The following is a 141,378-nucleotide window of genomic DNA, read 5'->3' as shown; positions in this document are numbered from 1 at the left end:
GTGTGTGTGTGTGTGTGTGTGTGTGTGTGTGTGTGTGTGTGTGTGTGTGTGTGTGTGTGTGTGTGTGTGTGTGTGTCAGTCTCAACATCACAAGCAATGATTGGGTACCAGTGACATCATAGCAGCTGCTGAGCTGATCAATCAGACGGCAGCTGATGAGTGGCGAGCGTGCTGAAGGTTTGATTGCCAAGTTACTCGAGTGTGGTTCTTGAATCAGTGACTCGTGTGTGTGCCTGCGCGTGTGTGTCCCTTTTGATGTTGCATGTCAGCCCTGTGCCTCCGTCTCTGCCTTTGATGGATCGTGTTTGCCTGATGTCTCGTCCGCGGCGGTGACCCTGGTGCGACCTTCCTCGCAGCACATCAGTGTGGAACGCTGGCCCCACGCCAGACTTTTACTCAGGGACTCTTTTGCGCGACACTGCTCCAGTTGGCACTCGCATTTCTTTTGGCTCATTAAATTAGCGTTTTCAGGATTTTAATTTGGTTGGTAGCTTTCCCCATCATGCATCTGGACCAGATCTACTCGATTATTCCGAGTATGAATAATGCGCAGCTCGTCCTCGGTTGTATCATCTCACCACCTCGGCGACCTCAGCCGCAGAGCAATTTGCACCCAACAAAAACAATTTATTTTGCGTTTCAGCCCTCGTTCCACCCTCGTTCCTTCTTACTGCGTTTAGGTAGCATACTTTATTAAATCAGGATATGGACTTTGGTGCTATTATCATAATATTCTCATTAATTGTTTTTTTCTTGTGTGTTACCGCTGATTTCTCCATATTCATCAAAGTCCGGCTCTGGGACTATGTGGGCCACAGGCGAGGTAATCTAGTGGGTGAGCGAGCGAGCGAGCCAGAGCCCAGGAACTTTTAATTAAACTAATGTGGTTTATTGTAAAAAGTGTGTGTAGACTGACCAATCACACACAGGCATTGCATGACTTTATTAGCTAGCCAGTGAGGCGTCACCGTGCTGGGTTTGGAATATGTGTGCGAAGCAGACAGGTAGAGGGGGAGGGGCTTATCTGGGGGGGAGGACAACTGATGAATGAATGGAAATGTGGGTAGAAAACTTATAGAAATGGAAAACATATCAAACATTGTTCAAGATCTATGCAAGTCTAGTAAACAGGAACATTTCTTCGTTTTCCTAAATTGACATTCTCGCTTCAGACATTTGATGCCTTGTTACTTTAAAGTGTCTTGACTTGCATCATTTCTTCTTCTCTTTTTTTATACACGCATCTGTATAATATGAGCATTTTCCTGTCCACTTTTTGTGTTTGACGACCCCGATCAAGGCCTGGAGCCGAAACACGTCGGTTTAATCCAGTTAAGTGTCGCTGCGCTCGTCTCGCTCGCTGGATTTCTTCCCATTTCTCATCTCTGGCTTCATGTTGACACGTGTCTCCTGCTCCGTACAGACAGACGCTGTCACAAACTGCTGGGTGAAGACATACGCAGTAACCTCGCCGCCTACACAGTGGCGTTCTGGCGTCTCTGAGCTCCGTGTTCCCAGCGCTCTCTTTGGCACAGAGCATGAGACTGAAAGCCACGCTGCCAAAGCTTTTGTCAGCAGCTATTTTTAGAGATGAAATAAAGCCCTGCCACTCCGTGTTTGCTGGGCTCTGCTGAGCTTATGAAAACATTAAAACCGTTTCTGCACACCCATAGGCAGGGAAACGTTGTGTGTGTGTGCTGCTGCTGCTCCACTCTGAAGGCTCTCCTGTCTCTCGCCCCAGTTGCTTTCAGCTTCTCCCGTGATGCTTTGCTTCTTCTTATATTACTTTCTTTTTGACACGGAGCGTAGTTTTCATCTGCCGCCCCCTGTCTCCAAGGCAACCCCCCCCCCACCAACCAACCAACCAACCAACCACCCACCCGCGCCTCTTGAGCCGGCAATTGTAAAGGTTTCGTTATGTTTTTAAAGAACAGAAGTAGCCATTCTTTTATCACAAACAGTCAGAGAACATTCCTGATCTAATCACCCGTAGCCGGCCTGATCGACACGCGTTCACTGGATGAGCCGGTTGAGTGCAGGTTGTTGGATGTTGACTGAGCAAAAGGTGGTAATGGTCGTGCTGCGTTCTAGCTTTGCCTCATTTCACGTTGGCTGTGATTTCCCACTGACAGCTGGGCTCTTTCCCCTCTTCAGCTAGCGCAGCATTGAAACATGCTGAGTTTGCGCGGAGAAGCCTCCAGCTACTGTATGACAATCGGAAACACTTCAGTTTGGATCATTTGTGAGGCTGTTACGTTTCATTAATAACTTTTAAGCTGCGCACGAGTCGCCTGGTTCATCAGAGCACAGTGCTAATGCCGCCTTCTCCGGCGCTTTCATTACTTGTGGGCTCAGTGATGTGCATCCGTGTGTTCCTCTGTTTGTGGATTAAGTTGGTGGAAAGGGAAAAAAAACCTCCATTTCGCCGCCGCGCCGCTTTTGCGACTCAACACGAGGAACACAGGGTTGCCTAATCTACTTGATACTTGAAATTCATTTTGTTGCGGCGATGAAAAGGAGCCGGATAATAACAGGGCCCTGCTTTTCTCTTTCAGCCCACACACACACACACACACACACACACACACACACACACACACACACACACACACACACACACACACACACACACACACACACACACACACACACCTCTGGGTGATTCATCATCATTACTGTATCTCCCTCTGTTTGCATTTTCTGCTATTTCCTTGCATGTCTAATGTAATGCTAAATTATTGGCAGCGAGCCTCAAACAGTAACTAATGCTCTCCACGCCACTCCACTGCCTTTTCTACTCTGCCGCTTCTGCACGGTGGGCGAGCGAGAGCGTCTGCGTTTCCTCACATCTCGCCCCGTGACGGTAGAGCGACTCCCTAAATGTTGCCAGCAGCACTGACATGCATTAATAAAGAGCCCAGAGTGCACCTAGGAAATGCTTATGCCACGCTCACACACACTCTACCAGTCACTCAGTCCAGGAGGGATCAGGCAGGACTGCTCACAAGAGACGCTCCTCTGATCTCTGCTCAATTATTGATCATTGATGAAATATAACGATCTTTCCACCATTACTGACGCAACATTCAGCAAGATGAGAGGAATTTAGCCTTTTGATTCACAAACCCATAAAGATGTCAAATATTCAATCGGAAGCTTTTCAGTGCCAGTGAGATTCAGATGAGATGCAGATGCAAAAATGTTCTGTTTTTGCTGCAGTGTTTGTGCAGCAAAAATAGTTCATTGTTTTTTTTTTTTTGGCCTGCAAAGACCTTCACCCATGCACCGTGCTCGCTATCTCTACTGAGATACAACCATGGTGAGAAGAGAGAGAAACGAGTGGAGCGTCCAGAGCTAAGAGAACAGTGAGAGGCTCACTCACACATGCTGCTCCACGTGTTTGTGTGTGTGTGTCTTAAGTGTGAAGCCTGCGTGTCTCACGGTTGGAAAGACAAACGTGGGATGTTTTCTTTCCTTGGCTACATGTGGGAGTCCACAAGAGTTTCATATTTTAGAAGAGAACTCACAGCTGGTGTTGTTTGCGTGTCAGTTCAGTACAAGCTCCAAATCAAAGTCTGTCTTTTGAAAGTGCGTTTGTTGATGTCTTTTTGTGGTTTTTTACCTCCCTCGTCTTTTGAAGCCCGACTGAGCCGTAACCCCGCCTGCCTCTTCTCTCCTCAGGTCTCTCTGAAATGCAGAGCCCCCGAGGTTTCCCAGTGTGTGTTCCAGACCTACGAGGCAGTGCTGAAGAACTGAATCTCTCTCTCTCTCACACACACACACACACACACACACACACACACACACACACACACACACACACACACACACACACACACACACACACACACACACACACACACACACACACACACACACACACACACACACACACACACACACACACACACACACCAACCAACCCACGCTGAATGAAATCCAGGCACGGAAAGCGACTCGGGCTCCGTCCTCAGCCTCCCAAACCCCCGACGCCCTCTCTCCTCTCCTCCCCCTGCTGCCCCCTCACCTGTGACCTCAGATCATATTCCCGGCGTGGGGATCCGCTTCCCGCTGCGTGGAGCCTGGAGGCTTATCTCTGCAACCCAGATGTTTAATCAGGATATTTAATAACCCATTGTCTGATTTTATCTCATCACAGATGTGCGTTTCTCTAAGACTGCTTGGTTCGACTTACTCGGCCTCCATCCTCACTTTCTGTGCGAGATTTCTCTTTATTAAATGAGTGTAACATGAAATAGCGTTAAATCTCCTGAATGAACTCCTTCAGATTGAGTAGAGGCCCATTGGACGTTCTGTCATAATTATTCATGCGGGGCAGAAGGTTTGTATTCCTGTGGCTGTTTTCTCTGCATGACTTCTCTTTGCGTCATTTTCTAGCCCCACTTCCCTGCAAATTACCGTCTATTTATAGTCGCAGCTATCTGCAGTTTAATCATCACTGTCGGTATATTTATTTGGACAGCTTTCAATTAAAATGTGATGGGAAAAAGGCTGAACTTCCCCCTTATCCTCCACCTGTGTGAAGTGGAGCGTGTCTCTCCCCGCTGGGCCTTACGGACACGTACATACTTAGAAACTACATTATCCTCTTTGTCTTTGATTTTAGAGTTTTCTTTATGGTGTGTGTGATCAGCGAGAGCTGCGATGTCACGTCCCAGATTCTCTGCTGTCCCCTTTAGGGCGAATTGTCCTTGTGTGCCGTGTGCATGGAAATAGTTTGCTGATGTTAATTTCTTTCGTTTTTCTTGTCTTATGTTCGACTTCCACAGGCAGAGCACTCGTGTACGCACATTGGCACCGACTGCTCGTTTACTCAATCATTCCATTGTTTAGTTTCGGCTGTGTTTGTAGTCCTGTTTGTGTGCATCTGGAGGAGTGGCAGAGAGCCTTCAGTGGTTCAGGATGTGGCACCGTGGGCCCTCTGCCACTCTGCTTTCTCTCTGCTCGCATTGCAAAGCCACACAGTCACTTTAGGCTTAGAGGTGCAATGACTGTGGCGTCATGGTTTGTAATGCTCCTAAATAAACAAATCCATGTAGGAGGCACATACAACATCCTGTCCTGACACAAAGAAGGCAGTAGGAGGGTGATCAGTTTCCCATTTACCTCCAATCCCTGCCAGTGAATAAGATTTGTTTGAGTCATTACACTGAAGCCTCTTTACCAAAGCTGCAGGACAGATGCACCTACGCCAACACCTTTTTAAAGATGACAATGAAGGTAGCTGTCTGTTTTGTGTGTGTGGTGGTGGCTGATACATATGAAATGCTGTTTAAAAACAAAATCTGGTAATCATGTTTTTGATTGACTTAATTTTTGTTTATGTGTGCGCATCATTGGAAACAGAACTATTAAAAGTCTGACATATATTCACAAATGATCCCCCCCTCATCTTTTGTGTGTGATTCACAAAGTCCCCGAGTGTGTGTTTATATTTCACACCATACTTGATAATCACTGATGACCTTTGAGGTGTGTGTGTGTGTGCTCGCTCTTGTCAGCTCCTGAGCTGTGCTGACACAGCAACTTTTACAGTTGTGCATGCAGCAGCCGAGTTTAGGTACGATTTAGTTTTGTGAACGTTGACTCAGCAATAGAGTAGTGCGAGGTTGATCCTCTGAGTGCAACTTTAGCTGCACGCTCCTCTAATACACAGTGACGTCCCAGTCATCAGAGGGCTGAGCTCCTGTCATGGATGTTTGCCTCCAAATAGGTCTAATCTAATCTGTGTGAGGATGGTGTCCAGTAGAGGGCGCAATTAATCCGCCCTCGGTGAAAACTCAGCCTGCCTAACGGTCGCATTTTACAACGCAATGTTAGCAAATTAAACGTTAGAGTTCCAAACATTTGACAGTTATTAAAATGGTCGTTGTGTGTCACCATTAACATATCAGGGCGTGTGTAGATCTCTAAGCTTCTGGGTGTGTTGCTAGCACCCGGGACACCTCGGCCTGTATGTAATAACGTCTATAATTTAAGTCAACACAATGTGCTCATCAACGTCCACATCCAGTGTGAAGCCAAACACCGGGAAGTGTCGCCTTCCCCTGGGAATGAGGAATTTTCTCATGCGAAATTAAATTCGTGCAGGGAAATCAGAAACGAAGCGGCCAACATATTCATCCCATGCTGTCATTTAAGTGTCGTCGAGCCCTTGAAACAGGTAAAAAAAAGAGAAGTCTAAAAAACGTGTCCACGCGTGAAAATTACGAAAATGATTGTAATGTCAAATTTAACATTCTCTTGTTTTGACGAATATTTCAGTCACGTGGCTTTCCGACATCTTCATGGGGTTAACCTCCAAAGTAACTATAGGCCTTCATTTAACACCCCCACACACACCCACACCCACACACACTCACCCACTCACCCACTCACACACACACACACACATACACACTGTGCGGTGTTTATTCCTCGCACTTGACACTGGAGGTATTTGCGGCTGTTGTCGCTGTTGCTATCCGTTGCTCTGATGGATGAGACGCGCCGCCGCTGCATGCGCGCCGCCCGAGGACCTTCGCCAGTAATAAATCGTATTCACCAGGGAGTTGCGATGTTCATCCCGCATCACAACGACCCCCACACACTAGGATGATGTAAAGGTGTGTGTGGGCGTGTGTGTGTGTGTGTGTGTGTGTGTGTGTGTGTGTGTGTGTGTGTGTGTGTGTGTCTGGCGTGTGCGTGTGTTTGTGTAGCGTGTTCCAAATGGCATATGGATAGCTCAAGATTTCATACGCCTCGCGCACGACATGATCCTATTGAGAGAGAGAGGGAGAGGTGTGTGTGTCTTCTTCTCTAACAGCAGAGACACAATGCTCGTTAAGAGGCTCCAAATGCCTTTACAGCAAGCGAAGGTCTGCAGTCAGTCTCTCTCTCTCTCTCTCTCTCTCTCTCTCTCTCTCTCCACCCCCCCACCCCCTCCCCCCCCCCCCCCCTCTCTCTCCCTCTCTCTCTCTCTCTCTCTCTAGTAACGTAGATTTCATTTGCGCTTCCTGTCATCGGGATAAAAAGGGGATTATGGGTCTGTGTGCAATTCCACAACACATGGAAGCTGGATCCGTGCTGGATGCCGTGCGTCCGTCCTGCCCGTGGTGATGGAGGAGCGCGGCGGTGCATCACATCAGCGGGGAGCGAGTGAGAGGTGCGGAGGGGAGAGTCCGTGAAGACGCCGAGGGCTCCGGTGCGTTCAGGGCAAGGTCACAGTCTAGCCGGGTCGCGATTATGTCGATGTGGAGGCTGCGGGGACGGACTTTCACGCCTCCTCTCGGAGATCGAGGTCTCCTGGGGATGTCCCCCGAAAGCCACGAGTTCGGCGGCGGGGATCTCTCCGTCTGTTGACTTCAACAAGAAAACGCAACAACCCCCCCCCCCCCCCGAACACGACTTATTTCTTCTTCCTCACCCGGGGGGACGACATGCATTTTCGGGGGAAAGTTTCTGCTCGTTACGCGGAGGAGGATTGATTCGTGTAAAGTGTGTGTGTGTGTGTGTGCGCTTCGAGTGTGTTCGTGTTTGCTTTAATTAAAGGTGGGCAGCATTCCACCGGAGCTCCGGAGCGGCTCCTCCGGCCGTCCGCTGCCGTGAAGGTCTGCGGGGAGGGGAGGAGAAGGTCTGCCATCGTCGCCGCCGCTGTCCATGGTGCTGAACTCGGGCTCCAGGGATGGTGGAGACGCTGAGTATCGCAGTGATCGGTGCTCCCGGGGTGGGCAAAACTTCTATCATCCGTCAGTTCATCTATAACGACTTCTCGGAGGTTTACACCCCGACTAGGAGCAGATACGTGTACAGACCCTCCGTCATACTCAACGGTAACATGTACGAGCTGAAGGTTTTGGACGTCCCGCCAATTTCCTCCTTTCCATCGAGCTCCAGCCAGGTAATATCCGAGGACTCCTCCAGAATAAGATCAACTTTATTACAGAGGCGGATTTACGCAACTCCGCTCCGTCCTCCATTAATGTCTCATATTGCCTGAATTCACCTTTCCTTTATTTATTCTCCTCATTTTTCAGGGGGTCTCTCTACTCACTATGCCGGGATTCCTCACAGACAAAATACCCATTTTATTTATTCTTCTATCAGATGTCCCTAGTCTACTAGTTGCTATGGAAACCTGACTGACTTAAAGCCTCGGAGAGCTTTACTTTAGCGTTGTAAACTCTCTCTCTCTCTCTCTCTCTCTCTCTCTCTCTCTCTCTCTCTCTCTCTCTCTCTCTCTCTCTCTCTCTCTCTCTCTCTCTCTCTCTCTCTCTCTCTCTCTCTCTCTCTCTCTCTCTCTCTCTCTCTCTCTCTCTCCCTCTCTCTCCGCCTCTCTCTTTCAGTTGGTCTGCCAGCTTGCATATTGCTGTTTGTGCCATTTCACCTGGCACATCTCCATCATTTTCCATTTTCCACAGCTGGGATTACTTAAGAAGTATTTGGTATCAGGTGTCAGCAAAATGTGCAGAAGTTGGCTCCTACATGCACAGAAAATAATAGCACGATTGCGTTGCAGGCTGACCAGAGCACCTGCTTACATTTTTATTTAGAAAATAGAATGTTCAGTCAGACATTGCTCCCCGGGGGGGGGGGGAGCAATGTCAGCGTGTCCTACGTTTTGACTCACGAGAACACAGCCCTCAATATTTGGATATTGCAGCATGTTCTGTCATTTTGGGTGAACGTTTCCTCTTCATTCCAGGGTGGTAGAGCTGCAGTTCCCCCCCAGTGTAGAGTAGACATAGCAAAACCATTAGCTGAGTGCTGCCACAACATCTCTCTAAGGCAGATTTATGGTTGTCGGTGTCTTCAGGCGCAACTCATGTAGCCTGAGATACTTTCTCATGGCGTACTTGTTCTGCCCGAGCCTCTGCTTTGTCTTGTATCCCCCAAGTTTAACTCATACTGAGACGCTGAACATCTGTGGAACAAAAAGGAACGAATGGGGAGCCTGGTATGGCAGTGATGTAGTCAATTAGTGAGGTTAGGCAGAGTTGAATGGACACTGTAGAAGTAAGTTTGACCAAATCACTTTTCGTAAAATGTCCTTTGGAGATTTTGTGACAAATAAGATGCAAAACAGAGTGAGTCAGTACGCCTCCGAGCTTTATACGGCGCAGCGACGTCTCATCTGCTCATATCAGACGTGAAAAGAAGGAGGTGCATTTTCTGGCAGGCTACTATGGTGACCTCGTTTCACCAATTACAGATTCATTTTTAATCCTCTCCAAAGATGAAGTTGGGCAAGATTTAATAATTTTACAGAGAGGGTTTTTAACAGTTTAATCATTTGTTTGCATTGTGGTTCATTGTCTGTTGCTGACTGCATTTAGAAAGCGTCCGTCACAGTTTGTCCATAGTATGCAACTGCAGATGGATTTATATCTGGCAACAGATTCAGTCCTTTCTCCTCCTTCTTTCTTTCTTTTTGCTCTTGTGATAATGTATCTCCATGACTTCCTCCCACACAAAATGCTCCCTCTCCCTCTCCTGCTGTCTCTGGACATTTCTCTCTGTTATCTCTGTCAATACCGTCTGCGATAACAGCTCAGAAACTATTGCTGTTCATGTCACACACACACACACACACACACACGCACACACACACACACACACACACACACACACACACACACACACACACACACACACACACTGTGTAATTTGGACCTTGACAGGCCTGGGAGACAAATGATGTGTGTATCCGTGAAATCCGTGCATCATGTTCATAAGATCGGGGGCATGTTTGGTGTGTACAAATATACTGTATGTGGGTGTGCAGTTGAGTACATTTAGTGCAATGACTAACTGGGACAGATTGGGTAGATTTGAATGGGTTATATTCAATATGTTTTCATTATATACATGCTTAAGAAAATGCTAAACCAACTTCTATTAAATCCTTATTATCTCATATGGATCAGTAATGATGATTGGACCCCTAATTAGCTCTACTGGATGCACTAAAAGCAATATTTTGATTTAAGTGTGAGTAAGGAAATAGATTAAATAGATTGTCGGGTATATGGAGAGACGGCTCATTATCATCTCCATTTCATCTCAGACAAAAAGGCACAAATCGAACAATAATAACATCTACAGACAAACAGGAGTTGTATTCCTGAGGGATGTAATACATTTTAATTACAAAGCGTCTGCTGCGGCCTGTGTGTGACATCGCTCTAATTGCCACACACACCCTTCCCCCACCTGGTTACACTGCCCCCCCCCCCCCCCCCTCCCTCCCCCATCCCTGCGCTTCAGTATTGATCCGTCGCAACTACTTATTTCCAGCCATCCTCTTTCCCCTATAATGTCAGGAGACTCTGCAGCTTTGTCATTGCCTGCTAAAAAACTGACCGTAGCCCGCCGTTGTCAGGGAAACGCGTTGTGTTTGGCTCAGGAGGAGCGAGCGATGAGATGCTCTCTTTCCGCCGGGTGTGAAGAAGACAGACTGGAGGATACAGACAGTGGCGCCACACATACATTCACGCTCCCACAAGCACATTCTTGCATCCAAAAAAGAACACACACACAAATAAACATGCCCACACGCACATTTTGATTTATCTGACTTCAGCTTTGTATTTTTATACACGGTCCCAGTCTTGTTTTTCTTCCTAATTTCTGTATTTCCCTGGTGTGTGTTTAGGTTTGGAGGTGTAGTGTTGCTTTTTCTCCTCCCTCCTCCACATTCCAAGCAGGACTTGGATGTCAGGAAGATATGAGATGAGAACACAAGCTTCTATTTTTAGCCTGCTGAGATATGGGCCACGTGAAGCCACCAGCATCATCAGTTGCCTAAATTATCCAAGGAGAGGGAACCATGTCTATTATTTGACCCCAGTCGATGTCTGACGGTGGCCTATTGGTATGCTGAGCCAGACTTTGTTTTGTATGTTTAAGAACAGAAGACATGGGATGAATATAATGATGGTGGATTTCAAACAATCCATCATGTGTTCTCTTTCCAGCGGCTCTGAGGAAAATTGAATCCACCTGAGAAGAGAGAGAGAAGATAATCACACTTTCTATCTTGCAGCTCTCTCTCTCTCTTTCTGGCTGTGATCTTATTCTCACATATTTGTCGGCCTGATCTCTCTCCCTCTCTCCCTCTCTCTCTCCCTCTCCCTCTCTCTCTCTCTCTCCCTTTGCACAGTGAGACTCTCCCTGTCTAAAACTCACCTAGACACAAATCCACAAATCCCTCATCGTAAGAAGTTACACCGATCGCTGCCTGCTCCCTCGGCCTCGCAGATCTGATTTGTTTTGTTTCGATGTTGTGGTCTAGATGTTGGTTTTTACCAGCATTATGCATAGTCATCCACCTTGAGAGCAGCGTGTTCAGTTTGTAAACCTTACAGGCGTCTGTTAGGAGGCTTCTCCCTGTTAAAGCTATAAAACCCCTCACGCCTGATCCAAATGGAATGGAAGTGAGCTGAGCTGAGCTGAACTCCTGACCGTCCCTGAGTCTCTTGGCCCTCCATTAAATGGTGTGAGCACCCCAGAGGTTATGTTGACACCCTGTCTGCTCATCCCTTGATCTCACTGCAGCTTTTTAATCTTTTCTGTTCTCTCAGGGGCCGCTTTTGTTTTCTCATTTTCCCTCCCCCGAGCTGTTGGTTTTGTTGTTTTTTTCCCCTTACACTCTGAATATTTTCATCTTTATTCTCCATCTTTTAATACACTTATAAATTCATTGCACACAGTTGGAGGTGCCGAGGGTCTGGGAAACGCATCAGGAGGAGAAGCGTGGGTCACCGTGTCCCTCCCCAGACATATCCAGTTGTGAAATGTGCTTAAATTACAGCTTGAAACTCATTTACATCAGACTAATGCGGTTGTCTCGCTGAATGTGCGTTGCATTACAAAGCTGATCCCAGCAGTGGCACAAGTCATACAGGAAGCCCCCATGGTTTTGTTTCTATCCTATACCGTTTCTCTCTGAACTTGTCCTTCATCATGTGTTGCTAGGACACCGTGCACTGTGTAATTATTCACGCTCCTCGCCGCCGGCCAGTTAGCCTGTTTTATGACTTTGTTCTAGGCTCAGTGACCTCCAAAGCCACGCCGGCTCCAGCAGGTCATCGACTCTGCACCTTATCAGAGAGCCTGATAGCAGTGCAGACAAGCAAAGGAGGACTTAGCAGAAACACATGCTGGGTTCAGCTGTACTGGGCTGTTATTGTTACCTAATACACACATTACACAAATCCTCCCAGATATCTCATTATGTTTTGTGTTGTCTGTGCGCTCTTTCAGGAGTGGTTGGATTTGCGCTGCAGAGGGGTCCGCAATGCCAATGCCTACATCCTGGTGTACGACATCTGCTGTGTGGAGAGCTTTGAATACGTCAAGATGATAAGACAGCAGATAGTCGAGCACAGGTATCGTCAATTACATGTTTGTGACAAAGATAGATTGTCTTCTTCTGGTGGCATGTTTTCTTATTTCTGTGTGTTCAGACACTCTTAGTAATGAGGCGACATCTGAATGTGACGTGTGAGTGTGTGAGCCACCTGAGCACAGACTGGTTTCTTATTATTAGGACAGCTCTGCTTTTTATAGTGCAGAGTACAGGAGCACAAATGAAAGGGAGGTAATACTTCTCCACTGTGGGAATAACGTATTACAAAGGACCAAAAGGATGTTCTGAAAAAGATACAGATGAAAAGGCATCACCTGCTCTATCATCCTGGCCGTTGGCATCTGTACCTGCATATATTTGCATGTGATATAACCTCATTTGAGTGGCCTCATTGACACGTACAAACTTACACGCCGCAGCTCCAAAGGTGTTGCCGTGAGTGTGTGTGTGTCGCCAGTGGCCAACGACCGTTATCAACAGGAGGAATGAGTGCAAGAGGAATAGAAAACAGCAGAAATGTCTAATCGCAAGACAAACATCTGACGCCAGACTGTCAGCTGAGATAAAGACAGAAAGCGGAGAGAAGGAACAGATTTAAAAAGTCAAATCATGAATAATGGAGTAGCAGCTCGGAGGGTTGACAATTTGTTCTTGCTTGCCAGATAGAAGATATAAACTATATTTGTATATATATATATATATATAAAAAAAAAAATCATATGTTTATTTTATTTAAACAGGCACATTTGCCCTCACACACACACACACACACACACACACACACACACACTCATACATCTTGCTTTACTGAAATGCTGGCGCTATTGTGTTCCTAATGGGACCTATTTGTCGATCCTCAGTGGTCCCTCTGTAATAGTGAAATATATTAGCTTGAAAAACAATATTTATGAGCAAAATCATTGACATATTACTCAAACGTTGATATTCCTTGTAAACATTTTACAGCTGCATTACACAAAAAACACCACTGTAGTCTTGAATCACTAATATATGCCTGCCATACATTTTCACACTTCATAATGCTGTAAAGCCATCATTGCTGTGTGGTGGGAGGCCCCATGAGCCTCTGAGCTCTAATCCTTCAGTCCGCCCCCGCGCACCTCGGAAGGAAAAACTGCACAGGCATGTTGCACACACACACAGCAAAACCATTGTGGCCAACAGCCTCAGCTCTCTACGCACATGTCACCAAGGTTATATGCTCTGTATTAATAGTGTGTATTTTCTTACATTACCCTGTTCAAACTTTCATGTGTTCCTACAGGGAAGGCAGCAGTAGTGAGGTTCCAATCCTGGTGGTTGGCAACAAGAGAGACCTGCAGCGGCAGCGCTTCACGCCTCGCAGGGCCGTGTCTGTCCTAGTGAAGAAGACCTGGAAGTGTGGCTATGTGGAATGCTCCGCTAAGTTTAACTGGCACATAGTCCTGCTGTTTAAGGAGCTGCTGGGCATCGCGGTGGCAAGGGGCATGCGTCAGAACCACACCTCCATCCGTCTGCAGGGGGCGCTGCAGAGGAATCGCTGCACCGTCATGTGACCCAGAGGTCCCTCCACCCTTCTCACCTCAGCAGAGGAGCGGCAATGGAGAAAAGGACTTTTATCTAAATGGCTGGAAAAATACCCTGTGGCCTCCTGCTTTACTGAGCTGATTTTTCATAATGAGATTTATTAGACTCTTGCGCTGTAAAAGACACTAAATTCCACACACGATCATCCAACCACTTCCTTGTGAAATTCTGCCAAATGCTTGGATGGAGTTGTGGGTGGGAGGTAGAGGAGGAAATGTACATACAAAACACCCACATATAGAATGATATTAATTCCCACATCAGCTATACTGGCATTTGAGGCTGTAGTTCCCGAATGGCACATCTGCAGGACTTGGTGAAGGTTGTGTTGTGGCTGAAGCTGCGTTTGATGGGATGGAAGTTGCCAGACTCACAATGGAGAGGCAGCAATATCACTGAGTCTTCCTTTGGAATTTTGTTATATTTGGTAAAGTAACAGCACAAGATCACAACGGACATATTTGGACGTAGGTGTTGGTAAAGGTTTGGATCCTGTCAGCACTGATAAACAGTAATGAATAGAGTAGATGCTGGAAAGAATCCTGCACCGTCCTCATTAATGGGATTCTGCTGACCTGCTTTTGTTCCTGTCCCTGTAGTACATTAAGAGCGGTGGTTTCATGTTTTCCTGCAGCAGAAAGAAATACTGCAGTCTGGTTATGATATAGTGTTGAACATTAAACTGTCCCCTCTGTGTGTCTTTTTGATGAATACATTAAAAGCAGGAAGCTGGGTCCTGCAGGAGGCTGCAGAGGCTGAGAAGAGAAGGTGGGGGTTGGGGGGTGGATTTGGGAGGGGGGGCAGGTTTGATAGCTGACATGCTGACATTCAAACTTGCAAAGGACAGACACGGTGAGATAAGAGAGTTTTTGAAGCGTTAGAAGAAGGCAGGAGCAATAAATTCCCACAGGGAAATCCTGGCTGGCTGTGCCACCCTAATACATGAAATTTGCCTCACGCAGATGTAACCCTTTCATACTCAGATATCCTGCTGCGATACGGAAACAAGCAGAGCTCAATGGTTTCTGCAAAACATCCCATGACTGAGTCACAGACGCACACAGGGAAGAGGAACCCCATTATAGCTTACAAGGCAGAATCTGAAAAGTCCCTCAATGGTGATGTTGTGAGATTAACAGTTGCTTTTTCATTAGGCCTAACTAGACACTCTGTGAATATAGCTGCACTGAGAGTAAGACCTGTTCTCCTGTATATAAGACAGATTCATGAAATAGTTGGCTTGCATGCTTTGTTGGTAGAGCCAACAGGTCAGGGTTTAATTGCACTGATGTGAAAATGTGATGTTGTGTTTATTTTTTTATTTAAATACATGGTTTTCAGACACTGTAATGATCAGCAGAGTGAGTGTGATAGTTTTACATTGGCATGTGAGAGCACAAGCTCATGTTTCTCAAGTGTTGATCCCTTCAGTCAGGGTAGATGGCTGTGTTAGTTTTTTGTTTTGTTTTGTTTTATTAGTAAAAAAGAAATATGTAGCAGAGATACACTAGAAAGCAACTGTGTGTAGCATGAGGTCTCATTGGTTTGTGTGTGTTTTCAAATTAAAAGGGCTACAGTTTTTTATCAGAAACTTTACCTGTATTTATTTTTAATGTGCTAGTTCTGTGAGTAATTTGTTTTTTGACACATGATGAATTATTAAATGCATTTGAGAACAGCAACCTTATTTTAGTGAGTTTTTAATCCTGTGCAATTAACACATTATGATCATTTTGACAACACTGCCACCCTGTGGTAATATGTTACCAGGAGCATATCAAGATCAAGTGATCAACCACCCATTTAACCCATCTGCTGGACTAACAATTCCTGCTTTGCTTTTGTTTGCAGCTTTGCGATTGCCACTGTGATGATGACATATGCAGAATTTGAACAACTGAATAAAATAACAACTAATCCATTGCATGGTCGCCAAGAATGCCCTGGGTTCAAATCCAGTTGGGGAATGTGTGTGTGTGTGTGTGTGTGTGTGTGTGTGTGTGTGTGTGTGTGTGTGTGTGTGTGTGTGTGTGTGTGTGTGTGTGTGTGTGTGTGTGTGTGTGTGTGTGAAATTTGCCTGTCCTCGGTGTGTCTGTGTGTATTCATGACAGTCCGAGAAGATGCAGATTCATTGGAAACTTTAAAAGAAGTCCACAGAGTTGGCCTGTGATGCCCTGTGCTCTGCCTCTTGGCCAATAGATGCTGGGATGTGATCCGCATCCCTACACAGCATGAGCATGTAAAGGGGATGGAAGGATGGGTTTCTCCACTGTACAACATCATGGTTGGCTGACATGTTTCAAAGCATTATTTGGGCTATAACTGTTCTCCTTTGCTATCTCTTTGAAATCCACCCTAAAACATATCAAACAGGATCAGTTTACGGTTCGCATTTCAAATTTATTTCAAACACCACAGCAGTTGTTTAAGGGCGTGCCAGTGAATGTTAAATGTTAAATCAACCTGTGTTTGGCTGGACCAAAAAGTGTGTATCACGCAGAGTCAAGACATACATACATACATAAAATAATACTGGAGATGTACTTTAATCTGTCATTACTGGACGATCAGCAATGTAAATGCATTAAAAAAAACTATTGTACGTGCCTCTGCCAGGTAGGAATTATATACCAAAATATACAATCAGTAGTATTTTCCCAAGAAACTTTGATGTCAAGTCACGTGTGTGTGTTCTTGTGTGTGTGTGTATTTGTGTGTTGCATTTATACGACATACACCATATCTGCCCCACTAACCTAAACGGTCTCACGGTAGCAGCCAGCAGCTTCACCACATGCCAAATGTTTAGGAATGTTAAACGAGATAACAACGTCACGTGATCAGGGCTGAATCATAGACTAGGAAAGCTAGAGTGGTCATTCCCATTTAAAGCTACACACACACACGCACGCACAAACGGAAGGGCAATTAGGCTGCCGCTGCTCATAAAATGACCCCATACAATATTTAGAAATGCCATCGTTTAAGTCTAATTTAATCAGGTGTCAGGTCAACATGATTGAATCCAGTGGAGGCCACGTAAGGAAGATCTTTTCTATCCGGTCCGGCTCTTTGCTCTGAATCATCTGCAGTCTGCATCAGCAAAGTGTCTCGGCATCACTTCTCCTGCCTCCAGTGTCCACCCCGGCGTCATGTGAACGCGGTTCATGGTGCGTCCTCACCTTTCCTCTCCTCTCCTTTCCTCTCCTCTCCTCTCGCCTCGGACCGGACCGGACCCTCCTGCGTCGAGCTCATTCGTCAGTGGCGCCGTCGTAGCCCCGGTGGTTCAGGTGGGGTTGCGTGCCTGTCCCCGCTGTCCCCGGTGTCCCTGGCGTCTCCTGCGCCTCTCGCCGTGCAGGAGGATGAGCGAGCAGGGGAAGGGCTCGGCGTCCGCCTCTGCCGCGGCCCCGGCACCAGGTTCGGATACTTACAAAGGCTGGCTTTTTAAATGGACCAACTATCTGAAAGGGTACCAGCGGCGATGGTTTGTCCTCAGCAACGGCCTGCTTTCATATTACAGGTAAATAGTGTGGACGCGGTGTGTTACACAGCAGACATGTCACTGTGTCACTGTGGGCACATCACTACAGCTGGCTGCCTCAGCCGGCTGCCCGACTAACAGCAGGCTAACGCTAGCTGTCAAAATGTTACTCAGTTGTTTGTTTACATTGAGCTGACAGTAACAAAAACGTGTATTTTGCGTAAACCGAGACCTCGTAGTTAGGAAGTGCCAGTCGAGTCAGACATTAATGCATCACCAACAACTACTACAAGTCACACAAGTCAAGAAACTTGTTAGAAATGTGTTAGCCAGCTAACCATTGACCATTGTTAGCTGATTAAGCTAGCTTCAGACGGCGGGCAGATGACAGCTCGCGCCCTGACCCTCTCTCTCTGCTACTCCATCAGCTGCTGTATCAACGCACATGTGTTCGTAAACATGTAGTTGACGTAAATGTATATATATGAAACAAGGCGACTTTTTGTGAAATACTCATTGAATTCCGTTGAACGTCACACTCAGTTTGCAAAATCATTCTACGCTGCCAAACCAAGCGGTTCAACTTTAGGGGCACAGTAACGAGATCCACTGTCAGTAAAGACCGATGTCGCCATTCTCTTGTCAACAGTGATCACATAGTCACTGCTGGGCGACATTAGCAAATGAATAGCCCGACACCTGTGGCTCAGGTGAGTCCGGCACAGGGGTCAGGTTTCCTCAGACTGTTCAGGAACTAACACGGATACAATGGACGCGTCACACTGTCATAAATCGTGTCAACTCCCCCCGAGAGAGACGACATTCATCTCTCCTGTCCTCGTCGCACAGGACACACCGCTTAAAGGGGAACGACACAGAGCTGAAGCCCGTTTGTCCTTTTGGGTCGCATATCCTGATTTATGATGACATGCAGACTTGAATGATGTCACACTGATTGGTTTCATTTGCAGACGTTTGCAGAGATAGAGAGCAGAGATCCAATCCATGTTTTAGATTGTCATATACTGGAGCAGCTGTGGCACCTGCTTGAGCAATGAGATTGTTTGGTTATTTGCTGCTTGACCACATTTGTCAACAACTGTGATACTTCTGAAGGTCTTACCAGTATGAATTTATTTTTTATGCTGCATGTCAATGAATATCTCCAGGATACCCCCAAAGTATCTCTTCATGAATAGGCCCAACATTTGTTCCACAATGACGTGGCCGGATGGCTTAATGAAGACAGAATAGGAAAGGCTGAACCACCTGTGCGCACACATGGTTCATTAAAAGGAGAGCAGCAGCAGCATTACTTGTCATAACAGTTGTTCACCCTGTCTGACCCAGTTTCTCTAATTAAAATGGTTTGTAGGCGCACACAGTGGAGTTCACCTTTTGCTCCGGATGGTGCTGCTCCCCATTAGTCAAAACCGCAACCGTGTAATTTTAAATGTTTCACTTTGAATGTGTCTTCATGAGTCATGTCAAAAACATTTAACATGTGGTTGCAGATTTAAAATAATTAGTGACACATAGACGATTCCACTCCAGGGAAATCGTAGTTTCACACTTTTCATCCGCTGGGAGGTCAGATTGTGAAGTTGGCCAATCGTGAAGCAGGAAGTGATTCACTGCCTTGGGGAAGGACTTTGTGTAAGTGGGGTATGAGCCAAGTTTGCCAGAGAAAAGGAGCTATGCCTCGTCTCATGACATTTAGATCTAAATTTAATCATAAAAAAGAACGTTGTGTTGTAATGCTGATTATTATTGAAATCGGTTTGGAGGTTGTGAGTCTTGCGAGGTGAAACAAAGGAATGAAAGCCACGGAAACTTGCTTTAGTTTGGACTCGTCGTGAAACAAAAGAAGCCTGTTGCTTCTGTCCTCTAGTAAAAGTCCATTATGTTGTCAAGGTGACAGCTCAAAGAATGGTAGCCTGTGACGGCAGAGCAACCAAGTACCATAATGTGTGCCTCACTAATGTAGTGCTTGGTCTTGGCTTTAAGACTGTAGACTTGTCTTTATCCCATGTCAGCTTTGGGTCATCTTGTAGTTTATTTTGTATATAAAGTAAATCTTCCAAACATTATTGTGCAGTTCTCCCTTAATGTGTGTCAAGATCATTGTCCTTCCTCCCCTCACTGAAATTTTCATTTTTAATTTCTTAATTGAATTCTCCTCGCATTCCGCAATTTCAGCACTGCTCACTGGCTTCTGGGAGTGAATCTGACTCGATGCTTTAGGAAGCCTACGCAGCATTTGGGCTCTGAGTGTTATTGGAGCTGCCACATCAGTGAATCCTGCCTTCACTTTTATAGTAGAGGAGGATTGCCCTGTTTCCTTCTCAGCCATTGGACAGTAACGGGATAGCTCAGCAACATTAGTGTGTCTTTGGGGTCAGATGAGGATGCGACTGATGGCACGCTCATCACTTGGGCCATCTTAGGCTATGGTGTGTGTGTGTGTGTGTGTGTGTGTGTGTGTGTGTGTGTGTGTGTGTGTGTGTGTGTGTGTGTGTGTGTGTGTGTGTGTGTGTGTGTGTGTGTGTGTGTGTGTGTGTGTGTGTGTGTGTGTGTGTGTGTGTGTGTGTGTGTGTGTGTGTGTGTACTATGATTGGGTCCTTGCCTCTGGGCCTGCCTGGACCTGTCATAGTCTCCATGTTTCAGTTTCAGCATCACTGCTTTGGTTCCCTTATGTTTTTTTCTTTTTTCTTCAGCACAGCACATTCTGCAGCGTTGCTCCGGCTCTCTCCTTCCATGGCTCGTGATATTTCAGCCCCCAGCCACAACAAAACCTATCTGCTCTGTGTACTGTGTCGCGTGTCCGGTGCCTGTCTTGTGTACGTCTGCTCATGCATGTGGCAGTGTGTTCTGTTTTTATGTTCACTAGATATTGTTTTGTCATTACATGCTCCAGATCGGTGGACTTGTGTTTTGTGCGGATGTGTACACAGGGGAGTGACAGGTAAAGCACTGCAATTCTCTACTGGCTCGGGACAACATGCAGGACTCCCTGTCATGCCCCCTTCCCCCCCTCCGCCCTCCACCCACGCCTCTTTCCCCACCGACGCCTTAATGCCTTTACATTTGTCCCTCTTTCCCAGCTTTGGCCGTTTCCTTGACTGTATAATTTCTTGGCCTTTGCATGGCCTTGCCTCCTTACAGGGCCGAGGCATCCAGCGTGGATCTCGTCGTCGTCACTCTCAGTTTGTTGACCCACTTACAGTCAGGGACCCACTTACAGGCGCGGCTGAAAGCGGGGAACTGTGCTCGCCTTCCTCACAGCTTTGCATGGTAGTCTCGCCTGCACAACCGATGGTACAGCAAGCGCCAGTCGAAGAGCGGTACACTGAAGTGCTCGCTCTGGATTAGCATTTTAACAAAACCTTCAGCAGTGTGAGCGAAAGTGCTGCCTGGGGGAGAACTACGAATTGCATTTCAACCACTGACTCAATACGCCAGCAGCCACCATGCCACGGTCAATTGAGCCTGAAGCTGGTGGAGGGCTCAGTGCTGCTGAGGGCCAGCTGCTTGTGGCAGTGAGGGCTCAGGGAGGATGGATGGATGGATGGATGGATGGATGGATGGATGTTAGCACTTGTCGACAAATGCAGACGCATCCACATCAATGCATGACTGCTTGCAAGTCTCTCTCTGAGTGTGGCTGTCATGTGACATGGAGGGCTGAGCATATAAGTAGGTTTCTGTTCGCAGCAGTCGCCACATCTCGTGATTGCACAGTTTGGTTGCTCCCTTCTCGTTGAGGCTGTTATTACTAACATGAACCGGTTTACTCTTTGGTTGGACTGAAAACCTGCACACACTGAGCTCTCCATGACAAATGATGGCACATTTCTGTCTCCAGGTGCTCGTCTAACCCGGAAACAGAATGTCAAGGAGCCACATTTCTACAATCACACTGTAAATGCTATGGATTCTTTTTCATTGACCCAGTTTGATTGTAGAAACTACGGCATATAAAAACACATTATGCATTATTATGCTACTTTGATCCAATGGATTGATGTCGTTTCTAAAGATCTTCAATAGTAGAACAATGGATATTTGTGTCTTTACATTTTTCCAGTTCTTTACATTTACAAATTGTTAAAATGATCACAGCCTTGTCATTTATGCAGTCGGTCTCTGAGCACTGAAACTCTTCCTAAGTTTAGACTTGTAGACTTTAGACTATATGGGTTGTTCCTGTGTCTGTTACAACGCCTTCATATTGCTTTTTCCCTTTTCATCATTTTAAAGCCCTTTGAGACGAACGTTTAAGAAGGTGCTCTATAAGTAAAGTTTATAATTAGTTGTCTTTCTCCCTCTCTCCCTCTCTCTCTCTCTCTCCCTCTCTCTCTCCCTCCCTTCCTTCCTCTGTTTTTTTTTTACAACCTCTCTCGCTCTGTCCGTTCTTTGTTCTTGCTGTTATTTGTTGTTTGGTTTTGTTCACTGTGGAAGCTCGGAGGCAGACAATGGCCTGGTTATCTTGTCCACTGTGGCCCACTGAATGTGCAACAGTTGGTCTTAGTGGAGCCTACGCAGATTACCCACAATTCTGCACAGTCACAGTGGGGCAGTAAGGTTACACCGTTCAGAGTCTCCACTTTTATTTGACATTTACTCATGCAGACTTGATTTGCATGAATGGTTCTGAATGCTATAAGGGATGATGAGTGTGTTTTCCTGTTCTCTTTCCATATTTAAAGTTTCCCGATGATCCAGACATTCAGCTCTACCTTGTGTCTTTCTCTCTCTCTCTCTCTGTTTCTCTCTTATTTCTGCCTGGGTATGCGTTGCAGGACACAGGCAGAGATGGCCCACACGTGCCGCGGAACAATCAACCTGGCCACGGCACACATCGACACAGAGGACGCCTGTAACATTGTCCTGAGCAGCGGCGGACGCACGTACCATTTGAAGGCCAGCACCGAGGTGGAGCGGCAAAGATGGGTCACGGCGCTGGAGCTGGCCAAAGCTAAAGCCATCCGCATGATGAACGATCAGTCCGGTAAGAGCAGCTGGAGAAAGCAGCTACTTACATGGACGATTTCAGCTGCAAAAAACATGAAATGTGACTTGTGCTATGTTACCAGGTGAAACAAATACCGCAGGAAGCAAGATGGTGACGTCAGAATGTAATCTGGATACATAAAGGTTGAGCTGATACGGTTTGGGCAGGTATAATAGATTAGGTGTCGCAGGAACACTGGAGGTAACTGGTCTCTGAGCGTGCAATCCAGTACTGTATAGTTAATCATTTACTTTGTCATTTGAGTCAGCACATGCCCGCAAGGTGAAGGGCGTGTTCACCACTGGTTCAACATGTTCATGTTCAGCATGGCGCCGGGGTCAGCCCGGATGCCTCGGCGTATCTGATTTTGCCCCGGCCGCCGCTCTCCAGTGTCCCCTAGCATTTGATATTGTGCACAGCTGGTGTCTCCGCTTACACACTCTCCCTGTTTTAATCATATCCAGATTCCATTGCAAGCCAGGAGATGGCAGCGCTGTCTGCTCTCTGGAGTTGGCAAAACAGAGTAGAGCACGTTGACTGCGCCATGAGAACCGGGCCTCCATTCAGGCCTCTCCTGACAACGGAATTCACTGCTTTCCCAAGGGGACCTATTCTTGTACGGCCGCTTTTGGTATTGCTGGGCAAAGGCTGTGGGAAAAGCATGGGAGGGCCATTCTTCTTCACGTTTCAACCTGGCATGCTCCCAAAGCCTCTCTGCCCCAGTCTTCTGCACACAGGGTCTACAGAGACGCAGACAGGCTATATATTCCTCTGGCCTCCATTTGAAAGTCAAATCACTAAATTTAGACCGGGGCAGAATGCGAGCGCGTTTCGTCACAGCACTCGCAGCAATGGAATCATGCTATTTGTTCCCTATCGCAATTATGTTTGCATTTTGAAAAGGTGAAGAATCTGATCATGTGTTTGTGTCTGTATGCATGTATGGACACAGAACACTCATCTAATTTCACTCTCCTCCTGTGCAGCAGCTTGTGTACGCCGGTTGACCTTTTCTCGGTCAGTATTTGCAGTATAGTGTAGTGTTTACTTAACATGCATTACTTATTCCCCCCACACATCATGCGTGAGTAGCAGTGGCTCTGGGCCTTGGGTAGGTGGAATGTGCAGAGGTATAAATCAGATGCTTGCTCGCGACGTCTCGTGGATGATCGCGTTGCAGGGCCCGTTCCTGAAGGCGCGGGTTTCACTTTAGGGAATGGTTGGTATTTGGTGAAAACATCTCGAATGAATCAGCGTGAACGGCAACCTTTTCCTAACAAGGTGTCAAAGTCAGCCAAACATTATTCTAAGCCAATGATTTGTTGTAAGACCAACATTGGGTAATCAGATAAGCAATGAAAGCTGATGCTCAGGAAATGCAGCAATTCCCCAAAGGCACTTAGTGTTTGTTTTTCAGTAGAATGGATTTAACGATTGAATCCAGACTTCTTAAGTACTGTTGAATATATATATAGGCCAAGATGACGGCAGCAGCGCCTTTTACTTCATTTACTTCACTCCTCAGGCTGTCAGTTACCGTCATCCCAACCGCAAATCAAATCTGTCCATCCTCCATTGGCCCACTTATGCCGTGGGACACTGTGTCATATTCCGTTTTATACTCGCATCCGTGGATTGGTTTGCAGACCCACAACGACAATGTCAAGACAATGTCAATTCAGACGGGTTTCTACGCTACCAATGAATGATGCATTCAATGGAGACGCAAATGTTGGACACAGAATAGAGTGAAGATGTCGATGCTACAGTGTCTCTCTTGTGTCGTTGTGGGAGCTATGTATTTTGCTTATGGTGATGGACCTCCTTCTTGCCTCCAGTATTGTAGCATTCATGACATACAGCAGATGGCAGTGTTCCCCCTCCTCTGTAATATGACCCTTTCATTGTTTCAACCTCTTTGTTTTTCAACCGTTGTCGCTCATATCGAATGTTGTTTGGTGAAGTGTTTGCACGTCAGCTTTCTCATTAGTTACTGCGGTCATATGGGAGAATACGGGCAAAAATCCAAAGAAAAGCTCCAGTTTGGGCTTTTATATGGCAGCCGGACACACATCACTATTTGAATGGAGGCATATGCATGCGGGGAGTAAAAGTGCTCCGAGCTCAAAGCGAACAGAAGTTACCTCACCTGAACCTGACCTGTCAGGCGTGCAAGCAGCTGTGCATCTTCAGTCTTCCAAACATGCAACGCCAGGTGTGCAGTAACCCTGGTAACCGATTGACCAGTCACATAGGTGGAGGACAGCGTCTCATTACTGCTGTATTCAACCTACTTTCCCATCTTCTTGCCTCCATTGTTCCTCGCCTTTTCTTGTATTTTCTTCTTTGGCCCCTTTACTTTCTCCACCCAAACAGCCGCTCTCCCTCTTTTTTTCAAATTTGCCGTTCTCTGTCCGTGGTCCTGAAGACTCCCTCATTAATTGTCTTTTCTATCTATAGCACTTCCTCTCTAATGGTCCCAGCTGTCTCCCCCGCTTTCTTCCCCCCCCCTCTCCTTTCCAGCGCTCGCTCTCTTTTGGTTGCTCCCTCCCTTCCTCCCTCCCTCTCTCCCGCTTCCTCACCTCCCTCCCTCCCTCCCTCCCTCCCTCCCTCCCTCGCTCACTCTCGCTCGCTCGCAGCAAAGCCATTTACCGCGGTCTCCATTCATCGGGGGTTGAGTTCTGAAACGGAGTGACCTTCTCTTTCTAAAAACTCATGCTCTTCTCCCAATTCTATTGCTAAATATCACTCATGTTGCCCCACGGCGCTCCAGAGACATAGACAAAGGAAAAGACACGCTCTCCCTCCTGTAAGTACATGCTGCTTTCTTCCTTCATGTGGTGCTCAGGAATGTTTGTGTGTATCTGCTTACATGCAGAGTGGTAGAATTATTACAGAAAGAAATAACGCGTGTACAATGATTTAACATCAGAAGTACAGGACATTTCAACAAAATAGAAACTGAGGAAGTACTTCATTAGATTGGATTTAGTCTTTTGTATACATTTGTGTTGGGCTCCATATTGATAGAAAGCGAGTCTTCCTGGGCATGGAGACTCAGAGGAAGGAGTTCATGAGCCTACTTTAATGATTTACCAATAAAGTGACTTACAGAGCCATTAAACAATGACACATTCAGGACCGTTGCCTTCACATCTAACTGGCATCTTTAAATGAAGTGCTTTATAATTACCGGCTATCAACTGCTACTTCACAATCAGATGATATTTAGGTTTTTTTTAACTGTATTACACTAATTCACACTTACCATCAAGTCCCATTTATGTGTGACGTGCTACTTTCCAAGCTTGTCTGTTGTGGTTATGAGGCGACAGATGCCATGCTTGTCACGCCTATCAATTAGTGCGTCCTTGTTTATCTCGGATGTAAAAGCGCGTGGCGGCATCTGTCGATTTGTTCCGTCCCCAGTGACAAACCGGACACGTAGAGATCGGAGTCGGATTTAATCTCGTGCCATAATGAGAGACACGGGCAGACGAGCTTGCGGCAGAGATCACAAAGACGGCGTCTATCGAGGTCAGCCCGCCAACAAGAAGCCGAAAAGGATGCTTCTCTGAAAGTGGGGCAAGTGTCCTCACCTGTCTCATGCTGGAGTTGACCTTTGACCTGCACTCCACATGTCACATACTGTCGGCCATGCTGCTCCTATATGAGTCCTGGAGTCGTGCGCTGCCCCTTCCTTTTTCTGTTTGTCTCTCTTTCTCTTTTAATATGTATTGTTTGTTCTTTCATTGTGTTCACTGTCTCCCTTCTCATTTCTCCCTCTCTCTCCCCCATCTCATCCACATGTTACCTCATTGGCGTAATTTAAAATGAACTGTGTTTGCCGTGTTGTTGCGTGAATGCTGTCAGTGTACTGCGGCGTGAACTAAACAGGCACATCACGTTTACGGATTTTGGCACCGATTTAACAAATTTGTGCAAACTTTGAATTGAGAAACAAACAGAACATCGATGGCGTTGCCTCTGCTGACACTGACAAATCTGTTGAACAAGTCTGACATGTTATTTTGCATTCGTGGTATATGCAGCTCCTCATCCTTTGCAGCGAAACAAACACTCAAAGCCGACACATCATATCATATTTATTGCCAATTACATGCTAGGAACATGCCAAACGCAGAAACTTCTCAGTAGTAATAATATCTCTCACTCTGGCATCACTAAGTCCACAAGAATGTCAACACAAGTCGTCATCAGGCAATCTAGTAATGGAGGCAGTCCAAGGTAAATGGGAATAAGCGCTATCGGTTACATTCATCATAGAACAATGACCTCAACTTCAGAAAGCTTAGCAGTAATATAGTTATTCCATTTTTAAACCAACAAAACAAGCTTCACACCTCAAAGCATCAGATGATTGACAGCCAGTGGAGTAATGGAGAAAGAGACCAGCAGTGCTGAAAAAGGAATTTAATGGAATATTGTGTGATGATCGATATTTTGTGTTAGTTTTGGACAGAGTTTTGAGGAGCACGGCGGCTGAAAATACCCAGAATGAACAAAGAGGATGTGTCAGAGAATATTCTGATAAATCTACGCATATACTGCATCTTCCAGTGTGTCTCGGGGCGCAGCTGTGGGATTGTCGTGCTTTTATTCTCGCACCATTATTCATTAAGTGTATTATGTTTTTGTGAATCCCCGAATGATGTAATTCACAGCAATGGCCGTAGTCAATGAACAATAGAACCAGTGTAATGGAATCCACTCTGCATTACTGGCTTTGTATTTTTCTTTGTTGCACTGGGATTAATCGGCTCTGTTTGGCTTGAATGTGTGTGAGTGACCCGCGGTATGCAGCATCAAAATCCAATTCATTATTCAGCATTGCACTGTGCCCCCACACTCATACACACACACACACACACACACACATACACACACACACACTCGTTCTCTCTCTGTCTTACTCTCCCCCTCTCTGTCACACACTCTGTAGCTCTTCTGCTTCATCAGCAGCGAGGAGAACTGGGAGGTTAAAGGAAATTGAAAGCACTAAAAACAGGCCGGTCATTAAAGACATAGATTAGCTAAACGTCTTGTACATCAGTCAACTATGACAAATGGGCAGTTTGGTTCTCTGTTATCCTTCAGTTGGGCGTGTGAAGGAGCTTTTGTCCCTCAGCACTGTAATCTGCCACTGTGCTGATGCTGTTAATTGTCTGCCGCTGTCAGGTGTTATGTTCTCTGTGAGCAAGTATGAGCGTGTTCATTTGCATTTCTCTCTTAAGGACGCAGCGGGTGATTTATGCAGAAATAAAATCACAATTTCTTAAGCTTTTGTTAGAAATGGATATCACAGGGAAGTGTGTGATGTGTGTTTGTTCCTCGTCAGTGCCCGCTGTCACACCTTAGATTCTCCTTCACTGTTTGTGATAGCATCATTATTTGTCAATTTCCATGGAGGCGTCAGCTCAGGATTGTCACTGGGGCTTGTGACATGTTTTGGTGTAATGAGGGTTTGGGTGAACAGAGAGGATGTCAGGGTGATGGGTGAGGATGAGGAAGGTGTTCTTATATTATGAGCAAAATCTGAATAACGGCAATTATGTCTACAAAAGAACGTTTTATAGTCTGACTTTAATCGTGACACATAACTGGCCCAATTTCTCCTTTATTATTTTGCAAATATAGTCTGACTTTGTCCTCACTCGGCATACCTTTAAAAAAAGAAATGACACAAAATGAGAACTAAAGCCAAATTGTGTTAGAACCTTTTTTATTCTTTTACTTTTTTTTTATTAAAGGTAGAATCATCAAACACACAGTATAAGATCTGTGAAGCAAATCTTAATTTGAATCATATGATCCAGTCATGAGCTGTTGAAGCCCATCTTATACATTTAAAGTGCTGTTCTCTGAAGCCTTTATATTTTAGCTAAAACAAACAGCGCCTCTACATCTTATTTTATTTGATATTGAGCCACAACTCACACATCACTTATGTCCTTCAAAATGTGGCATCACCAACTCTCCATTACATTCTTGTCTTTGTCTAATTTTCACTACATCTTGTGTCACAGATAAACAATAGCTACCAGGGTCTTTGTCAGCGTAGTAAAGTGTCATTTATCCTGATAAATGGAATATATGGAATGATTGATGTCTCCTTTGCTGTATGTGCCTAGTGTGCCATACATCTGCTCATTCAAAACATGCCTCATATCTCTATAATGCTCTTGTAATTGTCAGAAAATGTTCGAAGGCAAACCCAAGATGGCACCTGGACATAACTTGTAAGTTGCGATGACTCATTGCACCAGTGTTGCTGACAGGCAGACATTCCACTTTGCTGTGCAGGGCTTTGTTTCCAAAACAAATCCTCACGTCGATTCTTCGTCTGTGATATACGCCGCGACACATCGAAGCAGGAAGCGGTTGATCTCGCTGAACTCTGCGGTTAATTAAAGAGCTTCCACCTCCTTTGGATAAGTGAGTTATTATCGCCACAGGATGAACGTCGGTTCATTAAGAGACCTCATGTTCAGCTCGGCTTTCACTGGCAATCAGTTCCTTTCTTTACACTTCTTTCGTAGCAAGTGAGTGTGAAGCGTGACGTCAAACAGCATTCCCCGGGCACGAATCAACAATATTAATATAGATGGAATTAGCATAATCCTTTGACAAAGTTTGATTCGGCGTGTGATACTTGTCTTCCCTGGATGAGACCGTTTCGCTCTTGAACTGCTTTTAATGAGCTGCTGTTACATTCAGGCTCTCAGGCTGTTTGGGTTTCTGCTTCCTGACACAGTAATTGGCTCAATGAGACTTCTGCTACTACACTATGAGATTACTTTTGCTTCCTAAATGTCCAAATACTTTGTCTTTTTGGACACTTAAACATCTCTGTTAATGTAAATAAACAAGGATATGCAACTTGGTGATAGTTATAGTTAAAGTGGGTGCTGGAACCATAATAGTGTATGCTGTTAGGTGCTATAATCTGCTGTGTGTGTGTGTGTGCACGATGGACATGTAATGATTGGGCGGTTGTTTGTTTTCCCAGAGTTGTGCAGCTGCCTCCATACCACCAACAACTACAGCATCAAATATGAACCAATACCACATTCCATCTGTGGAAAAATAGGCAAAGAAGCTTTATTGTTCTTAGTACCGTTTGAGTCGAAGGTACACTATCCATGTAAATTCACACAAAGCCTGCTGATGTAAACCAGTCAACTGAAGCTTTCACCGCACCGTTGAATTTGCTGCGTTAGAGGAAAAAAATGATGAAGGTCACATATGAAATTGATTTAGGTTTCATGCTTCATCCCCTCCCTCAACAATGCCCCAGGACACAAACATGCTGTATTTATTCACACTTGAACAATCTTTCACTGTCAGCATTTTCCTCACCTCTGTTACATCAGCAACAACAACAACACAACAACAACATTCCTACAGAATAACTGATCGTAAACAAGCTTTTTTTCAATCAAGGCAGCAGTCTGAATGTAATCAAAATGTCATTATCACAAAAAAATGTAAGATCCTTAAAGCGCATTTTGTTCACAGATCTAGAACCGACTCACTGGAGACTAAATCCAGTCAGTGGAACGAACGTGTGCGATGCATGTTCACTGTAGCCCTAGTATGGGCTGGAAGGATTCAGGTGACCAAGGTGACCTCCAGTTAAGTACAGTACAGTGTGTACGCTGGTCGTCATATCACAAGGGGTATCTGTTCCCCCCCCTTTGAAACTGGAGGGAGTTGAAAGTGTCACGGCTTGTTGCTGGCTCTGCAGTGACCTTGACCTTTCTGTAGGAGGTCTGTAGGAGGACCTTCACAATTGAAGGTCTGCAGAGGGAGATTCTGCCAGAGGAGAGATGAATGTGGCTGTAGGAGAGGCGCGTTTATTGAAGGACATTTTCATTTTGTCCCTGTGCATTGAGTAGATATTTCATAACTTAATATAAAATCACTTAATTCCACACAAGATCCCAGTGGTATCCATATACGTAGAAGTAGAATAGCCTCTTAATAATGTCTCTTTACTTGACTTCTCCTCTCAACCTTGGAGAGAGGAGGGCTGGTGGTGGACGGGGGTGGGGGGGTTAAAGGGAGGAAGCGGTGCATTCTGGTCTTAGCTGTGCGGATGACTGCTGGCTGCCGAGTCCTATCTCCTCTCTGCTCCGCTCAGTCACTCCCTCCCTCCCTCCTCTCCAATCTGCACTGCACTCAGGGAAGCATGTGGAGCGGAATTGTAAATGTGCAGAGCTTTGTGAATGTGTTTGTGTGTGCGCGCATGTTGGCAGAGTGTGTGTGTGTGTGTGTGTGTGTGTGTGTGTGTGCGTGTGTGCGCGCGTTTCCAGAAGAAAGGGGAGCAATGCAGGAGAGGAGACGGGAATTACGAGAGGGAGCGCTTGCCTTGCTCCACTTTATCACTGTGTCTGTATGTACTGTATGTGTGTATGTGTGTGTGTGTGTGTGTGTGTGTGTGTGTGTGTGTGCACGCTGCAATGCTGAATAAGGAAAGTCGTTGCCTCAGTCCCCCCCTCTTTGGGATTATGTAGCAGCTCAGGGCAGCGTTGCATTTCGGGGAGCGTGGCGTGGGATCGAGGCCTGCAGAGAGTGGGATGAAGGGCCGAGGCTGTTGGGAGCCGGGGACGGTCCGCTCGCTCTGCAACTCGGGCTGCCTGAGTAAAGTCAGTCAGGGTCAGTACAGCCGTTTGCTACAGCTATAGCAAAGGAGCACATTCCTCTCCTTCAGCCCAAGGAGGCAGCCTTCCTCTACCTGCTAATCTCCTCCACATCATGTCTGAGAGGTAGCCGTCATGTCATCCATCCATCCGTCTTCCTCATCTGTCACCATGCTTAATCTGATATCTGTGGCTTCACTGTGTCTTGCTGACCGCACCGCATGCAGCTGCCTTCCTACCGTCTCCTCTTTCTCCTGTGCCGCTCCCCCTCAGACTCATTTCCTCTGCCTGCTGTGCGCCTGCTCCACCCAGCATTTGCATATGGATGAGCTGGAGCCTGCAAGGCCCACATGTGTGTACCTGTGTGTTAGGACTCCATTGTGTTCAGAGTTTACTGCACCAGCACAAACTGTTGTCCAGCATCCTCTCCTCTCAAAGACACCTTCATGCCGTAATGTGATTAGTGGAGGAACTCAGAACTTCGGTAGACATATTTTCGTCATCCATTTCAAAACATCACCAGCCGCTGTGCAAGAAGCAAATCAACCATGAAGCTGATGTTGTCTGTGCAGATGTGGGCAAAAGTATTGGTACCCTTCCATTTACCAAAACAACATTGCACTGGAGAGCACACACCTCCACCAAGGCTGAGTTGTCCTTGAGACCATGATCACCCCTCTTTTTTTGTCCAGCTTGGAGGAGAGACAAAAAAACAGTTTAGGAAAAATTGTGGCTTCATGGGTTCTCCTCATGTTTACTGCAATAAGAAACAGTTGGTCACATTTGGTCCCAACTGTGAGTCAAACTGAATTTCAGCTCTTTCACATATCTAGTGCAATTCAGCTCATGACTCATAACAGGCCACTGCACTGTAGAAAGCCCCGTGTGTCTCTTTTATTCATTTGTGGGAGCTTTTTGAAGTATGTTTTTGATCATTATGCTGCTCCACCACCCATTCTCTGCAATGGAGACATGACCTTCTGTCACTAGACTGCAAGATTTGCTTTAAAATGCAAAGCAGCCCTTCAGCATCACCCTAGCTTCCCCTATGTTTAATGAGCTCTTCTGATGCTCTTGTTTTCTAATCTTTCACTTCTAATCTGTCCTTTTGTTTTTTCTCATTCATCATAGTACCTAACTTATTGCACTTCTACTCTAGCTCTAGTTATGCTCTTAGCTGTTGGTTTAGGAAGGAAATGCGCTTACGATTTCTTGTGACCTGAAGTTCTTTTATCTACCTTTGTTGAACACACTTATTGTAAGTCGCTTTGGATAAAAGCGTCTGCTAAATGACCGTAATGTAATGTAATGTAATGTAATGAGAGGCTTGGTCTTCCTTTCATGTAAAAGTTCTACTTGAAGTTGGATTCATTTACAAAAAGTTCTAATTTTGTTTGTGTTTGTGCAAAGGGCAGAACCGTGGCTTGGGTTTGGTATTTACATTGACATTTACATTTAGTTATTTGATGCTTTTATCCAAAGCGACGTACAGATGAGATTTGAATACAGCACGAGCAAAGATCGAGTCCGGAGAGCACAAGAGAAAGTGCCAAGAAGGTGTCGTCGAACAACAGGTGGTGAGAGGCAGAGCCTGGCGGAGGTATAGTTAAAGAGAGAGAGAGAGAGTTTTTTGGTTGATATAAAGATGAAGTTGGAAGACATTCGGTGCGAAGGTGTTCAAGACAGAGTTGGATCTTTACCCGTTTTGTAAAGACAGAGAGAGACTCAGCAGAGCAAAGTTTGGTAACTCAAAGCCAGGTGCAAAATGTGCAATATTTTGATTGAAAGTACGGATACTTTGGGCCACATCTGTATACTGTCAATACCTCTGGAGGTGCAGTGAGGAGCTGTGCTAGCTGTCACACTCATCATTCCACTTCAATCGACGCTTCTCCTCCCTGCGGCAGAGTTGGAGAACGTTGAGCTGAGCAGCTGTGTTCTTAAGCCCTCGGCTCTCCAGCTCCTCGCCTTGTTTGCTCAATGAAATGAGTTTTGCGTAGGTAGTGTAAGCCAGGTTGTGATGTTTAGGTGAGTTTACACAAAGAACAAAAACTTTGCCTCTCTCTGAACAACATAGATATAGAATAACGTAAAATTACCATTCGACATTCATGTTCACAAACATATCATCACAGGCATGGGAGGGGGTAGGGAGTTTTTTGATTGAGGTCCCTGCTGACCCATCACCACTGCCAATATTGCTGCTATGTACAGAAGCAGATGCAGTATGTGTGTGAAGATAGAAAAATAGATTTAACTGGACAGCTAATGTGGAGATGACTGCTCTGTGTTCCACACAGGAAGTATGGGGGTTGTTTTGTTGTGATTCATTGCATCTCTGCAGCGCCAAACCTTTTATTCCTCTCGTAAATGTCTGTGACTAGACTCCTCCAATGGAGCTCACATAGCATCCTTAGCTTGGAGCATAAGCAGGAACCGCAACCCTCAAACTGCACTTTTTTTTAAAACTCGAATCTAAAACGTTTGTCGCGTCTTGCACATTCTAGACGGCACTGTTATGGGATTAAACTCCTTGCATAGTTTGTTCTTTGCTGCTAATCATTTCCTTTGTTCCATGCGGCTTCCTAAGTGAGTTCGATTGGCTCCGGTGCCAGGGCTGTGCTGCAGAGCTTTGGGGACAGTGATGGGTTGCACTGCACACTGTCTCATTTGCTTGTGGAGAGCTGAGCATTGTGTCACTGGGTTTAACCTGCCATTTCCTCCGCTCGTCTCCTCGTGATGTATCTCAGGGGAAGCGCGGAGCCGGTTAGCAATAACAGGCCGGGATTGCGTTCCTGTCCCTGGGGGAAACGCACTCGCGCTTCATCTCGCTGATTCTCTCTGCTGTTGTGATATACTTCTCATAAAGTTCCAGTGCCTCGCTCACTTGATGAAAAGACATTTCTGCTTTGCCAGTGAGCGGTATAAACTCCCTCTCTACTAAAAATATGATCCCCTTCAGACGTGCATCTTTATGAGGGCTGTTGAAATCCTGTTTTTCTGGAATATTTCATCTCAAAGCCAGCATGCTGGCTGAGCCACATGGTTACTGGCAGCCTGAATGGAATGAAGCCTCATTAGTGTTTATTTGTTACACCTGTGCTCCTCCTGGTGTCACCTATGCTAAAGATAGATGAAAATAGATTATCGACTCAGAACACATCTGATCTGAAGAAATGCAAACAAATTCAATTACATAAGATGCTGAAAGGGTTTTTGAGAGATTATTTGGTTTTGGTTTCCTGATTAACTCGAAATTAAATTAAGATCTTCACGTAGTTTTCACTTGAATTACTTTTATTTCGATTCAAAATAATAGATTCTTCCATCACCAGGATGATGTCTCGTCCTCTGGTCTGGCTCCACTGATCTGACAGCCTGTCCTCAGGGACGAGCAGAAAGACAATCCCTGACAGTGGGAGAGTGTCCTGCTGCATAATACAGTGCCGCTCCCCAAATTACATTTCCTCACTGCCAGTTACGTCCCAATCTTTCGTTTTTTACTTGAGTATGATGAGTATGATGCAGTGAAGGGCAAGGAAGCTTATCTATGCATTGGTTGGTTAGCTGATGATGTCATTTTGAAAGTGGCTTTGCATCAAAACATCTCTCCGAAGACACCTTTCACATAGAAGTATGCTTAGATTATGAAAAAGAAAAGCAGTTTGCGTTTTTTGTTGATGCAGGCCGGTATGTGAGGTGGGAGGCTGTGTGTGTGTGTGTGTGTGTGGGGGGGGGGGGGGGGGGGTTGGCCGTCTGCCCTTGAGGCATGACCGGCGTGGTAATGGGCTCCTGGCCTTGCCTCCTGTTGTCAGCTTCACTATGTAGAGCCATCCATCCACATGTGCTGTTGTGAGGGGGCGAGCCCAGCAGTGGCACTGATGTACTGACACTGTATTGTCTATTTATCAATGGAGCTTAGTGAAACCGAGTCTTAACCCTTTTGTTCTATGACCAGAAGACATTACATTGCAAATGTTCCTGTAATCATCAATGGTTTCTTTCAAAAATATTTAGAATTGTGTGGTGATGTGTGACACTTTACCCATGCTGTAACCCAAAAGGACAGAGCAGAAATGACAACTGAGACTGGATTTTTCTTTGCAGCCTTCCAGCTGTAAGCAGAGACGCTTCTACACAAATATGACTTGGAACATGTGACAGTTTATTTATAAGTGCCATTAGCTTGAGCTGCTGAACATATTTGCAGAATGGTGGTGAATAATGAGATGGTTGCTTCTTTTCTCTATTAAACAGCATGTTTCTTTGCTCAGCTTCTATGTATTTACCTTAAACACCCCTCACTGTTTCTGTCACAGGTTTTTTTTAAAAATTTACAAACTCTTCTTGAGCTTATCCACTGGTTAGTAAAATGTGCTCACTGTGCTCCACAGGAGCCGAGTCAGCAACAGCAGCCTCGCACTGCCAAAGCTGCTTGTTGCCCTGAAGCTACCCTGTAATTTCACACCATGTGGATAGTGAAACTAACCTCTGGGGTAGAACTGACTGTAGCTCAGACGTGACTTTGGCATGCCATATGCTTCATTTTCCACCAGGGCAGAGACCAGTCGTAGATACTAAATGTCATTATAGGGTTACATAGGGTTAAATAGGGTTTTGGCCATCACTGTACTTCTGTGTGGTTCATCTGTAATCTCCAGGCTCAGTCAACATGTCCCAGGTTGAAAGCCATCCACCTGCATATATAAAGAGACTTTACAGAGGTGATAGATACAGAGTTCACAGATAAAAGGTTCTGTAGAATCTGGGTTTCTGGACCAGTTAGAAGTCTTATTCAGTGTGACATGTTCTGCATGCTGGGCTGCAACATACATCTTAACATAAAAGAGAATCTTCTACACAGCAGAAGGTTCACAATGTGGATTAGATGTTACACTATCTATTACTCTGCAATTCTCCTGTAATCTATCTCCCTTTTCTTTATTTTGGTGGTAGTAGTTGTAGTTAAATCTGTTGGTTGGCATTTTTCTCTCATCTGCTCACTTCATTGATTAAAATACAAGCAATGCAAAGAAACTACCTTTGAAGTCAAACTGAGGAATTCCTTTAGAAGGAATGTTGCATGCTGCACTCCGCATGCTGTAGTTTGCATAATCTTTAAACCACTAGGCCAGCAAACACACAGCCAGTTGGTTTCTGCTGGCATCAGAGGAGAAAGACACAGAGAATCAATTTGACTCACATCCATCCAGAAAATCAGAAGTTCCTGCCTTTTTTTCATTTGTTTCCCTTAGGGTGAACGTTGTTTTTGGACCTGGGTGTCACACGAGCTGTCTTTCTGTCTTGTCTGTGTGTCGTGTGCGTACATGTGAGACTGCACATACTGTATGTGCTGTTCTCGTATGTTCTGTGAACCTTGAGTAACCCCTCTTAGGTGACATCATAGGTGAAGGCAGCTGCTGCAGCAAAGCCCCATGGGTGTGGACGAGAATTCAAATGTCCCGGCACAGCTTATGTTACATTACATTACGATCATTTGGCAGATGCTTTTATCCAAAGCGACATACATTGCATTACACTACCACCCTTCGCAGAGGGGGGAGCAATTGAGGGTTCGGTGCTCAAGGGCACCTCGGCAGGGACTCGAACCGGCGACCCTCCGGTTCCCAAGCGGAAGCTCTACCGACTGAGCTACTGCCTCCCCATGTCCATATCCATCCAGTGGATTTCTTCAGCCAGACCAAGCTCACTCAGTGCATTTCTGCCTGTTCAAGGAAGCCACCTGCAAAACAAACTGTAGCGCAATTAACAACAATTTCAGTGCCTCTTTCATGACTACAGGGGATCACAACATAAATATAACTCAAATGTCAATTAAAATATGTTGTATAGGGTACATTAAACCTTAAATTGTGTGTTTCCAGCGCTGCTTTTCTTTGTATATACACAAAGAACAAGAGTGGAGACAATGGTGGAATCAATCTTCACACACCAGTTACCAACTCAACATCACCTCTTTTAGCTCATCCAATTTTTCTCTTTATTTCATTTACGCTTACAAGTTTGTGTGACCTCTAACCTCTCCCTTCCAGATGACTCCGGGGACGAGGAGCCTGCATCCCAGACGGACCGCAGCGAGATTCAGGGCACACTGAAGATACTCGTCAGCAAACTCGATGACCTCAGCACATGTAACGACCTGATCGCAAAGCACGGGGCGGCCCTGCAGCGCTCACTGAGTGAACTCGAGGGTCTGAGGGTCCCCGTGGAGGGAGGCGAGAAGATCAAGGCAGTCAACGAGCGAGCAACACTCTTCCGTATCACTTCTAATGCTATGATCAATGTGAGTGGTCAGCACGCACTCGGCTATTGGACTCCGCAGCACTCAATAGTGAGGAGAGAGAGTGATTCGCAATCTCCGTACTTCAACCTGATTAACCTGACAGGAACACCGGTTGTCTGCAGTCCCTCAGTTTGTGAGCGATGACTGATGACTACACTTGACAGGGTGGTTAATTTAACAAGACAAAAACCAAAAAGAGAACACTGTTTGGCATCGTAGTACTTGCGACTTAAGTATTGACATAAACTTTCAATGAAGCGGACTCAATCTTTATTACTCTAAATCACTGCTCCTTTTAGCATTAAGCATTGCAGTTTAGCAAAGGTATTCACACATTTCTATCATCTAGATTCAACAAATAACCCCGACAAACAACACAAAGATGTTTTTACGCACACAGGATTTGGTTTTGGATCAGTTTAGTAGCACCAGAACAACAATTGCTCTACTGTATCTGGCCCAGTCCAATGGCAAATTCCATTGGCTTTACAGTATGCGTGTCATGGGCGAGAGTTCAGGGAGGGCCGAGGTGCAGAAGGAGTGATACAAGATATGATTGGAGGTCTGAGGGAGGGAGGGGGGGGGGGGGGGGGTGACAGGAATAGCCCCAGCTCCCCCCTCAAACCCCAGACCCTCCCTGTCTGATGAGGAATGTCACAGCCTTCTGCACTACATTTAAACGGACAGACCTGCTCTGACTAAAGGTTCGTCTATCTTCCTGCTTCTCTAGGGGGCTTTGATTTGGTGATAGCTTTGTTTGTTGCTGGATAAGATAATTGATTTATTGTGGCTGGAAACCATTTCTGAGGAAACTTGAGCCGTTCCTGCTTGGTTTGACTGTTAATCAAATTTGAACTGATGCAGTCAAAGTCAGGGCTTTTTAACAACATTCCAATTCCAATTCCAATTCCAACAGCATGCTGATTGAGAAAAACAAAAGTAAACTAGATTGCATTTAAAATATGGATATGTGAAATGCCTTTCCTCTAATGTACGAGCCTCTCCTTGTTGTCTACTGTTTATGAAATGTTCATGAAAATTGTTCCTTACTGGACCAGCAGTGAAACAGGGCCCCAGGATTAGCTAACTCATTACAGGGCTATTAGCTTTACCAATAGGGCTTCTAATGAGAAAGAAGTGCTGCCACCAACTCCCTGTGGTACAGTTTGGTGTTGTAAATGGCTTTCTGCACACAGTGTGATACAGAATATGGCTACTGCACTCATGTAGTTGAAGTATAATTGAAGTTGTTTATGTCCTTAAAAAACAGGGGGGGGGGGGGGGTGAAATCTAAGACCAGGCACCCGAGGTCATTTTGTCAGTGTGATGTAACATCTCACGTGTGTGTGTGTGTGTGTGTGTGTGTGTGTATGAACTTTCAGCTCCCTGGTTGCTCATGCTGCAAAATTTACCATGACTTCCTTTTTTTAAATATTTATTTTTAAACTGATTACATCGACTCTTTTTCATATCCGCTGATGCACGTTCACCTGGTTTCGGCCTGTCTTCCCCTATAGAATGTCACGTGCAGTCTGTGTGTGTGGGAGACTCAGCATAAAAAAGTGGAACTCTTGTGCTCTTTTAAAGGAGTACTTAGTTTCATATCACGATTATGTCCAGGGAAGCGAACCACAACGTCACGTGCACCTCTCAATGTTAAACTGCAGCTGTGACATGACTGACACTTCATGTGTGACTCTGACTCTCACTCAAGGTAAGAGACGGTTCACTCAAAATTACTATCCACAGATATTAAGTGATTTCTGTACAATACGTTCAGCAAAGATGAGCACTTTTCCAATTTTCCAGCTCTGCCAAACTTGAATATTATCTTGAATATTCATCAAAGTGCAGTATCGGGATGTTTGCTTTTGTATAATTTCACAAGTTAAGTTCTTAATGTTCAATAAGAGTTCAATCTCTTTCATCACTTCTCAGACATTAGCTTATAATATAATGACTGAGCTTTCTCCCTCTCCAGTAATACGGACCTGCATAAGATATTCACAAATACTTATGATATGAATAATGATTCCATTTTGTTATACGTAAAGCAGTTAAGAGTCTATCTGGAGGAAATCACACATCTAATTACACATCTAAACTATGTCAACAAATAATTGTGAATGAATGGATGACTTTCTGAAAGCTTGGTAGTTTTTGATATTCATATAATAGAATATTTGATTATTATTGTGGTATATAGCAAGTACTACAACATATGGATATCATTTTTATGAAACTGAATCAATGAAAAGGTCCGCTGTCCCATCCTCCTGTGAGTTGGTGCTGTCTAAAGGTGAGCAGAGAGACAGAGGACACCCTGCCTTCTCTGAGCTGTGACCCAGCCTGCTGTAAGAACTCTGAATAGCCCCTCTGGCACGAGCACCAAAGGATTGAAAGGATTCACCGTCTGGACCATATGTAATCTGTGTGATATACTGGCAGTTCCACTAACCTGGGGAAGAACTAACAACTAACAATCTCCCACAAAATGCGACAAAAATGCATGCGGGCAGTTCATTCCAAAATAGTTCAAAGATCTTCCTGACATCTCAATTACAGTCACAAGATCATTCCATCATTGTTGTCAGCTTGAAGGTGTGATTACAGTGCATTGCCCTTTGATCGTACTACCAGTAATGCTGTCAGACATATGATGCAGTGCCAGCAGATGCTGACATGGGGTGTGTGTTTGATCTGGAGTAACCTCTTTGTCAGTGGAACCAAAGCAGCAGTGAGAGCTCAGTGTTTTAACAACGATGCCCCCTCTTGACGAAAACATATTCTGCTTTGCAATCAGTGGTTAACCTTTGGCTCATCAATCATTGGACCTGTCACAGCATGGAGACCCACTAAATGCTACTCAGGCAAATAATTAACATATTGATGAGTGCTTGAAACAGCGGTGATGAATAATCATGATTGCAATGATTTCCATCAATTGCTTTACATCTCTGATTTCATTTTCAACATTTGTTTCTCATTTCATATCAACTGGAGTTTATTCAGTAGTTGTATATCCTTAACTGAGTAGTGAGAGATAGATACTATACTGTACTATACCCTATACTGGGAGTACAGCATTTGTGCTACAGCTGGTGGTACTTGGGTGTGCGGCATGTGTGGTCATGCGTCAGTGTCTGGATGGATTGGCTGAGCGAATGAAGCTGCGTTCTGCTGGTTCTTTGTATATTTTACACTCTAATTGGCTGATTTCATCGACCTAAACTCTTCTTTCTTAGCCTTCACTCTGGCTTCTTCAAGGCTCCCCTGCTGCCTCAAGACAGCTTCTTCTGACTCCAGCTGCTCCTTCTTAGTACCACAGCACTTTGGCAATTCCACTGCTGCTTTGAGTCGACTTCTTCAAGCTCAAGCAGCTGGTTTGCCTTCAGTGCTGCAGCACGTTCAAGCCTCTGGTTTAGCACTTGTGGAAAAGTCTCATGATGCTGTTGATGCATGAATCCTTCTACTTAGGTGCATATGTCTGCTGAGATGGGAACAAACCTACAAAATCCTGTCACGTGGTCTAACCAAATCTTGCAGGCCACACACACTCTTTTGAGCTGTTTCTACTTTTGCCTATGCCAATTCTTGCACATCTGTAATCCAACCTGTACTTGTTTCCATAAATTCTCTTACAGGAGCCATTTTGTGTGCTCAGATATTTCTTTGCTAGCCATCTTGTCTTGAGGAAAACCTCTAAGGTTTCTCCCGCTGGTTTACAGTTAGCTACCTCCTGCCCGCATACACTCTGTTTAGCTCCAAGGATTATCCGCCACCAACACAACACCTCTGCTCACAATACAGTCTCAGTTTAGCTCAGTTCTTTCACATGTCACATGTAGTGACTTCTTGCTTCCTCTTCAACATAGAGAGAAGACATGTTGTCAAACTAATTAAGGAATGTCATCAAACCTACAAAGTGATATCATCAAACTAACAAAGTGATGTCTTCCAATAAAACAACATTGATGTTTCAACAGTGTGAACGTAGAAACTAGCTGATGTATAAAGTGTGAAATACCAATAATCTGGTTCTTCCAGATGTTAATATAAAGACATTAAACAGCGCTCTATGTGCTCCTCCAGGCGTGTCGAGACTTCCTGGATCTAGCAGAGACTCACAGTCGAAGATGGCAACGGGCTCTGCAGTATGAGCGTGAGCAGCGCACCCACCTGGAAGAAACCATAGAGCAGCTAGCCAAACAACATAACAGCCTGGAGCGAGCGTGGAGAGAAGCGCCCACGCTGGTCTCCAGCACACCCAGCGCCCCGGCCTCCAATAAAGGTCTGTCTCTCTGCTGCTTACTCCGGCTGGCACCCAGCCGCAGCCTGCACCAGTCCTTACTCAACTATGTTTGTTTAAGAAAACTTGGACTTGTGTATGTGTCAAGTTTGAAATATGAGGGTGTAAAATGTTTAAAAACTTAGTGATTATGCACTTTGACGGACTTCGTACTGACTTCTCATGCAATTGTACTACAGTAGATACAGTAATGTCACCTAAGGATGTTAACAATATAGCTTCTCTATACTTCTCCTCTCTGTATAGCTTCTCTGTCTAAATATTGAACCCTGGATGTATTGACCCATACCCTGAGGAACACACTCTATTCAAATTTGTTAACCAGCAGGAACATTGCCAATTTATCTAAGCTGATTATGTCTTGATTAATCGCCATGGGTATGTGATTATTCGCTGCTCTCTGTTTAACTCTGTGCAGTATGAAACCCAGAAGCATGTGATAGTTCTGCCAGTGTTCCATGCTGTCTAGATTTATTCAAACATGTACTTGACAGAAGGGAGTGAGAGGCCACTCAAAGAGGAGCCAAGTGATGAAGATGAGGATACTGAGTACTTTGACGCCATGGAGGACTCCCCTGCATTTATAACAGTGACCGCCACCGAGAACACACAGCACAGGTGAGTGTCAGTGTGTGATCCAAGGTGACCATCACTCATACTGTAAGAGGTTCATTGTCTCTCTTGTAATCAATTCCCAGTGACCAGTGACTGGAGCTTTTGTTTTATTGTTGAAAAGAAACAATAGGAGAGCGAAGAAGGTTTAGCTGAGATTTAATTGCCTGCCAGCCAGGGTAGAACAGTACAACACTATTGACCATTTCTGGGCTGTAATGTTTTTTTATAATAGAGAATATGAGTGTTGTTGACAGGTGAACAAAGCTTTAATGACGTCTCATAGTGCAGAACTACACACACACACACACACTGGCTCACAAACAAACCGCCTGCCTTAGTTTTTGTCAGATATGCTCTGCCGCTGTTACACAGATAAAAATAGCTCAAAGTTTTGGTGGCTGTCTGCAGCAGTTAACCAATATCTCTCTTTGTGTTCCTTCTTACTGCGTTTTTATGGTCCATTTGTTTGCTGCAGCCTGTTTTTGCAGAGCCGCTGCTGTCTTTAAGTTCACTTCAGAATAACAGTTTATCTCCCTATTACTTGGTGTGGGTCAGCTCATGAACAAGTTTCTCTGTGTGTGTGTGTGTGTGTGTGTGTGTTTTGTTCCAGGCGTTCTCAGAGTAACTTGAGTGGAGCGAGTGGGGGCCAGCCCAATGACTGGAACCAAGATGACCATGTAAGTGTCAGAAATCCCACCTCTGACTGATCCAATTGACATTTTTGAGTTATATTTATTATTATTGATTTATTGATGTACATGAGTTCAGTTGTTTGCGAGTCTCTCTCCGTTCATACATCCCCTCCGCTCTTGTTTTCACCACAGTCCTACTAAAGATGAGCAGCTGCCTCATTCCTCTGAAGCTTAATTGCCAGTCAAACATCTGCTCTCTTCTCTTCTCATCTCCCTCTTATTCTCCTCCTTCGCCTCCTCCGTGTCATCTGTTCCGTCACTTTCTGTCTCACACTCAATCTGTCACCGCTGCCATAGAATGATATGTAGCCAAGCTGCCAATGAAGTTTGACAGCTTGAGGTTTTCCTGAAAGTTGTTGTGGCTCGTTCTTCTTCTCCTCACCCCCTACACTCACACTCCTCCCCGCAAACCCCAGGTGTCTGTGAGCTGTAACGATGTGTCAGGGAAGGAGCTGCAGCCTCGGAGGCAGCGGCGGACCCACATCCCAGACAAACCAAACTACTCTCTCAATTTATGGAGCATCATGAAGAACTGTATCGGCAAGGAGCTCTCCAAAATTCCCATGCCTGTAAGTGTGTGAGACTCTCTGTGCAACTTAACATTAACTGTGTAGATGATCACTCTTTAGACGTGTTCCTTCTTTATCTCCCTTTCAGGTAAACTTCAATGAGCCTCTGTCGATGCTGCAGCGTCTCTCAGAAGACCTGGAGTATCACGAGCTCCTGGACAAGGCGGCGCGTTGTGACTCGTCCCTGGAGCAGATGTGCCTGGTCGCCGCCTTCTCCGTCTCCTCCTACTCTACCACGGTCCATCGGACAGCCAAGCCCTTCAACCCCCTTCTGGGTGAGACCTATGAGCTCGACCGCTGGGAGGAGTTTGGCTACCGCTCGCTGTGTGAGCAGGTAACAGTATTGCCACAGAGTGTTGCGTGTTTCAAATTTTTGATAAAGCAGCTGTCGTGTAGTCATAGCGACCTTTACCCTTTTGTCTCCTCCCTCTCAGGTGAGCCATCATCCCCCTGCAGCTGCACATCATGTGATTTCCCAACGAGGCTGGACCCTCTGGCAGGAAATCACCATAGCCAGCAAGTTCCGTGGCAAATACCTCTCCATTATGCCTCTGGGTATGACCTTTCATTCACGTTTAAGTCGCAACAAAAAGTGCCAATAAAGATTCCGTCCATGCACATCAGACAGGGGAGACTTCACATCCCACTTTAGATAAGTCCGGACCAACACAATCTAAAGCTTGAGATAACTGTCTGAGCATGAATCAGGGGGTTTTATGAGCCCTTTGACACATTCATAAAATCTAGGGATAAAGGGCATGTTAGAGATCAGGGGTTTGTTGGCTCAGATAAATGAGAGCTCTGATCGATGCAGGTCCCGGAACCGGGACTGATATTTATCTGACTTCTCCCATTTATTAGAATGCTGTGGGAGGCTGTGAGGAGCTGTGTAACAGAAAAAAAATCTGCCAAGTGTCAAATGTTTATGTTGTTGTCCATCTTTTTAGATTAGACTGTGCTCAAAGTGCTGTTGTGCCATATGTTTGGATAATATAAATGTCTTACATGAGGTGCACAGAGTCCTGCACATCCCATAATACAACACAAAGCTTCCAACCTCGCAGCTGCACATCACAGCATCATGGACAAATTACAGTTCCCGACACACTCTGCTCCTCTGTGATCATCTCTTTTCCCTCATCCATCTTTAGGTGCCATTCACCTGCAGTTCCACTCCAGTGGGAACCACTATGTGTGGAGAAAGGTCACCTCCACAGTGCACAACATCATCGTGGGCAAACTGTGGATTGACCAGGTCTGTTTGCTCACACTGCTCACTGGTAATCACTCAGCCATGGCTCCAAACCCACAAATCCCCATCATAACACCTCTAAACTTCCAGGGTATCCTGTGGATTTCTTCTCTCCTGGTGTACAGTGTGTGTGCGATCCAGGCCAGTGAGTAGAGAGTGAGGGAGGCAATCAGAGCAGAGTTTTACTACAACACACGAATATGCAGCTTCACCATCTCCAGGGACACACAGTATCTGTAGCTTTGATCTCTAGTAACACCCTGAAATAACAACCTCTTTTTTTCTGCGAGGTGGCCCCAGTGTAACTACTAGCAGAGGGGGTGGGCGGAGCCAGCTTCTCATCTACAAGTATGTCAGGCTGTATGTGTGAAGTGGCGGGGGGGGGTGAACATTTTTAATTCATGCGCAGATGAAGACGCACAGGAGAAGATTCACTCTACCGCTCCATATGCTGAAGACAACATGGCTTCTATGGTACAAGAAAGCCAAAGTGCAATGATTATGTGTGACATTTCCTTGAAGTTCAGCCCATCCGGTGTTTAGGTTTACACAAATGGCCTATTGTGATGTTTGTCTTCTTTATCTCAGGATACATTTCTGTCTCTGCTGTGACACAGTGAGAAGAAATAGCTCCAATATGCCAAGAAGAGAGCCTGCAAATATTAATTGATCCATTTTCCAAATTGGGCCTCATTCTGCCTCATTCTTGAGCTTCAATTTCTCCAAACCCTCCTAACCAACCACAAGCATCCATACAACTGTTCCATCCTTTCTTTCCATCAATGTCCTTCTCTCATCTCCTTTCTTTGGATCTGTACTTACTTTCACTGTCATTTTTTGTTCTCTCTCCCTCCCTGTGTGAGTGTGTGTGTGTGTGTGTGTGTGTGTGTCTCTGTGTGTGTGTGCGTGTGTCTGTGTCTGTGTGTGTGTGTGTGTGTGTGTGTGTGTGTGTGTGTGTCTGTGTGTGTGTGTGTGTGTGTGTGTGTGTGTAGTCAGGGGACATTGAGATTGTGAATCACAGGACCAAGGAGACCTGCCAACTCAAGTTCTCTCCCTACAGTTATTTCTCCAGAGAACTACCACGGAAGGTAAACACTCCTCCTCTACATACTGATGCCTAACCTTGGCCTGACAAGCAGCGCGATGACGTTGTACAACACTGCCCCCTGCTGGATATTATCAGTACTTACAGACTTCGTTAGTATCTCTTATTTTGTGATTTCCTCCTCCAGGTGACGGGCGTTGTTGCAGACAGCGGAGGCCAGGCCCACTACATTCTCTCCGGTACGTGGGATGATAAGATAGAGAGTGCCAAGATCATCCAGAGCAGCCGAGGAGGCAGCGGATCAGAGGGAAAGCAGAAGACCGTCTATCAGACTTTGTCCCCCAAACTACTGTGGAAGAAATACCCTCTGCCGTAAGAATCAAATCTGCCTCATGAAACACAAACATTGCCAAGGATGTCATGTTAGCGACGGATTCCTTCTTCTATCTATCTAGGCCGCGCTCAGATCTAGTGAGGCCCCGCCCATTTGCGCTCCTTCAAAATGTTGATTAGAGTTAGGGTTAAAACTTTAAATGTAGAATGTCTGGACCAAGTTAGGCAAAGGTTTTTCTTTGATTTTCATTATCATTGTGCTATATTTGGCTCTTGAATCTGAGTGGGCGTGGCTCGTTCTCCAAAAGTGCTACAGCAATCAGCCTACAACAATATCTGTTGGCACCGGACACGATACAATTGTTGGTTTTGAGCAAGACTGTCATAATTAGAAGGTTACTGGGTTAATAGACTCAGCACACCACTGTGTCACAGCGTTCTAACTAGTCTTGGTTGTAAACTAACAACTTGTTCTGCCTCTCAGGGAGAATGCTGAGAACATGTACTACTTCTCTGCCCTCGCACTGACCCTGAACGAGCCCGATGACAGAGTGGGAATGACCGACAGCCGCCTGAGACCGGACCAGAGGCTAATGGAGGAGGGACGCTGGGACGAAGCGAACGCAGAGAAACAGAGGCTGGAGGAGAAACAAAGAGCCGTGAGGAGGAGGAGGGAAGCCGAGGCCACGGACGCTCAGGATGAAGGTATGAAGCGGAGAATGGGCAAGGAGAGAGACGGACGAGTTGTATCGCAGATAGACGGGAGGGGCAGAGGCGTTCAAATACCGGCTGCACACAGACACACACACAGACACACAGGCAAAGGCGAGGAATCCGAGAGGTGTATTGCTTTAAATGGCCTTTTTATCTGTTTTTATTTTTAGAAATCACTTCTCAAGGTCTCTCACTATGGGAAACGATTATAGACGGAGACGTACTCGTGTCAGCAGATGTTTATAGGCTCAAATTGAAGCGGAGGACTAATAGAAACCAGACTGAACTGGACAGAGACCTCACTTATTATCCTCTGTGTGTGTGTGCGTGTGCGTGTGCATAAGATGGACTGTATTTGATGTACCCATGACTTGTCTTTCTTTTCCTCCCTCTATTGGTGGTCAGAGTGTGATAATGACTCTGGTGAGTGGGGGTCGCCCTGTGTCCCTCTGCTGTGCATCACTCACACACAAACACTCCCCCCTACCCCTCCCCTCCACACGCACACCCCCTTCATCCCCCGTGCGTCCTCTGTGTGGTCTGTCTTCCTCTGTGGGAACTGCATGTCGCCCCCCTTTCATGTACATTTGACATTTCATTTAGAAAAGCGGCCTTCAGAAATACGTCCCATGTAGCGAGACACGTCTGTAAGATCTCAGCTTATCCTCACAGAAGCCGTATTAGCAAGTGATGAATTTGCACTGCCACCATTGTATCTGTAGCTTGTGGTCACTTCTGTTCCTGCTTTGATCAGTTTATCAGGTTTTGCTCTAATAGATTCAATAGTGAAAGATCAAACAAACAAACAAACAAACAAAGCAGAGAGGCCTGCAGTGTGTGCCGTTTCTCTGTATTGAGAGATGAATCATTCAGTTCAGTGACTCCCAAAACTTATTTCCTCCTTCATTGCAAATGAGTGTGTTACTGGTTGGTTTGCTCCTTCTTCTAAATTTCATATGCTGTCACACTGCACACACACCCGCTTAAGGGCTGAAATTGGCTGTTTGGGTAAAACTGACATGTTGGCAGTAATATTTATGAATGTGCAGCGTGTCTGTGTAAATGTGTGTTTGAGATTAATTCACACTCTGAGCTCTCCCTAATGCAGCGCACAGCAGCTGATGGCTTCTCATTACAAATGTATGGAGGTGAATTCATCACTTGGTGGAGACGGTGTGAATGTGGCTTCACCTTCACAGTGTCAGCTCGTGACGGATTCTCCTCCAATCACGTCTGTTGCTTCTCCCCTCAGGTAAGGAATACGAAGGCTACCAACCACTGTGGTTTCACCAGAGGAGGAACTCCATCACTGGAGAGACAAACTTTGTGTACCAGGGAGGCTACTGGGAGGCGAAGGACAGACAGGACTGGAGTGTGTGTCAGGACATCTTCTAACCCGGGAGCTTCTTCCCGCATCACACCAAACCTCACCGGACTGAACCAGGACAGGGGAAGTGCTCCGCCTCTGCTCCTTTAACAAAGGGGGTGTGGCCGGCACTGTGTGGGAGCATGAGAGTGTGTGGAGTACGTCTCACACACTCTCAGAATACACTGTACCTCCAAACGTACACTGGCCCTGTTTTTATAAGAAGAGGCCGCTACCTTCATTAGTTCCCTTTGTGACGCTACTGAAGCAGCAGTGAACTGTGTGTGTGTGTCTGTGTGTGTGTGTGTGTGTCTGTGTGTCTGTCTGTGTGTGTGTGTCTGTGTGTGTGTGTGTGTGTGTGTGTGTGTGTGTGTGTGTGTGTGTGTGTGTGTGTGTGTGTGTGTGTGTGTCTGTCTGTGTGTGTGTGTCTGTGTGTGTGTGTGTGTGTGTGTGTGTGTGTGTGTGTGTGTGTGTGGATGGTGGAGATCTAACGCCACATGATAGAGGCGCCTGCACACTTCTGAGATCAGGCGCGTCCTAAATGCTACCCACAATGCACTTTTCTGCATTTGCCCGATTAGCTTTAGAGATTGACGTAATTGGACAGAACCCTGTCTTCAGCTTCCCTGTCTTACTCCTGACTGACTGACAACTAACAGGGACAAAATCATGAAGAGGCACATAGAGCTAGATCATAGAACATTTACACGTGTACGGTATTACAGCGGTAATAAGAAGAAGAAGTGTCCTCATCCTCCATTTTCTTCAGCACAATTGACATTATGCTGAGCCTCTTTGTTTTTACTCTGGGAAGGATTTCAAGTGATTAGTTTTTGCCCTTTGTGGGTTGGAAGAAAGAGGATACGCTTGGATACGGTATCTGGATAATTGTGTTTATTAGCTTTCATTTTCAACAACAAGTCATCTCTATCTCATACAGCAGAAGCGAGTTCATCAGAGCCGATGGAATATGCAGAAATTTGTTGTTTTTTTCTGTGTGGATGTTGGGGTTTCCCTCTTAGGTACATGCAGTTCAAAGCGTTCAAAAGTCTTTAATTTCTGTAGAGATCACACGGCTGCTCATCCATCATGTTTCTAATATGAATTGCCTCTGTGATTCAGTACATTTCAGTCTTGTAGAGGTTTAGAAATCATCCATTTATATAGAACATTCAGCCCTTTGGTTGTAACTCAACGTACAGTAAGTAGAAAAAAACCACAAAAACTATGACATAGAGCTTCTCAGCACCCACGCGACTGGTAGAAGAATCTTCATCAGAGGAATGAAGAAGCACCTCTCACTGTGGTTGATGGGTTAGTACGTATCTCTGTGCTGACGTACGTGGATCTGACCTTGTCCTCTGGTGCTCTCCCATAGCAACACATATTATATCCCCCCCCCCGGTGACATCTCTCAGTGTAACATCTGCACCAAAGCACTGAACCATCCCATAATTACCATCCAGCACATCAGCATCACAGGAAAAATATTGATTCTTTGGTGTTTATTGCACTAGGAGCTTCCGTCAGTCACTAGTTTGGAGTTGAGGAGGGCGTGAGAGGCTGTCTGGGAGTCCACAGGGGCTTCAGCTGACAAGAGGTCAAAGGTTATAGAGAATTAAAAGACAGGCTGGTTCCTGTAGCTGTGCAGTTTGCCCCTCCAGTCTCACATGTAGCCTTCAGTATGAGATAACAGACACGTACGGACATGCTGGTCTGGGATCAGCTCACCAAGGCACCGTCTCAGTCTTTTGCTCTCGAAGCGACTGAACCTAGGAAACGAGCCGCTCGACCGACCCGCGCGCGACCCCGCGGCCGAGGCGACCGGAGTTTCGAAAAAACAGTTAGTGTTTTTTGTAATTATCTTAAGGAATGTAGAACTCACGGCTGGAGGTAATCGTATCTACCATCGAGTCACGTGTGTGTGAATATTTTGTGATAACAGAAAGCTACTGTAAAATGGAGCATAATCACACTAACCTGGATATCTGTACTGTCTTAAGCTGAAAGCAGAACATTTGACAGCATTTGGCTTTTAATCTAATTGGATTCTGACACATCCTCCTTTTGGCTGCAGAATACAAGTTTTATATTTCCAGAAACCTGACTGAAGACATTGATTTTTTTTATAGAGTCCTAATCACTAGCACATGTGTAACTGTGGTTCAGTTGTAAAGTTAACAGATTTACACTTGTGACAGTGCCTCTGATTTGCAGGTCATAACCACATGAGAAATGAAGAACTTCTAGAACACACCACCCCGTGAGCGCTAAAGGAGATTTTTAAAGATGATAATGCAGCTAAAAATGAATACAAGCTGGCATTGGAATTGTGAATAATTACAATATTTTTTTTTGTTTTTGCACAGAAGATATTTAACCCATTAACATAAAAAGGTTTCACTGCCTTTCTGATCTGTAGTCGTCGTCACTGAATCTGTTCTTGTCAGGCTCGGCGACGCGCTTTAACAAAAAGCTACCGACAGGTTGTGTACACGTCGAATCATATCAAGAGTGTGACGTCAGAATGGACAATACTGAAGCAAGGTGTTTCATTTTTGTTGCTATATTGTATAGTTAATACCTTTTATCGCCGCGCACAGTGATGACATTTGAAAGAAGACGGATCACTGCTGAAGAAACTGAAGAAAAGGTCAAGTTAGTCTGTGATTCCTTTCTCAGCGACGGACTTGAGACTCACTAGAGATTTACTTTAATATATTGTGTTTGAGATGATTTTATATTTGAAAATACATGTTATATTTTGAATGATAATGAGAGCTCATCATACATTTAATCAATATATTTCCAAATAACGTGACCTCAGTACTTGATGGTGACCTTGCCTGCTGAAGGGCTTGTACAGTGTGGGACAGCTGTAGCAATAACACAGTGAGGCATCCAGGAGGGATTTGTTTGTTTGTGGCTGTTGTTGCTTCAAACCCAGCGGTTGTGGTTCTGGTCTGCCTCGTGCAGAAAGGGAATAAACCAACCAAAGTATCCATGGAGAGTGTACTGTAGACTAAAACGACTCTTCAACTGCCTTCCCTGTCTAGGTGGTTTCTAATGTAAACCCCTCGCATTGTTTCATTTCATCTCACCCTACACTTAATTCACTACAGTGATTTATGTTCCGCATTTACTTTCTGTTCTGACTTCTTCCTTCTCAAGTGTGCCATTATTCTTATGTTGATGTATTCACACATATACGCATAATGAGCAGAGTTTGTGTGCCTGCGTGACGCACATGTTCTTCTCATTCTGTGCTGCTCAGCTGTAGAAGGGGCGCGATGAAGATGCCTTGTCTAAACTGAACCCGCTGCTGTGGCTTTTGTTGTGATTATGGTGGTGATGTTAAGAATTGTTTTGGTGATGAATGCGGTGACGTGCGTTGACAACAGAGGCCGCCGCGTACAGCTGGGGGGGGGAAGAAGGTCATCGGCCTGCTTTGATGGTCCGTTCTCCCCACATACACTACACAACTGTAGGTACATTTCAGGTTTAACTTCAGATTCTTCAACTGGGGTTTTGCTTCTTCTTCTTCTTTTTTTTTTAATTGTGTATTTTCTCCCTTAATTTATACACGTATAACATTCATTAAACAAGAAAGACAACAGTGGAATAAAGATAATAAAGTTGTTGTTGTTGACACTGCATATCTGTTGACTTTATTTCCTCTGGCAGCAGCATGTTTGTGATTGGCTTATTTGATACTATATGTACTTCAGAAAAGGTTTCTGGTTTTTAAATGTGATAATCACCCTTTATGAAACATCCCTAAAAGTAATCCTACAAAATTAAGAGTAGCTGTTCAAAGATATGAAATGATTTTGTCTCTGTGGTAGAATCACAGCTCTAATTCAAAGTGATCAGGTGTGTATCTCAAGCCTCTGAGCTGTATCACAGTTAAATGAGAGCCACTGTGTAACACACTGTCACACTGCTAAGTTATAAGACGGGAATCGAAATTGTGAATCTTTCCCATTGCAGACATCTGAACTTCAGTAGTGATAATACTGATGGTTCTGATCCATCCATACAGGGAACCAGAGCTTAATGGAATGAAGAGGAGTAAAGGTCTATAATCTTTACTCCTCTTCAATAAAGGTGACATTTTACTGAATCCATCCACTGGACTCATTAAGTGTCCACGAACCCCATGTTTGGAAACCTTAATGTTCACTATTGCACCTTGTCTGCCGGCTTTGGCGCTACGAGTCCCGCTCTGAGAGACGGCTGCAGCGCGCCCCCTGCCGGCCGCCGACCGCCACTGCCTGCTCTGCCAGTGTTGTTTGCCTGTTTCCAAGGAGACACGGCGAGGCTGCTGCGGGTCACTCAGGCAGCTGTGGACCCGCGAGACTGAGAAGTAAGAGCCAAAGTCAGCATTGATTTAAAACAACTGTTCGTCCACTAAAGTAAGTAAAGTTTAGATGTTTGGGACATATTTATCGACTCCACACACACACACAGACACAAGAAATGTTGAATGTTTTTTGTACCTGAAAGTATGAAGAAGTTAGAAGGGCCTGAAAGTATGAAGGTCCTGAAGGACGTTTGGATGTATTTGATTAGGGGATAGTTGAAAACAGAAGCATTTTTGAGGCTGTTTGGAGTGGAGTGGGATAAAAGCTTCTGTAGGAACATTTTTTCCATCTTCTATAGAGGTGTATGTGTGAGGGTTTGGCTGGAGTAAAGTTAGGAACAAGAGGGTGAAAAAGAATGACGGGAGGAGAAAAAAGAGAGAAAGAAACAACAACAAAACTAGAAAATAAGAAAAAAGGATGACAGAAAGCATGACAGGTGAGAAAAGGAGAAAAGGAGAGAAAGAAAGAAAGAACCATATAACTTTTGTCCTTTTCTGCTTCTGTCATTCTTTTTGCCCTCTTTTTCTCAATTTCTTGTTCTTTTTCTTTCTCTTATTTCTTTTTTTGCTCTCTTTTTTTCGTTCCCTCCTTTCTTTAGGTTAGGGTTTCAACCCCTTTTACGAATACAATGTCGGCTTTTCCTCATGTCCCACTGGTTAGGTTAGTGGGCTTGGATGTAAAAGGCACAGGTTCAATTCCCATTCTGTTGTTCCTTTTCTTTCTCATTTTCTCATTCTTTTTAGTTCTGTTTCTCATTCTGTTGTTTTTTTTTCTCTTTTTTCTCTTTTTCTCGTTCTGTTTTTTTGGTGGAGAAACAGAATGACAGAATGAGAAAGTTACAAAAATAGGTGAAGAAAAACAACGACAGAATGAGAAAACAAGAAATTAGGTTCGAAAAAAAGATGACAGAATGAGAAAATGAGTGAAAATGTAAAAAAGAGGTGTGGAAAAAGAACGGCAAAAAAAGAAAAAAGACTATCAAGTCCTTATCTACACTCTAAAAACAAAAGCATTGGCTCAACAAAAAAAATTAACGCAACAGTTTGCATCAATCTTTTTGAGTTACTACAACTTCTAATGAAATTATGTTTAACCAACAAACTACATTGAGTTAGGGGTATTAGCATTTCCGCTACAATCAAACGTATTTTAATTACCGCTTACTTAATAATTGGTAGCATTAACACAAGTTTTAAAGTTGATTACTCAAAAAATTTAGTTGCATCAACTAGTTTTTCCAAACTGTAAGTTGTATCACAATAGTAACCAAAGTCCAATTTACAATACAAATATCTCACCTAACATAGACATAAAAGCAACATTGGATGAAATGAGCAAATGAATTTAGATTACACAATGTAGTTGACAGTTACACAAATAAGCAATTAATCATGATTTTCCTCCCCACAGCACAAATGAAAAGCCCTCTCTAGCTGAGCAGATTTGTCAAATGAAACTTTATCATTCTTCACTGTTATGCTAAAATAAAGGGTTGGATGGCCAAATTACACTGCTAAATATGACTAGCGTTAGCTACATATAGTAGTACAACATATTCCATCAACTGTATTAGCAGGTGTAGCCTAACGTCTGTGCATGGGTCCACTATTGGTCATATTACAATTGAGAATATGCCCAAATACATTGCTTTAGTAGAATTTATTTGTAAATGAAATTATAGTCACCTTGAAAATTTCCTTTGTTACTTATTTCTTCAGCTACAGGTCCTCTAACACACAGTCTTAACTGTCTGAATCTCCAGGCATGTTACGTGGGGGGGAGGGGACTTGAACTCAAGGTGGAGAAAAATTAAGTTACCAAGCCAATTTCATTAAGTTACTACAACTTGAATTTTGTTTTGAATCAATTAACACAGAAATTTGAGTCTAAATTACACACAATATTAAGTTGATGTAATTACCAACATTATTATGTAAACACAACTCATCAAAATAATGTTTGCAACTTAAAAAATTGATCTAAATCAATAAATTAGAATTTTTATCTTGCAACCATGCATCTAATTAATTGGTGGTAAAAGGTCCCCTGAATTACTTTTTAGAGTGTAGGCCCTACCTTTGTGTGTGTTAAACCCTAACTAACCTAAAGAAAGATGGAAAGAACAAGAACGTTGGAAGCAAAGAGAACGATAGAAGGAGAAAATGAGTAAAAAGAGGGCAAAATTGTAAGCTAGAGTAATCTTGATTATCTGCATGGCTCCTGGCCCAAACGTTCATTTAGTGTTTAATTGCACAGAGGAGCAGAGACGCAGGGAGGAGACAGACAGGAATTTATAGTGTCCTCAGTTTGGCTCGCTCACAGGCGCAGATCCTGTTTCCTGGACAACTGACCAACATCAGCCCCCCCTTCACAACGCCTCACTGCTCGTCAACCAGACTGGCTGCTGGGAACGTGGAGTCTGTTTAGTGGACGTCTGCATATTTACCTTTAGTCGTAGGAAATGGCAGAGAGCAACAACAGAGGAGCAGAGCGAGATCAAGAGGACACAGACGAACTTCTTTATACAGGTCGCACAACTTACACACAACATATCTACAGTATATCACATATATATCTGTGTATGTGGAGCCATCGTCCCACTCTGATGGTGACCTTGGTGTCTGTCCTCACAGACCTCGACGACAGCAGCAGTGTGTTTGGACCGGATCCTCCACCTGTGAAACCGGACCACTGTGACCTCCTGCTGGACGCCATCGACGCTCAACTTAGCCAACTGCGGGTCTGTGTGTGTGTGTGTGTGTGTTTCCCTCAGCTCACTGCCTATAATAAAGAACAATAATAATCATTGATTTCTGTAATGATGTTTGCAGGTCCAGTCATGTGAGAGAGTTTACACCGAGTATGACTGCACAGATCCAGGTAATATTAAAATGCAGTTTCAATAAAGATTTTATTTTAGGCGTAAAAAACTGTATTTTAAATGTTTGAACTCTTTCTAGCGCCTCTTAGTGGGAGCCAATCTCCCAGCAAAGACACAGGCTTTGGAAGCACCACTCATATAAATGACACTCCCATGACTTGTCTTGATCTGGCACACACACAGATGAAGGACCACACATCAGGTAACTTTTTATTATTTGAACATCAGTAACTTCCATGTAAAAAAGATTCCACTTACCTATTTCAGTTGAAATCTGGCATTACTCCAAGTTAATATCCACATCACCATTTATCATTAGAGCTCATGTAGGACCTCCTCATACTAGCAATATATTCTTAATGGATCTAACACATGTTGTTCAATTCTTCCTCCTCATCCTAAATGGGTTGCTATCCACTGCATCACTTTGCTGCACTAAAGTGAGCAGATATATTTCCTGTGCTGTGTGGTCGTCTTTTCCTCTGGAACCTGTCTCCCCTCTGCTCTGCCCCCAGAGAAGAGCAAAGGCTCCCACGAAGGTCCAATCACCTACAAGGAGTCAAAGGTTGAGTTTGACATACGAGCAAGAGGCAAAGAGGAAACAGAGTCTCGGAGGGAACAGGTCATCTGGAGGCTAGAGAGGCTGCTCGGACACACCTGCAGTGACGGACGGTTGTCAGGGGAATTGCAGCTTCCCTCAGACAGTATCTGCACTGAGGACTTTGTCAAATGCTTCAGAGAGGAAATGGTAGACCTGACATTGCCAGAGGGGAGCCTGCAGCAGCAGCAGCAGCAGCAGCTTCCTAAAGAGGAAGCGGCTGGGAGCCTGGAGATCTCTGACAGAGCCCGTTTCCAGAGTGAACATAGGAGGCAAAATATCCGCAGGGCAGGAACAACATCAAAAGAAAGAAGCGGCAGAGAGGAGCTGAAGATACATGTTTGTGACAGCTATGAAGTGAAGACATCACATGTTTGTCAGAAAGCAGCTGGAGAGAGACACAAAGCACCAAAGAAGCTGGCAGATGACAGCAGTGAGTACATGGAATACATTTAAAAAAGGGCTGTCAAGTCATGTAATGGTCACTGACTGACTAACTGGTTTCTTCCACGTTTGGCCTGCAGAGGGTGATGTCATTCAATCTATTACACTTGGATCAGAGCAGGATTTGCTGTCCCCTGAGATTTATTTGTAATAATGTTGCAGACCGCCTGAATCTGCATTTAGCATCTCTATCAGGCCAAACTATCCCCTTGAGCTCCACTTTAGTCACTATCAACATATCTCACAAACTGATCCACACCTGAAATCTGAATGCTAATACTGACCATTAACCAGGAGCAGATCATTGTGTTGTTGTAATCCCTCTGCTGTTCCTGTTTGCTCCCGTTCCTCCTCCAGTCTCTCGGCGTAAAGAGGATCTAACAGATGGTGAAGCCCTGCAGCTTTCTCCTCCAGTCAGGAGCTTGGCAGGTACAGCAGGCACACAGCTCACACAGCCTCTGCATCACTCTGACGCAAACAGTAACAGCAGGCCTCTTCTCTCATATGCAGGAGTCCCAGTGTGGAGTTTTGACACCGTGTCCATCAACAGTGACCTCGACTCAGTCTGCACAGAGCAAATCAGGCAGCATATCCACAGAAGGCCAGGTGAGAGAGAAACAATCAGTATCACTAACCGCTATCTCATTTGACTCAGATAGAGATATGACTAGAGCACAGGTGCATAAAGTAAACGTCAGCAGTTCAACCCCTTCCCCCCCAGGATGGCGCTCTATCATTCAGTCTGTCAGGGATATGGATGGTGTCTGCAGTAACCACGGTGACTGTGACACGCCCACACAAGAAGAAAGCGAACCTCAATCTTCTTCAGGTAAGGCAAGAGTAGATTTTATAGGAATCTCCTTTAACCCAGTTGAGCCATTCCTGTGTACACTGATAACACAAGTTAGCCTTTCAATGTCATAAAATAAGACTTCCTCTGTACACTAAGGTGAGGGATGCACGCGTGGAAAAATGCAGGTTAGACGTTCTCCGCTGCGTAAAGCTCTGCATAAGAGAAGATCCGCCTCCAGGTAACCCACACACAAGAGCATTCAGTCCAGGTTCACCAAATGGAAACTAAATCAATGCCTACAAGCCCACCTGGTGGCATAATCCGGATAATGACATCAGGTACATAGTTTCTTAATTTGCATTTTTGTTCGGCCCCAGACTTGTGCGTTCTGGAGGTGACACAGATGAGGAGCAGAACCTCTGGAGCAGGAGGTGCAGCAGACCTAAAAGGACATCAGGGAGTCAGGTGGAGAAGATGAAGGAGCGGCTCTCTGCCCTCCAACGAGTGAGAGGCACTTTAACAAATATATTATATATAAAGTCGTTTTTTATGCATGTGCGCAGAGTAAATATAAATGTAAATTTGGTTGGCGTGTGTATGAGTCGTCGTGAGCTTGTGTGTCTTTTTTAATAAGAAATGCGATGAAGAGGAGGAGAAACTGAGGTTGAAGAGGACCGAGTTTAAGGAAGTGCAACTCTCACTCTGCGAACTCCAGCTGAGAAGAAAGGTACAAAAGTCAAAATACTGGTCTGAAAGTTTCACCCCTACTGACACCTTTGGATTCATTTCCCAGCATGCCTCGCAGGAGTTGGAGGGACTGACTGCGGAGACGACACGGATGGAGAAGGAGAGGAGGACGCTGGAGTCCCACCTGAGGGAGAGCAGGGCAGAGAAGGATACAGTCAGGTAGCAAAGCAAACTCCAACCTGCACCATTAAGATCCTGTGAGAGAGTCACACAGATGTGATGTGTTTCAGTCTCCAGCTGTGCAAACTGCAAAAGCAAAGGGAGGAACGAGGCATGGAGGGAGAAGGAGGGACTTTGGCTCAGCACAGGAGAAGGGCTCTGATTGATGAAGCCTGCATGGAGAGGGTAACGTGCCCAAACTCAGATCGCACGCTTCATCACACGACGTCATTCAAACATTGTAGGCTTCTATTCTATTTACCTCTGGAAACAGGCGAGTGTCATCATGTCGGTGCTGGAGAGAGAGGAGATGGAAAGACAGCTGGACGGTGCCAAGACAGAACTGTTTGCTGAGCAGCGACGTGCGAGAGAAAAGCTTGATTCCATGCAAGAGGTACGATGTTTACACACCTTTTTCACATCAAGAACTATATGCAGTAAACTATATATTCACTGGTTTGGTTCTGATTCTGTGTTCCTGTGTTTTCTGGGCGCAGAGGTTGGAGGAGACTCGTGAGGAGCTGCAGCGGGTCACAGAGGGAGAGAGCTTGCTGAGGAGCACGTGTGCCTGTCTGGAGGAACAACAGAAGCAGAAACAGGATCAGATTGAGGTGGCAGCTTCTGTCATCACGCTGTAATTTGATCATAATAACAATAACACAGAAAGCCTCTTATTCATCTCCCTCACCTTCTGTCCTTCTCATATTCCGTCGCTCCCTCTCAGGCTCTTGAGTTGCGTGTGAGGCAGCGGCGTGGTGAAGTGGGTGAGTGTGAGATTAGGCTCGCCTCCCTGGAAAAGGTTTTGGCTCAGAAGGAGCTGCAGCTGCTGGATTTGCAGGAACAACACGGTGCCTTACAAGCAGAAAGAGAAGGGCTGCAGGGGGAGGTCAGAAACATGACGGCCCAGCACTTCACTGCCCTGAGAGAAGCCCAGGAACAAGCTCATGAGATGGTGGTGAGTGTGGAGGCAGATGCAGGCTGTCTGATGTGCATAAAGTGCATAATTAATGGAGTTTCTAAGGTGTATAAGAGTAATAAGGCCTCTGTGTTTTGATTCAGGAGGCAGCATTAAAGGAGCAGAAGAAGGAGCTGACTTTGGCTCATGAGCAGCAAATTCAAAAGGTAACAAATATGTCCACAAACACCACATGATGATAAATGATGCCTTCAGGATCTAAATAATAATCTGTTGTGTCATTGTTGTTCCTGATCAGGCGGAGGAGGAGAAAGCAACTTCTTTGAGACAACAGGTCCTGTCAATCACGCGGCACATCGAGTCCCTGCAGGTCTGTGTGTTCTGCTTGCTTTTAGTGATCTCACTAGTCGGGTTGAGTGACCATCTCTTGTTCTGGCAGCTGCATGAAGAAGAAGAGAAGCAAAGCATATCACAGGAGCAGCAGAAGGAGGCGGCAAAAATTGGCAAAGAGAAGTTGCACCTGGAGGCCTTGGAGAAGGTATTGTAATAAACTCCAGCTGTGTTTACCTACTGGAGTAGTCTTTATGATGAATGCAGAACATGTGTGCTCCCATTCAGGTGCACAGTGCAATAGACCAGATGAGGAGTAAGTGGGAGGCAGAAAGAGTGGAATCTCTGCAGGTGCACTGTGTTAGACTGGAGGAGCAGAACAGGAAGAGCCTGGAAAGCGCCAGGAACGAGACGGAGCGAGAGAAGAGCAACGCGCTGACCCTCCAACATAAAGTGGTGGAACTGCAAACAGTAAGACATCTGCATGGCGTGTGTGAATACATACAGTTATGAAAGCAATCAATAGAATTTCCTCCTCTGTCTGTGTGTATGATAGATAGTGCAGGAGTTGGAACGTGACTCCTTCGCTCAGCAGAAAGAGCAGGAGTCTGTGCTGGCTGTGATCTGCAAATCTCTAAAAGGCGAACATGACGCAGAGCTGCAGAGGTCACACAGACACACGGCACAGGTACAACCGCCTCCAGCAGTCTCTCTGTAAAGCTCATATGGATATTAGCTACTGTATATCTGTGCTGAGAGCAGAGTCAGAGGGCCGTGCTGAGGCTGGAGCAGGCTGTTCAGCTGGCGGAGGAGGAGGCCGACACACTCCGGGCCATGCTGGAGGAGCGGGAGAGCAGGCAGAGGCAAGCCGGAGCTGAGCTAGTGCGGCAGCGTGGCCACTGGACACAGGAGCTGGAAGCAGAGTGCCGACATCTTCACCTCCTGCTGGAGCAGAGCGGAGAGGAGGAAGGTGCAGCACGACTCCCTCACAGGTAGAGTTCTGTCATTCACAAGGAGCACCAGGTAGACAACTTGGTGTTTTATTGTACTCGCTTTCATTTGTTCTCATTGGATCCTTTTCATGTTCAGTCCTACAGTGGAAGAGTCGCTCACAAACCTGAGAGCACTGAGAGAGCGACTGAAGCACCTGATCATTCACCTGCACCAGGAGCTCCATGCTCAGAGAGAAAACACTGAGCAACTCTGTAAAGACAAGGTGTGTGTGTGTGTGTGTGTGTGTGTGTGTGTGTGTGTGTGTGTGTGTGTGTGTGTGTGTGTGCGTGCGAGCAGCGTAGTGCCTGGTGTATTGAAACGCCTTTAATGTAGACACAAATAAAAGTTCATATTTATTTTCAGGAGCAAGAATTGCACATTCAAAGGCAGAAGTTAAGGACTGAGAGAGACCAAGCGTTGGATTCTCTGAAGGAGCGCCTCATTCAGGTTAGGGCAGACACCGCCCCTATTTACCCCACATTCACACAGACACACATCTGTCACGGCCTCCTTTGCCCTGTCGCTCTGTGTAGGATCACGTTGAGGAGCTGAGCAGTCTGAACCGGGCTCGTGTTTGCGACGGAGGAGACGAGGGGGGAGGAGTGGCCTCATCTCTACGCAGGCAGCTGAAGGACAAAGACCTGGAGCTCAGGCAGGTTCAGAGGAGCATGAGTCAGTGGAAGGAGCACACCGCTGCTCGGCTCGCCTGCAAGTTTGAAGAAGAGTTAACAGCCGAGCTTGAGAGGTGATTCCCTGTTCTGCGTGTGTTAAGTGAAGGAAATCACACACGCTTTGCATTTCTCAATTCTCTAAAAGCTAAAATGGCGAACGTTTCTATCATTTTTGCCTTCTTACAGGTGCAGGGCAAAGTTGTTAAAGGGCAGGTAACTGTTTTCTGTCTGAGAGGATTAGATGAAACACTAACCAGCTGTCTTTTCCTGATGAAAGCATGATCTCACCTCACTTGGCTGTAAAAAGCTTAGAGTACATACACAGCATTAACTGTGCATGTGAATCCATCACTAAAACAATGCACTCCTCTGTGCTACTCACTACTATAGCAACCTTTTTAAATCTGGGACTGTTTGCTTTCCAGGAAGACACCAAAGGCACACGAAGAGAGACACAGGAGGCCAGAAGGAGAGAAGAGGATAAATGAAAAGGTTCAAAGTGAAAATATTGTTTCTGTAACTACTGAAGATACGTCACAACATCATCTCAGTCACGCATCAGCTGTCGTTGCATGTTTCTGCTCCTAACTTACTGTTTTATGTGACATCATTGGGTTAATTTGCCAGTTTGAATGTGTTCTTTCCTGGGCCATGCCTCAACCATTCACACATGCTACTTCCATCAAAATCTATCCATTTGCGAGCAGTTTTACAAACAAACAAAACAGGATAATGAGCTTCCATCTCTAATATTTAGCTTAAAAAGTAAAAAAATCCCTTCTCTTCCTGTGCCTCCTTACAGGATCCTCAGCCTTTTGTTTGCCTTTCCTCTTCCCCTGCTGTGGACTCTGCTGCTGCCTCGTCCAGGCCATCAGACACAGCCTCCTTAAAGCTCCTGCATTACCTACAGAGCAGAATCAAGCAGCTCCGGGTAGAAAACCAAAGCTACACCAGCAGCTCCTCGTCTCTGAAGAAGAACCTTTTAGATGTGCCGGGCTCATTTAAAACCGTGAGTGCTTTCATTTTATACTGGATAAATGTTGCTAATTCAGGTATTTCCATGTAAAACAATGATTTTTCGGCCAAAAATGATACATTAAGCAGCTTTAAGACAAATCCAGCTGATAACATGGTGGCATTCTTTCCCTTTTTATGTTGTTTCCTCTACAGATCACTCAAGCTCAAGACACGATGAGGACTCACAGCCTCTCATCCATCCTCCAACCTTAGCAAATAAGAGAGAGAGGGAGTGTGTGTGTGTGTGTGTGTGAGAGAGAGTGTACATTAACAGGTGACACAATGAATCATAGTTCTGAGTATTCTGAGCACTTTTTACTGACCAAACAGATCAATCATTCACGTTCATCTATGTGCTTGTAACAAACAGGTCACGGTGACAAATGACACACCGAACTTGGTCATTAAATTCACGCTTCTCCGTGTAAATGCTGTTATACTTTACGACTGAAGGTTACAGTGAACTCAGAGTGAGTTCACACACTCACCTGAGATTGAAGATCTTGTGAGTAGAGTCGGAACAACGACCTCGTAAAGATGAATGGCGTCAGTAAAGGAATCCTTTGTGTAACCAACGACGGATGATTGAGCTACACGTGAATTCAACCAAACGTCGCTATTGAAAAGTGATGCACACACACACATACACACACATTCTGAAGCAGTACACACTTGGGTCTTGACCATGTAAGATTTTATTTGGAAACATACATTCTAAAGTGGTGATTCTGATGCTTGTGCGAGTGAAAACAATCAATTCATAAAAACATTTCCATTGCAGGTTCATCACAGCTCACATACGGCGAACTTGCCAAGCGCTATGGCAACATAACTGTCGATTGCAGGCAAGGGGCCGCGTGTTCACACTGCAGGCGAGATTGTCAGAGCAGCTACGCCCCAAAATCGAAAGAAACAAAGAATAAGTTCATATTTACAGCGCATCAGTGTGTTCATGGCCAAGCTTTGTCAAAATACTAACTACAAAGTCTGTCAAAGGGCAAAGGTTACTTCTGTATGTTATAAAACTGGTTACACAAGTCATTCTACAGAAGGTAAAGCTTTGTAAGGCTTGAAATCTTCACAACAGTCTTTTAACAGATTTTAATGGCCAAAACTGTTTCATAAGTAGAGAGCCTCCATCTTACCGCCTCTGTCGCACCTAAGCAATACTTATCAGAGACTACATCATATCTCCTTAGATTACCAAAATCTAAAAGATGTGTTGCACCCCGAACTTGATGCAAAGCCAACTTTAAGCTGGCCGACTTAAAGTGGTGCAGAGTCCTGTACAGTCTGACTGTCTGGAGGCTCTTCATTTGTCATGGCTGCTGAAAGAAAGAGTATCTACATCTCCATGTCCTCCTCGCCGGAGCTGTGGGCTCCAGGAAAGCTGTACAGAGGAGACTGTGTGTCTGTAGGTGGAGCGGTGGGACTGAGAGGACCGCGAGGGGCGGGAGACGGACACGGGGTCGGTGGCTGTCGAGATGCCGTCTGCTGTTTCCGTTGCATCTGTATGGAGTCCCTCAATCGCCGAGCAAAGGTGTCATCTGGTGGCCGCCACAACACCAACTCCATGCATGAATGGCTCCTGGGAGAAGATACAAGAAGCAGGTGAGGCGAGAAGGAGTGTCTGTCAGGACTGAGAGAAGACAAGGAGAGGGACACATACACAGACTGAGCCACTGTGTGGGGAAGGATGTCGCTGATGCCTCGCTGTAGACCTTCCTTCAGACTCTGGGACAACACCAACACAGGCCGTCTCTGCGTCGGCTCTACGTCCAGATCTTCATCCTCGTCGTCGTCCTCGAGCGTTATCCTGCAACACATCAACATCTAGCTGGGAAGTTTGCTTGTGATTGCTCACATTTCCATACACCCTGCATGATGTACGCAGTCTCCAGCTGAAACTGCGAAACAATCACACACCTGGCTTCAATCTCCTGGAGTCTCCTCTGAGCCGCTTCTACCTCCATGCAGGAGGCGTCCGTCTCGGGTCGGGGGAGGGCAGGGGAGGGCAGGGGCACGGGTACCGGGCATGGCTGCGGGAGTGCAGGGCTGGCATCTTTTACAGGTGGAGGAGGACAAACAGAGCTCTCTGAAACATCCACTTCTGCATCCACCATCATCCTCCTCCTTTTGGCACTACATCCTCTGAGGGAGAAACACTTCACTGTAAGACACGTCATTATACCTGCCATTATCACAAAACACTTCATCTTCTTCTGTCACATACTCATCATAAACTCTCCTCCGATGCTTCCTGAGGCATCGCTTCTCCCAGCTGCTGTGGAAGAGAGAGAGACAAGGAGTGTCAGGACTTTAGAATAGAATAGAATAGCTGTTATTGTCATTGTACATGAGAATACAACAAAATGCATTTGTGCTGTGCCTGAATCTCAGAACAGTAATAAATAAACAACACACAGTTCCATTCATACATTAAAACACAAGTAGTCCCATTTAAACAAACCATCCACTCACCCATGACATCATCACAGATAAACAGATGAAATGGGTAGTGAACTAACTTGTTAGAGTGTGTTCCTGTCTGCAGGTGACTAGACGTACGCGGGGGTCCGAAGTCAAATTCGGGCAGACTAGTGGGGCCTGAGAATGACAACATGGCAGGCAGAAAACCCAGCTCACTGCTTGTGGAACTCGAGTGCATTTTGGTCCAGATGGATCTTGATGGACACTGCGGAGGGATTTGATCGCATAGCTTAATTGATTTATCAACCAGAAGTACTTTCCGTAAACATATTAGGTCATGATATACACACGACAGGGCTGTTTTCATTAGTATACCGGTGACACATTAGCTAGGACGACGCAATCACGTGTGGGATAACAAATACTGAAGCATTATCCAGAAATGCCACCTGATGGTTTGTTGATGTTGACGTTTCGCTAGCTTACCTCAGTTCACTTCTTTCTTTCCCGACTCGTCGTGAGCACTCATGGAACACAATGTGCATGCTTACATTTCAATAGCATATATTAAAACGCCTCGACTGTGCAGTGAAACGTTCAAAATCGATGGACACTGTGGTCCGAAATGCTTTGAATGTAGGTTAAGCTAGCAAACGAGGGAGCTATTCTACAAAGTGAGTCGCGCAGTTGAGTCGTCAAGATTCTACAATGTGCGTCGAGTGAGTTTACGGGGTTTATGGGAGTTGTAGTCACCCAGGAAATATGTCTAAATGCGTACGGTTGTTTTTTACAACTATATCTTACAATGTGGATGGGACGTTTTCGTAATTTGGTCTATAGTGATGTTAACTACACATTGCTTTGAGATGTGTAAGTTTATCAAACCGGGGGGTAAGGGGGCGTAACGGCAATTAGAAAAGATCTTATGTGTACAAGAAAATACATTCTCGTGTTTTTGTCCACGTGTTTGCAAAGAGTATATAGATGCACAAAGATGCTAACTTCCACCATCGTACACACCGTCCCGATTTTTGTAGTTTTAAAGTAAGGGTTGTACTTAGGGTTGAGGCTATGGTTACATACCTTGTATTTACAACTTAACAGTTATATTAATTTAAAACAGAGAAAGAGCAACAACATTTAGATGTCGAATGTAGGTCATAAATGCCTCCGAAGTACCTCCGTTTTTTTTAAAGGGGCCGTCGTGTTTTTTTTAAGTCATGTGACAGTGAAACGATAGCACATGTTGCTTCTCCTTTTATTTTCTCAGTTGGCTCTGATTCCTGACGCAGGAGTTTGTAACAAGGTAATGAACTGTTTTTTTTTTTTTTTTTACAAGACTTTAAAACACTTGCAAGCTTGTTTCAAAAGTAGCTTAAACATATAAATATACATTTACCCGAACGTTTTTAGTGTAAATTAGTGTTCATTCCTGTTTTTCTGACAATTAGTTAAACATTGCCGATTAGAGTTTTTCCGTCTTTTGAACCATGTCTTCTGACAGGTAAGCGTTGCATAAAGTAGTAAGCAATATATTTTATTATGTATATGTGTATTGTATGTTTAACATCTAAGGTGAAATTTGTCCTAATAGTCTGCTTTGTTTGTGTTTTCTAGGTTATCCAAAATGCACTCTTTGATTTTTATCACTGCACTAATTGGTTTTGCCTCTTGCAAACCATGCGGTAAGTTTTTTCATGTGTGCCAAACACATTCCTCTATTCTTTGAAGGGTTGTCGTCCTTTTGAGCATATCTCTTGAAGTTTTGTGTGAAGAAGTCTGTCTGAATTTTGTAAAGAACACAGTTTGGAAATACAATGACTCACTACTTGGCAAATTTCACAGATTATGCAACCACCTACAGTAGCATCTTGATATTGTGTGCAAATCAAGGGTAAAGATGAGGGGAATTTCACTTTAATGTACCAAGCCCCTTGCTCTTTGTTTCCTCTTGTTGCATGTGACTGCTGATACAGCACAAGATAAGGACACATCTTTATCTGTGTGACATGTCAGAGTGACTCCATTCTTTTTTGATTTAATCCAGCTAATGAAGCATCCAACAATGAGCTGATCCTTTCACTCAATAAGGATCTCCTTCGCTCTCTGGAAAATCAGGGGGGACTTCCCAATCCCAGCATGCACTTGGCATTAAGGCTTTCTAAACATCACAACCTGGCCAAGGAGTCTGAACACCTGACAAAACTGAAAACGCATTTGCACAATGACATTCAAAGGTAATGCACTATTTACAGATTTGTCCTGTTTGTTTTAGAACTACAAACCAATGGATCGAATTCTTGTTGTACTCAGCTGAACCCTAGTCTCCTGTGTGTGTTCTTCAGCTCTCTCTCTAACAGCCAGCCTGTGGTGGGAATCATGGCACTGTACACTCTGGCTCTGAAGTCCTCCTGTTTCAACCTCCACACAGTCACCTTCACTGTTAGAGAGAGGACTGAGACGTTGCTGGTCCACCTAAAGAAGCAGATGGATCGAGAAAAGGATCACATAGCCTGTAAGAATCTCTCTGACCCTCAGCAGCCAGCAGGACCCTTTAAGACTTTGGGCTTCACATTTACTCAAGTTTCACATTTATTCCTGTGCTCCACAATCTGTTCAGTTAGATTGTTACATTGTAATAGATGTTCGGCTGGATTAACAGAGTGGAAATGCAGGATATTTACCTAAAGGTGTATATCATTCACGTTTCATATACATGTTCACAAACAAATGGTCTTCAGTTGTTGTTATATTGATTTCTCTAATGAGATTGGTTAGCAACAGTAACATTTATTCTGTTCCTCCTATTCTTAGACACTCAACGCCCTCTGACCAATTATTACCAGTACTCTCTGGGTGTGCTGGCTCTTTGCGTGAGCGGCATCAGGGTCCACAACCACATCAGCCACAAGCTCATAAAGGCGGTAGAACATCTTGAGGGAATTCATATTGGTGAGTCAAAGCTTATCTGAACTAGGCTTCTTAATCTTTATTCATTCACACGAGAGATGTATCACATGTCCCTGTAATACAAGCACTGTGTTCTTCCTAGTGCCAACATAATTTAGATTTTAGTTTCAGGGTGGGGGCCTTTCTATTGTTCTATTGTTGGCCCTGGCTACCTTAGTAACCATGTCACAGTGACCTGCCAAGACATAATATCGCTAATATGATTCTGGTAAAACACTCAAGGTTAAGAACAAACTGTGTACTTCCTTTCTAATACTGATCAGTTACATCATATTAAATGATTGCCAAGAACACAAGGTTCACTCACATACCAATACGATAATATTGTCATTGATATAGTACATTTTCTTTGACAAAGTCAGGCAATGTTTTGACACACCAATGATGATCAGGCTCTTGGTGCTCATTTCCTGAAAAGATGATTTCAGTTCCTTAAACACATTCGCTTAGTCGTTGAAATTATTAATCTTATCATTCTTAGATCTCCGACAGAGAATGTGAGAATGTGTTGAACTCAGCTTTATTCATTCGTCATCGCTCCCTAGATTCCTATGCCATGGCTGGGATGGCACTTCAGTGTGTGAAAGACGATGGCAGCCATGTCCACAATCCTGCTGAACTTGACACAGCCCTCAGCAGTATTAAATTGAAGCTCCTGGCTGCAGGAAGGGCCGATGGCCACATCGGCAATGAATTCAGCACAGGACTAGCTGTGCAAGTGAGGACTTCCTTCCTGGTTTACTTGTTTCGTTCATGAGGTGAAACTTCATACAATTCAATAGAGCTTAACATATTCACGTGTTGCTTTAAGGCCTTACTGGCAATGGGCAGTCCGGTTTCCGAGTGTGGTGCTGCCATGGAGGCCATGCGGACAGATGCCAGAAACAACACGTACCACAACCCCATGGCCATATCTCAGACGTTGCCAGCTCTGCAGAGGAAAACCTACCTGCATGTGAAGACCAAGGAGTGTCTCAATGAAGATGGTACATGCAGGATTATCTTCTACCTCGTGTGATCACTGTGTTTTAGGTTGTTTCCCTATCATTATGTTTGTCATGCTGTTTGCCCTCCTCCAGACACTCTGGTCTTGGAGCCCTTGGAGCCTGTGACAGTCATACAAAGCAATATCAAAGTTTCTGTGACGGTGGAAGTGGTATCAGTCAGTGGGGTGGTTACTGCTTTCCCTGTGGAGATACCAACGGACAGCTCACTGCTACAGGCCCTCGAGCTTCTACAGGAGAAAAGTATTGGCTTCACGTGAGTTTGTGCAACGCATTTATTCTTGATTTTCATATTTACATTTTTTTTTTTTTACAGTTTTTACATGATTGTGTTTGGTGAGTTATCTGTGCTTCTGTGTGGCAGGTTTAAATTGGAATCCAGCTTGTGGGGACCTTATTTAAGTGAGGTGAATGGAGAGCAGGCAAGACAGAGTGACCGCAGATACTGGCATCTCTCCTCAGATGGTACTGCACTCACTGAGGGTAAGGAAACACACACACACACACACACACACACACACACACACACACACACACACACACACACACACACACACACACACACACACACACACACACACACACACACACACACACACACACATTTTATCATCTGACCTACCATTACAGCCACTCTCCACAACTTTTATCTTCTGCTTCAACTTCTTCCATGGTGAAACACAATGATGTTAATGAATAGCTTTGCTTCACACTCTTGGTAAAACAAAGCTTGTTTGATCATTCAGGTATCAAGGATTTCAAGATTGTGGGGGCTCAGAAGATCACCATCAAAAACACAATCTACTGAGAGTACCTGATACAACACTGATGTGCAGGTTATTGATCCTAATCAATTCAATTCAACAACTTTTAACCAATAATACTGTTGTTGTTTTAATCATTGTGTTAAAATCACTAGTGAGTGAAATAGTTTCACTTTAAATGATTTCTGAGAAATTTTGCATTTCAAGATGGTTGAAATTAAATTTGAATTAGTACATTTGATTGATTCTCATGAATGACTAATGTTAACATTGCTGCGTGTGTTCTTGAATGACTGCCAAATTCACTGCCAAATTTCATATTGCCAAATGTGTGAGTGTGAGTTTTTAAACTGAAAAAGAACAAAAAATAATGTATTTTTGTAAAAACCTGATTGAAAAAATAAATCACAACTATCTAATTAATGATTGCAAGTGTCACTCAGTCACCTTTAGAGGTTTCCATGGAAAATACTGTAGATTATTACAATCATACAACTGGATCTTCGATTCAAATGCAATAACTATAAAAACTTTGTTAATCTTAAATGACATTCCATTGTGACCTTGTTGCTCTTACTGTCTAATGTGATATAGATCCATCGTTTCATTTGTTTGTTGTTGAAAATCCATTGTTTCTACAACAGGCAGATAGTATGAATAAAAACAGTACTTACTTAATGGTTTCACAAGTTTGGCCAAAGTCACAGTTACAAACATTAATGTACTTTAATAAGGTAATGTACTTTACCCACCGAAACATCACGACTTGTTTAGTAAAATTCCTGATAAGTAGAGAAAAGCAGAAAGTAAAATAATAACACAGCTACATAAATAATATTTGATGATCACTCCGAAGCAGACGGGGGCGCTAAAGCTGCTTAACGCTGTTAGTAGCGTAGAAAAAGAGATAGAAAAAGAGGCGGATCGTTTCACTGTAGTTTGACTGTCATACAGCAGCGGATGCTACTTTTTTAGCTTGATTAGCTGTTACCTTGATAACCAGCGGCATATATGATAAACGGCGCTACGGATTCAGTCCAAATTATGTAACTATATATTCATTGTGCGTAACGTGCGTCATGGTTACATCACTGAGAGGACGCGCGCGCTAGCCTTTACCGAATGTGACATTTCTCATTTCTAAACATTTCTTGTCATGAACATAGACCCGTCCTCCTTCACTCTGTTCCATGATGTTCGTCTCTCACCGGTTTGTTTTTAGTAGTCGGATTTTCAAATTAAAAGCCCGGACATTTGGGTCACAGTTGATGAGTTTCAGCTCCAGCGCACTTGAGTTGAACTTCCTGGGTGCCTCAGCCTTAAGCTCCATGGCCGCTAACGCTCTAAAGAGCAGCTCATCCTGCTCGAGGTCTCTGTCAGCTTCAACAGACGGAGGTATGGCTCGGGTGAAGAGGGTTTCTATCGAGGGAAACATTGGTGAGACTCAATGCGATCCAGTACTTCTGTAGTGTCTCCTCTTTGTTCATGTTATTGTTGTTATAATTGTCGTTATATATGTTTGAAATGATATCAGCTGTGGGAAAGTCGACCTTCGTGAGAATCTTGACCTCGGCTTGTTCGGACTGGGAGGTGGTAGCAGAACCAGTAAGCACGTGGCAGAGCATCCAGAGCGGGACGGTACGACCTGATCTCTCTGTGTTATCGGAACAAGACGAAGAACAGTGTGATATCTTCATCTCCCTCACCTCTGCTGCTGTGTTTAAACTGAGACATCCGCCCCGTAGACAGTCAGTAACCTGCTGCAGATGATGTACCAGGACCCTCGGCGCTGGTCTTACACCTTCCAGACCTGTTCCTTCATGAGCCGGCTCAGGACCCAGCTGCTGCCCCCCTCAGCTGGCCTGCTCAGCTCAGAGGGAACTCCTGTGCAGGTGTATGAGCGCTCAGTCTACAGCGACAGGTGAGGGAGGAGCCAATTAGGACATCAACGAGAAATTACGTAATGGAATAGTGCTGAACTTCACAATAAAAGCAAAGTTTACCTTTATGAACAAATGTCCACCCTTGTTGTTCTCATATATAAATATACCTTTCACTTATGTCTGCTAGGTACATCTTTGCCCTGAACATGTTTGAGCTGGGATGTATCAGCCCGACAGAGTGGGCGCTCTATCAGGACTGGCATTCCTTCCTGGTGGAACAGTTTGGACACCAGGTGGCGCTGGAGGGCATCATCTATCTCAGAGCTCCACCCGAGGTGTGCACAGCAGCACAGAGTCTCTATACTGTGACATACAAGTCAGAACAAAGACACGCAACTGTCAGGACACAAAGAGGCTTTTACATGTAGTTTTAGCACAAAATAAAATAAAAATGTTGCTTTTTAAATTTACATTTACATCTCACACAGTTAAAGTACTTCATCGTAGAGAAGACGTGGTTGTAATCTGCTTTCTTTCCCCCCAGAAATGTATGGAACGCCTTCAGTGTCGTGGGAGAGAAGAAGAGCAGGGGGTGGAGCTGGACTATCTGGAGAAGCTGCACAGTCAGCATGAGAGGTGGCTCCTTGAGAAGAGCACTGAGTGAGTCTGTCATGTACTCACAGCTGCTTTGAATATTGTAATAATTATGGTAACCAGTTCATTCAGTATTGTGTAGTCATGAATAACTCCAGTAGTTAGTCAGTCATTGTTCTTCAGGCTGCACCCAGATTCCTGTTTGAAGGCCGCCCCCTTTTATAGGCCATTCCTTGCACCTGTTTGCTGCTGGGCTGTGAACAGACGGTCAGCAGTGTGTGGTCTGGATCTGACCAGGTCCTCCTCTCTCTTTCCAGGATACATTTTGACAAGTTGAAAGGGATACCTGTGTTACAGCTGGATGTCAGTGCCGAGTTTGAGAGTGACCCTCAGACGCAGGAGCATTTAATAACGCAGGTAAGTAATCAAGTGCACGTACAAACTGCCGTGCTTAGAGATAACCACAGGGGGGCGCCAGTTCCCCACTGGAGCGCCCACTCCTGATCCTCACACGCAGGTCTCTGATCTCAGAGCTCATTGAGAGCTTTTGTTTTCTGATCCGTTGAGATACTCAAGTACTTTCTCATACACAGGTGAAGAGCTTTTTCAACACACTATGAAGACGCCGGTCATCAACTGCCAACAACACACACGGCGACACACACCAGACCTTCCTCAGCCAGCCTGCTGCCTGAGTTTGTCATAACTTGAGAGAAATATAAAGTAATATGATATGGATTCATGAGCCACAATCTCTTTTGATACTTAATAGCAGTAATATGCAAAATAATGTCCATTTATATTTATATAAACCATGTTACTGTAGGGTTCTTACACTGTCTTTTTCTGTCTTCTCTGCCTCATATTAATCCATCCACTGATTGCTTAAAATTTTGATTGGTAACAGAATTTTAGAAAATGTAACTGAAAATAGAAGAATACACCACATCTGTACTGATACTACAATTGCCATTTAGTATAACAGTTTACTACAGGTCAGACAGTTGTGCTTGAATGTCACATTATATATTTCAGACTGCCTGGAGCAAGAAAACAAGTCAAATACTTTAACTACCGTTGTTTGTTAAGAAATAAACTTTATTTCTTTGTTCAAATTTGAGAGATGTGTTTTCAATGATGTGATTAGAGGCTGTGTAACATCTTTGTTGTTTTTGCTTAGTTAGAATTGTGCATTACCTCTGTTTAGAAGCATCAAGGTGCTAACGTTTGCACAGAAGTTAATTAGTTAATGGGTTTCTGCATGTCAAAGGGATTAAGCTTCTAAATGAACACCAAAACCCAGTGAGGTTGACAGGACAATGACCTTGGTGAGATGTTTTTCTTTCCATCCCTCTGATGTGCTGTGATCAGAGGGGCTGTTCAGAAGCCTGGAGTGGTCAGGGGTCATCAAAGGGCAGCTGTCCCCTATAAAAGGGGCCTGGCTGGAACTCCTGCCTGCTCACAGCATCATTCCAGCCTGAGACCAGCTGAAGAAAGAAGGCAGCAAATCTTTGCCTTGCCCTCATCATTGTTAGAGAAGTTTCGTGAGCTTGGATCTGAAATGGAACTCCGTCTGCTGCTGGCGTTCTGCACTTTCCTCTCCTTTTTCGGGGTCGCCTACTCAGCGAAGGCGCATAAATATCAAGCGGGTCTCGAAACCGGTTCAGCATTTGGGAAGTTGTGGCCTCACCACGGCAGCAGATACCCTCTGTACATGATGCAGCTCTATCACTCCTTCAGGATCGCAAATTCTTCGACATCTGTCACCGTCGACACCGTTACCCACCGTGACAAGGTGTCACCACGCAATTCTGACTCCATTGTAAATCTGATGGCAGGAGGTGAGTCAAGTTAGTTCAGACTTCAGTGACATTACATACAGCAGTGATATTGATACTGTTTTGAATTTCCTTATCTGGAACCCAAACATATTTCTGTATTTATCCAGTACATTGTTGGTTTCTCTTGAGCTCCCTGCAGTTCTTTGGTTGGGATTGTTATTTGTGTTATCAAGCCCTTTTATTTTTACAACCCAACAAGTGTCAAAATGCTTATTCAACTTTAAAGGCTCCTCTGTTTTATGTGAGCGGGTGTGTGTATTAGCCCCTCAGACGTCTTTGCACAGGGGGGTTCAATACACATCCTGTCCCGGTCACCCTCCCACTCCAGTGTTTTGACATTTGTCCGGGGATCTGGTCTGCCTGGAATCATCACCATTGCCTGGTGGCTGCTGTGTGTGTGTGTGTGTGTGTGAATTAGGGTCGTCATTCAGGTGTCTTGTCTCATTTTTCAGGCTGCCATCAAGACGGTGAAAGATGGACGGTAACCTTTGACATGTCGTCCATCTCTGCTAGTGACCTTGTCCAGCTGGCAGAGCTTCGAATCCGACTACCAGCGTTCTCTGCCTCCAAGAGCGCCACGGTGGATTTATATCACCGAAGACAGAGCTGTGGACAGGACGGCGCTTTATGCCAGGAGGAGAGGCTGTTCCTGGGAAGCTTAAGCACGTCCCCAAGCAACACACAGTCTTCTTGGAAGGTTTTTGACGTGACTGCTCTTTTGAAATACTGGCTTTATCAGGGAGATGGAGCGGCGAGCCAGGAGGCCTCAGGAGAGCCTTTACCTGAAGCAGACCAAGGGAGTGGTGAGGGGGCTGGCGGAGACATCAATGCAAAGTCCTATTTCAAGAATCTGCGAAAGAAGCAAAGACAAATACATTATCCCACCACAAATCGAGTCATGATGGTCATCTTCTCCAAACATAATGTGCCTGATGGGACATACAGTCTCATTCACACCGTGGAGAACTCCAAGTACGTGACGACGGACAGTGTCAACGGTGACAGTCAAAGTCGACGCCGTAAAAGGAACAGACTGGAGAAGATCCGGATGGCAAATGGAACAGCGGTCACCAGCGCACCGGCAGAGGCCACACCACGTCCGCTTTGTCGGAAGGTGGACATGTGGGTGGACTTTGACCAGATCGGCTGGGACGAGTGGATTATTCATCCTAAACGTTACAATGCTTATCGCTGTGAGGGCGAATGTCCTACACCACTGGATGAGTCCTTCCAACCTACCAACCACGCCTACATGCTGGTAAGAGGATTCATACCCAGAATTTAAGATGATTTGACTCTTTTGAATTAAAAATTTTGTGTTGTTTTGCGTTGTTGCTGATTGATGCTTGTGTTTTTCCAGAGCCTCTTGCGGCATCACAACCCTGAAAGAGTGTCCTGCGCGTCCTGCGTGCCGACTCGCCTCACCTCGCTCTCCATGCTGTACTATGAGAACGACGACTTGGCTCTGCGGCACCACGAGGACATGATCGTTGAAGAGTGCGGCTGTCACTGATCTACTGGCCGCCGGTCCCACTGCAGTCACACCAGCAGCTTGTAATGGGACGTGATGTTGAACTCTACTTGAAGTTGACCGTGGTGGTCTGTTGTTGTCAAGGAAACATGCATGCTGAGTTTAATAGCACCTGTGAGAACAGAGCACAAACATTTTTGATCCACTTTTGCTGGCACACATACATATTGTTTCTGTCTTCATCATGCAAATGTTATTTTTTTGTATTTATATATTAAAATGTATATTTTGTACATAAAATCTGAAAAATCTATTAAAACATTTTATTTTGAGTTTGATGTTTTGGTTTTTGTCATTTGTTAACTACAATCTTTCTACACATCTCTGCTGCTTCACAGGAGCTTTAGTGCTCACTGATGACTGTTAGTAGTTTGAACTTTTGGCATAAATTACCCAAAACGTTAAGAAGTAGAATTTTGATGAAACTTGTAAATGAGAGGCATAGACCAAGGAAGAACGTGTTTGATCAGGTTTGTCTCTCAGACTTTCTGATCGTAAATCTTCTTATCTTCTTTGACTGGTGACCTGATAACATGTTAGTGTATTTGCCATCTTAACCTCAAATCCACATCATCTGGGCTCATTCTTGTTCTCTCACTGACGCTCAGCCAGTCTACGCTTGTTGATTGTGATCAAACAGGCTAAGCAGAAAAAGACAAAAAAAGAATATGGGAAGCAGACAAGGCCGGGGAGCAAGAAACCAGTAGCACTTGTTTGTTTTGGGGCGCTGGGTTGGGTGGGGGGCATACAGGGGTGGGGGCGGTGTTGGGGGGGATTCAGGAAGCAGAGGTGACGAGGGGAGCTTTAGACACTGAGCTCAGACAGCAAAAGGGAGAGGAGATGTCTGGATACTGAGGCTACTGTGGAGTAAAGACAGGATGGACCGGAATTTATCAGTCTGGAGACGGTTCAATCCACAACTCAGTGTCATGACAGGCAGAGCCTAAGATCTTTGCTTTAGTCCAGAAAGGCAAGTTAGGAAGACATAACTATAGTGATCACAAATTCACTGATGGTGCCTGAACAATGAACCTTACATGAACCCAAATGATCCGCTGTGTCCGTTATTGATTATTAATTACACAGTCAATAATTCAGTGACTCCAAACTAAATACTGTATAAAGCGGTTGCGGCGCCACTCAGACACTCAGCAGAGTCGATGTGCAGTAGCAGAGGTAAAGCGTCATCACCTCTCAATCGTCAGTTCTCACACATTCAGCCCCCCTGAACAAACTGTGGTGTCCAACTGTCCATATGTTCTGGTGGCCAAGCAGCAGACATCATCTCGCTGCAAATTCATAGTAACATACAGTAACTCCACGTTCACACCGGTTGTTGCATCTTACGCTCCGTGAAGTGAAACCCTTCCCAGCATGCATTCATGAAAGCATTAGATAGGTCACAAGTTCATCACACTGTGAACTCAACTGCTCATATTCATAGATGTGAGTCATGTCGTCTCTACCTGCACTGAATGTTTCATGGTTTGTATATGTGGAATAAGGAATCACCCTGCACTTGTTCCCTCTGGGGAGATTATCAATAATTCATTCAGGACAGCTGGCAAGCGACACAAGAATGTGCTGGAACCATAAGTGTAAACGGAGCTGCTGCACTGATAACATTTCCCATCATGCTCTGGGGTAGGAAGGGGTTTGTCCCTGCTATGTGAAACTGTATATTGACCTCTCTTTATCCAGGCCACCGACTAAGGTTATCAGTGACCAGTGAGCCTTAGAGGAATTTCACTCATGTGGCTGAATAAGAAGAGCAGACTTGAGAACCGTAAAGGTGCCAATAAAAGTCCGAAAACTATTTGTTTTGTCTCTCTCGAGTTCTAAGAATGTTTGGTTTTCACTTGGTTCGAAACTGCACATCATTTTATTGTATTTGTCTGTACTAGAACATTATCATCAAAATATCCAAATGAATGTGTACTTGCTTTGTGTTTACACAGACCCAGAGAATGTGTAGTGAGACCAATGAACTGATTGACACAGATATGAGCCAGATTAGGAGAATCCTGACGGTTCAGTGGTTAAGATGCATGTCATGTAATACTTTTGGTTAAATAATACAGTAGAAGCACAAAAATAGTTTTTTTTTGTTTTTAATGCTTTGTCACCCTACAAACCACGTGTAAATCTGTTTCATAATTTCATCAATAGAAGCATGTTTAACATTTTTCTGAATGACACTTGAGGTGAACAATTCAGTTTAAGAGCTTGGGCCAAGATTATACTGTATTTTGAACATTCCAAGGCAATAACTGAAGAGTGGTGTCAGTAGCGCACACAGTGGTGATGATCCCTTCTGGAATGGCGATTAGCAAATGAAACCCCCCCACCCCTTATTTCCATTATATTTGAAATAAGAAACAGAAAGGCTTTGCTGGTGTTGAGCACTTTTCAGTGTCAATATTTAAATTGTAGCCACTGCAGGAAGGCACTCTATCTCAAACATCAAATTGAACTTTAAGCCTCTTGCAAATAAAAGTTTCATTATTCATGATTTCTTGGACAAAACAAGCGTATCAGATTGACACAGACAGACTTTAAGACACTGGAGATGGAGACAGTGAGCCGCTGTCTTCATGGAATGGATGATGGGTAAACAGAAGGAACTCCTGAGCCCTGAGCCTTTCTTCACAGCATCTTATCAGCACCAGCACCAGCTAGATGTCCATCACAAACTGTGCATCATCACCTGCACAGAAGGAAGAGAGACACATTTTGAAATCAGAACACTAAATGCCTCACTGCAGATTTAGCCAATTGTTAATATCAAGAACAAATAAATGATCAGTTTAGATCAGAGTTGAAGGGCGCTGAATCCAATGAAAAGCAGCGGATCAGATGAAATCAGTATCCACAGGTTCTCCCTGGCATTTTGGGCAGGGGATTAAGCACATACATTTGATTAGTAAGGGATACTTTAGGTTCTGATTGTTTTTGTACTTCCATACTCAAATGTATGGGGATTACTGCGCAAGAGGTCAGAAAGCCAAAACGTTAAAGCCCTGTACTTCAAAATGAGCCTGGGGGCACATGCTGTACAACCTCATAACGCTAAGATCACAAACTGGGCCGCGACATACAATCCATGTCAGGTAGTGCTGTGTAAAGGTTTCCCTGGTGGACGAAAAAGCTTTAAAACCATCAAGCCACAGTATGACTCAAACTGAATTATGTGTAGTATTTCTTTGCATCTAAAACAGGATCCTTCCCTTGAAATCTTGCCTGTACTCTGCTGTGTACGTACCTGTGCTGGTATCAGGTGCAGCAATACTATTATTGTTCAGTAGTTCTCCATTGCGGGCCTTCTTGTTGCCATCCTTGGATGGGGGACTGGTCACCCCCGGAATGTTAGGCAGACCTCGAGGAGGAGTTTTGGCAACCGGGGAGCCGCGACACTCCAGCAGGAACTTTCGGTCGTAGATGATCCTGGTACCTGATCCAGAACCAGAGGAACAGAACTGTCAGGACTTGGGTTTTGGTGCTGTTAAGCAGCTTCCAATGTGCATCATACAAAGTTTACCTAAGCTCCATGATTGTTTTAAATGATGACAAATCAATCAAAAGTATTCAACCGGAAAGTCTACCAATATTACTTTGTGTAACTGTTTTGTAGTATGAGATGTGATTGTGGGCAATTTACAAAGGACAGATTTGTTTTTTTTAGTAAATAGTGCAGACAATACCTAACGTAGATTTTGATTGTACTACGTTAATATAGACAAAACAATATGGGATAACATAAATGTGAGACAATTTAACAAAGCACATTGTGGAAATATTAAAGGGAACATAAGGAAAAGAATCAATGTTCTCTTCCAGAAGTAATGGATTTGATCCCAGTTTCATACTTTTTTTCCCTGGATGTCTCCCCTCCCAAATAAAATCCTCCCAACTAGAGCCAAACTGGTTCTAACTAAAAACGTTCTGACGTTTGGAAAGAGGTGAAAGTCTGAAGGTGGCGAATCCGGTGAGCGGGTTCGTGCTGGACTACTTCAAAGCCGCAAACAATCACAGCAGCCGTTTTCAATAAAACAACAAGACTACACACATTAAAAAAAACAATCATGAAAACAAATAAGGAAATAGGCCAACATAAATCAATGTTCGGGTGATAAGACAGGCTTGTACCTTTGACCTAGTTTTTTCGTTTTGAAGCTACAGGTGACTCTGGGCAAAGTAAATTAGAATCACACAGCTGATGGAACTTCTTTGTGCGACGTGCTTAGAACTTATGACCCAACCCTTGTAGAAAAGTGAGATTGTTTAAAACATATAGAGCGTAAAGCTAAAAGTAAAAAGAAAACACACCACGACATTACCAACATGACGTTAGATGTCGCTAATGTTCGCTAATCAGCTGCTCAACCCTGCAGTCAAAAAACTTAAGACGGATATTAGCTCGAATGTAAACAACAGCACTTGCGGGTTTCGAACTACTGCCCCTCTGTTTACCCGTCACCATCTCTGTGTCACGCGCTCTGTTCTTTCGCTGCAAACGAAAGCGTTAGCAGTTAGCTCGCGGGGTGCTAACGTCCACAGTGTGACAGCAGGCGACCTCGTGGAGTTTCCTGAACCTTATCTTACACATGAACACACACATACTCAGACACACACTCACTCTCTCTATAAAGTGAACGAGTCGTGGTGTTTGTGGGGAGCGTTGCGTGTGTTTGGCACATACAGTAACACGCGCATGACAACTGTGAGTGAGTGTGCGTACCGCCCGGGGTCGTGCTGAACAGGGTCCCTCCGGGTGTAGAGGAGTAGTCTTGCGGCATGTGCTCCGCGGCGCTGACCGTCACCGTCCTGGTGGGCGGAATGGCCTTGGCGGTGGTCTTTTGGCAATCTGTGGACATCTTCTCTTAACTGGAACAAAATACAACCAGCTACCTGAACAACACGGGGAAGTCCAAACAACAAAGCCACGCCGCGCCCGATTCAAGTATCGCACAATGGCTACGTTCGGATAAATACGAATAAATACCTGTTTTCATAAGTGCAAATAGGTTTGAGACATTTACAACACGCAGTCTCACAGGTGAACAGGTTCTTTGTTAAAGGACCTGAGCACACGTTCCTCTGCACACACTCAGGCTGCATGCACACACAACACAGGGGGGGAGGCACACACACAAACACACACATACACACACAGTGGAGCTATTCTGCCTCCTACTGGTAGAAAAGTGTCAGGGGTGTTGATTATAACAAATACACATTATTCCTTGATCACGACTATTCCTACTTTTTGATAATATAAATTAGAAATCATAACTTAGATGTAAGTGGACACACCTACCACAAATGCAGATTCGGAACTACAATCGACTATTAACTGAGAACTGACTTATTGTAGCTGATTGTTGTTAAGAAATCTGGCCCAGGCATAAAATTGAGTCGCATGCAGACAAACACTTCTTAGTAGACACATTGAAGTGAAACAGGCATACATACTGGCTGAAAAGTTCTATTTCACCTTTGATTTGGAATAGTCACATGAAATTAATATGTACTGAAAGAAATATCAAGTGTATTAGTGGAAAAAACAACAAAATAATCATTCCCACACATTGCAAATAACCAACATCTAGTTTGTAAGCAGTCAGTTTCATATGATCATCGATGGAGTATCTCACACAAAACCATACACATTAAAAACATTTCATTTCTTTATTAATTTTTGTAAATGTTGAGCTGGTGTACAGGGTAAATTGTCAATAGATGTTCTCGGATTTGTTTGGATTAAAAGGCTTTTACATGTATATTTTAAATTCATGTTTGACTCTCCATAACAATAAAAAAAAGCAAATAAAACAGGTTAAAATACCCACAAGACCCCCATTCATCCCCCAGTTGCAGGCATTACCCAGAACTCAACAGTCTCTTGGTAGCTACAGCTGTATGATGCTAAAAGTACATCCATAACATAACTAGAATCCCAGTCGACAAGTAAGGGTGCATAGCATTCTAAGTAAATATATATATAGATTTTCATATATTTTATATATATATTTATATATATAGCCTTTTATGTTAAAAACATTTCTGTGCATGTGCGCAGTTGCATTCCTTAGTATTGAGTAATATGCTATTGCGTTAATAATGTCATCAATCCATTCTAAAGGAATATACTGTACATGTGTTCTCTAGTTTTTGCAACAGTTAATATTTTTGCATGAACTTGGTGCATGGCATCATCTTAGTCGCCCCTTAGTGCAGGGCTTTTATAAATCAATTAGATTAGTCTGATGTAACAACTCTTCTCTCTGCTTGCACTTTATTGGCCTCCTCTGTTCAAAGTGTCACCATGTGGAGAACATAGAAGCTGCTCAGTCCAGTGTTTGGTAAGGGGCAGCCAAAGATCAGTGGTCAGCTGTGTTGAGGAACAATGCTTGTCATCTTGAAAGACTCGCCATCAAAGCCACCAAGCCTCTAACCGTGCTGCTGAAAATCAAAGTGCTCGCCATGTTTCATCAGACCTCCGACTCTCTGTGCACGTCACATCAGCACTGATTCATATGTGGCCCCTGCTTCAGAAGCCATACCATAATATGAGCCCTTAAAGAGCAACCATATGCCATAACATAAGGGGTACTAGACCATTACACTGATGTGTAGTACTTATTGACCCCTAATTTTTATATTTGATAAAAATAAAGCTTTAAAAAAAAAAAAATAATAATAATATTTGATGAAGGGATGCTTGTCACAAACCCCATTTCAAGCTTCTCTCTTTAAACGTCCCTTCTGACAGTGCAGGGATGATTTATGTGGATATACTGTATTTTCTAATGAATCGGGAATGAAATGATTTTTGATGAACAGCAGATATTCATTTAAAATAACAGATTGAACACGCTAATCATCAACTAAGTAGTAGGTAGTAGTACAGAGTACAGAACACATAACTACTTCATAACAAGACTGACAGTATAGCAAGATCTCACATTCATCATCTCTGGCTGGAAAGCCGACTAAACAAACACTTGGATGGGTATTTATTGCAACATTTGACTGGAGTTTTTGTGACTTACATACTTTTCTACAATAAAGCATTCAACGTCTAACACAAGGTTTTGAAAGCAATGCATGTTGTAATCCATATAATGAGAGATGGCACGCTTATTGAGGTAAATCAATGTTTAAAAATATGTGAATTAGAATTAAACATTCTGAGAGCATCTGCTCTTTGTCCATTTGTAATTTTACGTACTTCCTGTGATATTATCACAACTTTGACATGTCCCAATATCCAGGACCTAATATGTGATATTAAAAGCACACACACACACACATCCACACACACGCACGCGTGCATGATAAGATTTCTTTCAAGGTGCATATAAATGCATAAATAAACTCATGTACCCTCTTTGATGAATAACAAAAAGACTCTGACCACTGCATTAAATGAATGGGATGGCTGATATGAGATCATACCTGTAAGAGCCCAACACTCTGTAACAAAGTACTCTGATGAAGAGATAAAGTCACTTATTACTTTAGATTGTATCTGTTTTAAACTGAACATTCTTTCCAAAGAGGCAAAATGATCGAATGTGGGACACTAATGTGCTGACATCGTTTCTGAGTAAAGAGTAGCCAAAGGCTTGAGCTTAGGAAGAACATGAACTGTGATCTAAAGATCCTAACACACACACACACACACACACACACACACACACACACACACACACACACACACACACACACACACACACACACACAACACACACACACACACACACACACACACACACACACACACACACACACACACACTCACAAACACATCCACACACAACACACATGTACCTTTCCTATTGTAAGCATTATTGCTTCGTCTAAAGTATAATTAAGACAGTAAATCATGACAAAGGAAAGCAAAAAGAAAGGCGTGAAACCAGAGATCCAGTTTGGGAAGAGTCAGGCTCACAGTTGCGGGGTCAGTATTACAGTTTCTCTTCACAGTGATTGGTGACTGTCTTTGCTACACTCCAAAGATTTGCCAAGGAGACAAACATCAAATCTCAACACATCCAAGCACAAGCACAACAGTATCGTCCCTCCAGCTGTACCCAGCCATACCAGTGCTACATTATTACCAGCATTTCAGCTACTTCACCTTTAACAAGTGACATCTCCTGGTGGTGTTGAGATGGTAACAAATTTTCCTTAAGAGTCTTTTTTTAGACACTACATGATGGGGCCTTGATAGGTCAGACAGACACTGCTACTAGGTGAGATCCCGCCCCCTGCTGGAGGTGGACAAGATTGCTACATCTAATCAGAGGCTGACTGGAGGAGTGGAGGTGGAGGTAGGGCGATGAGGGCAAGGTCAGAGGTATCGGGACTTTGGCTCGTACTGACATTTGATCATCACAGACTGCATATAGATACAATACACACTCAGGACAAGAAAGGGGAGCGGGGTGTGGCGGTGATTTCTCATGACACACACCCATGAGATCTCCCATTGTCACACTCGCCACAAGGAAAACCACAGTGAGGGGAAGCGGCGGGGCAGTTTCACCACAGAAACCTGCCTCCTGCAACTCCAAACCACCACAGTAAAGCCAGAAGCACTAAGTCTTCCCTCTAAACTCTGACATGTGGAAAGCAAAGAGTGAAAGCACATGAAAACCACAAATAAACAAACAGCCTGACACACAAAAACAGGACGTGTAGAACAGGCAGAGCGACACCACATTTGTTTGTTCTTGTACCACAAAGATCTCAAGATATATAGAATAATATATAGGGTTAGACTGAACAAACCAAACGAGGAGAAACTGGGAGGAATACCGTATGTACCTGAAACAGCAGCATCAGTGGCATCGCATAGGGATCTTAGAACATAAAGCAACACACGTAACGCACAGTCACGTAGAGCATTTGAGTGCATACCATATTATGTACAACACCAATATCCTTGGGCGATAACTGTAGCTTTTATACTGGACTTTGAGCACTGGGACAGCAGTGGTTTGAACTAGTTTGGTGATGCCTGTATAGCTTGGAGAGTGTGACAGGGAGGGGGAGGGGGGGTGTGTCTGTTGCTTAGAGATTACGTAATTCTCAATATTTTTATCTTTCCCACTTTTTCCCTAGAGTTTGACTGATAGAATTCCCTTTTTTTATTTAGAAAACGGGCCAGTGGTTGACCATATATACCCTAAGTTGCATGCCTGTCCCATAGTGCCCCCCACCCCCGTGTCCCCTCAGTATTTGTAGTTACAGACAGGCCATGCGGCAGCAGTCACTCATGCTGATACAGATAACAGGAAGCACATTTTGGTTGCTAGTTTTTTTTTGTCTGTGTTTGGTTTTTTGTTTTATACGAAATCATGCTTCTAGCCTAGTAGTAGTTTTTTTTTTCACCGTCTCTTTAAAAAAAAAGATAATAAAAACTACAGGTAAATCTGTATCCTTCACTTCCGGTGCGTGCTGATAGATGACATCGCCGCTCTGTTTGTTGTTGTTGTTGTTGTTGTTGTCTTTGTCATCATTGACTTGGTTGGTGTCTGTTGCTGTTTGTTTCTTTTTGCCTCTCTCGCTTGTCCTCCCTTCAGCTGCTGCTGCTGGTCATGTGTCCATGAAGGATGGTTTCGGTGAGGGGGTTGAATCCTGCGGGGAGCCCTGTGGAGACACGACAACACCACAGTGAACACGAAGAGCTTTGCCACGTCGCAGCAGTGAAGCAACGGTGATGAATGTAGCGAGCAGGAGGCATGCAGGTTGAAGCAAGTTAGTGTCAATGTGTGGAAGTCTCTCAGTGGTTAGACCCAAAATGCCAATGCAGTGTTTGAATTTGAGAGGGAGAGAGAGAGAGAGAGAGAGAGAGAGAGAGAGAGAGAGACTCAAATAGCTTCCAACATTTTCTTCAATCATATGTACACTTGCTTAACCTGCTGGTGAGCAGCTTGGCAGGGAGGCGTTAGGCTCTGCAACATTAAGCAACAATGGTCTCATAAGTAGTTTAAGATTCAGCAGTGAGTTGTTTGAAACAGCAGTAATCTGAGGAATGTCATGGCCTTTACATTAGAAAGAGCAAGTCAGACGCTCGTGGTTCATAAATCATGCCATGGCAGGTTACACACACTAGACGCGTACACACACACACACAGACACGCACACACACACAGACGCACACACACACAGACGCACACACACACACATAAACACACCCAACAGTTGCTCCAGATAGCAATTCAAAGGACAACTGGCCTTATAGCTTTGACCTTCAGAGCAGCGTACAGGATCTATTTTTTGTTTGTTTCTTTTTGTGGAACAGTTTTGCAAGCTCGCCACAACAAGCAGGAGTCAATGGCTGCATGAGCAAGCGTGAATGTGACCGTGTATTTTCCTGAGAGAAAATCATCTTTTCTGGTTTGTAAAAGTTATATTCTAGTCAGATTATGAAAGATTGATATTTCTGTAAATAAATAAAAAATGCAATAATGAAGATTAGTTCTCACTTGAATTTATGAAGTACAAATGAGTGCATTAGGGATTAACTTGGGTTAGCATGAACTCTGCATTAATCCTGACTGAACTTCTATATAGTGAGATCTATCAGACAGGCCTTGACCTGTAGAATGTTCAGATTTCCTCATCATATTTGTTCTTTAAAGGGCAAAAAATACTGAAGAACCCAAGCTGTCAATCCATAAAATCAAACGTGATTAACACATTGATGATTAGTTTAACTGGAGATTTGTCATCAAGTGTCATTTTACTGTGCCAACGTCACATTACATATGATTAGTACTGAATTAATGGTACATTCAGAAGCATTTAATCCAGAGAGACTGAATTAAATGGTTAAGCCCACAGGTCTGAGGAGGCACTGTGGGCTAGTCCCGTACCTGCAGGGATGCAGAACTCAATCTGCCTCACTGCTTAACTCTCCGCAGACTGGCACATTTCACTATCTGAGCACCTTTCTTCACATCCACAGTATCGGGCTACATTGGGGGAGGGGATGGCGTCAGGAGAGGTACAAGGATTGGGGGACGGGTGGAACAGGACAGGAGACATTACAGAGGTGAGGGAACGTTAGTAACAGAAAACATGGGAGACAGTACAAGAGAAGCAGAAAATTGAGACGAGAGGACGAAACAGCAGAGGATGGATGAAATGGTGCGATGAAGGTGTAAGGGTTAGAAAAAAAGCAATGGGAAAGATGTAAAAGAGACGTGGAAGCAAAATTAATAGATGGGAAGGAAAGAGGGAAGAAAATAAATTATGTCGACAGTCAAAGAAGGATGAAAGTGGTGGGCAACGGTTGGAAAGGTCATTAAAGATAAGAGAGCACAGGCATCACAAACATCTGTATGGAAGTCAGAGTAGCTGTGGGTGAAATGATATGAGAATGTAACTATCAAGCTTAGACACTCCAGACAGGTCAGATCTGACAGAAGTCCAAGAGCCATGGAGCTTTCACAGTCACAGCAGCTGTGTCTAGATGATTTGATCTGAATTAAACACCATCTGTCTGCTACTGCATATCTGCTCATGCATATCAAATATTGAAAAGTATTATTCGACCCAGCTGTGATTCAGAGAGTCTTAGGTCTGAGTGATACAGCACAGAGTCACAGTTGAAGTGCACAGACTTTAATGATGACACAATGGAAGATGGAGTCAGTCCATGGGATTATTGATGGGGACAGAGTGAGTAAATCATCACTGCAAGGAGCTACAATCAATTCATTTGGTGATCAATGTACAACAAACACAACTGGGATTACTGAAAGGATGGAACACTGAATGTGCCGGTGAGCTGTGAGCGCTACACCCAAAGTAATCACAGGAAGGCTACAGTGACAGAGTGAAGGTGAGGAAGTGAGGGGGTGGACTCATGTGTTCCTCTCGCATGCAGATGATGAACATGGAGCAAAATGAAGGTCAGCAATCAATTAATCCAAGAACACTTCTCACTCAGTCTTCTAAAGTGTAATGAAACAGGGTTATTCCTTGAAAGATCATGAGTACACACACACTCAGACACTCACACACACTGTCCTGAGCCTGTCAGTACACCAAACCAGAGCTCATGCAGGTCACGGTTAGAGAATGTAGAGAAAACCAGGGTCAGACGAGTCCCATATTCACCACATACTAGAACATTACATGGAGTTAAACTGAATATATATGTCACATCATCTGATATGATTAAGTCAATTTAAGCTGTATGTGCTCCCTACACATCTTGGCTATTATGGAGCCTGGGTGTTGCAATGCCTTGTGGCCAGGAAAGAGCTGCCTGCAGCCCCGCAGATCAGAAGCCCACCTTGCTGCTGTCCCGGCCCAGGATGGCGTAGCTCATGAACTGCTCTGCATCCACCTCCAGCTCGTTGGCATCCTGCAGGGAGCCCTCCATGCTCACCTCCTGAACCAGCTCCTCACCTGAACCCTGCCCTCTGCGCACCACCTTTCGCACAACCTATCACACCCAACACACACAGACACCAGGGCGGGAGAGAGAGAGTGACGGGCCAAACAGAATGGTTTGTTTATGTGTTTGAATATGGTGGAACATAAAGAAATTGGGGGGATAAATAGGAATTGAAGCAATATTGAATGGCACCTTCTTGTTATTAGTGAGTCGTTGCATCACACAGACATATTCGAATAAGTAGTTCAATAATTCATTCAAATTACAGTGTAGTGGAGGGGGAGCTTGCCATTTCAACATTACACTGAATTCAGATGTATTTCCACACTGTAACATGTGATGAGACTGATGCTTAGTTATGAAATCTGCAATGATTATCGGTTTAATAATCATTTCTGTGGACAGATGCAGTATGAATATACTATACGTATATAGTACACAATGATTGGACCCCATTTAAAGAACAGTAAATAAAATATCTGACCTTTTTTGTGACAATGTTTCCATGCTCGTCTGTGAATTGCTCCTCACTAACTTGCTCCCCGGGAAGATCTTCCACCTCATCGCCCTGAGGACAGAAAGTTTTGACCTTGAATAATATTTTCATGAAACCAAATCACTGCATCTGTAATTGGAATATGAATATGATCGATCATTAAATACATCTGACATGAGAACTAAAGCCAACATGACTACTTCACAGCCATCCACATTGTTTACATGTCATAAACCTTACACAAAGTAAATACAAGGAGGAAGATAAAGGGCAAATCGGTGACCTGAGTTCTGTTTGTGTCAATCCAACAGTTGGATTTGTTCCCTGAATGTCTCACAGGTTTCTATACTTAGTGACAAGTATAATTAAAGTTAATGCAGCTTACGATGACAGATGACAAATAATTTGCAGGATGTTGCCACAGTTATTTAAAGGATCAAAGCAACCACAGCCAGTGAAATGAGTAGTGCAGTCTAGTCAGGCATGTGTGGATATGGACAAAACTCCGACATCCACAGAGCTGTGTGTCACTGTGAGTGTTGGCAGAGAAGAAGGAAATAACATAGAGCTCCTTTTTATAGAAGTGGAGACCAAAATTGCTGAGCACAAGACAATCTATTTACATCAGCAACAGCATAGGATGAGCTCGGATACAGCAGGGAGGCACACCACCCTCCAAACCCAAGTGAATACAATGTTGAAACATTTGACCCTTGTCCGGCTGCCCCTTTCTCTTCTTCTCTACAGGTGGTACCTTGAGGATGACTCGGCGGCGGACCACCCTGGTGGTGACGTTCTCCTCCTCATCAGCCACTCCCTCAACCTCACCTAGCTCACGGTCCAGCTGAGCGTGTATGTAGGTGAGCACGGAGCGCACAGAGCCACTGGCTATATGGATCACATTCTGACAGCTGATGACCAGAAAAGCCAGCAGCACAAAGCTGAAGAGGAGCTCAGTCACCAGGGCCCACATCACCACACTGTAGCTCTACACTGATCCCAGCAAGGAGACAACAATCCACAAATGTGCAGCTCTGGATTTACTTCCTTTGGCCTCAGTGACTCTTGGTTTCCATGCAGCGTTTCCCTAAGAGGAGGTAACAGCTGCAGCCCTGTGATTTCTCCTTCCGTCTTTCAGTTCATTTTCCTCCTCCAGGAGTTGAGGATATGGGCCCTCCAGGTCTCTATTCCCTCTCTTTCCTACTGTCCGTTCAAGAATGGCTGGCCAATGACATTCACAACCTTAGTCGGCTTCTAGCCCCCCCCCGCTCTCTCTCTCTCTCCCTCTCTGAACATATGATCTGTTAGCTTTAAATATCTCTGGCTACTCCAGTGAGTTGCACACACTGCACAGAATACACACAGTATATAGTATAATGTGTGTTCACAAGCAATCACTGCAGGAGCAATGATACAATACACACTGCGAGGACAAACGGGGAAAATAAGCTTAAGTTAGACAAAGCCGGATTGTAATTATCTGACAGCACAGAAGAGAACTTGAATCTTGTAGCAACAAACCAGCAGAGATCCTCAATCTGCTCTGTAGCTGTTTGACAGCTGAGATTGTCCTTTGCAGTGCTGTGTGGCAGTGTTGTGCCAGAAGGTTAGCACATGGGAACAGTGGATCATGTTACATGAGTGAGACACTGAGAATGCTGCTATATTTGGGAAGACATGCTGTTTGTGCCCTTCTTGGGCTTGTGGACTGTGTGTGTGTGTGTGTGTTGTTTGTTTCAAGCAGAGGCAGTTTAAATCTAGGGGCACTGACACTGTCATACACCTTATTACCTGATCAGCATTGTGGTGAATCTGCTGTATTGTGTGTACCAAAGAAATATTTGAAGGTTTGATCATTTCATCTGTTCTTGACAAACAAATTGTACTTTTTGGGATCAGATCCCTTTGGTGTGCAGGAGAAGAGCAATCCACTCACCTGCCCCTTCAGGCGCATGTCATCCCAGGCCCTAAGCTCTGGTACCCTGTGAGGGAAGCCTAAACCCTTCTCAAACGGCTGGGTACCTCTGAAGTGCCCCCGTAAGATCTCTGAGTGGCCCATGTCCCTCACAGGCTGCAGCAAGCCTTCCTGGGATACATGGGATTGGTCCCCATCCATGGCATTATGCACTGCTGACATCATGGTGTCCATGGCCTGCCTGGTTCTTGGCTGAGTGCCCACCCAGGCCTGAGTTGGGTCAGTAACAGGGATCCAGCCAGGGCCAGTCTGTTCCTGCAGGTAGGAAAGGAAAGAGCCACCACCACCACTACCGCCTCCACTTCCACCGTTACTTGACCTGAAAGGAGAGCATAGATCACTAAGGAAGGGAAGGATGATGACCTAATCACAGCCCAACAAATGCAATGGGTCATACACATTTACAGTATGTTTTATACCTGATTTTTGTACAAAGTATCCAAGGTAAGATGCATTTGTACATGCATGCTGAGAGGAGCATCGATCTGACTCACCTGTCGCCATTACGATCTGCAACACAGCTCAGACCAGGTGACTCACTCAGCCGAGCATACACCCTTTGCTGTCCTGCAACAAGAGAAAGCCCTTCCTCTGAGCCTGGCCCTCCACCTCCTCCTCCTCCCGCTCCATTTGCTCCTGCCGTACTAGTGAGTGCTGATGCCTCCGAACTGGCCTCTGACCCCTGACAATTGTTCAGCCCGTTAAGATTAATTCCAGCGATAGTGCCCCCAAGAGAGGCCGGTGTGGCAGTGCTGAGGGAGTCAACGCCCATCTCTGAGTCATCTTCGGGTAGCTCAATGGAGCTGAGCACTCCACCCCCTCCGCTGGCTGCGCTGGCCTGACTAGCTGGCCGACCCAAACTTCCGAATGGGAGCCCCAGTAGACCCTCTGAATCATCGGCATGGCTGCACTCGAGGGAGGAATCCTCCACATGCACCAGGGAGGGGCTGTTCCCTGAGGGCCACACTTGCACATCAGACATCTCCATCAGTGTGTCTTCTTCTGTGGTGGCAATTGGTGCGCAGTCCAAACTGGAGACTTCCTGCCAGAAAGGCTCAGCGCCCAGCGGGGAGGGCAGACTGTACTGCATGGAGGCCGGTGAGAGAAGTTCATCTGGGGCCATCCCATAACCTAAAGCGAGACAGAGAGAGGCACACTGACACATGCCCCCCGCCTCTCTCCCCACCTCACCCCCACAGCACCGGGACCCGGGAGGGGGTAGGTGCCCCTGCCCAGGAGCAGGGCAACTAGGGGAGGGGCAGGGGAGGCTTTAAGGACAAATGGGATGGGGTGGGAAAGGAGACAGGGAAAGGGGGCCAAGACAGTAGTAGCTGAAATAAAGGTGCAAGGAGCTTAGGACAAGAGAGCATGGACAGCTTATAAAAGAAGGGTTGTCAAGCTTGTTCAGCCAGTGCTGACGGTGAGAACAGCAGCAGCGGCAGCAGCAGACACAGCCAGACGGACTGAGAGACTGAGAGATTTGGGCTCAGCAGTGACTGATGCTGCTCTGCTGGCTGCCACCTGCAGGGAGACACACAAGAATTACTGCCCGTGCCACTGTCCAGGAGCTGCGACACACACCTGCCCGGCAGGGACCCACGCTTAGTCACGCATCCCCATGCCATAAATACATTCTATCACTCTCTACCTCTCTAACACACATATGCACACTCTCGTATATGCATGCATTCAACCCCACTCATGAACAGGCAGGTTCAGTATTGTTGTCAGGCTGGACAGCATGCACGCAGGCAATCTCATACTCGCTTGTTTACTCTCATACACCAATTTGTTCTTGTTCACACAGAGATATTGGCATCTGATTTTTTTTTTATAATGCAATAAACATAAATATTACAGTTCACAGTATCAGTGATTTTTTCAAACAAATATATGGAGCTGATTCATTTACTATTTGCTTATGGTGGCTGCCGCAAACATCATTTTGAATCAATAATTTGATGTACAATTATGTGAAATACTGAAACTGCACACTGTGGACTCAGGTCACTCCTGTAACAGTCTTGCGTACCCTTTTTGAGTAGATTTCACGAGGAGGACTTGGCATGATAAAGAGAAGCACAAGGCCACAGGAGCAGGGTTTTGTGTTGATGTAATAACATCATATTGCACAAAAACTTTGTCTATATGCTAATTGGAAAATCCATCTAAAGGCTCTAAACTCTACAATATTACAACTGCATTAAACTGAGGATTTCTACATATGACATGAGGTTAATACAGTATGTGTGACAAATGTAATGAATGGCAGTACAGGCAGAGACATTATTCATATTGTGAGTGGTGCTATGGATGTAGGCAAGATTACATGGACCAGAGAGAGAGGGAGAGAGAGAGAGGGAGGGAGGGAGGGAGGGAGAGAAAGAAAGAGAGACTGGCAGAGATAGGGAGAGGGAGAGGGAGAGAGAGAGAGGTTGTATATCCTGTATGTGGATGACGGAACTGTGGGGTGTAACATGATTCATGGTTGGCAGTGAGTACTGCTGAGTGTACTGTAGATATTTGTGACTCCAAGTTGCAGCAAAGATTCTTGTCCTACTTTCTGTCTTCGCTCTCCATCTCAACCACTGCTAAACACTATGAAGAGTCAATTAGTAGAATTTTTGGTCTTCGTTTTGTTACAAACCTACACAAAAAGATTTGCACCCATGTCTTGTACAAAACTCATAACTCACATGTAAATTCATCTTTCGATCAGAAATCTAGGTTTGATTTTAGTCTGTGCTTCATCTGCCAAAAAAAACAACATTACATTTTAGTTGGCATGATTCTTAAGATACCCTCACTTTCCATGTAAACCTATGAATATCCAAACACCCCCACGTTAATAGATGAGGAAATGGTGGTAAAGGATGAAGTAATGGATTAATGCAGGTGATAGATAGACAGACTAGGTGGTTGTGATCCCCCCCCCCCTCGCCTGATAAAAGACAAACCCAGAAAAAAAGGAAATGAAGGCCACATGAAAACATATTTAAAGAAAATACATATGTAGTCACTTGACTCATACATCGATACACTGACACAGTGGAAACAGGTGTGTTTATGGCAACACAAAACACTCCTGGAAGAAATAATGTATATTTATATATATATAAATGTATATAAAACACTTAAAGCAGATAATAAGACTCACACTGATACACTCAGCACATGTACCATAAGAGGAGGCACATTGAGTCAAATTGTCCATGTGCAACACTCACAAAGACATTAAACCTTAAAACATACAGTGCAGAAAACAAGTCCTGTTAAATGGACATATATAGAATCTTACAAAACAACCACAACACTCGTACATGAACAGAGCAAACACAGTTCTTAAAAAAAGGTTTGTAAGCCTTTTTTTGACCCCCTGTAGAGGACAGATCACAGGAAGGGCAACAGAGACAGAGTGTAGGCTCATTCTCTGGTGCAGTATGCATGCCATGCAAAGACACATCTGTGGATCGGGTAGCATAAAGGTGCCAATGCAGTGTCTGAGACTTCATCTCCAACATGCCGTTTACCGCTCTGGCCCTTCAATCCAGCGTCTCCATGCAAACGCCGGGCGAGATGGCAGATGACATTCAGCTGCATGCACGTGCAGTCAGGCAGGAGGGCAAGGAGAGACGGGATGGGATAAAAAGAGAAAGGACAGAGACAGAGAGACAGAAAGACCACCACAGAGAAGAGGGGCAGCGAGAAAGAAAGAAACGGGTGATGAACACAGAAACAGTGAGAGAGAGCGAGGGTCACCTCCCCCCTCCCAGTGGGTGCTGAATACACAGTCTGTGTGTGAGGGGTTCTGGTCACAGAGCGGACACTTAAAAAGGTGGGGTTTTCAAGAGTACGAAAATAAAAAAAATGCACAACTATTTGCAAAAAAAGATAGAGATGTGGGTCAGAGGTCAACATGAGGTCGGCATGAGGTCATAGTTCGGAGAGGAGTGAGAAGGAGGAAGAGTAGGGCGGCTAGGCTGCAGATGACATGTCCAGAAAAACACAGAGAGAGGGACAGATTCAAAGGGGATGAATACAGGGGTCCTAAAAGGACATTCAGTGCACCAACATCAGCCCTAAAGAGACTCAAACTATACCACCATGCAACCACAGGCAGAGAGAAGTTATGTTCCTTCTAGTATAAGCTATTCTATTTTGTCATATAATGATGACGTGTATTCTAAGACTTAACAAAGAATTAATCTAAGATCTGGCTTAGGTAAAGGTCAGGTAGTAGAAAGTGTGGATTCCCCTAGTCTGAGCAATAAGCGCAAAGGACTAAACATGACTTATTATGAAATGAAGGAATGCATGAATGAATATATCAACCTCTCAGACTAACAGAGAAATAAATAATTGACTAAAAGTAAATTAATAAATAAATTACCCAAAGAAGCTGAGAGAGAAATCTAGCAAATGCACATGGTGGTAAGAGAAATAATCCAATAAATGTGTAAGAAAATTGATTTCACTTAATGCATCTTTGTGCTTTGCTATGTGCCTGCCTGTGCATGGGTTCACCGTGTGTGTGTGTGTGTCTGTTTGTGTGTATTTCTGTGTGTGCAACAAAAAGAGAGAGAGCCAAATATAGGGTAGGTGTGAGTGTGTGTGTGTGTGTGTGTGTGTGTGTGTGTGTGTGTGTGTGTCTGTACTTGATGGATGTGCGACTTACAGGAATGAGAAGGATAAATTACTAAAATAACATTCTGCTGAAGGGAAACATTCTGAATTCTGAAAATAAAAAGTGTGCAGAGTGGAAATAAACTATGTGATTTTTTTTACACATTTATGGCCATTTCTTTCCTTCTTTGTGCATTTACAGACTTATTTCCTACTTCTTTGTGTGCCATATTTATTTACACATTTACTTTTTCTTTATTTCTCCCTTTGTTTGTCCATTGTGTTCATTGATTCATTTGATGTATTGCCTAATAAATGACATTCGATTCTCCACGTTGTCACCGTTTCTTTAGATCCAGAGTCAAATCTAGAACCTCTTGACAACCAGAAACCATATGAAGGCGCCGTCCTTTTCCAAGAGCAAACACGTTTGTAAGAGCGGGAGAGAGGGAGCCAGACAGATAGACAAACAAGACCGAAAGACAATAATCAGATTCACTGCAGCTGTGATCTGACTGTCTCCTTTTTTCACCCTTTGTCCCTCATGGTCGTATCTCTATGCATTGTTACATCAACGGGTATTGCTCCAGTTTTCACAGAGAGGACCTGTCACCTGTCAGATTGACCCAGTCCACACTGGATACACAGAAGAGAAGTCCCAGTCTGGTGAAGTGGAGCACTCACACAAGTCCGGAGGTGAAAATGGAGTCAATAAGATGTACATTATGCATGTGGGAAGGAAACCATGAGGAAAAGGAGTAAAAGACTGAGAAGACCAGTTGTACTGTGCTATATATACTGTATGCTTCAGATGGACTGATACCATGTATGGCAATGTGTCTTGAAGAAACTAACAGGGGCTAAAAAACGTAATAATTATTCATTACTAAGACTTCACTTGAAGCAGACCTGAACTTATTTTTCAACATAAGCACCCACAACAACACCGTTAATGTAAGGATACTTAATGTATCTCCACTAGGAGTAACAACAGGAGCGCGTTTAGCTCACTGAGACAAAAGATCCAGTCCTCCATCTGAAGGACAACCGATCTACCATGATACCAGTTTTCAGCATTTAAATATATAATATATAATGTAAATCTAGCAGTAGTAGTTTGATCTTGCAGACATTTTGGGTCTCATCTAAGAACATTCCTCAGTTAGGAGTCATCGCTGGATGATAACCTGGAATTTATCCTCTGAGAGTCGGTCACACCTTCGGTCAGGCGACTCCTCACGTCACATGGGAAAGCTGTTAGGCGTTTTTTATTTGCAGATCAGTTTGCAGCTCAGTTCACATGACATCAAATTGCTGCAATGACTCGCACATGACTGTCGAGTCACCTGACCCAAGGTGTGAAAGCGTAAAGAATCAATCAAAGGATCAATTGTGGCTTACTTTCCACCACTGACTCAGCAACTGAGTTCATTTGCACATTTTTTTTACGACATTTTCCGCTCATTTTATGGTGCACTCTGGGTTATGTAATGTTAACCCAACATCAGTTTCATTGATGTCACTGGGAATACAGAATATGTTTTTTTTGCAAATTAGCTGGATTTTCAATATCTTTCTTCACATTAAATAAAATAACCAACGCACAACAGAGGATGTGGAACAATAGGAGTGTCCTGAGTCCCTTTGCATGTTGTTGTTTGGGGTTTAATCCTGCAAAAGTTTGACGTTTGTGGCAGCTTTCATACGCAACAGCATTTGAGTTATAAATAGGGAAGAGATGGGAACAAGAGACAGAATTCAGGTAAACAAACCACGCTTTGCCTAAAGGTGAATTTATGGAGGTAGAAGGTTTATGTTTATTAGGAACATGATTCAGGATCAAGGCCAAAGGGATTCAGGGAAACGGGCTGCATTGAGGGAAATGGGTGAGGCAGCTTACCATTGGTCATACCAGGGGAGAGATGATCTCTTTCGTTGTGGCGGCGTCTGCCAATCTCTTGCGAGTCTTGTCTCCCGGTCTGATTGGGCTGACCCTCCAGCATGTTTACTATGTCCATACGGTCAATGCTCTTCAGAGCTGTGTACAAGCTCTCCACTGCATTAAAGAAAGCATGAAGGGAAAAGACACAAGTAGACAAACAGAAGGAAAAAGAGAAGGAGGAGAGGGAGTTCCAACTATTCCACCACAATAATGATCCATGATTGGGTTCAAGAGACAGAAGCTGGTACAAATGGAGATATAGCAGAGAGGGGATTTATGACATCTCAGGTCTGGTGTACTCACTCTTGGCCCTCTTGCCCTCTCGGGTCGCCCAGAGGTTGAGCAGTGCAGAGCTCTGCTCCAGCAGGGAGTTTGGATTTTCCACACGTATCTTATTAATGTCATCGACACTCAGCTGAAGCTCGCGTGCCAGCTCTGTGTAGATGATGACAGTACACATTTAGTCTATGAGTCATGTAGATATAGGCGTCGCAGGAACTGTAAAGCAGACTGAGTCTTGGTAGAGAAACTGAAATAATTAGATTCAGGAGCCAGGCAACAACACCAAAGTTGTGCAAATGAAAGATGAATGCTTTACATAATCTAAAAGCATGCAGACTTAAATGTTACATATTGTGGACATACCAGCCCAGCTAAGTCCCAGCTGTTCAGCAATAACTGCCATCTTCAACTCTGTCCTCTCCATGGCACTCAGTGATGCTGCAAACACCAGTTACAACTTACTCTCAAAGGTATGAGACAGTTACATGTAGAGTTGAGCTCCTGTATAGTGAGACTCATAGGGCATATATGAAAATAACACATAACTCCTTCTTCTCATACCCAGTGCAGGTTCATTGAGGGCGCTGTATCGTTCTCTTAGAGCCAGGGGGGTTAGAGTTCGCCTCCGGTCTTCACTCCCAATAACCTGCCCAATGCACATAAAGAAGTCACTTCAGGCAGGAAGTATATCCTACAGTCATATTCATGTAAGATCACTCAAAGAGCTTCACCTTGGTACATGGTGGCATAGTAATGTTGAGGTTACAGAGCACATGCTGGTTGTCCTCATACTTGGTGGACTTTCGCAGGAAAGACAGAAGTCCTGCAGGCTCTTTACTGCTGTCTCGCACCTTCCATATACAAACAAGCAAAGGAAAGCATTGAAGAGACACATTTGGATTGTTGGAGGGATAAGGAGGAGCTTTGGACACACAAAAGCCACAAAGACAGAAATGAGCAGATCACCTTCACAGAAACAGGAAGTCTGTTATCTCTGAAGGCCTGGAAGCTGAAGCAACGTGGCTGCTGGGTGGCCTTCCTCACTGGCACCAGGTTCCCTGAACACTCCAGGTGAAGTGGCATTCCCTCCATCACCTACAGGGGGTGACAAATGCATTCATAAAGTGGATATGACAATGGAGAGTGAGCTCTTCACTGTCCAGGCATTCAGCCAATTTCAAGTAATACATCTGACACCTTTGAGTGAGCAGCGGAAGGATTCATGAAGGACAAAAGTAAATAAAATAAAAACATAAAATTTGACAAACGTATAATGTGTCTGTGATCTGACCTCTATGTCTCTGCTGCGGGCCACCTCTGTGAAGTTCTCGTGTTGTTCCAGGGTTTTGTCCATCTTGTCGTCGGTCATGCAATAGCAGCGTAAGCGGCCCTCACGGAGCTCGTTCATCTTAGCAAACACAACAAACTTGGCCATGTAGGGCACAGCTGACAGCTCTCTATACAGCAGGTTGGCAAAGGAGACGGCCTCCGCTGTCCGAGGACAGTCCGCCAGCCAGAATCTGAGAAGGAATAAAATCAAGTTATCACAGCTTTACACACAGATCTCTCAAAGCGCCAGCTCCTTCATTGGTCACCCGATGAGATGCCAGAGACTTGCATCCAGATCGTTTTTACAGTTACAAGGCTGATGCTGTGTGTGATACATGGGGTCCCGCCTTACCGTGCAGACACATTAGTTGTGAAGCTGGCACACTCATTGGCGTACATTAGTTTGGTGGTGCCAGTGATGTCCTCCCACTGAGCTGGAGCTGTGCCACCTGGGAGTCAGACAGGAAGAGAGAGGACAACCTGCATCATTGCTGTTTCATCAGGTTCCGCAGAATACCCAGTGGTGTAGAGTCAAGAGGTAAAAAGCATTTAACAATGTCTTAGGTGGAGTATTTCTATTTTTGCAAATAATCACGTTAACTTACACGTTAACTGCGACATATCGCAAATAAAAGATATACTTGAATGACTCCTCAACTTTTGCAGCTTCATTACTCAGTACAACACATTTTAAAACAGGTGTTGGAAAATGGCCAAAGGAGGCAATCTAAGGTCCTACAGTAGTTTGATTTTGACAACTGCAGAGAATGCACTACCAGGCATATTCAACACTGTTCTTTCACTTGTTTAAGTTGTTGAAACACAATTATTCATGAGTTCATACTGTGTTATCTAGGAGTCAGTGTAAGAATTGTCTCATGAAATGGGATGTAACAGCACACACCACCTTCCTTCATGTGAATTCATGTGTTGAGAATGTGTTATCAAAAAATGTACTTTTTTTGATACTTTAAACCTGGCACTCCTACCTATGACAGAGCAAAGCAGACGCAGACTGGTAGTGTCGCCCTCCCCTGAGTCTCGCGGGCTCTCCCTCCAGGATGGGGGCAGGGGTATACGCAGGCCAATGGGGCGATGGAACTTGCGTCGTCGAGGCTCCACTGTGACCACAGGGCTAAAGTTTGCTTGGTTACCCAGCAGCTTGGCAACCAGTTCATCCGGAACCGGTTGAGCCTGAAGTTGGGAATAAATGATGGAGGAGGGATGGTGATGTGTTAGGAAAAGAGGAAGTGAATTAAGAATTGACAGAAGGAGGGATGAGATCAAAGTGACAGAGGAGTAGAGTGAGATAATGAGGTGATGATGGTACCAGGGAAGGACAACCAAACAGAACAAATTAATGATGAAGACAAAGAGAAAGAGAAGTCCAGAGTAAATTAAATACTTCATCTATTGAATAATAAAATACATTTGAAAAAAAAACGAAACAATATGAACACAAATTGGTTCTCTGATTTAGGTCAATGTTTTTATTGTAAAATATAAAAGCTTCTGTTAACATTCATACAAAAGGGATATCAAAGGAAAAGGCACTGTGGTTTTTCACATGGCCGCGACAGGATCTGAGAACGTGGTGCCCACTACATGTGAAGAAATAAAGTGGTATGAGGTTACACAACAATGATGTTCATCTACATACTGTATACAGCTTATAGAGCTTTGACCACGTGTGCTACATGTTAGTTACAGTATCAAACCTATCGCCATACATTCATTTGTGTGTCTGAACAGTTGTCAACAGGGCCATGTTGTATATATGTTTCACAATCTGACCTAATCTCACAAACATTCTGGTGTTGCGGATTTAAACTGTTGACCTGTAGACAAAAAAGTGTGATACAGATCTGAAAATTTAATTTCTGTAGTGGAATCATCTCAGGTGAGAAAACACACTGCAAACAGATTTTAGACACTGGAAACTGAACATGCAACATAGCAGAAGGAAATGAAAATGCAATTAATGCAAACGGAAACTTAGCAGTCATTTATGTAGGATTGGAGTATAGTGTATGCAAAATTAAAAAGTGTTTCATTTGGTTGCTTATGATATCACTGAACGAGAATGAAAATGAGTGAAATCCTAATTGAGCTTCTTGCAAAATGAGAGGTTTGGATCTCATCTTATCTTCATGATGTTGGCTTTATAAAGTACGGAAACTGAATTATTTATCAAGGGCATTCAATCATGTTCCGTGTCTGGGCGGTGAAAATCACAAGTATCTCCACATTATTCATGCTGTGAATATAGAACTCTGTAAATTCAGCAAATCTGTCCTACTAAAACGAAGACCTTTCACCACATCATTGAGCTCAATAAAGAAAAGGTCCTAAATCACTGATAACTCACAATTCTTTCTCCCATCAAGTAATGCTTTAGTTATTTTAGCTAAACCTACATAGATAACTAATAATAATTTGTTAAGAATTTACAAGAAGAATAAATACTCTATAAATCTACTATAAATGAAAGATGAACAACATATTAGCAAGGGCAGAACATGCTGTGCCAAGGTGTCAAGTGCATGCACTGTGTGAAAATAAAAAGCCAAGAGGTCCACTGAAGATGTGAAAAGCAAAACAAAGGAGCAAACCACAACAGAAAAGTAAAAACGTCTAAAAGTGCAGATAGGATCCAGTCATTGAGGCACCACAGATACATCCAACATGCTTTCTTTCAGGCAACATAGGCATTAACGATTCTGTCTTTCTTCTCCTTCTTCCTCATCATGGTCCCATCTCACCTGCAGCCCCAGGCGCACTCTTTTGGTGACTGCTGTCTCCGGAAATGTGGCTTGGACCAGCGGCACCAGTTTGCTACTGAGTGAGCCCCCCTCTGGACCAATCAGGTCGCTCTCTTGCTGGACTCGTGATACAACGGCAAAGTAAAGGGGGAAGTCAGTGGAGATGATGCGGCGGATTCGCTTTTTTCCGAGTTCCTCTTGACTCTCTAACTCTTTGGAGACAGACACGAGCGATGGTTAGATTATCATGAACTTGCCACGTGTGACATGTTTGGGCATTGACAAATTAACACTGTGTAATGACGCATTCAAACGCTTACCCTCATCCATCCCATTGAGAATTGTTTCTAGCACTTCATCGCCGTAGCGATTGCGGTGTTCCTTCCACACAGAGCCATTCTCGCTCCTCAGCACCACCAGCTCCCGGTCACCACGGCCCAGAGCAGCAAAGTGAGGGATCTCCACGATCACTGGACTGCCATACAAATTGGACTATTAACTTATCATCTTCCACATGATGCACTACTAAACAGTATTATGCAATGTAATAACCTCAAGTAGACTGTAATATCACTGAACCGTTTGCTTCCTCACCCCAGAAACTGCATGCCAGCTGGACCCAGAGAGATGATTCTGCTGGCCAACCCCTCTCCTTCAACCAGCGGAGGGGGGCTGGTCAGCTTCTGCGGCTTCACCAGGCGGCAGGTGATGCGTGTGGGTGCAGCACAGGTCCGCGGGGGTATAATGACGCGCAGACCATTGTGCCTGCTGCCTCGCATTGAGCCGCCCCGAGCATCCACCATAAAACTGACCAGGAACCTGGACAAGGATCACAATAATCAGCCACCAGTTACGAACAGGAATTGCCTGAATTCAGTGAGGGTTTTGTCTTGCCGCGTGACCGTGCTGACCCTGTGTGTATGGGGCTGGCTACTGGGCTGACATTGTCTGATGTCTCTGTCGCTGGGCTGCTGGGAATCAGCGAGTCATCATCGTACTCTTTTGGGAGTGGAAGTGGAGTGTGTTGCTGCAAGAGACAAAGAGTGTTGTTAATAAACCTGCAGACTGCACATGATGGTGAAACACTTTTTAAGTTTTAAAAGTTTACATACAAAAATACATAAACTCAAAGATGTATATATTTTCCTTTAATCTGTTCAAAGATGCGGGAAGAGGTAGGATGGAAAAATATATCTAAATCAATCATTTTTACAGTGGCTATGCAGAAAACAAGTCTTTTATGTAAATGGAGACTGTGCGCTCTCTTGCATCTCTTCACAGTACCTGATCTATCTGTTCTTTCAGGATAATGGTCTCTGGAGAGACGCAGGGGATCCTGGGAATGGCTGGTGAGTAATTTCTGTTGTAAGAAAAAAATAATAAAGCAAGTGAGATTGAATAGATTTCTTGACATCTTCATCTCCTCCCAAGTGCTGATCCCTCGTCCCTCTTAATATCTGTGGTGCATTTTCCCGTCTCCAACTATGAACTTGAGGCTACCAGTTTGGCTCTCCCCCTGCTTCCCAGCCCAGCCCCCTTACGCTGTGCCCAGCCCTCTCTCGTACTCCAGTGATTTCTTGGGGGAGAGGAAATCGTCATCATGGTCTTTCATGTCATCCATCTTCATGTACCTGGCCCCTTCTGTCCCCAACAGCTCCTCTCCTTCAGAGAACAACATGCCAAAGAGAGCGAATAGACCGTGGTCAGGTTGGTGAAAGAGCAGAAGAGAAAGAGAGAAAGAAACAAAATCGTTAACCAGCGGTTAAAGGGGTCAGACTACATGACAGCCCAGGGTTTAGAGGATGGCTTGGTGATTTAACAGTCAGCCTGGTGAGATGAGGGATTAGTGACGATACTCCAGATACTAAAGCTGTTCAATCAAATGCAGCTACTACTGCAAAATAGCAGAAACCTTAGAAAATTAGAGTTTGAGGCCAGGGGGAAGACAGCAGAAGGTCACTGAAATCAGTTTCAGTCTCAGGATGCTGAGTCCCGTACTTTTGCTTCAGAGCCCCTACACATTGAGGATACCTCATAAATGTAGCCTACAGTAATATAAACATAAACTCATTTTAAGGATGTGTTCAGTTGGGGCTTTTCTACATCGTCTGTCAGGGGGAGTGTGGAATAAGGGTTTAAAAATACGTCCATACACACACAAATACAATCAAGAAAACACAAAACAGTGTCGGCCCAATATAGAATGACCACAGTATGAGCCAATCTCTTTTGGAACTTTAGTTTGAGTCAAAATGGATCTGGTGTTATGATGTTCAAATCCAGATACTCAACATGTAAAAATATATGTAGGAGTGGTGTGTTCTTACTTACCCACTCAAAACATGCAGCAATTCACTGGCAATAAAACGGACTTGTTCCCTTTGTGTGTGTGTGTGTGTGTGAGAGTGGTGGAAGTGTAAGCACAGCTTGTGTAAGTGTTTGAGTGGGCATCTGTATGAGCTCCAGAGCCAAAGTGATGTGGTGGGTGTTATTACACTATGTTTGACTCTGTGAGTGCTCTTCCCACAGGTTCAGATGAGTCAGCTCATATGTCCTGGATGTTCTCTGCTTTGGGGTGATGTGTTACCATATGTGAGTGTGTGCAGCTGATAACCTGACAAATATCATTCATATCAACTACTCCAGACATTAGCTGTGCCTGAACACATATAAAATGTTCCACAGCACGTTTATCAGCATACACTACCAAAGACACACACACACACCAAACTAAATGTTGGCTTAAGACAACACTAATAAACCACAATGGAAAAACAGGATGATCTGTTTGTGTTAGCCTGTGAAAAAAAACACACCACCAGCCTCGGTAACATGGAGGACACCTGGAGAGTTCATGGATGAGGGTGTTATTGAAGACACATAAAGGTTACAGACATGGGTGCTATGGGTGCATGCCGATGAGAAACCAGAGCCATCATCACAGTGAGCACCACTACAGAGAGAGGGAGAGAGAGAGGGAGAGGGAGAGACAGAGAAAGAGAGAGAGAGGGAGAGAGAAAGAGAGAGAGAGGGAGAGAGAGAGACAGAGAGAGAGAGAGAGAGAGAGAGAGAGAGACACACAGGGAAAGCGCGAGAGAGAGAGAGTAAGAGAGAAAGAGGAAGGCAGTAAGGTAAAGATGGTGAAAGTGAGCTTGAAATGGAGCCACGCACTTCGTTACGACTTGTGACCTCGCACAAAGAGATAAGAAGACATTCATACCTATTGTTAGCTGTGCAATTCCTAAAAAAGGTAAAAGGCAAAAAAGAATTTTGGAAAAAGAAACATTTAGGCAAAAATGTCATGATAATAAAACTAGCTTCACGACTATTAAGCAATGTTTAGATAGTTTGCGATCTAAAAACCAGCATTTCATATGCGCTCTCCAAAGTTAGTACATTACTAATCCTTTCACTTTTGTTTTCACATTATTCAGAATATCAATCATGTGTTCTACCTTCGTCTTCAGACACGTCTAGAATCTCGTCCACTGTTTCTGGGAAACTCATGCGGTGTTTCTCGGTGGTGGTCTGCAGGGGTACAAAATAGCGTTGTTATAGTAACAACACACAGGGTTTCTGGAGAATTTACATGCGATGATCATGGACCCATATTGCCAGTTGTGTTTCCAGAGGACAGAAAACTCCTCACCACAGAAACTGTCTCATCAGTGACAAGTTTTAGGACATCAATGACAGAGATGTATCCCAACCTCTTCGCAATGGCCAGGGCTGAAGTTCCATTCTAAGAGAGAAAGAGGAGCAGAGTGATCAGATTATTGAAGATAAAACTGAAGGAACGAGGGTGAGGAGGAAAGACTGCGGCCGTGCTCACTGTTGTAGTTTCGTTGGGCTGGGCTCCGTGCTTCAGCAACAACGTCACAATGTCCGTGTGTCCCTGCTGTGCTGCTTGGTGCAGAGGGGTGTAACAAAGCTGCAACAAAGAGAGAATTCAACATTCATTTATACAATCATTTACACATTTTCTAAGTCCTATTCAACTAGTGGCAGTGAAAACTCACAGCCTGCCAGCCGCACACCTGATGTCAAAACAATAATCGCTTAGCAAGCCCCACCAGAAAAAACTATTGCAATTCTAATTACTGCAGTCAATATATTCTGATAGAAACCTCCAAACAAGCACAGTCTTGAAGGACATAATTTGTTGGAACTGATCCTGGAATAAGCTAGGAGCAAACTTTGTTGTCAAATAAAATTACTCCCATAATGTCCATATGTGCAATAAAATCTAAAGGAATCACTGTATCCCTCACTCATGTATATTGGCCACTGGAATACTTTAATTATTTGTTTTACAGGATCATAACATCTCAGTGGTGACAGACCGTATGCTGGTTTGTGTATAAAGATCAGTGAATGGGTTAAGATTGCAATGTTGAGAGATTTAACATAGTACGCTGGTCACAGTCTAGTCAAGTGTGACTCAGGTCCAGTCTCCTTTTGTTACAGTTCCATCTATCGCCAGAGGGAGGCACTCACCCTTGTTTTGCTGTTGACGTTCGCTTGCTGCTGCAGCAGAAACTTCACCATCTTGATGTTACCATAGTGACATGCTACATGGAGAGGGGTGTAGCCCATCTGGGAAAGAACAAAAAGAGGAAAAGCTCAAACCCAAACAGACGGAGATGATGCAGAGATAAAGTTTCATTGCAGAGGATCAGCAGGGCCAGGAAATGTAGCAGAGGTGTCCATTTGTATAACTTTTGAAGTTTTAATGACCTTGGGTGTACTTGGCCATAACAATCTGGTGCTACTAAGTAAATGTTTTACAATCTCAATAAATATTTGAGACGGCTAGTTATACAGCAAAAGGGTTATGAGGATGGAATATAGAGGCTTCTCTCTTGTACATGGATGGACACAGTAACATAATAACACCTGACATGGTCTCTTACTCTCGTGGCGGCGTAGACTGAGGCTCCCTGCTTCACCAGAATATCAGCGATACCAATATGTCCTTCTTGCGCCACCAGGTGCAGAGGGGTTAGTCCACTCTGGGGACGACAGAAGAGGAGAGGGCAAAGGTCATACCTTAATACCTCAAACACAACACAGACTACAGATACACAGAGATAAAAACAAATAGCCAACTATCTTTTTAAATTATCTGTAGAGTGCGTACCTTGTTGCCAAGATTGACATTGGCTTGTTTGGAGATAAGCAGGGTGACCATGTCGGTCCGTCCCTCCTGTGATGCCAGGTGGAGGGGTGTGACCCCCTGGAGTGACTCCGCATTGGCTGAAGCTCCGTACTGCAGCAGGCTGTTGGCCACCTCCATTTGGTTCTGCTTGGATGCTATGTGGAGCGCAGTGTATCCGTTCTGGAGGACAAACACACACACAAGTTGCGGTTAGTGGAACAAGATCCGTCATGAACGCGTGTGTGGATGTGCTGTGTATGTGTGTTTCTTTTACCCTCGCTGCACTATGTGGTGAACCTCCTTTGCTGACAAGCAGGTTAACTACATCCAGGTTGTTGTGATGCACAGCAACATGCAGTGGAGTCAGGCCATTCTGGAAAATAGAGACAAAAGTTCATTAGAATATAATATAATAATATCAAGATACATGATACCGGCATAGAATATGATCTGGTACATCATGGTACACTATACTTTGATACTTCCTCTATGCAGCCGTGTCTATCTGCTATTACCTTCCCCGCAGCATTAGGGTTGGCTCCTCGGTCCAACAGCAGCTCTGCTACATCCAATTTGCCATACTTGGATGCCACATGGAGAGGAGTGAAGCCTTTCTACAGAGGCGTCAACAGAGACGTGGATACAGGTTGAGGGATGGGAGAGCAGGCTTGGTGCCAACAGTATGAAACAGGCAGATGTTACTGTAAAACATGAAGACAAATCTAAAATATGCAGTACCTTTGTCATCTTGGTTTGTTCAGCCTCCATGTCCAGTAGGATGAGTATGGTTTGCGCATGGCCTTCACGGGCAGCGATGTGTAAAGGCGTGTGTCCTGCCGTGGTGGTGGCGTTGGGGTTAGCTTTGTGCTCCACCAGCAGTGCCACCATCTCCTTGTGGCCCACTCGAGCGGCACAGTGGAGGGGTGTTTGGTCATCCTGGTCAGAGTGATTAAAAAATGTTACGTAGTATTATTGCTGTGTGAAAATGGCCTCAAAGTGACAGAGAGAGATTAAAAGGAGGATGTGGAGTGGAGTTTTCTTGAATGAAATCCCAACCTTGGCCTTGGCATCCACTGGTGTTCCATTGCCCAGTAAGAACTCGGCCACCTCACAGTGTCCTGCCCGAGATGCCATATGAAGAGGCGTCTCCACTTTCTGTTCAAAAACGCAAGCAGGGAAACCCCACAGGTTTAGAGCTGCAGAGGCGTGCCGGTTGTCTCTGCTGGTCTGGAGATGTTAAAAGGTGACTCACCACATTGGAGGCGCTGGGTGAAGCTCCTTTCTGCAGCAGGCTCTTTACTATGTTGAGATGACCCATAAATGCAGCCACGTGCAAGGGAGTCAGGCCAGACTGTTAAGAAGGGGGCAAAGAGGATCATGAACATTGATCATACTCAGCAAACACACACACACACACACACACACACACACACACACACTGTATTATTGTATTATTCCCTGACCTCAGTCACAGCCTCTATCGACGCTGAATGCTTCAGCAGGAGATCCATCACGCGCATGTGGTTCTTTTTACAAGCAATGTGCAAAGGTGTGAAACCATTCTGAAAAAAGACAAAAAAAAACAATCAGCACAATGTTAGAAAGCGTTATTTGTATGGCGAGAGAAATCCAAACAGTCTCTGTCTGCGTGGCACTGACCAGGGCCCGAGAGTTGGGTTTGGCCCCTTTGTCCAACAGTACTTTGGCCATACGGTGGTTGCCGCAGTGCGCCGCTACATGCAGAGGGGTGAGGTGGTCCAGTGTGATGTCATCAATCTCTGCGTTGTACTGTAGAAGCTGCTTGACACAATCCATGTGGTCCCCCTGTGCTGACATGTGGATTGGAGAGAGGCCGTTCTGAAAGAGAGAGAAAAGAGGAACTGAAACGTGTCGCTACAAATATGCTGGCAAATGTAATCGTTTGTGTATATTACATTACATTAGGACGGACTGATACATTGTCTTGTCTAAGGGGAATCTACCTTAGTCTTGGCTTGGATGGGTGCTCCATGGTCCAGCAGGATCTCTATGATTCTGACATGTCCATTTCTGGCTGCACAGTGCAGAGGAGTCAGCTCATCCTAGAGGGAGAGGATGTTTAGTGATTCTGTCTATAGATGCGTTAAAGGAGACAGTTAAGAGAACAAGCCTGCTCCACCTTGGTCTTGGCATCGATCTGTGCCCCTCTGTCCAGCAGGAGTCGGACCATGATCACATTCCCCCGCCTGGCCGCAATGTGCAGAGGAGTGATGCCGTTCTACAAAAAGATGCAGATTCACTCAGACAGGCTCGCAAAATAAGACCAGACATCAATGGTGAAGATACTAACTCATTCCAGACCTTTGGGGTGAAGTTGACATTTGCTCCTCTGTTGAGCAGCAGTTGAGCTACATTCAAGTTTTCATAGTGTGCAGCAATATGGAGGGGTGTGAATCCAGTCTGCGTGAAGGGAAATGTTATAATAATTACTGTCAAACCATAGAAACACACAAGTCCAACATCCACTAGGACACACGCACTGTTTTACCTTGCTGAGGACATCAGGGTTTGGGTCGTTCTGTAGAAGCACGGCGGCTGTGCGTGTGTCGTCGTTTCGTGCCGCAATGTGGAGCGCAGGAAGCCGGACTTTTCCCTTTGTGCCATAGTTGATGAGCAGGGCTACAACATTCTCATGCCCCTGTTGAAGCGCCACGGCCAGAGGGGTGAATCCATCCTGCAGCCAGATAATCGGAAGGGAAATGTCAGTGAGGAGAAACTGGAATAATGAAGCAATAATTCTTCTCCATTCTTTCAGTGGTTTGGTACCTCGGTTGGAACGCTTTGATTGGCTCCATTCTCCAGAAGGAACTTCACGACCTCTAGATGATTCTCTTGTGCAGCCATGTAGAGTGGAGTGAAACCCTTCTGTCTCAGTGGCAAGCACGTATTGACACACACACACACGCACACAAGCGGTCCAGTCGCATGTGCACACGCAAGGATGCACACGCAGGGAGACAGACAGAAATAACAATGCAGACAGGTTAACATTACAGGTTAACATTACGCATCAATACAGCAAATTAGTTACTGAGCTGCTGCCTGTGTGTGTGTGTGTGTGAGTGTTGTGATGCTGCAGAAGATCGCTGGGTCTCACCTGGGACTGAGCGTTGACATTGGCCCCATAATTAACAAGCTCTGCGACCACCTGCTCCTGCCCTGCCAGAGCTGCGATATGCAAGGCTGTGTTCCCTTTCTGTTAGTGAGAAGATACACAAGCAAAAGCAATGAGACTTACGACGAAAGGTGCTTCATTCGACAGAAAACAGAGATTTTGGAACACAGAGTTTATTACCTTTGTGGTCGTCTCAAGCACAATGCCATTGTGAAGCAGCTCGAGCACCATTTTGACGTGGCCTTCTTTCGAGGCCAGATGCAGCCCGTTGAGCCCATTCTGAGTGAGAGAACAGAGTAGACCTCATACTGACGGGTCCTAAACACACTTAGCACACACACATATCACAAAAACACCCCTGAAACACGCAACAACAATACAAAAACAATCAAAAACCCAAAGCAGGCAGATACTTACACCCAAACACCAAGCATGCAATACTGTCAGAAACAAACACCTACAGGTCATTAGGGATGAAAATCTGGATGTGAACATTGCCAATTGATTAATAATGGCGGAGAGGAGGAGGAGGAGGACGGGAGGGGGATGGCAGGCCGCGGGTCTCGTGGCTGGGAAGAATACGAGCCGTGTGGGATAGGTCTGACCTCACACAGCCTTCCTTCAGCCGCACAGGACATGTGAGGTTGGACCTTTCCCACACCACTGATATTATTCCTCTGAGTGGGGAGACCACAGCACACCATCACTCTACTGCAGTCAGAAGAGAGAGGGAGGGACAGAGAGAGAGAGAGAGAGAGAGAGAGACTGCAAGATAGGGGGCGACGGAGGAGGGGAGAGGAAGGAGAGAGGGAGGGCGAGTTAGCAAACAGGAGACAAGGAGGATATAGAGGAACAGAAGAGGAGAAAGGACAAATATAATTGGGGGAAGATGGGAGTGAGGCAGTGTGCAGGTGAGCAAGGCATGGCAGAGATACATGCCAAGCTTTCACCTCGCCAAACTCCACGACAACACACAGCATCACAACACAACCAAATGTAAGAATATACACAACACCATTGTCAAAGGCACAATCCACAACATTTTGATGTCAAACAAATCTGATAATAAAGCACTTTTATGATGATTTTATGATGAATTCCCTCTGCTGCACATTTACAGCAAGTTGGCTCTAAGACGATGCAAAAATATTGAAACATTATATCAAAAAGCTGTAATCTGGTACAGGGGGGTGAGACTAAAACACTGATGTTGTAGATTATAACTTTAACTCACACACATTTAACATTTGATATGAGGAAAGAGACAATTTAAAATGACTTACAGATAAACTACAAATAAGTGATGCAGCTTTATGGTATGAGTGTATTTCTGGCTGTAGTTATGTTTGTTATCCACAGGGTGTCTCCCTTCATCACCTTGGGGGTAATTTGCCATTAATAGCTGCAATACAGCATGGCGTAACATGAAGAAAAGACATGAAAAGGCCTCATATAAACTCTGACAGTGGCATTATGTGAGGTATTACAAAATGTTGCAGGACAGCATCACTGAATTGCAAAGAAACCATGACTAAGTTTGATTAATGAGCTAAAGGAGTCTCTCTCTCTCTCTCACACACACACACACACACACACACGCTTTTTTGGCCAAGTTTCAGAAGCCTGTGGGCAAGCTGTCTTAGCCCACTAACACTGCCTCATCCTGGCCACTCTGGGAACACTCGTCAGAGTAAAGGAGACGGGATGAAGGCGAGGGGGGGGGAAGGAGGAGCGCCCCTGCCCCATTTCCTGCCTTTCCCCGGAGACCTTTGTGAGCTCTACCTTCCACCTCCAGCGGCTGATTAACGGTCGGCCTGAGCATGCACAGACAGCGCACCACACACAGGCACGTTAATGTGGTCAGTTCAGTCACATCATGCACAGGACAGTTAGAATGAACACACCATACATGGTCGTATGCAATAATCACAAACAATATGTGAGCAGCGTATAATACACTTTGTATGCCGTCTCTCCAAGGTAATCTATAACCATTTGATAAATATCTCAACAGCCATATCTCTTGCCAGTCCTCCCACTAATAAATAGAGATGCTGATGGTTTGTTGTTGTTGTTGTTGGGCTATGATCGGAGCCAAATAACGAGCACTGACTCATTATTCACTGCTTATAAATATCACAAGCTAAACTGTTTGCCTTTTTCATTCACACGTTTCTCTTCTGCCTTTAAATGTTAAGCTTTTTATAATTATTGATTAATTGGCAAAAACCGAATAGAAAGGCACAGGACTTAATTCTGTCAGGATCCAATCTCATTACAGAGGGTAAAAACAATTATGATTATTTAGGGAGCCTGCCAGAGATTTTTTACTTCTACTTATTCCACCCAGGAATGTGCAGCCCCTCTTACCTGATTGGCTGTATTAATATCGATGCCATTTTTGATATGATCCAGGGCCTTGTCCAGGTTGCCAGAACGGGAAGCCCGGAGGAAACTGTTGCCAGCATCTGCCTGCAAAGCGAAACGGAGAGACGGAAAAAGAGGGGAGAGATTGATATAAGAGAGAGCGACAGGAACACAGGCAGGAGAGGAGAAGAGTTGTAAAGGAAAGTGGAGAGAGAGGCAGAATTTGGTTAATTCCAAGATAGCGGGAAATTGAATTGATAAGGACTGAAACGGATTCAGTAGCGCAATTAATATCATCCATCAGTCTTCCTCTCATTTCACTCCTCCTCTTTGGACACCCTTTGGACAGTGCAGTTTCAATATCACCACCACACGCTGGCCTGGCACAACAACCACAAGAATGAATGAAAGAATGAATGGTTGTGTGTGTGTGTAGGTATGTGTTTGAGGGAGGGTTGGGCAGGATTCCAGTCTCAGGTGTGTGTTCATCACCCCAGCAGAGAGAGAGAGAGAGAGAGAGCGAGAGAGCCAGAGTGGTTTGGTGAGCCCCCTGACTCATGGTGGAGCACACAACACGCCTGGTGTGTGTCTGAGAGTGTGAGTGTGTGTGTGTGAGTGTTTTCTACATGTCTGAGGGCTTTGTGTCCCTCTCAGACAGGGATTCTCGCTGACACGGGATCGCTCATGCGGCACGGAGCAATGGAAGAAAGGAGGAGAAGCAGGAGAGAGACGGAGGAGGAACCACAGGGAGGAAACCTACTGCAGCAAACCCTGCACCTTTCCATCTCATTTGCATAATCTCCTCTCGCCGCATCATCCTCTCTCCTTTTAAACGGGCAAATCTCAACATCCCGGTCAGGAATCACTTGGTACTTCCGGCGATTTATCGTACGTTTGCAAAACCAACGGCCAGAGGTTCATGCTCACACGGCAGCACATGTGACAGAGAAATGAGCCATTTACAGCCGTTACAACCACACAGCGCTGAAGATTACCTGCTCGATTTAAACACATCGCCTTTAAGCTGCTTCTCTCCATTGGTGTGACACGTCTATTGACACTGAGGGAGCCTGGGTAAAGGGATTGAAGGATCCACATGCCCCAGCTGGAGGCATGGCAACAAATGACACAACACCACCACCACCCCCAGCATGACACCAACAGCACAGCACTGAGTGAAGAGCAGGATCACTTCAACAACCACAGTGGAAACTTGAAAAGGATAAGTTCCTTCCAGCCTCCAGATTCCTCTCATTCACTCAGTATCAAGCACAAACCACATGATCACTCACACAGGCATTTTCACACACACACACACACACACACACAAACACAATTGGACACACCATAGACGTTGAAGGTTTTAGAATTTGCTATTTTAAAACGTGAAAACTTCAAACATACAAAAAATTAAAAACATAATGTGACGTTTGGACTATTTGCTCTGCTCACTGTTTGGTTTACTCACTGTTGCTGAGCTGTCTTGGTAGGGCATTTTCTCCTTCTTGTCCCTGTCTTACTCCCATAGAACCCCTTCCTTCCACACTGCTGCAGGGCAACAAATTGACCAGAGTTCCCATCCCACCCTCCTCTACCATACATACACACACACTAACACACACACACCTGTCAGGGGTTACGTTTTCACCACACTAAGCAGTGTTTTGACATGTGCATCTTAGTGTCTGTCTGCCTTTGAACACATGTGCTTGTCTGTAAAAGTATTTAACGTCAATTCATTGGACCCCACAGAAACAGCTTACAAGAGTTGTGTGATCATTTTTCGTCGTCTTTACAATTGTACATTATTTCCCGTCTGTATAAGTGATTTACACAACTTCTCTTGGTGTGCTGCCCAGATAAAACCCTCAATAGATTGTAACCCCCAGACTTTGGCTAAATTAAATGTTTACAGACTTTGCCATGGAGCTATGGGAGAAATGCTGTCATCAAAGTATGAGCAAATACAGCTGATGTCACACGCACAAACACACCTAAATGGTAGCATGGTAACACCATAGTGACCCTAACTGAGGCCCCACTGCTGTCACCACCCCGCCCCCCTGGATTCAGGCTACTGCTCCCCTACAACAGCCTCTCAGAGTTAACAGGACAACAGAGACGGCATTGGAATTCTCCCGAGAGCGGAGAGCAAATTTACTTTCTCACCAAGGTGAGTCTGTTCCCAGTGGGAAAAGAAATTGCATCTCCTCTGTGCTTACATGGCTCTACGCGTCTGTGCATGCATCTGTCTGGAGTTTGCCAAGAAGTAAGAGTGTGTGTGTTGCGGGGAGATAAGGATGCAGGGTTACCACACCCATCCCAGACTCAGACATTAGGAGGCACACACATACACACACACACAAACACACACACACTGGTGTAAGCCCGCAAGCAGACGCCTTTAAAAGATGTACAGTTGTAATTCCTCTCCTCCATTGTGATGTAGATGAATGCGTCGCTCGCTCTGGTTATTCCCACACAGGGTGGACACGCTCTGGGCTTTGGGGCAGAGCAGCACCGTGCAGGCACATTAATCATTCTGCTCTGAAAGAAAAGAAACAGACAATAACCTGCACGGCAGCTCAGCCGTTAATATTAACAACGTCAACACGAAACTGTCGCGCAGTGGCCATACAACTGTCCTCAGGCCAAAACAGTGGCTGGCTTCTCATAATGAAGCCCAAAATTACCAAGTAAAATGATCCTGTCACCTCACAGAACATTTCCGGCCCTAAACAGCCCTCATATTCTGGATGAACGTCACTTTCCTTCTTGTTTTTCCTCTTTCTCTCTCTCTCCTACTTCTTACATTTCTTCCCTGCTCTCTCTCCCTCTGCCCCCCTCCCCCACTCGCTTCCTCTGCTGGTGCTGCAGCAGACAGAATGACATCACTCCCTTGCTTGTGCACTGCAGTGTTGGAAAACTCGGCGTGTTGGTACGTATGTATGTACGTATGCACAGGGAGGGGAAGCCTGAGATTATTTCATACTCACACCTATCATGTGTGCGTGTGTGTTGGATGTGACAACATCAAACGGAATTCGATTGCACCCGTGTGTGTGAGAGAGATTGTAAATTAGGAGCAGTGAAGCATCGATGGAGGGCAGTGATACAGCAGTAAAGCGGAATAGAGACGTTTAGTTTCACTGCACGTGTTTGGGATCTCCATGTTTGCAACGATTTGCAGGAGAATGCGTCCAACATTACACTGCGTCTACAGTATCTCTCCATTACCATTTCAATCTTTGTGCCGCTCGCTTTCATGCTGTGCTGTGACCGTATGGATCATGTGAAGGGTTACCCTGCAATCTTACACTGCAATTACTGAAGTACTCCTGGGGATTACAAAAGTACAGTACTTTTGTAATCCCTCTTACATACACAATTCTTCATCTATTGCAGATCTTATTGCATATGGACGTGATCAGATGATAGCAGCGTGGAGGAACAGACCGCTGTAATAGATTGGCTCAGTCCCAGTTGAAACTCAATAGGTACTTACCTAGCCTTAACTGTTTTGACCATTTTGTCACTTCGTTAATGCCAAAATTGGCAAACCGAGCAAAATTTACAGCCATTCATGGAGAGTCAGAGGCAGTGACACACACCAGAACAATAGTTAAAGAAATACTAACACCTCCTACAAATCAGTCTCAGGCGTCGCTTCCTCAACTTTATGGGAGTAAAATCTGGGTCAACCTAATTGGCACAAACATTAGGATTAAGACTCACATACACAGACATTGTTTCCTTCTCTCTCTCTCTCTCTCTCTCTCACACACACACACACACATACGCCTACAACACAAACACACCACATGGAACATGAATTTGCAGGCACAGCACCAGGTGCAAATCATAAATATTTTAAGCGCCACCACAGCTATTTGTCCACCCAGCTGAAAGGTGAAGCAAGGTGCAGACGTTCAGCACGTCAAAAGTCCTGCTTTACTTGCATTAATCCAGACTTTTCTGAGCTTTAAACACGAGCTGTGCAAGTGCAAACCCCCACCGCCGCCAAACTCAATATCTCAATGTATTTAAACAGAATGATGGGACAGTTGCGACGCCTTACACACTAGCTGGAGGGGAACACTAACCAGTGTGTGTATGGAAATTCCTGCAGAGGCTTTAAACAGCCTTTTCTGCTGACTTGCATTTGTTGGAAAAATTGATTTTCTTCCTCTTTCCCTCTTTCTTTGTGCTCCCTCTCTGCTGTTTGAAGCGGTTGTTTCCGGCTACAGGGATGTAGTAAGTGTAGACTCAGTCAAGCGGAGCCCTGTGGGACCGTTCAGCTATGGGCACATTTACAGGAAGCACTAAGATGTTACATTTCCCCGCTCGCACGTTTTCTGTCTGTATGTAAATCTGTCTGTCTGACCATCTGTCCGTCTGTCGTATCTGGCAAAGCGTCTTGTCCCGTTTTTTACTGTTTACTTTCTCACACTCTGGGCCGCCCCCCTCCCTGTATCCCACTGTTTGTCCGGGCTTTGCTCATTGATCGTCTCTTTATTTCTGCCCCTGCTGCAGCCTCTGCGGTCGTAGATGAGATTGTCATGGTTATTGTGATCTTTTGTGGGACGAAGAGGAGGGTGAAGGCTACAGGGTGAAGGAGGTAGGGCTCTGTGTGTGCGCCCAATAGTGTCAAGATATACTTTACAGTGACCCAACGGTAAATATCCATTCAATATAACAGGATGGAGAAACATAAAGCTTAAATTAACAACTTCAGGGCTTCCATATATTTATATTGATCAATTGGAAAGTAGATTAAAGATGACTAAATATAACAGACGGTGCAGCTGGACTGTAACTAAGTATGATATCTGCTAAAGTATCTACAGATAACCTAACATACATACACCCGCCCTCCTCAGATACAAAGGAGGGGCAAATTTTACTTTGAGTTTGCTGATGATTCACATATTAAGTTTTAAATGAATTGAGAAGTTTTAGAGACGCGATGGAGGTTCACTTTTCATAAGGGTTTCTCAGCATCCCGCAGTGACCCAAATATGCTTCATAGACGACAGTTGGACCTCCGAGGTGCTGAACAACAGGCGCATTTCTACAAATTGCATCATCTACAGTAATAACCTCAGCAAGCTGCCTCTTCAGTCTCCCCCGGTAACGCCTGGTTATCACACACACACACATTGAGGCATCGCGGCCTTATGAGACTGATGTGTGTTGCTCTGTTGTCCTGAATGAAGCTGCGTTGAAAGAATCTCAATCATCGACCCACTAATCACTTTACTGACCTCTGGTTTACTTACCACCAGCTAATCCTGGTTGACATCATACAATGTGAACATCAAACAGAGGAACAAATGAAGTCAAAAACAAGATTAAGGGGGAAAAGCAGAACGCGATACACACCCATACACACTTACGCCCTTTACGCTAATCTTGGACACACACACACAGCACAACTCCCAAGCAATCAAGCTCCCGCCCATGTTGCGATAGAAGGCACACGTCTAATGAGTTTAATGGTGAAAGAGATGTTCTGTTTTTAGTCGGTATGCAACAAGGCCTTATTACTGTATTCCGTGTTTGCACTAGCATCCTTTCTTTGCACACCATCACATGCCCTCCATTTCTGCCCCTCTCTGTCTTTGTGTCCCAAAAGAGGGGATTATAAGGACTGAAAAACAAAGGTTGAGGTGTTAAAGTTGAGCTGAGTCGAGTCTCCAAAAACAGGTTGATGTGTCGGAGAGAAAGCAGAACGGCACAAAGCTGAAGCTGAGCAAACAGAGAGAAACCTGTGCTGAGCAAATCAATAAGCTGCAACTAAATGGGCAAATAGTAAATAACAATACATCAATATTCATGTGTGAGAGACAAAGTAAATATGAAAATAATGGATTCAAAGTGGGAGCAATGCCGAAGCCAAACGTCCTGGCTATCAGTCGCTGATGTAAAAGGATGAAGACAGGGAGCATTGGCAGGTGCATTGTATTACATCTAAAAAAATGCAACTAAGGGTTTGGAGCAGAAGCAAAGCATTATAAACAAGGCAGCAATAATAAAAAAGGAAGAAGCAAAGACAAATATAGGAAGAGACAGACGAGTGACAGGGAAGGAGAGGAAATGAGAGCTAAGGAAGGGTAAGGAAGGAGGAGAGGAGACAGAGGGTGCAGAGTTTTTGGGGGGTACTCACTCCAAAAGTGACGGTCTTGCCTGGCATGCCTGTTGGACCGTCCACTCAACGTCCTCACTTTTTTGCTCTTTCTCCCAAACACAGACAGCTGTCTGTGCCGTCTTGCCCCCTGCGAGCGCTGTGGTTACGGGGCTGGACGGAGACCCCCGTCCCAACGTAAACACCAGCACACAAACACCCGAGAGACGCGCGCACTTGAGTAAGCGGGGGCCCCGGCGTGGTGGGTGGAGAGAGAGAGAGAGAGAGGGAGGGGGGGTGGTGAGGGGATGGGGGGCCCAGGGGTTTATCTCTAGAGGAATGCTGCCTGTATCTAAAGGCGCGCATTTCACACACAGCCAATAACAAACGGGCACCTCACAATCTCACTGTGGGTTTCTGGTCTAACTCCTCCATATCTGTCTCTCCACCATCTCCATTTTTTCTTCCTTCCTCTTCTTCTTCTTCTCTGTATTCTCCGCTACACACTTCCTCTCCTGCTCTCCATCTCCACCCCGCACATCCTCTTCACCTCTAACATTTTGTGTGCACCCCGACATTCTGTGTCACCCCGACTTGATCCCTCCTTTCTCCCCCGTCCCTTCTTCCCTGCGACGTCACGCCCATCTCTGTGTCTCCTGTATGTTTTGTGACAGCCGAACAATCATTTTCTTCATGGACCAGGCCGTACCAGAAAAGCGTAGTGTTACTGTGGAGAATGGCTGTGTTTTTTGGAGCGGGTCTGTTTCAGCCTGAGAGGTGACTTACAGTGACAAAGCGCCTGGCAGGGGGGTGCTGCCACCGCCCCGTGACAATGGGCCAGACACACGGGGTGGGGGGGAGCGCACCCTCTCAAAAGGCCCTGCCTCTTTTAATAAAGCGTCCGTCATTCCCCGCTTGAAAAGGCCTCCTTTTCTCTGCCTCTCCCCTCCTCTCTCTCACTCCTGACTAAATGCTGGGAAAAGCACATCGCTGCCAAAACCATGCAGAGAGATAAATGCTTTAAGGAGAGGAGAGGGAGGGGGGGAATGCAGAAAGAGGGCCACGCACCGCTTAGTGGCACTGGACCGTGACCTGGGCAAAAACATCACGTGGGACTTCGCTCCTGTCCACAGTCTTAGGTTTGGACATGGACGAGAGCTCCCCTGCCAAAGAATGCGGCGCAGGGAACCACAGATGCTAATGTCCATGAAGACATGACAAATTATCCTGTGGTCTTCCTCTAAAGAGGATTGAACATCTCCCTCGTGGACCTAAAGCTTTCCCCCGTGCAACTGCAGAGTAGCTCACAGTAACTCATCTTCACTGAGGAAAGTATAGACAGCAATTATAACGTAGATATTAATAATAACTAGCTCCAGACTATTTCTTAGCTTGTGTTGTATTCATATCTCAAATGTACGTATGCACTTTAGATAAATGCCACACGACTAAATGTAATTGTAACAGCTCCTCGTGGATAAGAACTAAATGAGTGGTAGAGAATGTTTCTTCATATCTTTCAAGTAAAGAGCTAAAATACCTGATAATTCAGCAACCTCAAACATTTGTTGTTGCTTCAAATGAGGGAAATATTGTGTTGTTGTTGAGACAAAAGTAGACTGAGACAGGAAGTTATAAGTATAATAGCAGGAGGTCTCCTGAACATAAGCCTCAGGGTCAACAGTCTGACTCACTGTCCAAGCGTGTGGCTCAGGCGGGTTGGGGAGCTGATTTAAGATGGACCACACACTTTTGTAGCTGTTGATTTAGGTTTGGGACAGACGTGTCCTCTACGCCCTGTCTCATGGCCTGTTTATTGTGAGGATAAGGGGTCAGAGAAGTCGGCGTGTGCTGCTTTGTGGGGGTTTATTGCCTGCGTCCTGACGTCTCAAGAAAAGAGAGACATAAACATCACATGTGATACTCTCTCTCTCCCCACTGTCAACACTGACTGGGGCTGTTCGTCGTTAGTTTGGAAGGAAAATTCGTACATCACTAAGTACAGCACTACAATTTCAATGGAATCCAACTCTACAATAATATATTGATAACAAATCATTACTATAACAGTTATGCTGATTCATATGTATGTCGCTTTGGATAAGTTAGTGCTGCAATTTCATTAAACTGCATTATATTGATATAGTGTGAGTTTTCTTCTCCCCAGTCTGCGTATATGAGGAAACCAAATATTACAAACACCTTTCAGTAGAATGGAATCAAATTCAACTCCACCAATTTACCAGAGAGGGGCTGTACTGGATCACCATATTTGTACAACTAACAAAGTGTGAGTTGAAATTTAAATCTGTTTGAGTTAGTAAGATATCTATGTGTTTCCCTTCATCATGATAATAAGCATAACGGTCCTCTAGTGGCAGGATTAAGCTCTGCAATATTGGCTGGCTGCTTCGGAGAGAATATAGACTGGGCTGATGACAGTAGACCTGGCACTGCGGTATCACACACACAGCCATACACACATGCACACACACACCCACTCTTGTCCTGTCCCTGAGATCCTCATAAGCTACATTAAGCTCTCCTGGCCTATGAACTGACAGAGGAGCAGGTCTAGCAGCTGTTAGGCGTGGCGATAACACTGTGCTGTGTACATACATCTAGAACACAAAGACGCCTCAACAAACGTGTGCCCTGGACGTGATAAGGACAGGCTGATCTGTGGAAGATAAAAACAGGGAGTTAGAAATACTCAAGACAGTGCTGGAGGGCAGAAAAGATGAAGGCAATAGAGGAATACGGCTGCAATATGTCAGACCAGGGCCGGGGTTCCATTTATCTCCATAACTGGATGATGTAGAGGTGGGTATATAAGGTGAAGATGTGCAAAATGAGGGAGGAAACACATCACATCAGAAAAAATCTCCCACAACTCCCTATCTTTTTCTGCTGTATGCGAGTGATATGAGAGCACAGACTCCTGAGGCTCTCACCATCACTTTCAACCTGGCTTGAGTTAGACAGACAGAAGGGGCAGAAATGAGGGGGACTTCATGTGTGTACTGGTACCGGTGTGTCTACAAGTGTGTGTGTGTGTGAATAAGCAGCAGCGGTCCTGTGGCCTTGTGGTGTTGCACTGTGTTATGAATCTTCGCTGTCCGCTATATTCTGCTTCATTAACAGGCAGCCAGACACGCCTGCACTGCACTGCAGCAACTACACTGGGTGAGATAGCCCCACACACACACACACACACACACACACACACACACACACACACACACACACACATTTCTCCCATCCATGGAGCCATGCTGTAGTTCAGGTTGGGGATTAGATCTAAGGTGAAAAACTGAAATGGCTGAGCTCTTCAAACTCCATTCATTTCTTGTTGCAGTGTTGCATTATGGACCACAACAACAAGTCTCACGTCAGTCTTGTATTGTCTTGTATGGCTCTTAATTAACAAATAAAACACATATTTTATCTATCCCTCTATCTCCATTAGAATAGCTAATATCAACTTCCTCTGGGTGAAGTGGCAGGCTGATCTGAGAGTGCCAGCCAAAACAAACTACTTACACACATGTCATCTCTCACACACACACACACACACACGCACACACACACACCTCTCACAGAGACTTCCAGTCAGTATGCAGACATTCGCTTTAGGTGGTCGTATACTCAAAATGAACAAGGTCGTACAGCGTTCGACCATGTCAGGAAGCAAACTTTCTACTTCCTACTTCAGTGGGTCCATCGTGATGGAGGTTGGACACAAGCACTGCTGAGACCTACAGAACCTTATTTTAAATTTTACAGATTTCCAAATATGGTAGCATATGATGATCTAAGGGGGAAATCTGGATTTTAAAATAAGGCTGCTGATCAGGGACATTTTAAAAGTAAAAATGCTAAATATTATATTTACAATAGCAAAATATAAAATAAGAGGCTATAAAAACCCCTCTATAAGACAGAAACTATCAATATTACAGGTAGAACACAGACACTGACTTTTCAGTGATAAGTTGAATATGAATTATTCATTATAATATATCATAATATTTTGTCTATCGGTGATGTAATGCTGAGCAAATCTTCTATGGAAGCTGTTTGGCGGCACTCATCACGTCTCTTCTCAGAAAGCTTCTCCATTACCAGCAGCCAGGAAACTGACACATCACTCTGGCTGAGCAACGGACACGGACGGTGGATGATGTGATGACAAGAAGCAACGATTTAATGGTGGACTTTTCTCATCTGTGCACATCTGGCCAGTTGTTGCATTAATGGCCACAACAGTTAGAAAGTCTTATATAAAGTGTAGGAATTATCCCTCCTCATTCCTCTGCTTTGAGACCAGTGCTTCTTTTGGAGTATACATCCCCCTTTACCATGCTCTCTCTGCGCATTCACCTTAATACACATGCACATGCACGCATGCATGCACATTAACAGTCACTCAGATTCTCTCATTCTTTCTTTGATGATTGATGATAGTGGGCATTCAAACATCATAAATGTAAAATCCAAAATCAATGATGTGGTCGACAAAGTAAACCAGAATTAAATCTGGCGTGAACTAATGTCAAAAAAATAGTAGGGGGCTCAAATACATAAATAATATAGATAAACATAATTAAAATAAATTATCAGGAACAAGATGGTTTAACCACAAACAGAAAGGGAAAATAAACTACATTTGATGTTTCTCATAGATTGCTGAGTAAGTTCAGGTTCTGAAGTTGTCAAAGACGAAATAAATAATCAATTCAAAAAAAGAGTAAAATGCTACTCCGATTGTGAAAAGTGTGAAATGTGGATTTTGAAAGTGATTAAAAACTATCATATCTATCATATCTATAAGCCAGCAACAGATTTGATTGATACTGTATCTGGTGACAAACAACACAAATCCAACATGGATATTCATATTAAAGGGAGCTGCTTATAACCTCAGCAGGACATTCTTCAGTCACCTCTCTGAGCAACAGGTCAGGTGTCTACATTTATATATTAATTTAAAATAAATTGTTTGGATATGTAATTTCAACACCTCTGCTGTAGGTTTGATGCATGTGCATTTATAACAATGCCATATAGGCCATAGCTACTCTACTGAAAGTATCCTTTATAGGCCAGAAAAGCCCCAAGAGAAATCGTATTGTTGCAAAAAGCCAGAAAAGATCAGTTCCTAATAGGTCTGCAAGAGAGGGAGAGAATCCTGCTTTCCTGTCTTTTTTAAAGTTGGTATCTGGCCAACTGAGACATTATTACTCAGCTTCTGCAGTTTTGCGCAACCCCTCCCCCCCTGCTACCTTTAACCCGAATGCTGTAAAGCTTGTATCAATAACCCCAGAATAAAAATGAGACTTACAATATTCGAATAAACCGTAGCCTTTCACATGTAAATTAAAACTCTGCCCCTTAGCCGAAACAAATTACAGCCAACTGCTGGTGGCTGGACATGAATGGGCTTTCTAATGTAGTCTGCATCTACAGTGGGCTGGGGAGCAGCTGGAACAGAGAAACTGAGAGGGGGGAGAATTTATGTGACAGTGTAGAGTGTGACAGTTTGCTTTTCTCCATATTGAGTCTGCCATGCAGCCGCACTGTGACGAATGGGGCTTGGCTCCCTGAGCATCTGTCTCAAAGGACACACTGAGGGGTAATTAGAGCTGTGGGATGATAAGGAATATTTCGCAGCCGCACCAACAGCAGATATTAATGGTGGCAAAGGGGACTCAGGCTTTACACAAACCCGTGACACCTCGCAATTCAGGTTTACAGGAGGCGGCGGGGCAGCACGGATCATTTGATGAAGCTCTTCATTTTGGAGTAAATTAAATCAGCCCATAAAAAAGGAGATGTAGTTTGTGAGACCGAGCTGCTCGACTGAGCAATCTGATGATGCTTAAAGCTTCTACAATAACCCCTGTTATGGCAGCGGAGAATAATAAGGGGAAGCTGGTGAGAATTTAAGGCGCAGGCACCGGGGCAAATGAAGGGGTGAAGAGCGGCTAGGGGAGCACACACCCTGTTGCAGGGATCCGGTTTATGCTGCTATCCTGGCTGAGGGCCAGTGAGGGGACTAGGCTCTAGGAGGACCATCAGCACTGCACCACTCTAAACTGCTGTCTCTAGAATCTGATGAAACGGATAGATTTTGTTTGCTTAACACAGGAGGGGATTATTTGGACACCTAAATTACACGAGAAGACTTCTGTAATCCCATTTGGGTTTGGATATTACCTTCCTGTATACAATCGTAGCTGAGAAATAAATAAATAAACAAACAAAAATAAATATCTTCTTTCACTCATTCACACGAAAGTAAAATTAAAATAAACTAAACTTAAAAAAAGGAAAACCCATTCACCTCATTCACACGCATCCATGAGCACCACCAGGGAAGGGAAATCCTCCATATTGTTGGGTGTGGGGCCAGAAGCCAGGGATAATGGTAACTGGTGGTGGTTTACATAACTTAACCTTCATATTGGAATAACATGGATTTGCCTCATCGTTAATATCCATTTAATTATCATGTTTCTGCACTTCCAAATGGTTGGCTTTGTCACCTGAAGGCAATTTAGCCGAGGTGCAATAAAAGCAACCTCAGCGATTCTCCAGAGCGTATGGGAGCAATATGGAGATTGGAAGGGAAGGTTTAGGAATTTGACATGAGAGCAAGGGGGAGCCGGGATCTGAGGGGAAATTATCAGGGGCAAGAAGACGTCTGGAACAGGTTTCCCAGCAGCCTTATTGCACTTAGATGATCTCTCCTCCGCTCAGTGGAAATGGATTCAAGATCATCTATCAGATACCATGGGTGCAATAAAACCTTTAGGAAACGTATCCCAGACTGTTTGGAGCAGATAAAACCAGAGAAAACACAGGCACGTCACAAACAGCGAGGAAAGACACAACAGCCACAATACACAAGTACAACATCAAAAGCCACAGCGCTGGCACGAGACAGACATAACCACGACGTCGACAGAGCTCAACAGAAACACCACAGCACAACGGGAGACACACAACAGGAGCACAGACACATACAAACATTCAGATCACTTATGTGATTGTACGTATGTCACATCAATACACACACACATAGAAGCCATGCGAGGACATAGACAAAAGAAAAAGCATGCATGCAAATTCTCCAACCAGATGCATGGAGAAGAAAGAGGTTGACCCACACCCCCAACACACACACACACCTCACACACACGCACACACACAGTTTCTCTCCCTTTCTGAACAGCACACGAACACACACGTATCACTCACACACACACACACACACACACACACAAAAACCTTGATAATCATAAGCACAAACACAGCGGTACAGATGACAACACAAGCATATTTTGTAAACCAGAAGAACCCACAGGAAAAATACTTGGACCGTTGTCTGAGCGGTATCATTACTGTGTATCTGTGTCATGTGAAGTACATTCCGTACTACGATACGCACTCGTGCTCGTATCAAATCTATGGAAGAAAATATCAAAGCTATATTTTGCCCGTGGACTCTTGCCATGTAATATGCTGCTTGAAAAACATTAAATCCAGAGATATCACAGACACTGATATAGATATACTGTAGATACACACTCATGTTATATATAGAGATATATATGTAAATATGTGAAGCCAAAAGGAACACAAAGAAAAACGGAGGACTAAAACAATAACAGCAAGTTAGTACGATACGTCAAGCAAGGGACAGTGAGAAAGAAAAGGTTCCAGCCCGATCCCACAACACCTGACTGAATCAGCTCACAGCACAACAGCAACACTAGAAAGTCAAAGAAACCAGAACTACAAATACCAGAAGCAGTACACAACAAAAAGAGAGAGGATAGATCAAAGACAACAATAGCAACAACAGTGACACACACTTTAAGTGACAGATACAAGATGGTCGTAGATAGATAGAAAATATATATACATAGATAGAAATATATATATAAAAGAAAAAGCCAGATATACGTGTTGCAGATATTTACTTCTTCATCAAAGTGCCATACTCCTTGGCCATCCGGCAGCTCAGAGCTCACACTACTGTCCTGATCGATTAGCCAGCGATGCACCGCGTGGGCCTAAAAGAACATACGACATAAAGACAGAGCCCAGTTAATCGCAACAGTGGGACAGCAGGGGGACGAGAGAGACGGGGTTGGGGGGTGGGGGTGGGGGGGGCAAGAGGGAGAGAGTGGGAGAGAGTGGGAGAGAGGGAGGGTGGGAGAGGCAAAAGGAGGCTCGGTCGGGGAGGAGAGCAGCAAAAAACAGAGGGACAGAGGAAACAATGGTGAGGGACATGAGACAAGGTCCAAAGAGGGGAGACATTTTTTTGGGGGGGGGAACGAGACACAGGAAGAAAACAAGGGGCGGGGGGAGGGGGAAGGGAGCAGGAAGCAGAACCAGACCCCGGACTCACCACACTTTGTCCAGAACTTTGTCCCCCCAAAACCCCAAACTCTCACCACCCACCACCCGTCCACTAGAGGCTGCTGGGAAACAGGTAAGGTTAGGATGAGTGGGATGGGCGTGGAAGCACAATGGGACATGAGAGGACAGAGAGAGAGAGAGAGAGAGAGAGAGAGCAAGAGAGAGGACAGCGCCGGGCAGAGGGGCCCTGATGGAAGATGGAGGAGGCACTGGCGTGGTGTGTGTGTGTGTGTGTGTGTGTGTGTGAGGTGCCAGGTGACAGTGAACAGCTGTATTCCTGCCAGTCCTTCATATCTGCTGTGGTTTGGTACGTTGAACACAAAGGATGCAGTGTACTTACCCCCAAGTTCACAGATATAAATGTACACATAAGAAATATCTTTAACACAGTGATAACACAGGAAAGTCACACAGCGAGGACACATCTGGACACAATTCTGTTCACGTCAGAGAGGAAAGAGACAATATTCATTTAGCCCAGAGAGTCACAGCAGTCAAGTGAGACAGATAGATAGACAGAGGAGTGATTACAGATTACGTCTGCTTGCACTGCCTCTCTTAGATCAAACACATAGCCGGGTCTAGTCCTGGTCACCCTGAAACATATGCGCGCGCACGCACACGCAACAGACCCCATCTGTTACTCTTGGCTTTGGTTGCGTCAGCACCAAAAAAACAACCAAACACAGCTGCTTTTTGCCCTTTTGCGGTGGGAATATTTGTCAAAGACTTGAGTAAAATCACAGCATCAAAGGATTAATTACCCTGTCAAGGCCACTCGAGCGATCAGACATTTACTCTACGGCAGCAGTTTCGGAGAGCTTTGTGTTTGTAAGACGCAATGACGCAGGATGTCAAACACTGACACTGCAAAATAACCCAATCGTAGAGAAAGAGTAATAAAACGTGAACTGATAATTGACTATTGGAGCAAAGCATCAACATAGAACATTAAACTGAGGTTATCACATAAAATGTGACAGACCAATCGCACAAACACACACACACACACAGACACACACATCTGACTTTATCCTAACCTTAAATTAATCCTAATTCTAATTTTAGCTGTAAAGTCCTAACCTAACATATCCTTCAAACAAGAGAGAAGCAGATGAAATGTCCTCTTCCCTGAGGATTTTCGTAATCTGTCTAAATTCAAGAGGACATTTGGTCACACACACACACACACACACACACACACACACACACACACACACACCCATGCACACACACACACACACACCCACGCACACACACGCACACACACACAAAGAGGGAGCAGGACCTTCTGTGTCAGGCGGTGTGTGTGAGGAGACAGATGCAATATCTGCCAAACACATAGCAGGGGAGCGGAGTACAACACACAGAAATGGACATAGTCACCTCAAGGGTACAGTGAATCAGAGGGTGACAGTAGAGGCCAACGCCTGTGTTGGGACACCCGAAAATAGACCAGTACACGTAGAAACCACCGACATTATGACAATCTATGAATTTGCACATTACATGACCTTCAGGAGAGAGTGCAGGGGTAAAGGAAATACAGGAGGATTGTCTGTGCATGAGAGTGTGTGTGTGTGTTTTTGTATATAAGCGCATACTGCACGGGGGCCTCGCCCACATTTGGTGTGAGCTGCACAGCGTGTCAGATTAAAGGAATAATTGGATTATGTAGCAGACGGCTACTGATGACAGGGAGAGAGAGGGGTGAAGGGGCGGAGGAGGTTGGGGTGTGTGTGTGTGTGTGGGGGTGACGGTGTGAAGCCAAGGGGTCCTGATAAGAGGAACAGGCCATTTTACTGTGGAGCCTCTGGGTGCCTCAAGGGTTGTAAACAGACAGACGGAGGCCTCTGAGGGATCTCCAGTCTCAAAGCGTTACGCTGTAGATTAGAGGGATAAAGGGATAACAGGCTGGCATTTGGGTGTAGTTTACATCAAACTCCACGACAAAGCTTAAGCTCAACCACAGTAGTCATCTACAGCACAAACATGAAAGGAGTCCAGTGTAACACATTTTTCTGTCTCCGTCTGCTGTGTGACCTTTTGAATACACTGTGGTGACCTTTGGAGCAGGAGGCCGTTACCTCTCTCGCTTATTCTTCACACGCGCCGCAAAACTCTCATTTTGAAGACAGAGGAGAGAGAGAACAGAGCACCTCCTCATCAGATATTACATCCATGTCATCAAATGGTCCTGTACCAGTCCTCCAGCCTGATCCAACCTGATCATCATCAGCCAATCAGACACCTTTGCCAGTTTCCTTCCCCACACCTGTACCACATTTTTACACATTACGCCTCAAGTCTATAGTATAAGAAGCCATTTTCCCATTCCTCTCTGGTAGATCATCTTGGAGAATGTTCCAACACTGTCCATCTCACCAGTCTGGACTATTATCCGTCTTAGCCCCTGTTGGACTTTTTGGATCTCTGAATTTGAGGTTTGAGAAATGGAAACAAAGGTGAAATCAAACATTTCAAGTGTCCGACTTCAAAACATTAGAAAGCTGATTTTTGGAAGCCCACAATGTTTACGTTTATGTTTAAGTTGAAGGCCAGTTTCTGCTTTAACCTTTTTTTGGCGCATTATTACCGTTGATGGTCCATTACTGCCGCTGCTTGGGGCAACGTGGAACTGCAGGAAACAAGTTCTAACATCTTTGATTTGACAGGCAGGTCTTTGAACTAAATGCTAGTTATCATAGACAGATTTTAACGATAAAAACGCTGATGAATCATTTTGTATATTTCAATTTGTACCTCTGCTGCAGTCCACCTTTACATGTTTGGCATGAATATGTAAGTGTTCAACAAAGCAGGAATTGATGAGCCTCATAACAGCAAGCCTTTTCTGTTTCTCTGATACAAATTGGTTTCGGTAAACTTTCCTGGTCATGATTCCTATTTGAGGCGGTGTTTTCTTTGGTTTGTCCTTTTCAGAATGTGGGAGATGAGAGCTATGACTTTTTACAGTGTAACTGTGGAATTAAATCTGTTTATTAAGCTGATAGTCTAAACCGATTTTGTTTGTGGGACATCTGTGCTGTTGGATACTAAATCATGTCTTGCAAAAGTGACAAATGAAGTTACTGCCTGTATAAATATGTTTATGGAAATCTGGCAAACTGGCGGTGCAAGATGGTTTCATTAAAATAATCAGTCCATGGGGAGTGAACAGCACTCTGCTGCTCAATGGACCTGCACTGCCTCAATAACTCCCAATCCCTCTGGATGAACATTGAGAAGGATGAGATTCAGAGCAGCTCCCGTACACAAATGTCCACAGCGTTTAGAACCAAGCTGCTTTCTCCAAACATCTATTCATCAGTCCTGTTTGTTTTATCCAGCAGCACATCAGTTTCTCTCTTGATCATTCACCGTCCCTTCCATTATCCTCAAGTGCAGGATAAACATCAAGTAATCAAAGTCTAATGCCAAGACTCAGACAAAGCCAATCCGTGGCTAGTTCTTTGCTAAAGGCTGACACAGTATCTAAACTAAATGGACCCCTACTAAATTATTCAACTCCTAAGAAAAAAATCTAGTGGAGTTATCATAAAATAACATTACTGTAATACTGGACAGCAAGGAGCTCTTCCTTAGAATCCCACAAGACAACAGATTTATCAGTTCAACTGGATTCAACTGAACAAATCACACAGGCACAAGGGAAGTGCCCTTAATGTGACGAGCGTGATTAGAGACAAACTGGTGTGCACACTGGAGAGGACGTTTGTAACAATGGTGTCTAATTGGTAAACAGGAAACAAGAACAGAAACGCAGAGTTGTCACATTCCGAAATGACAGACTCCTGATATAAGGAATCTCGTAATAAAGGTGATACGGTAATTGCAAGTCTGGCAGCGTTGCTCAATGTGGAATTTTAAAACAATAGCTGTCAGTCCCACTGTGTGGACGCATTACATCCTGACATGATATCGATTTCATGAAACCGATACGCGCTGAGGCTCTGAGTCCATAATACAGCTCACCTGATTTGACTGCTCTCAGCACTGTGGGTCCATTTAGTGTGATATCAGGATTAGCTGCATCGCTCTACATTCTCACCAGGAAAGACAAACTAATGACTGGCGAACTGTTTCATGGAAAAACAGCAGCTACTCTCTACGCAGGGACTACAGCCTCGACTCTTCTGGTGAGACTGGTAATCAGTAAAAAATAAGTAAGTTTGTTCCACATCAACAAAAACTCCAAGGGACCAACTCATGATACATTATGGCTTCTAGCAATTGAAGACAAGACGCCTTAAATGTAAGGATGTAAATGAGTGCAGCTACGTCCATAGAGAGGGGAGGATTCCAATACGGAGAGAGGGAGAGTTAAGGATTGGCAGAGCGAGAATGAGCGAGAGACCTCTGCGAGGCCAGGCTGCTAAATAATGCATAACATAGAGCTGCCAGCCCGGCCTCCATCAGCAGAGGAGAGGGGGCACAGGTGGACCCGCCAGGTGGGACGAGAGGGAAGGATGCTGCAGTCACCTCCACCTCTGCCCTCTACACCTCGATTTATCTTTGACTCTCCCTCCAACTCTCCACCTGTTCTGTCTCTCTCCGTAAGGTCCACAGTAGTATGCAGGATGCCTGGAAACTGATTCATGTATAGTAACATAGATGAATCGATCTAGTCATGTATAACTGTCGATTCAAATCTATGGTAATTCTAGAGACTGTAGTTTGTTAAGTTGTTCAGCTAATATCTTGTTTACCTCTTTTCTTTTACATTACATATTTTTCCGTCTTCTTTTCAACGAAAACGCATCGGTAGTTCATGCAGCATCTGTTTGACATATTGAAGCACTTTCTGACTCATAAGCTCAAAATAAGAGGATTGCCAAAGCTCCAACACGTCTGACACATCTTTGCTACTTTCTGTTTGACCAAATGTGACTCATTTTTATAACTGCAAAATAAGAGAAACACAGTCTCACAAAGGCAATAAGACAAACTCAGGAAAGCTACACTGGCAGAGGTGTGTGTGTGTGTATATGTGTGTGTGTCTGAAGTAATTGAGACACTTCAAGGGTTTTTTGCCAACAAACCAACAAACTGCAACCTCAAACTTAAGTGTCAGAGAGAATATCTATTCAAAGGGGTTGGATCCGATCACACTGCACACTGAGGTGTTTCTGCCATGTGCTCCACCTCTCTCAGACTCCCTCTATCCCCAACTGCGTGCTAGATGCCAGAGGCCATTAAAGCAGCGTAATTAACATCAGCATGCAGAGGACAGGCCACCTTGATGTCCCCTGCGGCGTTGAGGAAATGCAACCTCTGAACTTTGACTCCGTTTCTATTTTCTGTCTCTCTCAGGGAGCGTTTCCTGGGGGATTGCTGAGGTGGCGAGAGGGAGAGCTCCTTGATTTATCAAAGGAGCTTTTGAGAGGCCGGGTATGATTACACAGTGAAGTGCAGGACATTGGCGGATGTAATGCAAACACTCCAGAGTGCTGCGGCAAATCCCTCGTCTCGCTCCTTTGACAGAGGACAGGCGAGGCGACTAAGTAATCTGGGGTCGTCTCTCTCCGTGACCTATGTGGACGAATCTTCTTAAACCTGAGGGACTAGAAGGAAAAATGAGAACTCCTGCAAAGAAAGATGATTGTGTTTCCAGTCTAAGATAAAATTTTAATGATGCAGTGTTTACTGAAGTGGGAGTATGAAGCTGAACTGCGATGTGACACAGTGAGTCATGATTACATACTCTCCGGTGTGAACCCATGGGATTTGGAGGGTACCGGGGTGAGGGAAGCCAGTTTAAATCTCTTTATGCTTTTTATCAATGACATTTAGCTGCACCCCCTGCCCCTCCCTCCTGTTTCTCCCCTCTTTCTATTGAAAACGGGTGCTCGTCCATTCCAGACTATTTTTATCCACCATATCATTACCATAATAAAACACATGCATGAAAAAAAGATAAACTCAAAGAGACAGCACAGCCAAAAACCTGGATTTGAGAGGCTTATTTTCATCTTGCTTTCTTGTCCTCTATTCTTTTATGTTTCTCTTTTCTTTTCCCCCTCAGAGAAATGGAAAGAGACGTGCCTTTTCTTTCACGCCGTGCCTCATTATGGCGCTTTTCAGGTCTGCTCTTTTGTATGGGGCCTGTTCAGAGCAGCCGGTAGACTACCCAGACTCGCATCAACACTTAAGACAGTACGACCGGGCGACTCCCGCAAGCAGCCCTGCCAAGTGTGGAGCGTGAGTGTTACATGCTTTAATAGGTGTGGCGAAAGAGTCTTACTAAGACTAAACCAACAGAAACAGCTGCTGTGCCACAGAGATCAGCGTGGACAATACATTTAAGTCTTAAAACCTGCGTATGGCTGTCGCAGCACTGGACAGAATGTATTACTGTCCATGAATAATCCCAGACGGTATAATGTCTCCAACTGAATGTCAATATGGTTAGACATTCAGACATGATGAAAACCTGCATGATTAAGTGTTGCAAATGTTATAATAAATCAGTCAAATGTATCAACAAAGGTCCTCATATACAAACGTACATCACCAGATAGAAAAATAACAGAAAATACTGATTATAAAGACATCTGGCTAAGACAAACTGCAACCCTACAACAACAGCCTACGGAAAAATGTCTGCATATGTATAAAATCCCTGTCAAAGTCCAGTTGCCTCAGATAAACTCTCTTCCAATTGAGAAATTCAATTCCTGCTATTTTAAAAGACAAACTACTTTTACATTCAAATGTGGCATCAGAGGAAAACATCCTTACATTGATACAAAATATCACACGTCACACACACACACAAGAACGATGCTAGATAGCCCTTTAGAAGTATATACACCAATACATTCAACTTAATCTCGAACAAATGCCCTGCTAAACATTTCACCTTTGTGTTGATAATGTCTAGTTGTGTTGACGTGTGTGTGTGTGTGTGTGTTTGTGTTTGTGTGTGTTAACATTCAGCTCTAGGTTCACTTCTCAGACTGAAATTTGGGCATTTAATGAGGTCTTTCTTAAATTCATACTTATACTATATACTAAAGAAGGTAGAAGGATCTTTCACTATGAAGCAGTTCACCGGCACTATGGAGAGAAAAGAGACCCTGAAGGTGAAGAAGAAAAATTCTACATTTTAATCTTCACTTAGAGTGGGATTTATTGTTGGGCTGTTTCACTGGATTGCATTAGAATGTGTACTTGTACCAAATTAACTGATACTGTATACAGTAAGTGTGTGTGTGTGCGTGCTCAGCATGACAGAATGTACATGTATATAAAAATACTACAGCAATGTTGTGAATGCTGCAGTTTGCTCAACAGACCCTGGAGTGTGTGGTGGTCATCTATCAGAGCTGAGCGCTCATCTTCCCCTGGGACACCAAGATGAATGTCCACTCCATCACGGCTACATGTAGCACTCATTAAGCCTCTTCACTGTGGGCAACCCCTGCTCACACCTCCATGTAACACACACACACACACACACACACACACACACACACACACACACACACACATATCATGCAAACACACACTCGCACTCATTCATTTACACAGAATCATACATATTGTACATACTGTGCAAGCAACAAAGACATAAAAATCCATTATTGTAATTTCTTTTCTATTTTTAATATGGCATACCCTCTGTAGTGTGATATTCATATTCACCACATTAAAATCACACACGGAATCCTCACCCACAGGGCTGTGATGCACTCCTACATTCCTCCAGAGTGTTTCACAAGGCAGTCCTGATACTCTTCATACTGCAGTGCTTGTGCACGCTGCAGTGCCATAATGTGAATAAGCAATACAATATCCCATAGATGGCTGCTGTGCAGCTCTTAAGACTAAACTTTATTGCAAGCATCCTTGATTAGATTCATAGCAGTGAGATTAAACCTGTGGGGCAATAAACTCAGGAGAGGAAGGGACAAAACAGCAGCCAACTCCGAGGGTAAGAGACGGGACTGTAAGCCTGACAAATCCCACAGAAAAATGGATTTGTCCTCTCAACTTTTATATGAGTCCCCAAAAGCTTGCAAAGTGGGCCATTAGGTTAGAAAATGGATGAGGAGAGGAAATTACATTTGGGGAGTAATGTTAATGTAACCTCAGCACCTCTCTGCTTGGCACAGGTTGCACCACTGAAATGTATTTATCTGTACGCACTGAAGCACACACACACACACACACACACACACACACACACACACACACACACACACCCCTATCTGGGAATGCAGCACGTTCTGGTAGCATTTGTGAATCAGAATTGTATTTCTACTCATAGACTGGATTCAAAGCAACCTGGTAAAAATATTTAAGTGTGTATCAGCATAATGTCAGTGTTTGCTGTCTAAATTGTATAAACGGAGGACATGATGTGACCACAAACTGGCCTGGAGCACAAACTGTACATTTGTATGTTCTGTTCTGTTCTGTTAATGTATCTGAGGGATTCAAACCTGTGCTACTTTACTGGATAGGAGAGGAGAGAGAGCCCAGTTTAGATACAAGCTTTATGTTAATCCACCTCTATGATGGATGACCTGCTCTTCATACAGCATATTATGATGCTGCATATCATCTCTTCAATAGATGCTCCACTTAAACCTCTGCTGTAGGTTACTGCATGTTAGGGAAACTGTATTGAAGTTAAATATACTGACGCATTACAAGGTAAAAGTACTCTGCCACTCATGGATTAGTTTTTTAGTTTTTTTTGGGATTACGCAAAACGTTACAGGAGCTTTCCATGAAACATGTTGGGCAGGTTGGGAATGATCCAGGGAAAGTACCAGAATGCTTTTAAAAATCATTTTTGGCTAATTTCTCAAATGCCAGTGAGGAAAAATGGACAAATATCAAGGCACAAGCACAAAGCTCAATGTGATCGTCCAATAAGTGCAATCTTACGCCAATCCAGTGAAGGATGTGAATCTGGTGGATTGAAATATGTCTTTACCACTATGCACATTGTAACACATTCATGTATAAATAATTGTTTTATGTTCTGCATTGTCGACAGACATTTTCAATATCTTTTAATTGATTGAAAATTGGGGTATTAATTGATATTTTTGGGGTTCAAAGGTCCCCCCCCCCCCCCCCCCCCATCAGATTCCATCAGTAGGAGGCGCTACAGAGACATAGCATTTTTCAGAGCGTTTCATTTATCAATTCTTGTCCAGATATAATGAGGACTTTGGCAAACTCAGCAATAATGTATATATAAAACCCGAGAACGTATAAACACTCTAGTGCAGATTTTAATACATTTAGGTTGGTTGAAGGAATACAATGCTCCTCTAAATGCTCTTCGTACTGAATCCAGCTCATACAAGGCTGAGATATGAGATTTATACCTTATCTATCTAATGCTGAAGGTAAATTCTGAATCTGCACAGTAACTGCACCATGCGATAGATCTTAACATTGTTCTGTGTACACTGTAACACTTGAGTATTAGTGGAACACGGTTACTTTCCATCTGTGACTCCAGGAGGTGAGTGGGATCATACACACTCATAACCAATAGAGGTCAATTAAAAGTCACATATTAAACTGCCTCTATGGTGCTCATCTTAGTCAATATTACTCATCACGTTGTAATATGTAACGTTGTGTAACTGTGACATGCACAAGTCGCTCTGTGTAACAACACACACACACACACACACACACACACACACTCCATTCTACCTTTCATTTCTCTCAAGGTACAAACACGCACACACAGAGCAATGCAGTCCTTTATACGCACATTGATCCATCTATCTGCAGTATTGACATACACAGCACCTAGCTACCATAATTACTGACACACACAGACAGACAGACAGACAGACAGACACACGCACACACACACAGATCACAAGGTGAGATGCTGAAAAGCCATTCTCTGTGTGTTCATGAAGAGGGCACCGAGTCCCTCACTGCAGCTCCTCACTGCTTCTGTAGTCAGCACTAATGGCACGTGGCTTAAAACCTGCCCCCATGTGCACACTGGGATAGGAGCATAGACACACACACAAGCACACACCCTTGGACATACCTGTACATATACTCATTAAATAAGCATCTCCACACATGCTTGCACATTTGACCAGCACATACACTTAGCAAACGGTGTAAACACGTCTGTATCTGTTGCGCACACACACACACACATGCACGCACACACACACACACACGCACTCGTGCATGGCAGGCTAGCTGCTGTGAATGCATCTAAAAATAGCACCCAATCGGCACCCCCTCTGTCATCATTATTCCTTTCATCGTCCGTATCAGCAGTGTGGCGCTCACTCAATTGGTGGACAGTGGAGCTGCTTTCAAAGCCCCCCCCCCCCCCCCAACACCCGCCCCCGACATTGCGTTGTCTCACATCACTGTACCCCCCTCATCCCCTCTCTTCAATTTTTCTCCAGCTTTCCTCCCTGATGTTTCCATCTTGCCTCTTCTTTTTCTCCCCGCTTCCCTCTCCCTCTGTGCAGGCGAGCACCGATGGGTAACACCCACTACACTGAATAGAGGCAAAGACTCGAAGGAGGACAGGAGGGCGCGTCCCAGAATAGAACTTGTATCTTGCTGGAGTAGGCCCATTGACAAGAAAGATACAACCACATCAACCACAACAAACACCACATGAAAGAGACAAGATGAGCTAATGGAACAAGACAGAGAGAAGCAGGTGAACTGTGCTGCTCTTTTGTCTATTGATATGAAACATGACTGACTTTATCTATCTATCTATCTATCTATCTAGTTTGGGAAATGTATTATGTGAAAAAAAAGATTAAAAGGGACACAAAGGGCAAAATAATAATGTTTTTTTTCAAGGTGCTTAACCAGGAAATGTTTCTAATCCTATGTAGCTCATCTCAAAATTAACAACAGGATTCATTCATTAACTATTTGATTGAACGTTTATAAGTGGTAATGAACACAAGTTAGAATGATGTCATACAACTTTGCTCCCACAGGTTTCCAGAGGCTAAAAAAGAAAATGACACAAAGTCTTTGTGAGTCTGGGATGTTCAGGGATGATGTATGGTGTTGCCGAGCGAGTTGGAAAGTAGGTTAATAACCGTAATGCGGAAAAACGATATGACAAAAACTGGCTGACAGGGCTCGTTAGATAAAGTTTATATCCTGAGAAATGAAAAGCATCCATTTCACACTGTTGGAGCAGCAGCCAAAGGTCTAACATCCCTGAAACAGTTTTCCCGCTTTGACCTTTTGGTTTTAGTGAGTTTTGGTAACTGGTGAATCATTTTCAGGCTTTTATTCTGTAAAAACATCACACATGGTTCTCCAAAAAGCAGAGGGAACACATGCAATGATAACAACACTTCACTGCTGCACACCTGTGTGGCCTGTTCCCATGTTTACCCTCTAAATGAGCTGCATACCAGCAGCGTCCACCACTCAGCCAAGCCCTCTGAAACAGGAAGAGAGCACTCCAGATGGGATTTGATGGCTCAAAGTGGCGCAAGAGGGCTGTTGACGGTGAGAAACACACACATGGACACACACACACACACGGAGAGGCTAGGGTCAATTAAATCAGAAATAATTTGGTGGGAGAAGAAGAGAAAGAATAAGAAGTGAAAATGTGGGCTGGTGGATGGAGAGGAGAGCAGAGGAGAGGAAGCACAAAGGAGAAAGGAGAGAGCGCGGAAAGGTGAGAGTGAACATTGTAACTGAAGCTGGAGATGATGAGAGGGGTCAACAGGGAGAGAAAAGGAACCAGGTGGAAAGGTGAGATGCTGAAGGAGCATGTTTGCGCTGGGAGAATGTGTGGGAAACACTTTCAAAAAGTGAGAGCGCATTGTGTTCTATGAGAGGCGCGCTACAAAGTAAGTACACTCAAATCTACAATTTATCCAGTAATTTGAGGCGTGAGAGGACACGGCACCCTCTGAAACAAGGTGTTCTCAGGAATATATGAGATAGAATATAACAAATTGAAGATCAGTTTCTGTATAATAAGCACATCCAGCGTTCAATCCAAGTGAATGAGAATACGATTAAACAGGTGCTGCAGTCCAAAATATGAAATCTAATATGAATTGTTTGCGCGCAGTTTTGCAAAGAGTGTTTAATGGATGGTGGCTACACACACACACACACACACACCTTGCCCCCTTTGTGTCCTCATCATGTTAACTCACCATCATTTCAAATTGTCATCTTTCTCCCTGTCATACCTGACATGTACTCACATAGATCTACACCAATGTAACCACTGTCCTAAATATCTCTTCTTCTCTTCCTTAAGCAAGTAGCTTTGTAAATCAGCTTTCATCGCCATGGCTTAACGCCCCACACTGAGCTGAATGGTGATGACACTGGGTCGAGTGGCACCGGCGGAACATTTTAACTGTTGCTGTGAGCTTTGCAGCATCGTATAGAGAAATGAGAGAAGAAGAAACGCCACAGATGGAAAGGATGGAATGAAAAGCGGAAAGGCAGAAGGAGGTGAAGGTGGGAGGACAAATGAGAGAGGCTGAACCGACGCCTCGCATAACATGTGACCTTTGATGACCTTTCATGTGAAGTATGTCCATGAATGTATATGACCATGGACACATTATGCGACACATGAGCTCAGAGAAACATGACACGACTCTCTGTGTGATAGGAACCTTACAGCATGTGTGGTTTTGTATTAGTATTAATAGATTCTATTGATTTCAAAATGGTACTATTTAAAAAGGAGCCGTAGGCGCTTCCTCCTGTCCTGTGTCTAACTTACATAAGACCACACTGAAAATGTGCAAAGATGTCATTGGTGTAAACACAGCGACAAGTCGACTCTATGTAGGAGTCAACTTGTTATATAAACTGCAACAAAGTGCCGCTGCACCATCTGTGGCGCCACATAACACACACGCAAATCATAACTACAACTTTTGCCACATCAACATCCGTACAGCAGTTGGTTGACTCATGAAAACGAATCGCTTCTTTGGGTCATAAATGAGAGTGGAGGGGGTGGGGAGGGGGGCGCTTACCTCTCCTGCCTTTAAATCATTCATGACCCTGCAGTGTTGTGGAGCTCACAGTGCCTCCACCGTCTCCATCCTGACAGTAAGCACACATCACTGTGGACTGGCTGTATTAAGCACTGCGCCGGAATGGGCCTCAGCAGACAAGCCAGCAATTATAAATGCTCATTCAAGCATGCACACACATTCACCAGCACGCAGTCGGGACTTTATTTGTAGTTCCTCGCTTCCCTTTCCGTCCACCTGTATCTTCTGCTAACATCTCCGCGCCGTGGTCCTCCCGCAGAAACTTATTCATGAGATCAACTGGTCTGACCGGCCACATTGGATACCAACCATCAAGCATGGAGGTTCCTAAATCACCATCCGGATAGAACCACAGGACAGGACAATATCCTGCATATCACTGACAAATGAACCCCCCAAAATCACTGTTATTAAAAAGTTCCCATCTTTATTAAATGTTTTCATTGAAACCACCTCTGCAGCAGCAACCAGCTTGGGGACCAGGAGACTTTTCTGTAAGTTCCACTCAACCATTAATAAAAGGCTCATCAGCGAGTCCTACATGCTGTGCTCTGGTGACGTGTTTATTTATAGGAGCTGCGTAGAGAAGATGGGGCTATGTGATGAGTATCTAACATGCACCCACAGATGATGATGATTTATTAGGATTTATTAGATGATGCTTCGTTTACTGACAGACCAACATCACCCACATAAAGCTGATCCTATTCTGAAGCCTTACACTGTGATCAAAGTTTAAGAACACAAGATTCATAATATTTGTACAAGTCATGTCATCAGGTTTACAAGTCTGTATAAAGAAATAAACTAGATGTTTCATTCATGTTGTCATAAAAATCACAGTAATTTTAACCGATTTGCCCTTGAATTCCATCTGTCCATCAATTCCTGAGCCTGAACGGTGCAGAAATCAATGAATAATTGATGACTCTGCATAACAGTATTGCAGAAGTGCAGTGAATAGCTGCACTGGATCAGTGGGCCAGGCGGGTGTGAACACAGCGTGTATGTGTATGTGTACTGCATGCTCAGTTGGTATCTGGGGCAAAGTGTGACACAGCGTGTCAGATAAAGACGAGTCCTCCAGGCATCCCACACAAACGCCTGAGTCCTCCCACCTTGTATATGCAGTTCAGCGTCTTTCACACTTCCCGTTCTCCATCCTCTCACTCTCTGGGACATGTGTGTGCTGGATGATCGCTGAACTAACTGTCAGGCAACCAAATGTACCACACTGTGCCGTCAACCTGCTCAGACGCAGACCAAATCACATCAAATGACACAGCCCTACTCCAACCAGCAGAGGGTGCTAATCCTCTTAACTCTGTCATGACTAAGTCCATGAATGAAGAAATCAGGCCACACACACACCACATCAATTATTATTCCAACCTCTACTCTTCCAAACTCAGTTGTACCTGCTGATATTATTTTCCATTACTCATTAATCTTGCTGTTGAGCTGAACGTGAGGAGGATGATGCTGAGACACACACATGGCGAAAACACACAAGCAAACACAGACCTGAAGGGTTTACTGAACTTTTAAAACCTCTAATACAGTGCACTAAATTTATTTAAGCAGGAATGTCACTTTCTAAAACCTAACTGTCGTGTCATAAATGTTTAATTGAGCCTTTTTACTCAAAAGTATTAAACCATGTACGATAAACTCACACAAACACACAATCTTCTACAGGCAAATTTCAGCTAATTCATGTATTTGATGGTAAACAGAGTGTTTGCATATATATATAGTGTATATCAATAGGTTGGGCAATAAGTGGTGTGGTACCAAACAGAATACAGAACAAAGTCCACAACAATTAAAAAGCATATAGAAATAATTTGCACTTAACAGCCTCAGTAGACCAAAGCCAGATTTGAAATTACACAAGCCGCTGCTGTAAAATTGACACATTATTGCACTCAATGCTACAGCTGTGGTTACAGGTCGAGCTGGTAAAAATGAGCGTGTCACACAGGAACAAATAAACAAAACAAAAAAATTAAAGAGAACTGAGCTGAACCT

General features: G+C 44.5%; 11 protein-coding genes across 16 annotated transcripts in view; 7 read left to right on the top strand and 4 right to left on the bottom strand.

The window, feature by feature from the left end:
• ap1b1 (adaptor related protein complex 1 subunit beta 1) overlaps positions 1 to 5,390 on the top strand; it is an 18,463-nt gene extending 13,073 nt beyond the window's left edge. For both annotated transcript variants that reach the window (XM_076150709.1, XM_076150708.1), the window contains exon 22: positions 3,682 to 5,390. In XM_076150709.1, the coding sequence (XP_076006824.1) occupies positions 3,682 to 3,756 (75 nt within the window). In that variant the 3' untranslated portion in view covers positions 3,757 to 5,390. The remainder of the gene's footprint in view (positions 1 to 3,681) is intronic.
• A 2,294-nt stretch (positions 5,391 to 7,684) lies between these two features.
• On the top strand, positions 7,685 to 13,926 carry rasl10a (RAS-like, family 10, member A). Its single transcript, XM_076151177.1, has 3 exons — positions 7,685 to 7,900; positions 12,265 to 12,394; positions 13,661 to 13,926. Exons 1-3 carry the CDS (start codon positions 7,685 to 7,687, stop codon positions 13,924 to 13,926), a joined length of 612 nt encoding a protein of 203 aa, XP_076007292.1.
• Positions 13,927 to 16,855: 2,929 nt separating this feature from the next.
• Positions 16,856 to 50,774, top strand: osbp2b (oxysterol binding protein 2b). 2 transcript variants are annotated; one of them, XM_076150867.1, is made up of 14 exons: positions 16,856 to 17,477; positions 22,241 to 22,449; positions 37,169 to 37,419; positions 41,512 to 41,710; positions 42,226 to 42,346; positions 42,954 to 43,020; positions 43,452 to 43,604; positions 43,693 to 43,938; positions 44,039 to 44,159; positions 44,756 to 44,859; positions 45,849 to 45,944; positions 46,089 to 46,273; positions 46,719 to 46,939; positions 48,201 to 50,774. In XM_076150867.1, exons 1-14 carry the CDS (start codon positions 17,125 to 17,127, stop codon positions 48,341 to 48,343), a joined length of 2,469 nt encoding a protein of 822 aa, XP_076006982.1. In that variant the 5' UTR covers positions 16,856 to 17,124; the 3' UTR covers positions 48,344 to 50,774. The 2 variants fall into 2 exon arrangements, with proteins under 2 accessions (XP_076006982.1, XP_076006980.1); XM_076150865.1 differs by having other exon boundaries at positions 16,857 to 17,477; positions 42,223 to 42,346.
• A 7,819-nt stretch (positions 50,775 to 58,593) lies between these two features.
• Positions 58,594 to 62,635, top strand: LOC143001391 (uncharacterized). Its single transcript, XM_076150988.1, has 15 exons — positions 58,594 to 58,694; positions 58,798 to 58,911; positions 59,025 to 59,255; positions 59,360 to 59,422; positions 59,515 to 59,586; positions 59,656 to 59,754; positions 59,835 to 60,017; positions 60,103 to 60,234; positions 60,309 to 60,538; positions 60,636 to 60,762; positions 60,903 to 60,986; positions 61,073 to 61,284; positions 61,636 to 61,702; positions 62,013 to 62,219; positions 62,381 to 62,635. Exons 1-15 carry the CDS (start codon positions 58,611 to 58,613, stop codon positions 62,438 to 62,440), a joined length of 1,965 nt encoding a protein of 654 aa, XP_076007103.1. The 5' UTR covers positions 58,594 to 58,610; the 3' UTR covers positions 62,441 to 62,635.
• Positions 62,636 to 63,351: 716 nt separating this feature from the next.
• On the bottom strand, positions 63,352 to 65,570 carry ccdc117 (coiled-coil domain containing 117). 3 transcript variants are annotated; one of them, XM_076150804.1, is made up of 6 exons: positions 65,144 to 65,569; positions 64,756 to 64,922; positions 64,461 to 64,511; positions 64,154 to 64,378; positions 63,897 to 64,043; positions 63,352 to 63,815 (listed from the first exon to the last, which is right to left on the bottom strand). In XM_076150804.1, exons 2-6 carry the CDS (start codon positions 64,893 to 64,895, stop codon positions 63,572 to 63,574), a joined length of 807 nt encoding a protein of 268 aa, XP_076006919.1. In that variant the 5' UTR covers positions 64,896 to 64,922; positions 65,144 to 65,569; the 3' UTR covers positions 63,352 to 63,571. The 3 variants fall into 3 exon arrangements, with proteins under 3 accessions (XP_076006919.1, XP_076006920.1, XP_076006921.1); XM_076150805.1 differs by lacking the exon at positions 64,756 to 64,922 and having other exon boundaries at positions 65,144 to 65,570; XM_076150806.1 differs by lacking the exon at positions 64,756 to 64,922 and having other exon boundaries at positions 64,461 to 64,508; positions 65,144 to 65,570.
• A 325-nt stretch (positions 65,571 to 65,895) lies between these two features.
• tcn2 (transcobalamin II) lies at positions 65,896 to 69,818 on the top strand. Of its 2 annotated transcripts, none has more exons than XM_076150802.1 (10): positions 65,896 to 65,963; positions 66,275 to 66,342; positions 66,705 to 66,894; positions 67,003 to 67,172; positions 67,472 to 67,609; positions 68,173 to 68,345; positions 68,439 to 68,613; positions 68,707 to 68,887; positions 68,996 to 69,114; positions 69,378 to 69,818. In XM_076150802.1, exons 2-10 carry the CDS (start codon positions 66,285 to 66,287, stop codon positions 69,437 to 69,439), a joined length of 1,266 nt encoding a protein of 421 aa, XP_076006917.1. In that variant the 5' UTR covers positions 65,896 to 65,963; positions 66,275 to 66,284; the 3' UTR covers positions 69,440 to 69,818. The 2 variants fall into 2 exon arrangements, with proteins under 2 accessions (XP_076006917.1, XP_076006916.1); XM_076150801.1 differs by lacking the exon at positions 65,896 to 65,963 and adding an exon at positions 66,139 to 66,161.
• A 433-nt stretch (positions 69,819 to 70,251) lies between these two features.
• Positions 70,252 to 72,945, top strand: dguok (deoxyguanosine kinase). The gene is made up of 7 exons (XM_076150803.1): positions 70,252 to 70,832; positions 70,930 to 71,033; positions 71,141 to 71,316; positions 71,466 to 71,613; positions 71,823 to 71,938; positions 72,190 to 72,289; positions 72,466 to 72,945. The coding sequence occupies exons 1-7, from the start codon at positions 70,586 to 70,588 to the stop codon at positions 72,490 to 72,492; spliced, it is 918 nt and encodes a 305-aa protein (XP_076006918.1). The 5' UTR covers positions 70,252 to 70,585; the 3' UTR covers positions 72,493 to 72,945.
• A 488-nt stretch (positions 72,946 to 73,433) lies between these two features.
• LOC143001470 (nodal homolog 2-A-like) lies at positions 73,434 to 75,367 on the top strand. Its single transcript, XM_076151101.1, has 3 exons — positions 73,434 to 73,713; positions 74,166 to 74,971; positions 75,074 to 75,367. The coding sequence occupies exons 1-3, from the start codon at positions 73,434 to 73,436 to the stop codon at positions 75,224 to 75,226; spliced, it is 1,239 nt and encodes a 412-aa protein (XP_076007216.1). The 3' UTR covers positions 75,227 to 75,367.
• A 2,026-nt stretch (positions 75,368 to 77,393) lies between these two features.
• eif4ebp1 (eukaryotic translation initiation factor 4E binding protein 1) lies at positions 77,394 to 80,391 on the bottom strand. The gene is made up of 4 exons (XM_076150626.1): positions 80,247 to 80,391; positions 79,983 to 80,128; positions 78,507 to 78,695; positions 77,394 to 77,951 (listed from the first exon to the last, which is right to left on the bottom strand). Exons 2-4 carry the CDS (start codon positions 80,116 to 80,118, stop codon positions 77,920 to 77,922), a joined length of 357 nt encoding a protein of 118 aa, XP_076006741.1. The 5' UTR covers positions 80,119 to 80,128; positions 80,247 to 80,391; the 3' UTR covers positions 77,394 to 77,919.
• Positions 80,392 to 80,961: 570 nt separating this feature from the next.
• Positions 80,962 to 89,131, bottom strand: LOC143001167 (ankyrin-1-like). The gene is made up of 4 exons (XM_076150625.1): positions 88,913 to 89,131; positions 88,147 to 88,230; positions 87,558 to 87,710; positions 80,962 to 84,901 (listed from the first exon to the last, which is right to left on the bottom strand). The coding sequence occupies exons 1-4, from the start codon at positions 89,129 to 89,131 to the stop codon at positions 84,848 to 84,850; spliced, it is 510 nt and encodes a 169-aa protein (XP_076006740.1). The 3' UTR covers positions 80,962 to 84,847.
• Positions 89,132 to 90,016: 885 nt separating this feature from the next.
• LOC143001469 (ankyrin-1-like) lies at positions 90,017 to 118,115 on the bottom strand. Its single transcript, XM_076151100.1, has 39 exons — positions 117,917 to 118,115; positions 111,754 to 111,855; positions 109,564 to 109,662; positions 109,366 to 109,464; positions 109,035 to 109,133; positions 108,757 to 108,942; positions 108,570 to 108,668; positions 108,388 to 108,486; positions 108,212 to 108,310; positions 107,889 to 108,086; positions 107,693 to 107,791; positions 107,482 to 107,580; positions 107,286 to 107,384; positions 106,968 to 107,165; positions 106,745 to 106,843; positions 106,504 to 106,602; positions 106,212 to 106,409; positions 105,985 to 106,083; positions 105,569 to 105,667; positions 104,904 to 105,002; positions 104,721 to 104,813; positions 104,527 to 104,599; positions 102,613 to 102,733; positions 102,356 to 102,431; positions 101,983 to 102,098; positions 101,666 to 101,890; positions 101,392 to 101,546; positions 101,072 to 101,283; positions 99,299 to 99,503; positions 98,662 to 98,758; positions 98,272 to 98,500; positions 97,947 to 98,075; positions 97,712 to 97,831; positions 97,542 to 97,626; positions 97,344 to 97,418; positions 97,002 to 97,133; positions 96,657 to 96,812; positions 90,628 to 91,264; positions 90,017 to 90,452 (listed from the first exon to the last, which is right to left on the bottom strand). Exons 1-39 carry the CDS (start codon positions 117,941 to 117,943, stop codon positions 90,017 to 90,019), a joined length of 5,667 nt encoding a protein of 1,888 aa, XP_076007215.1. The 5' UTR covers positions 117,944 to 118,115.
• Between the last annotated feature and the right edge of the window lie 23,263 nt (positions 118,116 to 141,378).

Source organism: Genypterus blacodes, unplaced genomic scaffold (assembly GCF_046128005.1).
Source record: "Genypterus blacodes isolate CSIRO-AG114 ecotype Tasmania unplaced genomic scaffold, CSIRO-AGI_Gbla_v1 ptg000053l_1, whole genome shotgun sequence".
NCBI classification, from domain to species: Eukaryota; Metazoa; Chordata; class Actinopteri; order Ophidiiformes; family Ophidiidae; genus Genypterus; species Genypterus blacodes.
The sequence above is the reverse complement of the archived record's forward strand: the minus strand, read 5'-3'. Positions and strand labels throughout refer to the sequence as shown.

Coding starts and splice junctions, on each gene's coding strand:
- tcn2 (XM_076150801.1), top strand. Junction 67,173..67,471: donor AGAAAAGGATCACATAGCCT/GTAAGAATCTCT, acceptor TCCTATTCTTAG/ACACTCAACGCCCTCTGACC. Junction 68,614..68,706: donor GGAGTGTCTCAATGAAGATG/GTACATGCAGGA, acceptor GCCCTCCTCCAG/ACACTCTGGTCTTGGAGCCC.
- LOC143001469 (XM_076151100.1), bottom strand. CDS start 117,943: ATGCCAGGCAAGACCGTCACTTTTGGA. Junction 109,465..109,563: donor TGCTTGAGACGACCACAAAG/GTAATAAACTCT, acceptor TCTCACTAACAG/AAAGGGAACACAGCCTTGCA. Junction 108,487..108,569: donor ATGTCAACTTCACCCCAAAG/GTCTGGAATGAG, acceptor ATCTTTTTGTAG/AACGGCATCACTCCTCTGCA.
- rasl10a (XM_076151177.1), top strand. CDS start 7,685: ATGGTGGAGACGCTGAGTATCGCAGTGATCGGTGCTCCCGGGGTGGGC. Junction 7,901..12,264: donor TTCCATCGAGCTCCAGCCAG/GTAATATCCGAG, acceptor GCGCTCTTTCAG/GAGTGGTTGGATTTGCGCTG. Junction 12,395..13,660: donor GATAGTCGAGCACAGGTATC/GTCAATTACATG, acceptor CCTACAGGGAAG/GCAGCAGTAGTGAGGTTCCA.
- LOC143001167 (XM_076150625.1), bottom strand. CDS start 89,131: ATGTGGGCCCTGGTGACTGAGCTCCTCTTCAGCTTTGTGCTGCTGGCT. Junction 87,711..88,146: donor GAAACATTGTCACAAAAAAG/GTCAGATATTTT, acceptor TGGGTGTGATAG/GTTGTGCGAAAGGTGGTGCG. Junction 84,902..87,557: donor TGGGCCGGGACAGCAGCAAG/GTGGGCTTCTGA, acceptor GTGTCTCCACAG/GGCTCCCCGCAGGATTCAAC.
- eif4ebp1 (XM_076150626.1), bottom strand. CDS start 80,118: ATGTCCACAGATTGCCAAAAGACCACCGCCAAGGCCATTCCGCCCACC. Junction 78,696..79,982: donor GTTCAGCACGACCCCGGGCG/GTACGCACACTC, acceptor GTTCTGGATCAG/GTACCAGGATCATCTACGAC. Junction 77,952..78,506: donor TGCACCTGATACCAGCACAG/GTACGTACACAG, acceptor CCTTCTGTGCAG/GTGATGATGCACAGTTTGTG.
- LOC143001470 (XM_076151101.1), top strand. CDS start 73,434: ATGGAACTCCGTCTGCTGCTGGCGTTCTGCACTTTCCTCTCCTTTTTC. Junction 73,714..74,165: donor TGTAAATCTGATGGCAGGAG/GTGAGTCAAGTT, acceptor CTCATTTTTCAG/GCTGCCATCAAGACGGTGAA. Junction 74,972..75,073: donor CCAACCACGCCTACATGCTG/GTAAGAGGATTC, acceptor GTGTTTTTCCAG/AGCCTCTTGCGGCATCACAA.
- LOC143001391 (XM_076150988.1), top strand. CDS start 58,611: ATGGAAAGACAGCTGGACGGTGCCAAGACAGAACTGTTTGCTGAGCAG. Junction 60,763..60,902: donor AGCAACTCTGTAAAGACAAG/GTGTGTGTGTGT, acceptor ATTTATTTTCAG/GAGCAAGAATTGCACATTCA. Junction 62,220..62,380: donor TGCCGGGCTCATTTAAAACC/GTGAGTGCTTTC, acceptor TTTCCTCTACAG/ATCACTCAAGCTCAAGACAC.
- ccdc117 (XM_076150804.1), bottom strand. CDS start 64,895: ATGCACTCGAGTTCCACAAGCAGTGAGCTGGGTTTTCTGCCTGCCATG. Junction 64,379..64,460: donor CGGAGGAGAGTTTATGATGA/GTATGTGACAGA, acceptor TTTCTCCCTCAG/AGGATGTAGTGCCAAAAGGA. Junction 64,044..64,153: donor CTCCAGGAGATTGAAGCCAG/GTGTGTGATTGT, acceptor GATGTGTTGCAG/GATAACGCTCGAGGACGACG.
- dguok (XM_076150803.1), top strand. CDS start 70,586: ATGATGTTCGTCTCTCACCGGTTTGTTTTTAGTAGTCGGATTTTCAAA. Junction 71,317..71,465: donor CGCTCAGTCTACAGCGACAG/GTGAGGGAGGAG, acceptor TATGTCTGCTAG/GTACATCTTTGCCCTGAACA. Junction 72,290..72,465: donor AGGAGCATTTAATAACGCAG/GTAAGTAATCAA, acceptor TCTCATACACAG/GTGAAGAGCTTTTTCAACAC.
- osbp2b (XM_076150865.1), top strand. CDS start 17,125: ATGGTGCGTCCTCACCTTTCCTCTCCTCTCCTTTCCTCTCCTCTCCTC. Junction 41,711..42,222: donor CGCCCCGGCCTCCAATAAAG/GTCTGTCTCTCT, acceptor TGTACTTGACAG/AAGGGAGTGAGAGGCCACTC. Junction 45,945..46,088: donor CCAGAGAACTACCACGGAAG/GTAAACACTCCT, acceptor TTCCTCCTCCAG/GTGACGGGCGTTGTTGCAGA.